The sequence below is a fragment of the Phasianus colchicus genome, chromosome 1 (genome assembly GCF_987193195.1).
Source record: "Phasianus colchicus chromosome 1, bPhaCol1.hap1.1, whole genome shotgun sequence".
In the NCBI taxonomy this organism is placed as follows: Eukaryota; Metazoa; Chordata; class Aves; order Galliformes; family Phasianidae; genus Phasianus; species Phasianus colchicus.
In genome coordinates, this window is record NC_143436.1 from 197,843,224 (window position 1) to 197,968,580 (window position 125,357).

At 48.2% G+C, this 125,357-nt stretch overlaps 3 protein-coding genes and 3 long non-coding RNA genes across 11 annotated transcripts in view; 3 read left to right on the forward strand and 3 right to left on the reverse strand.

The window, feature by feature from the left end:
• DCHS1 (dachsous cadherin-related 1) overlaps positions 1–25,782 on the reverse strand; it is a 51,269-nt gene extending 25,487 nt beyond the window's left edge. Inside the window, exons 1-6 of one of the 2 annotated variants that reach the window (XM_031609637.2) lie at positions 25,484–25,782; positions 19,464–21,272; positions 2,211–2,399; positions 1,659–1,890; positions 414–650; positions 1–67 (exon numbers count right to left, since the gene is read on the reverse strand). The exon at positions 1–67 is cut by the window's left edge and continues 953 nt beyond it. In XM_031609637.2, coding sequence (XP_031465497.2) covers positions 1–67; positions 414–650; positions 1,659–1,890; positions 2,211–2,399; positions 19,464–21,215 — 2,477 coding nt within the window. In that variant the 5' untranslated portion in view covers positions 21,216–21,272; positions 25,484–25,782. Of the gene's footprint in view, positions 68–413; positions 651–1,658; positions 1,891–2,210; positions 2,400–13,259; positions 16,556–19,463; positions 21,273–25,483 lie in introns of those variants that run through there. The other variant, XM_090134340.1, reaches the window with a different exon arrangement.
• Positions 4,688–12,414, forward strand: LOC149920384 (uncharacterized). Its single transcript, XR_016463545.1, has 3 exons — positions 4,688–4,766; positions 8,538–8,664; positions 11,459–12,414. It is a non-coding gene; the product is annotated as an uncharacterized LOC149920384 (long non-coding RNA).
• Positions 25,783–50,753: 24,971 nt separating the features above from the next.
• LCMT2 (leucine carboxyl methyltransferase 2) lies at positions 50,754–71,644 on the forward strand. Of its 4 annotated transcripts, none has more exons than XM_090134346.1 (14): positions 50,761–52,088; positions 52,536–52,660; positions 54,578–54,659; positions 54,962–55,142; positions 58,467–58,626; positions 59,593–59,782; positions 60,190–60,297; positions 62,101–62,191; positions 62,598–62,855; positions 63,035–63,265; positions 65,558–65,655; positions 69,130–69,317; positions 69,408–69,543; positions 71,373–71,644. In XM_090134346.1, exons 1-14 carry the CDS (start codon positions 51,639–51,641, stop codon positions 71,538–71,540), a joined length of 2,466 nt encoding a protein of 821 aa, XP_089990472.1. In that variant the 5' UTR covers positions 50,761–51,638; the 3' UTR covers positions 71,541–71,644. The 4 variants fall into 4 exon arrangements, 3 of the variants coding, with proteins under 3 accessions (XP_089990472.1, XP_031465507.2, XP_089990473.1); XM_031609647.2 differs by lacking the exon at positions 50,761–52,088 and adding an exon at positions 52,278–52,350; XR_016463546.1 differs by lacking the exons at positions 65,558–65,655; positions 71,373–71,644 and having other exon boundaries at positions 50,754–52,088.
• Positions 71,645–76,207: 4,563 nt separating this feature from the next.
• Positions 76,208–85,867, reverse strand: LOC116239528 (rho GTPase-activating protein 32-like). Of its 2 annotated transcripts, XM_090134348.1 has the most exons (15): positions 85,785–85,867; positions 85,470–85,556; positions 84,729–84,806; positions 83,645–83,767; positions 83,025–83,102; positions 82,182–82,263; positions 81,357–81,500; positions 80,980–81,082; positions 80,590–80,722; positions 79,987–80,069; positions 79,519–79,626; positions 79,007–79,152; positions 78,321–78,519; positions 77,374–77,519; positions 76,208–77,185 (listed from the first exon to the last, which is right to left on the reverse strand). In XM_090134348.1, the coding sequence occupies exons 3-15, from the start codon at positions 84,780–84,782 to the stop codon at positions 76,761–76,763; spliced, it is 1,824 nt and encodes a 607-aa protein (XP_089990474.1). In that variant the 5' UTR covers positions 84,783–84,806; positions 85,470–85,556; positions 85,785–85,867; the 3' UTR covers positions 76,208–76,760. The 2 variants fall into 2 exon arrangements, with proteins under 2 accessions (XP_089990474.1, XP_089990475.1); XM_090134349.1 differs by lacking the exon at positions 85,785–85,867 and having other exon boundaries at positions 85,470–85,656.
• A 1,230-nt stretch (positions 85,868–87,097) lies between these two features.
• On the reverse strand, positions 87,098–88,128 carry LOC149920385 (uncharacterized). The gene is made up of 3 exons (XR_016458743.1): positions 88,020–88,128; positions 87,299–87,424; positions 87,098–87,186 (listed from the first exon to the last, which is right to left on the reverse strand). It is a non-coding gene; the product is annotated as an uncharacterized LOC149920385 (long non-coding RNA).
• A 5,447-nt stretch (positions 88,129–93,575) lies between these two features.
• LOC149920386 (uncharacterized) lies at positions 93,576–100,467 on the forward strand. Its single transcript, XR_016458748.1, has 4 exons — positions 93,576–94,177; positions 95,894–96,035; positions 97,261–97,476; positions 99,933–100,467. It is a non-coding gene; the product is annotated as an uncharacterized LOC149920386 (long non-coding RNA).
• Positions 100,468–125,357: the final 24,890 nt, after the last annotated feature.

Consider the following 125,357-nt stretch of genomic DNA (forward strand, 5'->3'; position numbering starts at 1 on the left):
GAGTCAATGGAAAAGTAGCCATGAGGATCCCCCGAGGAGATGGAATAAAAGATGTCATCGCTATGACCTGCAGGCAAGGCAATGAAAACAGGAATTATTTGCGAACCTGGCTTTCAGCCCACTATAGGGAGTAGAAGAGCTGGAAGTGCTGTCTGGGGCAGGCTCTGCTCTGGATGTGTACAGCAGCACTGTGCACATGTGTGTGATGCATGGGCACACGTGTGTGTACATGAGCATGTGTGGGAGCACGCACTGCAGCTGACTGGCATGGAGCGCATGTTCACATGTGTGTGCATGTGTGTGTGCATGGAGCTCCTGGGATGATGCTGCTCTCTGAGGAGATGTACTATCGGTGCTCTGAGACAATGCAGGGACAGTGAAAACAGCTGCATAGGAAAGGGCCAAACCCGTACCAGGAGGATTTTGGGCACGGACAGCCCCCACGCTGGTGCCCTGCAGCGTGTCCTCCGGCACTGTGAAGAAGTACTGAGCTTGCTCAAAGACAGGGGGTGAGACCGTGCCCTCCACAATGCTGATGTTCACTCGGGCATTCGGCTGTGCCTGCAGGCCCCCTCCATCTTCTGCAGAGATCACCAGCTGCACAAGGGTGTTGGCTTTACCACTCAGGGACCACGAGAGAGAGATGACACCTAGGAAAGAGAGCAGTTCAGAGTTCACTGTGCCCACAGCCCTGCCCATCATCCAGCACCAAAGGAACAAAAAGACCAAAATGGGCAGCAAACAATGTGTGTCAAAGGGCAACTGGACGTGGAAGAATCGGAGTAAAGAAGACAAATCTTCCTGGGGAAGGCTCCCCAAATGCTCCCTTCTTGATCTCAAGCTCAGCCCAAAGCTAAGCAGCTATGAGGCTGCAGTAAGCAAGTCAGAGAGAAAGTCTTGTGGAAGGGGAAGGATGGAGTAGGATTCCAGAGGCGTGGCACAGGGTGAGGGCCAGGATCTTGCAAGGACAGGTTGGTTCTGTGCTGCGAGCTGGCTCCTGGAAGAAATACAGAGCTGAATGACCTTCCCAGACAGGCCCTACAAAGGAGGTTGCCCTGTGCAATGGTAGCCAATAGGCCTGTTTCATCCCAGACACATTCTGGCAATCTGGGGACTAATGTGGGGAGACCTGATGCCTGTAGTGAGCACAGAACACCATCCAGTCCTTCTGAGAGCCCCTGGCATCACACAACCATGTACTCATTTCCCCAGACAGAAACTGTTCTGGCTTTGGTGGCCAAAGAAGTCGAGCACTGAGAAGTCAACGAGAAAGCTTAGACTAGGAGAACGATAGGAGGGAGGGAGAGTAACTGAGCAGGGAGAGGAGGGAATTAGGTAGGGGCAAAAAACTAAGCAGGATACAGCTTGATGGGGCAAAGCAAGCACTGCAGGAGGAAAGGTGTAGTGAGTCAGAGATGACATTGAAGAAGAGGGAAGAAGAGAGCAAAGAGAAGAAATAAGCAGTCAGAAATTGAGAGTGGGCAGCCAGAGGATTAAGCAGTTGGAACAAGGACAAAATAGGAGAGCAATAGACATTCTGGTAGCATCTTGCACAGCTGAAATAGCCAAGCAGTTACTGTCAGGCTAGTCTTCACATCTTCCTGCATCACACTGCTCTGCTTTGTGCTGCGTTTGGCTGGCTGTGAGTTCACTCTCACCTGTGTCCTTGTTGAGGGAGAAGAGGGGAGGGGAGTTCCCCAGGACAATGCGATAGGTCACTTTGCCATGCATCCCCTCATCCTTGTCATGGGCAGTAACACGCAGCACAGCTGTACCCGGCATGCTTTGTGTGCTGATGCTGGCAGCATAGTCCAGTGGGTAGAACACCGGCCGATTGTCATTTATGTCCTCCAGGAAAACCTTCACATACACCATGGAGTTCAAGCCACCCTGTGTAGGGACAATAGAACCACAGAATGGCTTGGATTAGAAGGGATCTCAAGGATCAACAGGTTCCAATCCCCCTGCTGCAGGCAGGGTTGCCAACTGCTAGATCAAGTATTAGACCAGGTTGCCCAAGGCTCCATCCAACCTGGCCTTTAACATCTCCAGGGATGGGTTATCCACAACCTCTTGGGGTAACCTGTTCCAGCACCTCACTGCCCTCTCGGTGATTAGAGATGGGGCAAAGAACAGGGCAAGAACAGCTATATCCTCTGTATGGTGCTGAGACAGCAGCATTGTATACCCATGAACTCTGCAGCACTCACCCCATCGACAGCAGTGATGGTGAAATCATAGGCAGACGTGCCCTCGTCGCGGTCCAGAGGCTGCACAGTGCACAGATGCCCCGTGTGCTTGTCGATGCTGAACTGCGTTGGGACCACACTGCCGATGCCAGAACCAAGAGAGTAGGAAAGGGACCCAAACAAGCCACTGTCGGCATCGGTGGCTGTAACCTGGATGGGGGAAGGCACTACGTGAGCGAGGTAACACTGCTGAGACCAAAAGCCTGAGCAGAGGGACGCAGCCCACCACCACCACCACCTCCACACCCGCACTGCTGTCTTCCATTCCACAGCCCACAACCACTGCGCAGCTCTCAAAGCTGGCCACAGTGAAGCACACTGACCATTATGCCCAGCCCTGCCATTCTTATTCTAGACAAGGTGACTTTCACTGCAGCACTCCCTGGAGGGCCCATGGGTGCCTGGAGCAATGTCAGGCAGCAGCGGGGCACACCGGGGTCAGCCTATGCTGGCATGTCCCCAGAAGACACAGGGCTGGGAAGCACAGGCTGTCAGACTCATAAGAGCTGCACCATGCTTGCTGTTTGCAGTGCTGCCACAGGTGTCTGCACACCAGAGGTGGTTTGTTCCAGGTGTAACCTCTGTTCTTGCACTACTGGGGCAACATCCACGACCCAGATCCACTGACTTCCCTTAGGGGGTGCAGGAAAGCACACAGATGCCAAAGATCTAGCAGCCAAGCATCCCCACTGCACCCAGCCTGAGCAGCCAGCCGGAGACAACCCATGCTTTTGCAGCTGCTGGACGTGGCCCTCTGCTCGTTCTCTTCTGCAAGCTTGTCTTGAACTGGGAAGAAAACCTCCTTCCCCGTGCCCCAGGTTCCATCTTGTCTTCAGAGCTCTGTGCCCAGCAGCCCTGGGCTCCAAGGAGTACAACGGGCTGGCACTGCCCTCTGGCAACCAGGCCCACCCAAACCTGTGGCACAGGATTTACAGCAGCAGTTACAGTAACAGCAGGGGGATTAAAACAGCTCCTGCCTGCAAGGTCCCATTCTGTCTTGGGTTCCTTGCAGCTCAGGCTAGCAGAAAACAGCTTCTCCCTGACCGCAGCATCACTGTCCATGGCTCATCCACCAGCTGGGAGCTCTGAGTGGAGAACAAAGCTGGAGCACGAAGCCAGGAGGGAGGCAGCTGGGCCAGGCCCGGGTGAAGTGGAGTTCAGGCCTCGTCAGCCACAGCTCCTCCCAGCAGCAGCGCTGGGGCCTCGGCTCCCGTGAGCAAGAAGCGCAGGAACGTTGCACACGCGCCAAGGAAAGGGCCCAGCTGGGGGCTGCAAACAGTTCCTTCCTACGGGCAGGGCCCCCAACCTGAGCCACTACCACATCCTCGGAGATGGAGGAACAACCAGAGAGCACAGAGGCTGCTGGGCCAGGGACACAAAATGAAGCAGGCGGAGGAGACACCTCCCCTCCATCAGACCTCATGTTCCTGCCCCTGGGAGCAGAGGCAGCAGCTGGGGGAGCCCCTTGCCAGCTCTCCAGCCCAGCACCCACAGCCCCCCGGAAGGGAAGTCAGCACCTGCAGCACCCCCGCCTGTCCTGCCTGGAGGCCTGGGCTCCCCTGCAGGGGAGGGGGGGAAGCTGAGAGCGCAGTGAACACTGTGCTCCTCACAGAGGGAATGGATCTGCTCCTCAGCCCTATGGCACTGCTGGAAGATGGACGAGGGAACAGGATTCCTCCTTTCTCCTTTCTGCTCCAGCTGCAGAGCACTCAGAGCCTCAGGTGCCGTGACAGCAGCCTGTCCAGAACACACTCTGGGGAACTCTGACCCCACTGCCTCCCTCTCTGTTTTTCTTTCTTCTCCCATTTCCAGCTCCCTCCAATGCAGCACCAGTAGCACTGGTTAGAGATACTTGGAGGTGTTCAAAGCCAGGCTTGATGGGTTTCTGGGCAGTCTGATCTAATGATTGGTAACCCTGTCAAAAGTAGGGGGTTGGAACTAGATGATCTTTGAGGTCCCTTCCAACCCAACCCATTCTGTGATGATTCTACCATGAAGCTCTGGCACAGGGAGTTCAGAGCAGGGCCTGGCTGTCTGCGGAGGGTTGCGGGGCAGACTGGGCTGAAGCCACTGAGTGCATATGGTCACTATGTACAGCAGCGGCTGAGTATCTGGTTCAGAGGGCCACAGGTGAAGTGCAGCATGAATCTGGATGGGATGACTATTAACCTGTGTCATTCAGATCAGAATCCATCTAGAGACCCAAACATCAAACTAAGGCTGTCAGGGATCAAGAGGAGGGTGTTAAGTCAGGGATCTAAAGATAAGGACAGTTAGCAGCAGCCGCGGTTGCTCATCTGAGAGTATAAATCTGACCTCTCCCATTGCTGAAACATTTATTTGAATTACCTGTACTCTGGCTCCATGCTGAATATCACTATGGGGGAACTGCCCCGTTTCACTGCATTCCAGCTGTGTGTCATAATAGGGTTTAACTGGGAGCATTCAAAGCCACTGCAGATGGAAATACAGCTGAAATGGTTAAGCTGCTATGATGGCTGGGATGGGCACTGTGAGGTAAATTAGTAAGATCTTTTCTTCAAAATGAACTGCTTATCACTCCCAAAATACTCTAAAATGCATGTCAGCTGCTTTAAAATACTGTACAGTGAGAAGCTCTACAGCACAGTACATTGTTTCCTGTAGGCTTCTTTGGCCAAGGATGCTGGTATTTCCAGAACAGCCCAACTTTCCCCATCTTCTGACATTCTCTGTCCTAAGACAGTTCAGGACAGAGGAAGTTATCTGAGCTCCAGCTTTCTGCCACAGGGGCTGAATGGGGTTTTGGGAACAGGGGAGAAGCAGATGAGCTCTCACTATTACACAGCATAATACTATCTGCCTGGATGCTCTCTGGTACCTGGAGCTATCTCCCTGCAGGAATGCCTCAAAGCAGTCTGGCATCAGAGGCCGGCATCTACTTGGGTGTAGAGCCAAGGCATACTCAGAGACATTCCCCATTCATGTGTGCTTGGCAGTTGGCCTCACCACCCTGTTGCATTGCCTCCGGAAGCAGTGGCTGCCTGGGAACAGAGCTCTAGCACAAGCCCTGTCTGCATGCAGTGTCTCCCAGCACTGCACACCATGATAGCCACGGCCAGGTCCAGTCTGTAACAGGCTATTATACTTCTCCTATGTCCTGCAGCATACCTCAGCTCTATCTACCTCTTGTGACTGCATGAATTCTCTGACTGGTACCTTTCTGTTGTTACCCCACAGCATCTCTCTCTCACCTCCCTGTATTGTCGGCTTCCTCCACCATTTCTTATCCAGACATCAATAGTGCTCCAAAGTTCTTTGGGGAATGTGCAGAGTTTGCACCCGACTGGGTGCTGGAGAGCACAGCATGGACTTGGGGCACTCCTCACCTCTCCTCATGTCTGCCACCTCTGTTGCAGGACAGCCCACAAGAAGAGCAATACAGCTCTTCTTACCAGGGAATCTGATAAATGTTTCTAAACATCTGAAGGGAGGTGGGAAGTAAATGGATGAGGCCAGGCTCTTCTCGGTGGTATGTAGCAATAGGACAAAGAGCAATGGCCTAAAACTTGTACAAAGGAAGTTCCGTACTAACAAGCAGAAGTAGTATTTTTACAGTAAGGGTGATAGAGCACTGGCAGAGGTTGCCCAGAGAGGTTGTGGAGTCTCCTTCTATGAAGAAATTCAGGACCCGTCTGGATGCCTACTTGTGTGACCTCTTGTAGGTACTGTTTAGCAGGTGATTGGACTCGATGATCTTGAGGTCTCTTTCAGCCCCTATGACCCTGTGACCCCAACCTACTGAAGTGTGCAGACAGCACCCTGGTTCAGAGCCAGCCAGAGCTCATTGCTTTCCAGCAGTATAACAAAAATGCACTTTGCTCTGGAATTCCTTGATTCTAGGTACTGTGATGCTGAACTGTGTAAGTAAAGAATCACATTCAGTGAAAAATCCAGCACAGGACTTAAAGCACAAGGACATTGATGACGACCCAGTAAATCCCTGGAGTTGAAGCTGAGACAGTGTGCCAAGGAGGCAGCAGCTCCTGAGGGACATCTCCAGATCACAGATCCCAGCTTTCTCTCACAGACAACTTCAGCTTCCCAGGCCAACAAGGGGTAACACGCAGCTGGATCTGCTGTTGGCTGACAAGGAAGAGTTGACTGAGGATGTGATGATAATCTAGTGACCATAAAATAGTAGTGTTCAGGATGCTAAAGGGAGCAAGGAAGGAGAGTACCAGGATTCAGACAAAGCAAGACCTCACCTTTTACAGGGATCTGGTAGGTGTAAGGGATCCCAACTACAAAGGCTAGAAGAACTCAAGAAAGGAGGTAAGCCTCCAGGACAGCATCCTCCAAGCACAAATGCAGCCCATCCCAGTACTTGAGAAAAACACTGCCTTGGTTAAGCGGAGACCTTGGGACAAAGCTGCAAAAAGGCAACGTATGGGAGGCAAGCTACAAAGAAAGAATTTATAAACATTGCCCAGGAATGTAGTGGTAGTGTCAGGAAAGTCAAAGTTCAAGTGGAGTTGAGAATTGCAAAGAAAATTGAGTATGATAAGAGCTTCTAGCACTACGTTGGTAGTAAGAGGCTGAACAACAACCTACTGCTGAATAGGGTGGGTGGTTTAGTCACAGCAGACACAAATAAGACTGATGCTCAATGCTTCCTTTACCTCAACCTTCACCTAAAAAATCTCCCAGGCTCTCCATACTTAATGAAACAGTTTGGAAAACTACTAGAAAGAAACTAGAAACAAGTCAGTATTTTTTCAGTGAACTCAACCAGTAAGAACCCATGGAACCCACCCAACAGGCTGCATCCAAGGGTGATCACAGATATGGACTTTCAGAACTGCTCTTTCAAATTTGGCAGAGATGAGGGGAGAAAGCACATCAGCTTCAAAAAAAGACCAAAAGGATGAGTGAGGGAGCTGCCTTGTTGACAATATCACTTTGGTCTGTGGAAAAATCATAGAGCAAATCCTCCTGGAGTATATGTTCGTCCACATATGAGACAGAGAAGGCAATAGCTAGCACAAATGCCTGAGTAGACTGCTTGCTGTGATCCAGGGCCCAGATCTGCAGGAAAGGGAGAGCAGGGGGATGACAGTGGCCTTGCCTTGAACGAGAATTTGGGCACTCTGTTCCACAGTCCTCACACCCAAGGCACGATGTTACGGACAGCTGGGCAAACAGCAAATACCCATGTGGGTGGGTGGACTCAGGATGGTGGCTCAGAGCTGTGCCCTGCCTGGAGCTGAGTGGCAGCGCAGCACCACGGGGCTCTGCCCTGGGCCCTCTTCTGCCAAACATCTGCTCTGTGTGCATGGGGCACTGCCGGGAGCAAGGGATGGGATCGGCCCCTGCTCTGCTCACATCTGGACACCGCTACTGGTTTGGGGAAATGCAGGCGCAGAAAAGACTTGGCACACCGCCCCAGGTTCAAGGAGGGCCCTGGGGATGGAGTTCAGGATCCGAACATCAGGAAGCACTTCTGCACAGTGAGGTGGCAGAGAACGTCCACGGGCTGCCCACGGGCTGTGGAGTTTCCCTCCATGGAGGGAAAGCTGCCAGGACACGGAGCTGGGCGCTGCTCTGGGTGCCCCTGCTGGAGCAGTGTTGGGCCAGAAGCCCTGAGAGATCCCTCCCAGCCTCCACCAGCTGGGACTCTGGGAACGGTTGCCCTGCAAGGAGGGAGCTGCAGAGGGACCGGGGCTTGCTCAGCCTTTGGGAGGGCTTTGACCCAGCAGCAACCCACCAGCTCCCATGGGGAGGTTATGCACAGCCAGAGCCGGGCTCCGCACTGTGCTTCACAGCAGAACCAGAATCCACAGGCAGAGCTGGGGGTGCAGGGTTCAGGCTCCATCCAAGGAAAGGCTTTCCCCACATCCAGGCTGCCCACAGGCAGTGCACTCTCCATCTGTGCAGGTGTGTTCAGTACAAATTTGGGTAACTGCTGGATGTGCAGCCTGGTCTGACCCCACAGCTGACCCCACTGTGAGCAGGCAGTTGGACCAGAGACCATTCCCCAAGCGCCCAGTTACCCTGTGATTCTGATACAGCTGTTGCATCCTTTTCCCAGAGCCACTAGCAAAGGCAGCTTACTAGACTGTATGGAACTTTGCTCTGCTGTATCATAGTTGCTGTTTGGCTCCTCGGCACTCAGTATTGCCCTGGATTTGCTGCAGCCACTCCAGTCAGTTTCAGCTGTAGATTATCTCCCTCATCTTCTCTTAGTCATACACAGACCAGTTCACAGCTCTTCCTCTGAACCTGTATACTCCTTCCCTGTGCCTGCAGGTGTGGGAAAATACAAGACATTTGGGAGGGCTCCAACAACACAGTCCATAAATCCCTATCAAACTTATGGGCAAGGGGCTACAGGACTAGCTGGGTTCTCCTCAAATACCTGCATCCCTACAAGAAGGTAAGAGCCTTGTGACCAGAAGACATATACTACCCCACTACACCCAACATGTATGCCCCACTATGGGAGTCTGCAGTTGCCTTCACTTCCATAATCCACAGCATGAGTCAAAGCATGCTGAGATCCTATGGGGAACAGCAACAGACACAGACACCCAGCAGGTTTTCCCAACAGAATCTACATCAACCAGACACATAAAAATGTCCAGTGCCAACAGCAATGATTTAGCACAGCCTCCATTCATCAATGTCACACAGCAGAACCTGCATATTCCTGTATTCATTGCCCATTCCCTTAATCTCACTTGCAGGCTACCTCTCTTTTGCCATGCTGCCTTGGTCTCACTTGACACCCTGAATTCAGCCTGGGACCATCTCTAACACCTCTTGAAGTTCTTTTATGTAGAATTCTGCCCTCAGCTGTTTTCTGGGTCAATTTTTCATATCATTGTTTCCCTTTCTGGATTCTGCAAGGGTAAAGCCCTCTTTGCCTGGCATGTGCTGAGAGCTCCAAGGTGATGTACAGCCAAATAGAATAAATACTCCCTGGATGAGGGAGAAGGAAGCAAGAAGCCCTTTCCCAAGGGCCACGAGAGATCCAGTGTATTTGGCTTAGAACAGGTTTACACTGATCTAAAGAGGCAGCACTGGCTTCCTAGTCTATATATGCCACCAGACCCTGCAGGATCAGTCACTGCCAGAGCCAAGCTGCACGGGCCATAGCCACCCCCTTTGCATACAAACAACATGGATGCTCTTTAAAGGAAGGTGAGACAGGACTCACAGTAACACAGGCAGTGCCCTCACTGACAGGGGCAGTGCCACACAGTCCAAATATAATGGGCAGAGCCAGGTGCTGCTAACAGGGCCCATTGATAGCCCTGGGCAAAATGAACAATGAACCAGGTCCAGGGTCCTTTGACAGAGCAAGGTAAGGACAAATGTGGATAAAGCCAGAAAGAGAACTGGGGTTAAAGCTAAAATACATACCCAAGAGGATCTATCCCAGTAGATGAGCTGCCTAAAACATGGGTTTAGGGTCTATTTAAGAGGCAGGATTAGGAACAGGACTGGAGATAAATATACTAACATAACTTCAGTCAGGCCTCCATTCCAGACCTGATCCTAAATGGAGCCTCTGGAACCACAGGCAGATGGTGTGGGCTGGGGGTCCCAGGTGAGGCTAATCAGGGCAATTAAAGCCAATTAGTGCTCTCAAGGCCCCATCATTCTCCACCATCTGCCTCTTCTAGTTTGTCTCTTGGTTTGTGCTAGGCAATGTCAGTCCCACGTTGTTCTGTATCATGTACTACTTAGCCAAGATTGTGCAGCCAAGTCATAGAAGAGGTCAGAAGGATTCTATTCCCTTCATTAATTGATTATTCAGCCCTGGTTCACACTTGAATTCTGAGGCTGGTGACTCTAAGGTTGTTTGGAAATACATTTCATGCCTGTTTTGGTTTTGTTTTGGTTGGTTTGGTAGCTTCTTGTTTTGTTTTGTTTTTTCCCTTTCTGCTTCCTTCTTACATCAGACAAGGGGAATAATAGAATACAAGGCCACTCTCAACAACATGCTGTACAGCAGCACAGACAGTAAGGAAAAAGCTGATGGAAGGGAATTAAGACTGCTTCCTGAACAACGGAAGCAAGAGGTGGAAGGAACAGGGGAACTGAAAGAGGATGTGCCTCTTTGATATGGTGGACCAGCCTGAACCAGGAGTGAGCATCACAGTGCCACTGAAGGAAGCAGCCTAGAGATCCAGCTGGAGGCTGGGGCCTCACACCAACAGCATCCTTATGGGAAAAGCGTGCAGCCATGCTCCAGAGTACGATAGGCAGAGGGGACAAAGACGCTCAAATGTTGATAGTGGATGAGAGGGCAGTAAGCCCTTACAGACAACCCTAGCAAAATGCTTTGTGTATCTGACAGCTCCTCCATGTCTACTGTGTAAATGTGTGTGACAATTGTAAAAAGGATGAGCATGTTCTTATATCTGTATGCATGCTGAACTATGAATATTTATTTAAGTGATTGGCCAGATACTGTGTAATTAGACCTAGGAATATCACAACAGTCTTGTGAATACTGGTATATAAAAGGCAAGTCAGTAGGACAAATGTGCTAATTGAAAAGCACCAAAAACAGTAAAATGTTAAAATAAAATAGTTATAGTTTGGCACAACTACCATCTTTGTGCCATGAAGGAAACCGAGGAAGAGAAAGGATGAAAGGCAGAGGGAGAAATATTAGGATGGTAAAAGTAAAGAGAACTGCATTGTTTGGTGGTAGCATATATATGCACCTCTCCTATGAGGAACGGTTGAGGGAACTGGGATTTTTTGGCTTGGAGAAGAGAAGGTTGCGGGGAAACCTCATTGTGGCCTTCCAGTACTTGAAGGGAGCGGATAAACAGGAGGGGGAACGGCTGTTTGTGAGGGTGGATGGTGATAGGACAAGGGGGAATGGTTTTAAACTGAGACAGGGGAGGTTTAGGTATTAGATATTAGGAGGAGGTTTTTCACCCAGAGGGTGGTGAGGCACTGGAACAGGTTGCCCAAGGAGGCTGTGGATGCCCCATCCCTGCAGGCATTCAAGGCCAGGCTGGATGTGGCTCTGGGCAGCCTGGTCTGCTGGTTGGCAACCCTGCACATAGCAGGGGGTTGGAACTGGATGAGCATTGTGCTCCTTTGCAACCCAGGCCATTCTATGAACATCATCATTACATTAAAATGTCAAGTAAATAAAAGGAACTGGGAGAAAGAGACAAATATAAAATATACTATTTCTTTCCTAGAGTGAATGCAATTGAAATGGCATGAGCTCCTGGAGACCCAAGAACGTGTTTAGGAACTCCGGGGAGGAACCTGATGCTGTGCTTTCAAGATTTTTCTTTGATACAGGCTGCTATCACTGAGGGGCTCACGAAGTACAACCGGGGCATTTTCCAATAAAATCACTAACTGACCACCGTAAATACATGAAAAGCTTGCTGTTTGCATTCAGCTTCCAAATGGATTGGAATTTGACCAGGGATCTCAAAAACAATATGAAGGACTGCTGTTGAGTGATTCAGGGACCTGATAACACAGGAGTAGTGAAAAAGTGCAAGGTAATGGATCCCTGCTTTGCCTCAGACTTCACCTACAAGTGAATATTGCCTTCCTGGACTTCAGGAAGGCATTTGGCACTGTTCCCATAAGATCTTCACAGACAAGCTGCTGAAGTATGAACTGGATGAGCAGGCAGTGAGGAGGGCTGAGAAAAGGCTTAATGGTAGAAAACAGAGGGTAGTGATCAGCAATGCAAAATCTAATTGGAGGCCAGAAATGAGCACTGCAGGGGTCGTCCAGAGTCCAGTCCTGTGTCACACCTCCATTAGTGATTTGGATGATGGGCAGTGTACCCTCAGCAAGTCTGCAGGTGACAACAAAGCTGAGAGGACTGGCAGATACGCCATTGTCATGCTGGCTTCCAGAGGGACTGTGACAGGCTGGAGAAACAGGCTGACAGAAATCTCCTGGAGTTGAACAAGAAGGACGAAGTCCTGCCCCTGGGGAGGAGCAGCCCCAGGCATCAGGATGTGCTGGGACCACTCATCTGGAAAGCAGATGTGCAGAAAAGGACCTGGGAGTCCTGGTGGACACGATGAACATGAACCAGCAATGTGCTCTTGCTGCTAAGATGGGTCTTGCTGCCCCAAGCTATGTTAGGCACAGCACTGCCAGTAGGTGAAGGAAGGTGATAAGGTGATCCTCCACCTCTGTTCAGCTCTGGTGGGGCCTCACCTACAGCACGGCGTTCAGTGCTGGGTCGTCCAGCACAAGAGAGACATGGATGTCCTGGAAAGACTGCAGCAAAGGTTCGATAGATGCTGAAGGGACTGAAGTATCTCTGCTGTAAAGAAAAGCTAAGAGAGTAGGACCTGTCTAGTCTAGAGAAAAGAAGATACATGGAGAACATCATGAATGCCTATGAATATCTGAAGTGGCAGTGCAGAGATGTTAGAGCCAGGCTCTTTTCTATGGTGCCCACTCGTAAGAGGCAATGGGCACAAACTGAGACACAGGAAGCACTTCTTTGTGCTTCACTGTGCAGGTGACTTGAGTACTAGCACAGGTTGCTCTTAGGCACTGTAGAGTTGTGGTCCTGGGCAGCCCCAACACAGGTTGCCTTTCTGTGAGTCTGTGATCTGCATCCAACTGCCCTCCTGAATCTCCCAGTCTTCCAGCCAGCTTCAGTCCTTAGCAGAGAGCTGCTCTGCTCCACCAACCCTGCACGCAGCCAGAAGCATCTGCTGCCTGACCCTTCTTTCCTGCAGTTTGCTGGGAGATTTTGCTTGTGTACCGTGCAGCCACTTGACAGGCACAACTGGGCAGAAGAGGAACCTCATGGAACTGCTGTGGCTGAAGTAGCAGAAATGAATGGCAAAAAGCAGTAAGATGCTGCACAGTTAGGAAGAAAGTGCAGCACAAATATCGGGGAACTATGATTGCTTTGAGGGAAGGAGTGCACTGAGCAGTGTGCCTCTCCCCACTACACAGAGAACTGGGAGGACAAAGATGGGCACTAAAGAATTTAGGCCTTATTTCACCTACCTCCTCCTAGTCCTCTGGCAAGATAGGATGGAAGGGAGTGGAGTCAACGGACCACAAAGCTCTTCTGATTCCCTCAGAGGAGAAGGATAGAGAGTCACATACTGGAGACTTCAGCTGTACAACTTTGAGCAAAGGCTTCTCCCTTCATCGGATCCATCTACAGGGCAATACCAGAGCCTCTTGCTCTCCCAGCCTTATTGCTCACCCATGCCCCCCTTCACAGTCCGCAGTGCGTGAAAGAGATGGAGTCCTTCTCAGCAGCCATTCTCTGGCTATCCTCCCCATCTCCAGTAAGCACTGTCAGCAAGCAGGGAGCTCATCTGGAGCCCTGCCCTGGCTGGATCTCTGCTACGCACATGTTACGCTGCGGCTTTGGCAAACATCTGGCTCTGGGCTCCCGCCCCTCAGAGTGACGGCTCTTGGTGGGAGAGAAGGGGAGGCTGGCGCCAGTGTGGTCAACGATCCCACGCACAGCTCCCATTGCTTGAGTGTGTGCCAGGCATCCTGCCCTCCCCAGCCCTGGCACAGATGCTGACCAGCTAAAAGCAGCCAGGGAGCGGCCACGGCTGCTATTTCAGGAGCTGTCTCTGGCTCCAGGGTTGTGTCTCAGCCTCCAGCATGCTTGGGCCTCAGAGGAATGAACGGGGTCAGGGTTCGGCCCCAGTGATTGTCCAGCACGTGTGGCAGAGGCGAGGGTCAGACCTTGAGGCTGTAGGATGCACCACATCCGGGGGGACTCCTCTGCACAGCTGCAGGCACTGTGTGTCTGCACCACTGCATCCCACAGCTACAGGGCGCAGCAAGGCTCTGGCTGGCAGCCCCACAACCATAGTCCAGGCACAGGAAGATGCAGGGCTGCTGCAGCCGTGCAAGAGTAAGTATGGAGAATAGGGGAAAAGCTGCACCGAGGTGTGGAAAAGCCCTCGGTTTTGAGAAGGAGGGGAAGCAGTGCAATCACAGACACTAGCAGGGAGGTAGAATCCCAGTGGAGAGTAAGGCTGGACAAGATCTGCAGGAACCTGAAGGTGAGTGCAAACTTCCTGGGAGTCTTGGTGCTGCAGAGAGCAGGGGAAAATAAGGAGCAAAACAAGGATAAGCAAGGCTCACACACAAGCGTCCAGGTGTCCTCTTTGTTGGAGCAGCAGAGAGATAAAATGGGAGCTGCAGCAGAGAACTAAAGGGCACTGGGAACCTCAACAGAGCAGAAGAGTTTGGGTGCTGAGCAGGGGAGAAAATAGGACTGCAAAAAAAGTCTCAAGGGGATTCAAGCAGGGCAGCAGCAGTGTAGGGTAGGATGTCAGAGGGTCTGGATGCAACCTGCTGGGGGACACTGATGCCAAGGACTTTAAAGTGGGTTGCTGGGCTGGAATTTGACTGCACAGAGCTCAGGCAGCAAGAGCTGGCAGATTGTGCCTACACAGCAGGACAGGACACAGTCAGGCAAAGATGTATGAGCTTGGAGATTGGAGCTTGGTGTATCAGAGGGAGAACAGCTGAAAGGGATGGGGAACAGAAGATGCTGGGGTGCCCCAGGGCCATGCCCATGAGGGAGAGCACTGCCAGTGAGAACTGTCCTGGGGGTAAAACAGCAAGGGTCCCTTGGGGGCAGACATCAGCAGCTGGCAGCAATCAAGGGGTGTGGAGAGAAGAGGAGGGAGCAGAGACTAAGGGAAGGGGAGGGGGAGCATACTGTGGGGCTCTGTGAGGGGAGAAGCAGGGCTGGGCACTTTGGGGGGTAGTGTGCACAGGTGAGAGGCTGCGGGTGGCGTGGAGGAGGGAGGGTGTGAGCAAGGACTGTAGGAGAAAGGGGAGTTCTAGGGGACCTGGGGCCAAAGCATAGATGAAGGAAGAGGGGCAGCTGTGAGGGGGCTGGGGATCAGAGCAGAGGAAGGAGGGATCTGTGGAGGGGGTTGGGGGAGGAGCAGAGCATGGGGGGAGAGGAGCACGAGGGGCTGGGGCCTCTCGGCTGCAGTGGAAAAGCTGCTGCAGCTCCAGGGGAAATGCTACTTGAATTAATCATGGCGCTGGCTGCTGTGCCAAGCCCAGGAGGAGGCTGCTGGCAGCACAAGGAAATAACTTTCACAGGAATTTGGAACAAATGCAGCTCTTCTGGCGGTAACAACAGCACTCACCTCCCCCAAAACCTCCCTGTGTACCAGCATCTCCCCCATGTACCCTGTCCCTCTGCACCCCAGATTCATCCACACGATGGTCCCTTTCTCAGAAGCATGATGCACTCCCTCCCCTCACGCTGATCCCTAGTTAGCTCACAGACATCTCCTGATTTTGTCTCAGAAAGCTTGTCTTCCTATTTCAGAAGAGGAGAAGGCCTGTTCTGTGTCGTGCAAAAACCTGAAAATAGGTAAATGCTAAAGCTCTTGTCCCAAGAAACCGAATGCACACAGCAGCATCCTCCCGCTCTCCTTGGCAGCAGAATCAGTGACCATTAGTCCTCCTGCTGTTCTGGTCCCCATCTGTGGCTGCTCTCTGTGTTCTCTCACAAATATTCCTCTTCAGTGCCATAATCGATGCATCAGGATTATCCCTCAAGACTCTGTATTACTGTAGCCTGCTTTAGCCTAGAGCACTTCATGCAGGTTGTGCTATGTAGTGCACAGCCCCAGAGGCTGTGCAAGTGCTATACATGCAGCACAGCCCACCCCACAGAATCAAAAAATTGTACTCGGGCTTCAAAGCTCATCAGACTTGTCCTCAAAATTGTAAGAAAAGGATACACACTATATATGCAGTTGGTCATTGCTGATGTTCTTCTTCCCTAACAATTGTGTGTATGGGTGCAAGTGAAATATGTAAACCCTGGTTCCAAAATCATTAATTCTGGATCTATATAGGAGTCAATAATCTACCATCTCATCTCATTCACATTTCAGTCAAATCAACCACTGCTCACAACATGAGGTTTACACAACTCTCTCTGCTTTATGCAGGCTGCCAGAGGACAGATAATACTTGGTTCAGCTTAAAAAGTTAGAAAGGCCCAGAAAGAAAGTATCTGACCATGCATGCAGCTTGGTACAATGTCAATGCAACAGAATGTTTAAAACAAATATAAGCCAGCAGAGTGAATTTATAACAGAACAAAGTTCCACATCATGTAAACACAGCACTTGAATGCGATCTGATGAGCCTTAAAGTATCCATGCCAACCTCATGAAGTTCAACAAGACCAAATGCAAGGTCACCTGGGTCAGGGCAATCTCAAGCACAGATGCAGAATGGATGGAGAATGGCTTGAGAGCAGCCCTGAGGAGAAGAGTTTGGGGATGTCAGTTGATGAAAGATTCAACATGAGTTGGCAATGTGTGCTTGCAGCCCAGAAGGCCAGCGGTATCCTGGGTTGCATTGAGAGAAGTGTGGCCAGCAGGGTGAGGGAAGTGATTCTGTGTCCAGTTCTGGAGCCCCCAACACAAGAAGGACATGGAGCTGTTGGAGCAGGTCCAGAGGAGGGCCATGAAGATGATCAGAGGGCTGGAGCACCTCCGCTGTGGGGACAGACTGAGAGAGCTGGGGATCTTCAGCCTGGAAAAGAGAAGGCTGCGAGGAGACCTTATGGTGAGTGGCCTTCCAGTACCTGAAGGGTTCTACAGGAAAGCTGGGGAGGGACTTTTTATAAGGGCATGTAGTGACAGGATGAGGGGAAATGGTTTTAAACTGGAAGAGGGCAGATTTAGTCTAGATATTAGGAAGAAATTCTTTCCTGTGAGGGTGGTGAGACACTGGAACAGGTTGCCCCTGGAAGCACTCAAGGCCAGGCTGGATGGGGCTATGAGCAACCTGGGTTAGAGGGAGGTGTCCTTGCCCAGAGCAGGGGGTTGGAACTGGATGATCTTAAGGGTCCCTTCCAACCCAAACCATCCTATGATTCTATGATCTGTATTACCAGCTCATGTCTACACAATGAAACAGAGACAACTGATTAGTGACTGCCCCCTGCTCTATTGTTTGATGGTCTTGTGTTCACTGGTTACTTAGGCTCCTTCTGTGCCTGTGTTTTTCTCTCATCTCAGATTTGAACTGTGGTTTGCTATTTCCTTTGCTTAGGCACATGCAAGGTCAGTTACTGTAGGACTTGACCCATGATAAACATAAGTAATAAATAAATATGTTGAGATTTCTTTCCTGTGAGATGCTGGAACAGCTGCCCAGAGAGGTTGTGGATGCCCCATCCCTGGAGATGTTCAAGGCCAGATTGGATGGGGCCCTGGGCAGTCTGGTCTAGCATTAAACAGGGAAGTTGGTGGCCCTGCATGCGGCAGGGGGGTTGGAGATTCATGATCCTTGAGGTCCCTTTCAACCCTGGCCATTCTGTGTGATTCTGTGTGATTCTTTTTCTTTCTCAGATGCTCAGGCCACCAATCTGCTCTGCTCAGCCCTGTTTGTACATCAAACATGAAGAACACCCTGGCAGAGAGAATGGGATGTTGTTGGGATGCAGGAGACTTGCAGCTGGTACCCTGGTCAGTTATGTGGACTCTCTATCTCCCTATCATTCTGTCCTGCCCACAGAGAGCAGATGTCAATGTCCAAAAGTAGAACTGGTCCTCCATGGTTTCTCACTTAGAAACTTGATGGTCTGATGGAGAACAAAACCCTTCCCGTTCTGGGTCAGCCTTAGCAGCTGCCTTTGTCCTGCAGGACATGTCAGCAAGGGCTGCCTGTGGCCTGGGCTCTAATTAGCATTATGCAGGTCTGGACCCTAAGGCAAGACAAGCCCTGATGCCTGGAAGTCACAGAGAGATGAAGTCAAGCAGGGCAAACAGAGGGTCTGTGGGGCTGCACAGCTGATGTGTGACCTACGGAATGTTCCAGGCAGGGGTGGCTGGACTGGGCAGCTCAGACATGGCTCCTTGCCCCAGCTCTGCCAGCTCCTCAGCCTGGCCTGTGCCTGCTGTGGCCTGGTGCTGAGTCGGCAGCCTGGCCGGCCTCCTTTCCCATCCTCTCACATTTCCCGGCTCAGAGGAAGCAGCAGCAGATGTGTGTGCTGTTTGCTTTGTGCTGAGGCCACGAGGGAGTTACCTGTGCTCAGCCCAGATGCACTGTTTCCAAATGAAACATGAGGGCCAAGCCAAGACCATCGAAACCTGTCCAACCCCTCAGACCCTGCCGGCTGCTGGACGGGTGCCTCCCCTGTGCAGTGCTGTGCAGACCAGGATGGCTTCACTGCCGTACCGAGTTTCAGCACGGCCCAGCCCTGTGGCCCTACCAGTATCTTCACGGCATCCCCACAGTCTCACATCTTCCCAGCTCCTCCAGGATCCCACCTCCCTCCTGCCTGTCCTTGCACTTGCAGCCAGAAGCCCAGCCTTCACTGCCAGCTATATTTCCAGAATGCCTTCCTGCCTTACAGCAAGCAGCACTGAGCAGGATGGCACTGAGAATGAGAGGGGCCTCCGCTGGATCCACCGCAGCTGAGTTGTCCCTGCAAGCACCTGAGGCCTCCATATCCCCCAGGGCAACACCGCTCCTGCCCTGTCCCAGAGCCCATGGCCATCCTCGGCCTCCTCCTGACCTCTGTCCCAGCATGGCTCTGGCCCCACCTGTCCCACAGGGACAGACCTTGTGCTGCCCTGACAGACCCTGCAGGGTCATGCTGATGAAATAGCCGGCACAGCTGAGCCCCCATGAGAGCTAACAGTGGGGCAGCAACTCCCTCCAGGACTCACATGTGCTCACTACACAGAGACTGATGTAGCACGTGCCTCTCAGCTCAAATCCCAAAGATGCTGCTTCTGAAGTAATATAACAGTAGCATTCATGCATAATTAATGCTACTGTCCATCACCAGAGGGAGAGAGAAGTTACCAACCCTGCCACAAGCAGCTTCTGAGGCCTGACCTCGCTCCTCAGCACTGTTGCTGGTACTCTGGGCTGACAAGGACAGCTCCACACTTGTGCAAGCAATGCCTGTCAGAGTAGGCCACAGTGTGAGCTGAGCTCAAATTTGAGCTTTGCACAAAGGGATTACTTGAGATCTGCCTCTGGCATCAAAGATATCCCCCAGCATGCAGAAGATGTGTAACAGTGCTCTGCCACGCTTCCTGCTCACAGTGAGGGAACAGTTCTCTGCCTGTCGAAGCCATGAAATCTGCACCAAACATCCTTCAGCAGCATGTCTCTCATCTCCAACCTCTCACAGCCCTGGCTGTACCCTCCTCAAGCTTAGCTCCTGACAGCTGTACCTACCTGTAGGAAGCAGGTACCAACAGGGGTGTTCTCCTTCAGGGACACGTTGTAGAAATTACTCCTGAACACCGGCTCGTTGTCATTGACGTCCTGCAGGGCCACAAGCACCACAGCTGAAGAAGAGAGGGCAGGGGTCCCCCTGTCTGTGGCCAGCACTGTCAGCTGAGGCTGAGGATCCTTCTCGTAATCCAGTGGGGCAGCAGTGGTGATGATACCTGTGGCAGGGTCAATGGCAAACCAGCTAGAATGGGTGTCTTGGCTATGCATGATGCTGTACTGCACCTCCCCGTTGGGACCCTGGTCTTTGTCTCGAGCGGTCACTTGCAGGACAAAGCTACCTGGGTACACAACCTCAGGGATGCTCTGTTTGTACTCCTGCTGGTCAAAGAGTGGAGGATTGTCATTGATATCTATCACCTGCAGCACAAAGGTTGATTCTGCTCGGAGTGGAGGTGTTCCCGAATCAGTAGCTGTCACTCGCAAATCATAGGAGTCTCTTTCCTCCCGATCCAGAAGCTGGTCCACACAGATAAGATAGATGATGTTGTCCTTTGTAGTGAGGGCAAACTTGCCATCTCCCCCCTCCAGAGTGACATTGACGTTGGAGTACTCTCCATAATCTGGGTCAGAAACAGAGATGCGTGCCACATACTGACCAGGCTGGGCTCCCTCAGAGATCTGAGGGGAGCCATCTTCGCTCAGAAAGATGATGGTCATTGTGGGCTGGTTGTCATTGTAGTCGCGCACGTGAATAGTGACAAAGGCTGTGGTGACCTCAGGGTGGACAGCCCTGTCCCGTGCCTGTACCACCAGCTCGTGCACCTTCCTGACTTCATAGTCCAGACCCTTGTTAAGTTTGATGACTCCAGTTCGGGAGTCAATGGTGAAGTACTGATCAGGATCACTCTGTCGCCGGTTGATCTCATAAATCACATCACCATTGTCTCCTTCATCCGCGTCAGATGCAAAGACCTGCAGGATGCTACTGCCAGGTTTCAAATTCTCCGATATGAGAGTATGATAGCGGCTCTGGTTGAAGGTGGGAGCATTGTCATTGATGTCCTGGACAGACACATCCAACGTCATTTGGCTGCTCCTGGGAGGAGAGCCCCCATCGTAGGCTTCCAGCACCAGGGAGTACGACGAACGGTTCTCCCGATCCAAGACATTGTTGACCACCAGGTCTAAAAACAGGACCCCATTGGGTCCTCGCCGTGTTTCCAGACGGAAGGCCTGCCCCACATTGTCACCCTTAATCACATAGCCTTGGGTATTGAGCAGGCCACTGTCAGCATCAAAGGCTGGATCCAAGGGAAATCTGCTGCCAACAGGTGTGTGCTCTGGGATCTGGAAAGTGCTGTGTTGCTTGGGAAAGGCTGGAGCGTGGTCATTGATGTCATTAACTTGGATATTCACTTCTACTGTGATGCCCTCGGGGGTAACAGCTATGAAGCTGTAATGGTCCCGGGTCTCTCGGTCAAGGACACGGGCTGTTTTGATGATGCCCCTGTTCTCATCTATCCACAAGTCAGTGGCAACTCCACTGCCCTCCTGTGCTGATATGAAGTACATGTAGGCACTGGTGCCAGGAGGCAGGCCAGCACTGATGTCCCCAATGATAGTGCCAGCTGGCTGCTCCTCATCTATTTGTAGATCCAGGGTACCCAGGACAGCAGAGCCCTTCTCTGCTCTCAGGCCCCCAAGAATTAGCAGCTCCAACAGAAGCATGGCCGACCCTTTCATCTGCTCCATTGCTAGTAACTTGCAGAGCAGAAGGTTGCTTGATCTTCTTTGCAGCACTTTTTAATCCTGCAAGGAATGCAGACCAGAGGAAGCTGGTTAAGAAAGAGAGCAGCAAATGAAGGACAGAATAAGAACGTGGGGAGGGAAAGCCTGCCAGGTACCTTCTGCTTGATTGCTCTGTATCACTTATCCCTCATGAGTCAAAAATTTGTTAGAGCAAAGGGTGTGAAGGAAAGGGAATGAAGCCCCAGGCCAGCACCTAACGTCACCAAGCAAAGCAAACCTGGCCATGTGCTGGTATTACCAGCTGGTACTCTGTCACATCGGTTTTTTCCTACACAGCCAAGTATTCTTCCCAACTAGCAACCTTCCTGGCAACACCGGAGCCAGCTGGTTCCTGTGCCTTTAACAGCTGAATGCTTCCTGCAAAGCTGAGAAACAGTGTCTGCAAGACCACAGAGATTTTTGGACAAGCAGCAGCCTAGCACCTCTATCCTGAAAAATATGGTCTTAAAACTGGGAGCAATCCCAACAAGTGACCCTGTCGAACCCCCCTTCCCCAGTAGCTTGCTTTTCATGACTACAGGGATTTAGGTTCAAAAAAAATGCGAAGTGCAAATCGGGTGTCCCTGGTGGGGTGCAGCAGAACTGGAATGGGCTTACATCCAGAGAACAATAAATCAGAATGGCTCTATTGCAAAGGACATACCCACAGCCGGGAATGCCCAGGATAAAACCCTGTCCTCCTAGGGCAGACAAGGCCCATTGTTTAACCAGGAAAGGAGATCTGTGGATGCCCCAAGCTGGTACCATGGAGGGTGGTGGTGTACAGTAGGAACGCAGCAACTCCCTCTGAACTGCCAGCTGCCCTGGCTCCTTCCCCGTCCCACACTCTCCACTGCTCACTCTCCTCCTTTGTCTCCTTCTCGCTGCTCCTTGTTCGTTCTGGCTCCTTCACTCCATTTCCCCCTGCTGTAGCTTCATTTCACTGCAGCAGTGGGGGAGGGACAAGAAGGGAGGAGCAGCTCCCTGCAGCAACAGCACTGCTGGACATGCTGGACATACGTGCGGTACCCAAAGCCTGTGAGCCCCTCAGGGCTCTGCCCACCCTCCCTACAAGCAGCCAGAGCAACTCAGCAGTCAAAGTGTTCATGTACAACACCAGCCCCAGTGCCGCTCTGAGCCGACGGTAAACGAGGCTTAGTGGTCTGCAGGGATGGCGGCAGCATGAGCTCACACTTGGACTCTCTTGAAAGCATTTGCTGCTGGTCCCATAACCACACTCAGGAGCAGCTCATGGCAGACGTAGGACGGCAGAACCTCCCTGTCTTGGGGGGACAGAGGAGGCTCGTGCTGCCTAGTTTGGGGACTACAAATGGCAACCTTTGGTCTGCAGAACTCTACAGCAGTGCCAACCCTTTCTGAGAGATTTGGTACCATTATTTGTTGGCCCTCTTTCCCACCTCAGGACAATTGTTAGATTGATTTTTCTTGCAGAAATTGTGGGTTGGTGACAGAAATAAAAGTCTAAAAAAGTGTTCCCTATGTATAAAAGAATGTTTACCTCAGTGGGCTACAGGAACTAGAAACCAGTGCATACCCCCGGTGCCTGATGCCTGTGGCAAGTAGTGCCACGTACTGCTCTTGCACCTAGCAAACACGAATCTTCATCATCTCTCAGGAACAGAAGTCCAAAGAATTTACACATTCCTGAGGACTGCTAGCTGGTGAGCTGCACCAATTCAATAGTCCTAGCCAAGTCCATTGCTCTTCCTCTTGGAAGTTAATGAAACTTCCTCAGAATAATTACATACATCTAGAATTGGGAGAACGGGGTCCAAATTTGCTTCTGTGATGCAACTGCATCATCCTAACTGTAACCCAGCTGCTCGGGTCATGGGGAGGTACAGGGCAGAGTTCAAAGCCCTGGCAGGTGGGTAAATTAAAACTTAAGTAAAAGGAGAGTAGAAAAACTAGTAGAGTAACAAAAAGAGGGACGCAATGAGGGGATCTCAGTGGCTGAGGATGGGATAAAGCTGAAATGTCTTGAGTAGTGCATGGCACAGGTTAGGGCACAGATATGGGGAAATGAGCCTGCCCTGGTTTGATTATTGATGTCACTCTTGGAAAGCAGAAGGGAGAGCAGCAAGGCTTTGTGGACTGTTGCTGTGGGAATGGGGAAACTGGGAACATGAATGGGGAGTGTGAAGAGCAGCTGAGAGCACTGGGGCAACTGAGTAATACAAAGTCAGATTTCTGGGGTGATAAAATGTGTGTAAACTTCTCCCTTTCCCTCCTTCCTGGATGCATACTCAGAGCTTTGCTACCTCCTGGGAAAGAGATGTGACTGCCTGCTTGCCAGACTGCACAGGTCCAGTATGGGCAGAAGGCCGTCCGTGGTACCGGCAGCCCTTATTCCTATGAGACTTGCAGGGTTGGGACAGCAAGGAAGACAGCAGTAACCTCAGTTGATGCAGAGTCACCAAATCCGAACAGCTGCTTCCAATTAGCAGATAGCTCAGCGCGAGGGGCTGGCTTGACTGGTCCAAGCCCAGCCTGTGTAATGTGAGCCGGACTGCCCTGCTCCCCTCCCGTCCCTCCCACTACCGGGCACTGAGTTTCCTAGTAACAAATGGCAGCAAGAGCCTCTGAAGGAACGGTGAGTATCACAGTCTGTCCGGAGAGGAGGTTGGGGTCCAGAGCCACAGTAAGAGGGCTGACAGGAAGGGTGCTGCAATGCACAGATGCATTTCCAGGCCTGGGGCTGATATGCCAAGGCATTAGGAGAGCCGAAACCACACTTAGGAGATGAGCCATGTTTAGAAAAAATGCATAAGGAACTACAGAAGGACCAATGCATGAATCCCTGCCTGCAAGCCTGCCAGTGGCACTGCTTCTCATGTCAGTCACGCAGAAGGGAAAGCAGGCCCACCCCAGCACTGGCAGAGAAGCTGGAAAGATGGCACCCACTCTGCATGCCACAAACAGATTTCAGAGTGCTTGCTGTGCAAAAGCTCCATCAAAGCTGCACATGCTGCTGATGCCATACCCAAAACTTCATGAGGGGCCATGACTCATCCAATGATGTTTTTAAGACTCCAGATCAGGAAGGATGTAGAATCCCATTTCATCTTTGCTGGGCACCACTCACTGTGCTGGAATATGCTCTTCTGTTCTACATTCATGCAGGTGTCTCTCAAGACTTCCAGATTTTCCCAAAGCCAAGCACAGTCCAGCCTTGCCTGCAGTGCAGCCCTAGTCTAAAAACTTTCAGCCTCTGCTGTCCATTATGACCTACAGCCATCTCCATGCCTCCCAGCCCTATCACCTTACACCTGCATCTGCAACACCAGCATCTCTTTTGCTCACTCCCACAGTTGCCGCACAGCCTAATCTCCTTCTAACATTAAAACAAGCAGTGACCAGCAGTGGTAGCCATTCTCTAAGGATGCAGTCAAGCTCCACTTCATCCCTGTGGATTCAATTTCTGTGCCACACGAGGGCTTCCTTCAGGCTATCCTGTCTCTGAAAACACTATCCCTACAAAGGAAGCTCTAATAAAAGCTCCTCACGCAAAAGCCAGTTCCCACAGTCCCGGCCCACAAGCATCTCAGCACTGGCTGTGCTCTGCCACACTGCGTGCCCACTGCAGAGCTGTCCTGGAGTCCCGAGGCTCTCTGGCCATCGGGCTGCTCGGCCCCTGGCGCTCCCCGGTTGTCCTTAGGGCTCTCCATCTCTCGGGGCTCCAGGCCGTCTCCCCCGGCGGCTGTTGGGGCTCCCTGCCTTTCGGGGCTGCCCAGACACGAGGCGTCCACTCCTCCTGGCGCTCCCGGTGCCCGCGCACACCGCCGTTCCGGGGTTCTCCCGCTTCTCCCCGCACGCCGCAGTCTCCGTTCCAGCACACCGCCCGCCCCAGCCCCCGCTCCGCTCGGGCCCGCAGCCCCCACCCGGCGCCTCCGCGGCTCCTCCGCCGTGACCGCCGAACGCCCGCCCAGCGCCGGCTCAGCCTGCGGCTCTCCGTCCCGGCGCCGCTCCTGTTCCCGCACCGTCCCGCTCCCAGCGGGCGAGGCTGATCGGCCGATCCAGCCGCAGATCCGCGGTGCTGCGCCGCCGCGGGCGCACCCCCCCAGCCCCCCCCCCATTGTCTGCGCGGCGGAGGCAGAACAAAGCGCCCGGTCCAGTCCGGCCCGGCCCGGCGTGCGCTGATGCGGATGTGCGGCACAGCGGTTGAAGGCGGGGAGGCGGCGGGAGCGGATCGGTCTGGCGCTGGCACTTACAGCTCGCGTCCCGCGCTGGCAGAGCTCGCATCCCGCACGATCCGGTCCAGGCGAGACGTCCCGCAGCCGCGCCGGTACCCCGGCACCCCAATACCCCGGCGCTCTGGTGTCGACACCACTCCGGTACCGCCGGCCGCTCCGGTACCTTCAGTGTGTTCCGGTGCCCTCCGGCGCCGTGCCCGCACCCCGTCCTCCCGGAGTTCGGCCTCCCGGTGCCGCGGCCGCCCCGGTGCCGTAGCCGCCCCGCGCAGAGCTCGGCTGCAGGCGGCGGGTCGGCGCTGGCTCGGCGCGGAGGCTCCTGCTGAAACCCGACCCAGCACCGCCCTCAGCCCCTCTCTCCCCCCGCCGCCCCCATCCCCGCCCCGCCACCGGAGCGCGCCGGCGAAGCGCGGCCCCGGACTGGGGTCCGCGGAGGTGGGTCGACGTGGTGGGACGCGGGATACGGGACACGGGTCACGAAGGGGCCGGGAAGCAGCGGCGAGGAGGGGGCCTGCGCGGAGCGGGGGGGAAACGCTGCAGCTGGGAGGGATAAAGGGGAATGGGTAGGAAGCAATGGGAGCCAGAAGCCTGGGGAAGTGAGAAGAGGTGGGAAAGAGCGAGGGGCGAGGACGGGGGTGGGAAGGGACGGGGCAAAGAGAGGGATGGACAAAAAGAGGTAGAAGGAGACGGAGGGTGGTACTGGGGGGATGTGGGGACGCGATCACAGCGGCACAGCCCGTTTTCTAGTCTACCAGATTTCCTTCCGTAAAAGCAAGCAGTGTGGGGGGTTGGAGCTTCATGATCATTGAGGTCTCTTGCAACCCAAGACATTCTATGATTCTATGATGCTATGCTTCTGTAACCTGAAAACCTCGTGTTGAGGCTTCTAATGCCTGGGAAGTACAACAATCATCTGTAGTGCCTGCCATTCAGGCACTCCATACTGGAGCCCCATCAGCCTATACTAAGAATAAATACTGAACAAGAGTGGGTGACGGTCCATGCTGCTCCCTTGGCTTAAAGTGGCCACCTAGTCTAGTTTTCTCTGCTCCAGACTGGCCAGGTCACAGCAGTGTTGGTGTATTGACCAGCAGTGTTCCCTGGGGGTCAGTGCTGAGTCCACTCTTGTTCAATATCTTCAACTTCAACCTTGATGATGACATAGGTGTCCATCCTCAACAAATGCATCGATGAGACAAAGCTGGGAGAAGTGGCTGGCACACCAAAAGGCTGTGCTGCCATTCAGACTGGAGTGCTGGGCAGTAACAAACCTCATCGGTGTAACAAAAGCAAGTGTTGAGTCTTGCACCTGGGAAGGAATAACCGCAGGTATCAGTAGAGGTTGGGACACGACCTGCTGGAGAGGAGCTCTGCAGACAAGGACCTGGGGGTCCTGGTGGACGACAGGTTGGCCATGAGCCAGCAGTGTGCCCTGCTGGCCAGGAAGGCCAATGGGATCCTGGGGTGCATTAAAAGGAGCATGGCCAGCAGAGCGAGGGAGGTGATCCTCCCCTCTGCTCAGCTCTTGTGAGGCCCTCAGCTCCGCAGATCTGATTCAGTTCATACACTGCTTCTTCCAATATAAAAGAAGCATGAAGTGTGGCAAACCGAAGCCAAGATTGAAAGAAAGGTGATGCTTCACATGAGGGCCCATGGACCTGGGGAACTCTTTGCCATAGGATGCTATGGATGCTCAAAATTTGCATTGGCTCAAGGGCTGTCTGGATTAGTTCACAGAAGAGAAATTCTTTGAGGGCTCCTGAACAGAAGAAGCTGCCTCCAGGTCATGAACTCTGTGAGTTACAACAAATTGGGTCAGAGTGCAGTGAAGTGAAATGTAGCACACGTTTCTCCTATTCTTCCACACCTTCCTGTGCAACTCTTTGTAGCTACCCTTGGAGATTGCTCTGGGGCTAAAAGGAGTCTTGGGCTGACTCCCAGTGGGGCAGCCATTACAGTCCTTCAGCTGTTTCAAGTGTAACAGTGAGATTTCAGCCTTAGTTTAGCTACTGTGTGTTTACTTCTCTTTATTTTTATCTACCGTTGGAGTTTTGTTGTTGTTGTTTGTTTGTTTGTTTGTTTGTTTCCTAAATTAATCACATACATAGGGCTGATGGTCCTTTTAGTAGCTTGTTGATGTTAGTGCAAAGCTGCAATATGAAAAATGGTTTTGGAGATATCCTTGGTGACTGGAAATAAGCTAACATTACACTCTCTTTTAAGAAAGGCAAGGAAGAACTCAGAACCATCAGTGTTTCAGTGTCAAATCATGGACCACATCATCTTGCAATCCATTTCTGAACACGTGGAGAACAAAGAAGCAAGCAGGAACAGTAAATTTATATAGCACAACTTGTGCTAGACCAGCCTGATTGCCTTCTATGACAGAATTACCGGCCGAATGGATGGAGAGCAATGGATGAAAAGTACCTCCATGTTGTCTCCCACAGGATTTGCATTTATAACCAGAGAAGAAGTATGTGCTGAATGAATGGAGCATTAGGGGGACTGAAAAGTGGTACTTCTGGGCTCACAGAGTAGCAGTAGATATTTCAATGTAGGGTAGTGGCTGGCAGTCACTGGAGTATGCCAAGCTTTGATTTGGGAGCCAGTATTTTTCAGTGTTTTTATTCACGATGGATGACCACACAAAGTACAAAGCTGCAGATGGCACTAGGAAGGACATCTAATATGTTGCACAGCATAACTTTGATTCAGAAACTGAATCAGCAGAATCCACAGTAAATTCAATAAAAGTAGATTTCTGTACCTGAGGCAGAACGATGCCATAGTTGGTACAGACTGTGAATCAACTGGATGAGCTGCAGGTCCTGTTGAAAAGAACACAAAGGCAGGAGTAGGCAATGAATGAAGAATCTGTATGCTATCATTGCAAACATGGCAAACCAAATACTTCACCAACTTCAGCAAAAAGGTGAGCAGCACATCAAAAGAATAATTATGCTCCTCAGCTTGGGATGTGATGAAGCTGAACCTGGTCTCCTTGGTACATTTTTGTCTCCATCCATTCATGAGGGATATTGAAAAACTGTAGGACACAGAGACATGGCACACATGATATATAAGGACAGGCTAAAGAAATAGTGCTTGCTTTGCCTGGAAATCAAAGAGCTATAGAACCATAGAACCATTGAATCACGGAACCATGGAACCACAGAGTCATAGAATCATGGAATCATAGTTTGGTTTGAAAGGGAACTCTGGACACCATCAACTCCAACCCCTCTGCTAAAAGAAGATTTCCTGTAGTAGGTTGAGCAGGAAAGCATCCAGGTGGGTCCTAAATATCTCCAGAGAAGAAGACTCTACAACCTCTCTGGGTGGCTTGTTCCAGTGATGTCATCCTCACAGTAAAGAATCATAGAATCATAGAATGATAGAATGGGCTGGGTTGAAAAGGACCATAAAGACCATTCAGTTCCAACCCCCTGCTATGTGCAGGGTTGCCAACCAGCAGACCAGGCTGCCCAGAGCCACAACCAGCCTGGCCTTGAATGCCTCCAGGGATGGGGCATAAAGAAGTTCTTTTGCATGTTTGTATGGAACTTTCTGTGTTCAAGTTTTCTCTTATTGCCTTTTGCCTGGGTCCATCCATTTGCCCCCTGCACATTTAGATACATTAGACACTTCCAATAAACATTGGTAAGATCACCTCTCAGCCTTCTCCACGCTGAAGAGTCCCAAATCTCCGATCCTTTCGTTATACAGGAGATGCTACAGGTGCTATTAATCTTTTGGCTTTCTACTGGACTCTCTCTAGATGATCCCTGTCTTTTTGGAATGGACAGCTCAGAACTGGACACAGTATTCCAGGTGTGTCCTCACCAGGGCAGAGTAGAGGCGAACGATCATCTCCCTTCATCTACTGTCCATGGTCCTTTTAATGCACCCCAAGATACCATTGGCTTCTTGGCCAGCAGGGCACACTGCTGGCTCGTGGCCAGCCTGTTGTTCACCAGGATACCCTGGTCCTTCTCTTCAGTGTTCCTCTCCAGCAGGTCATCCCCTTAACCTGTACTGATGCTGTGGTTGTTCCTCCCCAGGCACAAGAATCTACACTTCCTCTTGTTAAACCTCATCAGGTTCCTCTCTGCTCTGTTCTTCAGTCTGTCCAGGTCTTGTTGAACGGCAGCACAGCCTTCGGAGCTGTCAGCCACTCCTCTCAGCTTTGTACCATCAGCAAACATGCTGAGGGTGGACTCCATCCCTTCATCCAGGTCAGTGATGAAGATGTTGAACAAGACCAGACCCACCACCGACCCATAGGGACCACTGCCAGTTTCAGGACTGCCGCCAGACTCTGCACTGCTAATCACAGCGCTCTGAGCTCTGCCTGTCAGCCACTTCTCAATCCATGAGTAGGGTAAGGCTTTCTAACTGCACAGTACTGCTATCTGAAGAGCGGATAAAAACGATGAAGCCAAATGCTTCTATAGTGGCAGACAATAGAATAAGAACAATTTCCACAATTACAGCTTGACACATTCAGAGTGGACTTGGAAAAAATTCTCCATCAGGAGAGCAGTGCAACACTAGAAAAAGCTACTCACATGGGCTGAGTTCCTACCTTGCAAGGCTTCCATGCAGATCTGACCTTGTATTTTTGATAGTCCTGATTCAAATGAGAGGTTGGGCTGTGCACAGATGGATATCCCTTTTAACCATGATGGGATAAGTCTACTATGAACTTACTAATTTAATTCCATTGCTATTATGCCTATCCATAATGACACCTTTTTCTTTTATGATGTTTTGGTCACCGTTTTTATTCACAAGGCCTCTTTACTTTGTTTCACTCTTGAACCTTATCAGTGTAACCTTTTTTTCTTTTTCTTTTTTCTGTCTGAGATCTTTACTGAAAAAAGATTGAATAGATGAGTTCCAAAACTGCATCTTGAAAAGACTGCATTCCCTTAAGCCTACAACTTCTGATTTACTAATAATCCCTGTTTTTTTTTTTTTTAGATAGTTGTCTAATGTGCTATTCTGACAAATTTGCTGCATTTTATCACATGCCATTTATTGTCCCGTTTTCAAGATCTGTGTTGAAACCCATGTATAATTCTACAAGTGCAACCCAGGGCCTGGTGCATTATGCTGCACTGAGTTGGTAGTTACTCAAGCATAGCTGGAAGGCAGCACAGAAGATGTGCTCTGCATGCACTGTGTTTCCCTAGGTCTACAGGCACGTACTCCAATGAAATGGAATATCACGCTCCCTCTCATGTTTGTTCTGTCACCACAGTGACCTTGATTCTGGAGTGCCACACATCCATACCCCAGAACTGACTTTGCATATCCCCACTCTCATCACCAGCAGGTGGGAAGTGGTCTGGCACTATAGCACCTTGTTGCTAGATGGCATTTTGCTTCTGACCTGGATAGGAGCAATGTGGCAGATAACCCAGAACTGACTAAATTGCTCAGAGGTTTCCACTCTTGCATGTTGAAGGCTGGCTCAGAAATCCCAAACAGGAAATCTTTCTAGGATGTCCTTAGGCTCTGATTCCCGGATGTTCACAGCAAGCAAAGGCTTCCTACATTCAGAATGGAGGTTAAAAATAAAAGAACTCAGCACCTGCTCAAAGCATACACGGCCTGGAGGTGCAGTGGATGGAGTTCAGGACAGTCCTCTAAGACAGATGTAAGCATTTTTGGCTGAGATCACAAGAGCAGACTTTGAACTCTTCAGGGAACTGCCTGACAGGGTGACATGGAAGAAAGCCCTGGAGGGAAGAGGGGCCCAAGAAGCTGGTTGGTATTCAAGGACCATCTCCTCCAAGCCTAGAAGCAGTGCATCTCGAGCAAAAGAAAGGCAAGCAAGAATTCCAGGAGGTCTCCATGGATCAGAAAGGAGCTCTTAGACCGAATTAAGCTCAAAAAGAAGATCTATAAGGAGTGAAAGCAGGAACAGGTTACCTGGGAGGACTACAAAGAAGTTGTCCAAGCAGCCAGGGTCAGGTTAGGAAAGCTAAAGTACAGAAATCATTAAATCTAGCCAGGGATATAAAGGGGAACAAAAAGAAATTCTACGAGTATATCAGAAATAAAAAGGTCAGGGAAGATGTGGGCCCACTCCAGAAGGAATCTGGAAATCTGGTCACAAGTGATATAGAGAAAGATGAGGTGCTCAATGGCTTCTTTGCCTCAGTCTTCACCAGCAAGGACTCTAGCCATACCACCCAAGTTGCAGAAAACAATGGTAAGAAGTTGGAGAAGGTAGATCTGCCTGCTGTAAGTGAAGATCTGGTTCTAAAGAACCTGAAGGTGCACAAATCCGTGGGACCCAATGAGATCCATCCATGAGGGAACTGGCAGATGAAGTTGCTGAGCACTGTCCATCATATTTAGAAGGTCTTGGCAGTCTGGTAAGATTCCCACTGATTGGAAAAGGGGAAACATAACCCCCATTTTCAAGAAGGGAAAAAAAGAAGATCCAGGGAACTACAGGCCAGTCAGTCTTACCTCTGGGTCTGGCAAGATCATGGAGCAGATCCTCCTGAAGGCCTTACTGAGGCATGTGGAAAATGAAGGCAAGGTGACTGGTGGTAACCAACATGGCTTCACCGTGGGCAAGTCAAGCCTGACAAACTTGGTGGCCTTTTATAACGGGGTTACAGCATCAGTGGGTTAAAGGAAGAGCACCTGACATTATCTACCTCGACTTGTATAAAGCATTTGACACAGTCCTGTGTGTCATCCTGGTTGCCAAATTGGAGAAAAATGGATTTGATGGATGTAGCACTCTCTGTGTAAGGAATTGGCTGGGTGGTCGCACTCGGAGAGTTGCAATCAATGACTCAACATCCAAGTGAAGACAGGTGATGAGTGGTGTTCCTCAGGGATTGGTAGTGGGGCTGCTGCAATTTAACATCTTTGTAGGTGACTTGGACAGTGGGATTGAGTGCACCCTCAGCAACTTTGCAGATGACACCAAGCTGAGTGGTACAGTTGACATGCTAGAGGGAAGGCATGCCATCCAGAGGGACATGAACTGGCTTGAGTGGTGGGTCCATGCCAACCTTACAAAGTCCAACAAGCACAAGGTCCTGCACCTGGGTTGGGGCAATCTCAAGCACAGATATAGATTGGGCAGAGAATGGCTTAAGAGCAGCTCTGAAGAGAAGGATTTGGGAGTGTCAATTGATGAGAGATTCAACATGAGCCAGCAATGTGTGCTTGCAGCCCAGAGAGCCAACCATATCCTGGGTTGCATCAAGAGAAGTGTGATCAGCAGGGCAAGGGAGGTGATTCTGACCCTCTATTCTGCTCTTGTGAGACCCCACCTGGAGTACAGTATCCAGTTCTGGAGCCCCCAACACAAGAAGGACATGGAGCTGTTGGAGCAGGTCCAGAGGAGGGCCACGAAGATGATCAGAGGGCTGGAGCACTTCTGCTATGGGGACAGGCTGAAAAAGCTGGGGATCTTCAGCCTGGAAAAGAGAAGGCTGCGAGGAGACCTTGTAGTGAGTGGCCTCCCAATACCTGAAGGGTTCTACAGGAAAGCTGGGGAGGGACTTTTTATAAGGGCATGTAGTGACAGGATGAGGGGAAATGGTTTTAAACTGGAAGAGGGCAGATTTAGACTGATATCAGATATCAGTCCTGGTATCTATTTAGATATCAGGAAGAAATTCTTTCCTGTGAGGGTGGTGATGCACTGGAACAGGTTGCCCAGTGAGGCTGTGGATGCCCCCTGCCTGGAAGCACTCAAGGCCAGGCTGGATGGGGCTGTGAGCAACCTGGGTTAGAGGGAGGTGTCCCTGCTTAGAGCAGGGGGTTGGAACTGGATGATCTTAAGGGTCCCTTCCTACCCAAACCATAATGTAATTCTGTGATTTGAAAAGCCTTTGAAAGAAAGCCATGAAGTAGAGAGAGAGTTGCAAGGTTATCTCAGATGGCAAATGGAGCTGTTACCTCAGCTTCACAGCTCTATATTCACAGCTTGGTCAAAAAGAAATGCTGCTAGTGAACTGCTGCTGGATGTAACTGGATGTAAGCTGGATGTAAAGCTGACTTTGAAACTTACTGACTTTGAAACAACCAAGAGTTGTTAATCTCTTGGTTATCTAAATGGACACAAAACTCCTGTCACATACGGTTCTTGCATACATATTTCTGTGCCATGGGTTTTGTTCATGAGCACCAGGGAGCCCTGAATGTAAGGTCTCCTTGTTGGGTCTCATGTGATGGATGGTTGCAGTGTAGAGCAGGGAAAGTTCATGTCTTCCATTAATTTGTTACTTTAAATGTTAACAATCATAGAATTTTTTTGAAGATTGGCAGTCCTAGAAGCAGGTGATTATAACATCATACTCAGATGATGCTTGAGGCAGTGATACGTTGCCATCTCCTTGCCTTTGGTCCTATTGCTGGGATGTCATATCCTGGGTACAACTCCCACAGCCTGTTCTTTTCAGGGCTCTATTCAGCACAGTTCTAAATGCCTAAGAACTTGTGAAACCTGTGTCCTTTAGTGGGATTCTCTAGCACAGTAAAACCTTTGAAATAACTGGACTTGAAAAGTTTTCCTTTGCTACCTCCTCATCTTAATCTTACATTATACCACACATCTTGCAGGCTGAGTGCCTCTGCTCATTGTTTCACTGGTCCCAGCACAGGACTTGTCTATAACTTTGCCAGTTTCATGCATTCTCATCATTCAGATTTCATGTAATTTGACTTAGGATTTCTCAAACAGATCATTTGGTATTAAAGTTATAGCAGCATCCAAAGGTTAAGTCTTCAAGTGCAGAAATAGAACAATTCATTTCCAGAAGACAAAATAATCAAAATTGGAAGAAAGAGGCTGCAGGTGATGTAGTGGTGATATTCTTTGCAGCTAATTTGTAAACAGTACAGTGTAGGCAGATTTGAGACAGAAAAAAACCCCAAACATCCAGGCCTGTCAACTGCCTTATTTCTGTAACTCAGAGAGGGTTCAACTGAATCCAGAAGCAACTGTCATGCTTAGCAGGTTTGCATCAACTGGTTCTTCTAGCTCTCCCATAACAAAGACATCATGAACTTGCTAGCCAATCTATTCAGTGTTAAATTTTATTCACTGAAATCAAAACCTATTATTTCTTGTACTATGTATCATGAACACTGGAAGCAGATTTTTCTCTTTGCAATTTTCTTCTACAAACCAAAGCCGTTATCATATTGGTTCCCTCTTTAAAAGAAACTGCCCCAGAGTATTTAATCTTTCCATAATGCATTTTCTCAACCTCTAATAATCTCCTCTAGATTTTCTCAGAGGAGTCAACATTCTCTGAAGTGCCCTCACTAAGACTGGACACAGTACTGCAGGTGAGATCCTGATCAGAGAAAGTGGAGCCAGAAATGTTACTTGATGCATCTTGCAAATCATGTTACTATTTATACCATCTTGTGTGTTTGTTTTCACAACAGTGTGCCCTTGGTTGATTCATATTCAGATTAGACCCAACATTTTTCTGGAGTACTATTGTTTAGATAATTTTAATAATTATATTTTTAAATATTTATAGCCAGTAATAATAGTAATCCCTATTCCTATGCAAAATAATAATAGCAATAATTCAAACTATAAAATATCTAATAGTTTTATTACAATTTATAGGATATGCCTATCATGGATAAATAAGCAGAGAAGTAGGATGAGTTGTTTCTCATTAAAGTTTCTCATTAATCAGATCCCCTCTCAGTCTTGGGTTCACGAAGGGTAGGTCCTGCTTGACCAACCTGATCTCCTTCTATGACCTAGTGACCCGTCTGGTGGATGAGGGAAAGGCTGTTGATGTAGTCTACCTAGACTTCAGTAGAGCCTTTGACACTGTCTCCCACAGCATTCTCCTACAGAAGCTGGCAGTCCGTGGCTTGGACAGGTACGCTCTAGGCTGGGGAAGGAGCTGGCTGGAGAGCCGGGCCCAGGGAGTGGTGGTCAATGGAGCTAAATCCAGCTGGCGACCTGTCATGAGTGGAGTTCCCCAGGGGTCGGTGCTGGGGCCTGTCCTGTTTAATGTCTTTATTGATGACCTGGATGAGGGCATTGAGTGCACCCTCAGTAAGTTTGCAAATGACACCAAGCTTGCTGGAAGTGTCGATCTGCCTGAGGGTAGCGAGGCCCTACAGAGGGATCTGGACAGGCTGGAGAGCTGGGCTGAAGTCAGTGGAATGAGATTCAACAAGACCAAATGCCAGGTCCTGCACTTTGGCTACAACAACCCCAGGCCACACTACAGTCTTGGGGCAGAGTGGCTGGAAGACTGTGTAGAGGAAATGTACCGGGGGTGTTGATTGATGCTGGGCTGAACATGAGCCAGCAGTGTGGCCAGGTGGCCAAGAAGGCCAATGGCATCCTGGCTTGTATCAGAAGTAGTGTGACCAGCAGGAACAGGCAAGTGATTGTCCCCCCGTACTCAGCTCTGGTGAGGCCGCACCTTGAGTACTGTGTCCAGTTTTGGGCCCCTCGCTGTAAGAAAGACATTGAGGCCCTGGAGCGGGTTCAAAGAAGGGCAACAAAGCTGGTGAGGGGTCTGGAGCACAAGTCTTACGAGGAGCAGCTGAGGGAGCTGGGATTGTTCAGTCTGGAGGAGGCTCAGGGGAGACCTTACTGCTCTCTATAACTACCTGAAGGGAGGATGTAGTGAGCTGGGGGTCCGCCTCTTCTCTCGTGTGACTAGTGATAGGACTAGAGAGAATGGCTTCAAGCTGTGCCAGGGACAGTTCAGGCTGGATGTTAGTAAATACTACTTCTCTGAAAGGGTGGTCGGGCGCTGGAATGGGCTGCCCAGAGAGGTGGTGGAGTCACTGACCCTGGAGGTGTTCAAGGAATGTTTGGATGTTGTGTTGAGGGACATGGTTTAGTGAGAACCTTTGGTGATGGGTGAATGGTTGGACTGGATGATCCTGTGGGTCTTTTCCAACCTTAGTGATTCTATGATTCTATGATTCTTCTTTCCTCAAGGCTGAACAGACCCATGTCACCCAGTCTTTCTTCACAGGGAGATGCTCCAGGCCCTTTATCATCCTCATGGCTCTCTGTTGGACTCTCTCCAGGAGATCCCTGTCATTTTTGTACCGGGGAGGGAGCCCAGAACTGGATGCAGGTGTGTCCTGACCAGGGCAGGGCAGAGGGGGAGGATCACCTCCCTTGCTCTGCTGGCCATGCTCCTTTTAATGCACCCCAGGATCCCATTGGCCTTCCTGGCCAGCAGGGCACACTGCTGGCTCACGGCAACCTGTCGTCCACCAGGACCCCAGGTCCTTGTCTGCAGAGCTCCTCTCCAGCAGGTCGTGTCCCAACCTCTACTGATACCTGCGGTTATTCCTTCCCAGGTGCAAGACTCAACACTTGCTTTTGTTACATCAATGAGGTTTGTTACTGCCCAGCTCTCCAGCCTGTCCAGGTCTAGCTGAATGGCAGCACAGCCTTTTGGTGTGCCAGCCACTTCTCCCAGCTTTGCCTCATTGATGCACTTGCTGAGGATGGACACCTATGTCATCATCAAGGTTGAAGTTGAAGATATTGAACAAGAGTGGACCCAGCACTGACCCCCAGGGAGCACTGCCACTCACAGCTCTCCAGCCGCACTCTGCACAGCCGATCACCCCCCTTTGAGCTCGGCCAGTCAGCCAGTTCTCAGCCTACCTCAGTGTCCACTTATCTATCCCACACTCTGATTCATAGTGAGGATGTCATGGGAGACAGTATGAGAAGTCTTGCTGAAAACATATATCAGTTCTTTAGGTTATGGGGACAACTGGATAGATTGCTTCAGAAATTATTACTAATGCAGAGGCACACATGCAAGGATACTTCAAGGTGAACCACTTTTTGGTTACATCTTGATCATTTGGACTAGGAAGTCAAATGCAACTCAGTATAATGCTGCCAAAACACTCTGGTACACCACTGACTGAAAAAAGTGCCAGTGAGACAGAGAGGCTTTGGTTACTTGAACAACAACAACAAAAAATCAGTCAACTGGTTAATATTTTCAATGACTGTTAATTTATTTGATAAATGTATATGTAGATATAACAGATCTCTTTAAGGTGTTGGCCCTAGATCTTTATGACACAGACATAAAAGCAGGATTAAACACTATGCTCATGTTCCATATTACATCAAATGATTAACTGCAGATGAGAAATACTCCTCCAGCAGTTTTTCTAATGAGGTCTTACACAGATCTCCCTGTAGTTCAATGCTGCTCAGTATTTTGACTAACAATCCGCAAGGAAGTATGAGCTACCTAAACAGAAGCACATGGAGCAATAGGAAAGTTATATCACTGGAGTTCAGTATTTGTAAATACTGTAGAAAACTTAGAGTGACCAGAGAAGAGTCACAAGAATGAGTCAAGATCCAAAGAACAATTTCCAACATGGATAGGTTTAGAAAGATAAGAAAATGGAGTGAGTTCTAAGGATCTGTAAGAGTACGTACTGCTTGCCCTATTTACATACTGCTAAAGTGAAGGGTGAATTCTGTCAAACCATGGAATGATTTTTAAGATGAGAAAAGGGAATGAGAAAATGATGAGAAAGAAACCATCTAGCACATTTCAGTCTGTGAGCCAAGACAGAACTGAAATCAACATTTCCAGAGAGGGAAGTTGACTGAGCTGAGCCCTGTGCTACTGACTGCTCTACTTCCTGTCCTGGCTTCTTCTATTCTCCTGGAATCTCTTCATCCACGTTTTTGCAGCAGGGTGACCTCATTTGGCAGCAGCCTCTGAGAGCTTACATTGACTAAACCAAAGTGCCTCGTTCTCATAGGTGCCTCTTAGAAAGTTGCTCAGTAAGACCTGAACTTCCTCCCCGGTAGCAAACAAGTCTCCTTCTGTTCCACTGAAAATCAGCTGGGAGGAAGTGAGATGGGGAGGTGGTTTCCGAAATCCTGTGGATTGTGATTACAGACATAGTCTCAAACTCCAAGAGGTGGGGGTGGGGAGCACAGGGAAATCCAAATTATTTGACTGTGAGCTGAACATGTGCCTTTGATAACACTGTTCACAGGCATATACAAGCCTGGCAGCAAAGGGCTTGCTGCTGCTTTGAAAAAGGAAGAGAACAGTTTGAGGGATATCCCTTTCCAAATAATAAGGCTTTTGCTTTGGAGGAGCTGGTGCTTTCTATATATAGTGAGGTAATTATTTCAGAATGGAAAATGTTTGTTCAGGAAGGAAAGGCTCTGAGATCAGCAGAGTCAAGTCTCACCCACAGGCGGTTGACTTCACTGGACTCTTCTGCTAGCAGCAGAGAACTGGGAGGAGGACTCTGAAGGGACAAATTGACTGCCCAGGACTCACCCATCTATATTGGAGTTCTCCTTGATCATGGCCTTGGGTCCTGAAGTGACTCAGAGGGGCACTTTCTGAAGTAAGATCTGATTATTCTTTTAGGAAAAAGAAAATGAAGATGGTCAAAACCCTTTTTTTTTTTTTGATAACTGAATTTTATCATTCCACAACCAATACATAGTGGATATGCACTAAATACACCTTCCACAAACAGACACAGGAAGCTGTGTTTCCTAATCTAGACAGGATGACATACAAACACACACACATTTCTACACACACACACACACACACACCCATTCATGGATGCACACTCATGTACTCAAAAACTGGTGTGATACTGCTCCATCTAGTGGAAATTTATGTAAGATACAGTCTTAGTTTCATTAAAACTGTTACTATTTTTGTGTTGCAGCATTATTTATGAGTCTTAGATGCAGAGCAAGAAAACTCTGTGCATCACTTATTATGCTTAATTTTTTCAAAATGGGGAAAAAATCATAAGCTTCATTATCTTGGGTTGCATCAAGAGAAGTGTGATCAGCAGGGCAAGGGAGGTGATTCTGACCCTCTATTCTGCTCTTGTGAGACCCCACCTGGAGTACAGTATCCAGTTCTGGAGCCCCCAACACAAGAAGGACATGGAGCTGTTGGAGCAGGTCCAGAGGAGGGCCACGAAGATGATCAGAGGGCTGGAGCACTTCTGCTATGGGGACAGGCTGAAAAAGCTGGGGATCTTCAGCCTGGAAAAGAGAAGGCTGCGAGGAGACCTTGTAGTGAGTGGCCTCCCAATACCTGAAGGGTTCTACAGGAAAGCTGGGGAGGGACTTTTTATAAGGGCATGTAGTGACAGGATGAGGGGAAATGGTTTTAAACTGGAAGAGGGCAGATTTAGACTGGATATCAGGAAGCAATTCTTTCCTGTGAGGGTGGTGATGCACTGGAACAGGTTGCCCAGTGAGGCTGTGGAGCCCCCTGCCTGGAAGCACTCAAGGCCAGGCTGGATGGGGCTGTGAGCAACCTGGGTTAGAGGGAGGTGTCCCTGCCTAGAGCAGGGGGTTGGAACTGGATGATCTTAAGGGTCCCTTGAAACCCAAACCATTCTATCATTCTATCGTTCTATCTTAAGCTGCCAAGATGAATGTAACGTGACAAAGATGTCGAGCTTAATGTTGGATGCAATAAAAGGAACATGGCCAACAGGTTGAAGGAGGCGATCCTCCCACTCTGCTCTACCCTGGAGAGGCCACATGTAGAGTACTGTGTCCAGCTCTGAGTTCTCAGTTCAAAAAAGACAGGGATCATCTAGAGAGAGTCCAGTCCTATCTGGACGCATACTTGCATGACCTATTGTAGGGAACCTGCTTAGGAGGAGGGTTGGACTCAAAGGTTTCTTGAGGCCCCTTCCAACCCTTGCAATTCTGTGAGGTCCAGGCAGCATTTGAATGGAGTCTTTGAGAGACACTACAAATTGTCAGATCATTCCACAGAGGGAGGTTGCCACTGCAGATTTCCAAGCTCTGTACTGGGACTTTTGTTTTTAGCATATCTATGCTCGGGCTGCATAACAGGATAAGCTGTCGGGCAGAATTTGTGGCTGATCCTAAGTGTTCAGAGAAGCATGGCTGACAGACTGCTGAGAGAGAACAGAATGGCCTTGGGAGACTGAGCTACTCCAGGATAAGAGTGGCAGATAAAATCCAGCAGAGAGAAATCTAAAGTGGAGCCTAAGGGAAAACAATCCCTGATTCACATGTCAAATTATGGTATCTGAGATGATTATGATAGAGAATGAGAGCTTCAGCTTCATAGAGTCTTGTGAAAATGTCAGCTTAGAGCTCAGCAGTCAAAAGAGCGTATGAAGTATTAGGAATAATTAGGGTTATTTGTTTCATATTCTTCAATCCTTCAGCAACTCTTGTGACAAAATTAACACAACAGGATATAGATTTCCAGTAATTTCTTCCATCTTGATGCATCCTATGGTAGCTCTAGCTCTGTTTGCTTCAGTACTGAGTTTTAGCTTGTCTACTACCACTATAAAGCACTTCAGCCTTATTTTTCTGGGCAGACATACAATCATGAAAACGCTTTGCATTTCATTGTTTATTACTTCCCTGTTTGTATTTCTACCAGTATTAGTGTCAACTGCAAACTGTATCAGAGGTGACTTTTTATTTATGTTCAAGGCACCAGAAATATTGAAGGAACACTTCAAGCTTCAAATATTCCTTCTGACAACTTTTCCCTCTGAGACATCTTACTATATGAACATATGTTTAAACAGATGCAGTACTTTTAAACAAAAATGGCATGGAGTATAATAGAACATGTTATAATTTCAACTGGTTTGTTGTTTTGTGCAGAGGAACTGACAGACTTCAAGTACAGGCCTACTCTGATTGCAGCTGGCTGCTTTTGGGCCCTCACCGTAAGAAGTTTAGGGTCTCAGCCCCCAGCACAAGAAGGACATAGAGCTGTTGGAGCAGGTCCAGAGAAGCCCATGAAGATGCTCAGAGGGCTGGAGCACCTCTCCTATGGAAACAGGCTGAGAGAAGTGTGCTTGTTCAGCCTGGAGAAGGCTCAGGGGAGAGTTCACTGCAGCCTTCCAGTGCTTCCCACACTAAAAGGAGCTTATAATGAGGATGGAGACTGTCTGATAGTGACAGAATCATAAAGTCATAAAATCATTAAAGTTGGAAAAGACCTCTAAGATCATCTAGGTACTACATCCACCCTTCCTTCAACACCTCCAGGGACAGTGACTCCACCACCTCCCTGCTCAGCCTGTTTCAATGCCTAGCCACTCTTTTTCTGAGAAGAACTTCTTCCTAATACCCAACCTGAATCTCCTCTGGAGCAAGAAGGTGGTGAAATGCTGGAACAGGCTGCCCAGAGAGGTTTTGGATACCTCATCCCTGGAGATGTTCAAGGCTACGTTGGATGGGGCCCTGGGCAACTCAATCCAGTACCTGACTGACAACCCTGAGAGATGAGTTGGAACTAGATGATCTGTAAGGTCCCTTCCAAATTGAGTCATTTTGTGATTCTATGACATGAAGTAAATGTCCACTACTTAACCTTGCTTCAGTCATCATTTGTCATCATATTCCATTGTATTCTGGATCTCAATGTAGTTGAGCGGTCTGGTCCCAGAAATGCATTTCATTTAAAAACAAATGCCCTGTTCTTGGATCAAGGATTTCTGTGTTACAGTTCTACTTAACTAGGCTGTGGATAGCCAATTAAAAAAAAAAAAAAAAGGAAAAACATAAGCAGTGGAAGCAGGGATGGGTTGCCTGCGAAGAATATAGGGATGCTGTCCAGATATGCAGGGATAGGATCAGAAAAGTCAAGGCGCAGAGGGAATTAAATTTGATGAGGGATGTGAAAAACAACAAGAAGGGTTTCTTTAGATATATTTGGCAGAGCAGACAGGCAAAGGAGAGTGCACCCCTCCTGTTAAATGAAAAGGCAGAGCTGGTCTCCTCAGACATGGACAAGGCTGAGTACTTAATGAGTTCTTTGCCTCTACAAGGACATTCAGGCTCCCTATATCTCTCATGTCCCTGAACTTTTAAGCAGGGGTGGGATGAGCAAAATCCCTGCCAGTGTAAGAGCAGAGCTGAATATGTACAAGTATGAATATGGAGCTGAACAATATGAACCCTAGTGTTCTAAGGAACTGCCTGATGTACTTGCCAAGCCTCACTCTGTCATATTTGAAAAATCATGGTTGTCAGGCAAAGTCCCTGCTGAATGGAAAAAGGAAAGCATCGCTCCCATTTTTAAGAAAGGGAGAAAAAGGAAGACCCAGGGAACTACAGGCTGGTGAGCCTCACCTCTGTGCCTGGAAAGATCATGGAGCAGAAGCTATGTTAAGACACATGCAAGGTAAGGAGGTGATCTGAGAGCAAGCATAGCTTCACCAATGGCAGATTGTGCCTGATGAATCCGGTGGCCTTCTATGATGAAGTGATGCCACCAGCAGACAAAGGAAAGGCAACTGGAATTGTGCAAGGCTTTTGACATGGTCCCACACCACATCCTTAATCCTAAACTGGAGGGAGATGGATTTGAAGGCTGGATTATTAGGTGGATAAATAATTGGTCATAGCCAGGGGGTTGCTGTCAATGGATCTATGTCCAGGAGGAAGCCAGTCACAAGTGGTGACCCTCAGTGCTCTTCAGTATCTTTATCAATGACACAGACAGTGGGATTGTACCTTCAGCAAGTTTGCTGATGACACCAAGCTGAGTGGTAGGACTTGGGGGTCCTGATGAACAAAAAGCTGGACATGAGCCTGGAGGGACAACACTATCCTGGGCTGCATCAACAGCGGCAAGCAGGGGTAAGGAGGTGATTGTCCCTCTCTACTCTGCCCTTGTGAGGTATTGCATTTAGGAATGGGGCTTTCTTCTTTTCATCTTCTTTCCTCCTTCCCTCCCTCCCTTTCTTTTTCCCTCTCTCCCTCCCTTTCTCCCTTCCTTCTCTTTCCCAAAGTGTGCGTTAGTAAGTCAAGGAAAAGATAATTCAGAGAAGTTCTACGTCATGTGTTTTAAAAAATACGAAACTAAGTCTCTTTGTGGTTTTATGATTTATGAATGCTAGTAACTATCCCAGTGTAATCTGAATCCTACTGTTCTGAAGATAAAACTCACTGTTACACACTAAATTAGACTGTAGATCGTATAAATGCAAGAATCACGTGAAACACTAACAAATATGGATAATGAAATGGAAAACTGGCACAGGAGGAATGAAAGAACATGGATAGCACATAAACAAAAACGCTCCTCCAAAGCATTTGAAAAAATGCTGATCAGATAATTTTCATACCAGGTAGTGCTTGACTACCAGGCTAGACTGAAGGAAAACTTGCAATGCAAGGCATAAAAATTAAGATGAGCATTTTCCACATGCTTGCAACATGCCTGCTACCTGGAGGAGCCAACGAGAAGAAGCATTTTGCTGGACCTTATTCTTACTAAGAAGGAAGGGCTGGCTGGGGATATGAAGGTTGGGGGCAACATGAGATGCAGCAATCATGAGATGATGGAGTTCAGGATCTTGTGTGGAAGAAGAAAAGCAGTAAGTAGGACTGCCAACTCTGATCTCTTCAAGGATGTACGTGGAGATATCCCATGGGCTAGAGCGTTGGAAAGCAAGGAGGCTTGAGGTAGCTCGTCAGCACTCAAACACAACTTCTTCAAGCTCAAAATCGGTGCAGAGCAAAGAAAAAGAATTGGGGAAAGTTGGCAGAAGGCCTACATGGATGAGCAAGGACTTCATGGATAAACTCAAAGGTGAGAAGAAAGTCTATGAAATGTGGAAAAAGGGCCAATCTGGTTAGGAGTTATACATGAATGTTGTTAGAGCCTATAGGGATGCAATGAGGAAGGCCAAGGCACACTTGGAATTAAATTTGGCAAAGGAAGTCAAGGATAACAAGCAAGCAAGGTGTTTTTAAGTATGTCAGCAGTAAAAGGAAGACTAAGGAAAATGTGAGTCCATTATTGAATGAGGTAGACGCCCTGGCAACAAGGGATGCTGGCAAGGTGAAGATACAGAATGCCTTCTTTGCTTCTAAGTTTACTAATCAGACTGTCCCCTCAGGAATCTCAGACCCTGGAGATAATAGAGTCTGGGGAATGGAAGCCTTCCCCTTAGTTGAGAAGGATATGATTAGAGAGTGTCTAGACAAAATCAACTCACACAAATCCATGGGCCCTGATGGGATGCACCCACGTGTACTGAAAGAGCTAGCAGAAACGACTGCTGAGCCACTCTCTTTTGTCTTTCAGAGGTCCTGGAGAACAGGAGAGATGCCTGAAGACTGAAGGATAGTCAATGTCACACCAGTCTTCAAAGAAGGCAAGAAGGAGGATCTGGAAAACCACAGGCTAGTCAGCCTCACTTCTATCCTTGGAAAGCTTGTTATGGATGCTATCTCCAAGCAATTGGAAGAGAAGGGTACATGAAGGGAGAACAGTGGATGTTGCGCATCTTGACTTCAGCAAGGCATCTGACACCATCTCCCACAACATCCTTGTTATGATACTTAGAAATTGTGGAATATATGAGTGGACGATGAGGTACATTGAGACTTATCCCATCATGGTTAAAAGGGATATCCATCTGTGCACAGCCCAACCTCTCATTTGAATCAGGACTATCAAAAATACAAGGTCAGATCTGCATGGAAGCCTTGCAAGGTAGGAACTCAGCCCATGTGAGTAGCTTTTTCTAGTGTTGCACTGCTCTCCTGATGGAGAATTTTTTCCAAGTCCACTCTGAATGTGTCGAGCTGTAATTGTGGAAATTGTTCTTATTCTATTGTCTGCCACTATAGAAGCATTTGGCTTCATCGTTTTTATCCGCTCTTCAGATAGCAGTACTGTGCAGTTAGAAAGCCTTACCCTACTCATGGATTGAGAAGTGGCTGACAGGCAGAGCTCAGAGCGCTGTGATTAGCAGTGCAGAGTCTGGCGGCAGTCCTGAAACTGGCAGTGGTCCCTATGGGTTGGTGGTGGGTCTGGTCTTGTTCAACATCTTCATCACTGACCTGGATGAAGGGATGGAGTCCACCCTCAGCATGTTTGCTGATGGTACAAAGCTGAGAGGAGTGGCTGACAGCTCCGAAGGCTGTGCTGCCGTTCAACAAGACCTGGACAGACTGAAGAACAGAGCAGAGAGGAACCTGATGAGGTTTAACAAGAGGAAGTGTAGATTCTTGTGCCTGGGGAGGAACAACCACAGCATCAGTACAGGTTAAGGGGATGACCTGCTGGAGAGGAACACTGAAGAGAAGGACCAGGGTATCCTGGTGAACAACAGGCTGGCCACGAGCCAGCAGTGTGCCCTGCTGGCCAAGAAGCCAATGGTATCTTGGGGTGCATTAAAAGGACCATGGACAGTAGATGAAGGGAGATGATCGTTCGCCTCTACTCTGCCCTGGTGAGGACACACCTGGAATACTGTGTCCAGTTCTGAGCTGTCCATTCCAAAAAGACAGGGATCATCTAGAGAGAGTCCAGTAGAAAGCCAAAAGATTAATAGCACCTGTAGCATCTCCTGTATAACGAAAGGATCGGAGATTTGGGACTCTTCAGTGTGGAAAAGAGAAGACTGGGAGGGGATCTCATAGCTGTTCATAAGTATAAGAATGAGAACATTCCTTCATCCTTCCTCTGGACTGGGACTACACTGTTCACCAACTCCTGCAATTATACTGCAGCCTGGCTTCACTGAAATGAGAGATAATTAAAACCTTCCCTGGTTCTGCTTTCTCCACTCAGAATAGAAAGTGCCTCTCTCTCCATTACAAAAACCATTCCCAGCCCAGAACAAAGGCCAGAAGTTTCTGGTAAGTAGAGATCTCACCACAAGAAAGCAGGGCCCAGCATAATTTATATTGCTTCCTCCTTGCTATCTATGTGTGGGGCCCAGTGTGATGACATCCTGGCTCAGATGCTATAAACAAGGCCATATTAATGGGTCATAAACTCCTTGGAGGCTGGCTGGATGTCTGCATTAGGTTATGAGTTCCTGAAAGCAGAGATAACAGCAAGGTGAATCTGAGAATGGAAAGTTGAAGAAACGAGGGTTAAGACACTGGAGAAATACTTCCCCTTTACTAGTCCTGTTTATCTGAGCCTCTTACAAAGAAGTTGGTGAATGTGATTCTGGTTTTAGCATCACGTGGATGAGGAGATCTGGGGAAAGCAGCACAATGTCAGATTGCAAATATGCCATTATAATGCTGCTGCTCCCTGAAACATCAGGCAACGTAAGAAATAGCTACCTGCAAGAGGAGCACAGAAGGCATAATGCATCAAGGACTATGAGAAATTTTGCTTAGAATCCAAGTCCAGATTGGAATTCATTTTCTGATAGCCCTTTTGTAGATTCATTCGGGATAACTTTACAACCATATTAAAACTAAAGAGTTTGCCTTTATTCTGATTATAGGGGACACCTCAAACCAGAACTCCTTACTACTTACAGTCATAGAATCACAAGGTTGGAAAGGACCTGCAAGATCATTCAATCCAACCGTCCTCCCATCACCATTGCTGCCACAAGCACTAAACCGTATCTCGTAGCTCCTCATCCAGATGCCCCTTGAACACTGTCAGGGATGGCGACTCCACCACATCCCTGGGCAGCCATTCCAGTCAGAACGGGTTTGAGTGCTCATCCCAGTGCACTGCCATTATGCCAGCAATCATTATACTAATGAAATACACGTATGTACCACCAATCCTTTTTTGTTTACAATACTGCTGTTTTTATATCCTCTTCAAAATAGATTTTAGTCTAACTATATAATAAAACTGAGAACTCATGATTTATTGGTCATCTAATGTAATCACTAAATCCTTTAATTTCTGCTTTCCAGGACACAGCCACCAGCCAGTAACCACAAACTGCTCTGTGGGACTCTCATGGAAACAACAGCCCTACTGGATGACAATTATCCATTGTTACATACAGCAAGAGATTTTAAACCAAAAGTTTATGAATTACTGCCCAGTGTTTATCCAGCCCTTCATGCACTACTGCCAAATGCTTTATAGAAATCCCTTATCTATCTCTGAGGTGCCAAAATTCCTTTTTTTCACCTTGAAGATATAAAATTTGATCTTTTCACCACTCTACTGATGGAGAATTGAGACATATTGAGACAGTTGAGGAGGAAACAATATAACAGTCAGATTTTGAAGGTCTTTAAGTCACTGAAGAAACTATGAAACAGACCATGTTTAATTATTGCATTTGGAGAGAAGAACAGGGCAGAGTCCTTCTATCTAGTGCACAGAGGGAGCTTGGAGATGCTTAGGGCTGTAGGTTAAAGTGGCTAGAGGAACAGCATCCCCATGCATCAGGACCTTAAAGAGAGGCAGAAACTTCCCTAATCGTAAGTTACAGAATCCAATATTGGTCATTTGTCTTTGAAAAACCCAACACCAGACAATGAACGAGTTTGAGTTGTTTAGAGAGAGAAAGCAAACTGAGAAGATGTGATAAAGTCTTTGAATAATACCAACATAAGTGGAATGCAGCATAAAATGATGTAATTGGTGTATCAGAGTATCATGGGTGTTTATTCATAAAATGACAAGTGAATCACTGAATGTAAGTACAACATTTATGTTCAGTAAGGTATTACTTAAAATGAAAAAAAGCACCAGCTTTTTTTTTTCCTTAGTACAGGAACTCTGTACTAATGGTGGGTAAGGAGATGAGGAGTGCTTCCCACCAAGGAGATGAAAGCCAGAGTGGGGGTCAGTATCACTTGATTTGAAGTAGAAAAGCACCTTCGTGCAAGAAGACTTCATTAAAGGCATTTTTCAGACAGCTTAAGTATTTTTAAAGAAAGACATGACCATATCTCTACCTAAGATCAAGCTTTTGTCCTTCAACACAAAATTGACAATATATCTTCATGAAGTTGTAATCTATTAGAAAGGAGATTTTAAAAGACACAGTACTGCAAGGAATAAAACAGGTAAGCAAATCTCATAAAATCGTATTTCCACTGGTATTATAGACTTATTATTATCTTGCTCAGAAATGTACAGTGCTTGTATAGTTAATGACAGTCATAATTCCCTCTCACAGTGTGCAACAACCCTTCCCATTTTGCCTAGGGCTGATACTGGATGAAGTGTCCAAGACTTTCACAAAACATGCCGCTTTAATTTTATCACCATCAGTTGTAGGTAATTCCCCATGATCCTTTGGTCCAAGATCTCTGCAAAACAAAAACAAAAGACAACAAAACCCCATCTCGATATTGATTGCCCTCACATCTCCTCAGCCTGTTCTTTGCACCCTCCTTGATTCATAAACCTAAATCCATTACAATGCTGCTGCAAATATTCTTTCTCCAGTTTAGTATGTTAGCTATATCCTCACCTCATCTCTACTGTACAGTTTCTGTAAGGCAACAAAGCACACCACATCTTTTACCGTTTAAAATCCCTTACAATGGTTTCCTGTGCTTTTTAATTTTTGTTACAAACTACAGGGTAATTACCTATTTCTTCTCTTCTATCATCAGTGGAATCACATCTTTTGGTATCTTCTAAACTTCTTTTTGTCATTCTTTTTTGAAAAAGAGGAGAAAAGATTCCACTGAGCATTGAAGAGACATTGGAACAGGTTGCCCAGAGAGGTTGCCTCCTTCTTGAAGGCATTCAAGGCCAGGGTGGATCACAGAATCGTAGAATGGCTTGGTTTGGAAGGGACCTCAAGGATCATGAAGCTCCAACCCCTTGCCACAGGCAGGGCCACCAACCTCCTCATTTCATACCAGCCCAGGCTGCCCAGGGCCCCATCCAACCTGGCCTTGAACACCTCCAGGGATGGGGCTTTGAGCAACCTGGTCTTGTGAAAGGTATCCCTGCCTCGAGCAGGGGAGTTGGAACTAAGTGACCTTAAAGTTCTCTTTCAACCCAAACCATCCAATGATTCCTTGACAGTGGATTATTTTGGTTTGCAATATATTGGATTAATTTTTTTTCAGGTTCTTAAAAATGACTAGTTGGTTCCTGTGATTGTAACTTGTTTTGTTAATCACTGCCTTTGGTGACATAGCTGTCTTTTGTAAAATATTTAGGATGTACACTCAGGAGTTGCATGTGTGTAGAGGACTTAGAGGTCATGTTGCTTATCTCCACATTTTGCCACATTGGCCTTAGCTTAACAAGGTTTTGCCTTGTAACAGAGGCCTCTGTGGTAATACTAATGTATTTGAATAATAACAGGGTCGAGATCTGAGATTTATACCATCTGTTCTCCCGGATTTTGCCACATTATCCTAGATTAGCAGATGAGTCCAGCTCTCCTCTCTTGCAGTATTTGAGAGCAACAAAACAAATAGGTAATGAAATAAAAAGGTATCAATATAATTAATGTACAGCCCTACTGCTCTGCACAATGCACATATGTCACCTTTATACCATTCCTAGACCTTTTTCCCAGGTGGAAGCTGATAGAGAAACTGTGATGCAGTTGATAACCTTCAGCACACATCCAAGTGATCAGAACAGTAAGAAAGATAAAGGAAAATGCTTCACTGTTCACCCCATGTCAAAGCCCCAACATCTCTGGCCCACCTTGAATTGCAGGCAGACTCTGACACTGCATACAGTGCACCCTCCTGTGGGAGGACAGCACCACTCACTGAACCTTTTGGGGATTCTGGTGTCCCAAACCTCCCATGCTGAGCAGCCCGGCTTCTCGCTCTGGAGCACTCCCTGTTTCTCATCGGGGTTCTCTGCCGTCATCTCTGAGGTCAGGAAGCAAAGGCCACGCCTTGCCTGTTCCTAAACAAAAGACTATAGATAGCTGTATAGCTGTGGCAGCAAATGCTTCTCATTATATACTCCTCTCTCCTCAGACTGCCTGCCCAGTTGGGGGTGGGAGCAGCATGGGGCCCTGAGATGCCTGTGCTGCTCTGCTGTGTGTTTTCTGTTATGTGGGGTGAGGAGTGCATTCCTCACAGGCTTTGAATGTCTGCAAAGCCCCAGAGGAATCCTCAGAAGAGTGGGAGGAGAGAACGGGCACAGAAGTTACCCATGCACATCAGGATAAGGCATCCCTCTCCTGCATTGGCCTGCAAAGGTGTCCAAACCTGATGGAAGTGCAAGTGCTATGGCAGCACACCCTCTCAGTGTGCATTTAAAAGCCTTACACTTCCCACCAACAGAGCTCGTTTAGCTAGGCTTAGTCTGGCAAAACAGATCAAGCGGTGATAAATCTGTCTGCTTGTGTGCTTAGAGTCAGTGCAGGATAGGTAAAGGAATCATTTCAGATTAAGACTGATTGTGAACCAAGAACAGACAGATATAAACTGGCTATTATTACATGCAACAAGAATTCTGGAGACTGCTAGCTATTACAGCAATCAGGCTCTAAAACATCTTTTCAAAGTAAGAAAGACATAGGAGCAAAAATTCCAGAGCCTGATAAAATTGAGTGATTACAGGATTTCATACCTGTGGCAGCTTGCATTTGGACATGGAGGCCCAAGAATTACTGTGCACCACATTCTTTTCCTGCATCACAGAACTCCAATATAGAGCCTCTCCTCATGGAGTATGCATGCAATGCCTTGTACCAAGGGCAGGAAACTAACCTGCCAGTCCCACTCCCTCTCAGCTTTATGTGTCTGATGCCTAGTTCATGTTTCAGTGTCTCTGACAGAGCTTGCACAGAAGATTGTTATGGATATAGAAACATGGGACTGAAAAAAACTTCCTGGGACAGCTGGATGCAGCGTCAAGTGGCCATTCCCCAATTTGTTGCCAAGCATTTTTTTTCATCATCGTTCTCAGGATGCTTGCAGAATTGGGAACATTGCAGGACCTGAAGTATCAGCAGGATGGGATAGCACTGCCTGTGAGCCTTAACTGCAATGAAATCCAAACATCATCTCCAAACTGCAGAGATGGGATGATCAACAAAATAATGAACAGTTCGCATAAAAGAGCCCTGGAGGGAAGTCTTGATATCCCTGGAGAAAGTGATACCCCTGGAGAAAGTGCATACGTCCAGAATATAAACAGAACCACTGAACTGAATCCTGCACTATAACCACATATATGAGCTACTTCAAATCTGCTGGGAATAGCCTAAAAGGCAACTCTACTAAAGTGCACCTCTGAAAAAAAGAAATCTGTATGGTTACTGATGAAATGCTACAAGTAGTAGCAATAGTAGGTTGAGGGGTTAGCTGCATAGGTCCCAGTTAGAAATACGGATGCTGACCATTCTCTGCAGAAGTGACATTTTGTGATTGCAACTGATCAATGCACAACATAATACTGTGTGGACCACAAGATACGTAGAGACAATGAACACAGATGCAAGCATAGTCCTGGTGACACCTTGCTACGGTCAGGCCAGCACGGCCCTTCTACAACTCCCAGTGCAAACCCTAAGGAGAAATAGCAGGAACATCCACCTCCTCTGCAACAGGCCGTGCCCTGCCCGTTTCTCGATCACACTGCAGGTTGTGAGCACTCACAAAACGACGGGCAGCTCCCGTATCAGTTCTGCTCAAGAGCGCACGGAGCTCCGCGCCCTCGGGCAGCTCAGCAGCTCGGTGGGGAACTCAGCCCCGCAAGGCGCTCAGCGCCGCGCTGCCACACCCCAGCACCCCCCGGGGAGCTCCGCACGTCCGCAGCGCCGCACGCATCCTCCGGGCAGCTCCGCGCTCCTCCCGCGTCCGTCCGCTTACCGCGAAGAGGCTGCCCGTTGCCACGGCCGCGCGCCTCCGGCCCTCCCTCGCTGCCGGGCGCAGGTACGGGAGCGCGCTCCCGGGTCCGCCGAGCGCCGCGGCAGCAGCGAGGGGAGGCGGGACGGCCGCGCCCGCAGACGGGGACGCCGCGGAGCCGGGCGGGCGCCGCACGCGGATCGCCCGGAGGCGGCGCTGCGGGGCGGGGCGGGGCAGGCCGCCAGGGGGCGCTACGTCAGCAGCGCCTGCGTCACTGCGCGAGAGCGACGCGTCTCTGCGCGCGACCAGCATGGAGCGCGAGCGGCCGGGCAGGCGGCGGAGCGCGGGCGTGAGTGAGCGCCGACTGCGGAGCGGGGCGGTTCTGCTCGGGAGGGGTCCGGCCGGGCTCTCGGGGCGGCAGGGAGAGGACGCGCCGCGAAGGAGGGTCGGCCGCGCCGGCGGGAGCTGTGCCGTAAGACAGTCGGGCCGCGGCGGGGCAGCGCCCGGTTCGTCACGCGGTTTGTCGTCCCGCAGGTGCGGGGCACGGGCGGCAGCAGCGCCGTCAGCAAATGCTCGGCGGCGGAGCGGGGCTACGTGCGGGACCGCTTCGTGCGGCTCCTCGCGGGCCGGCCGCGGAGGAGAACTGCGCTCATCCACCGGTAGGAACGCACGGTGCGGCTCGGGGCGAGGCGGCGGGCGGAAGGGCGAGCAGCGCCTGCCGGTTCGCGCTGCGCGTGTGAGCGCGGCTCTGCGGGGCGTTCAAGCGCGGGCGCTTACAGTGCGTACCCACGGTGAGCCTTGGCTAATGTGCGGCTGCTCGTACTGACGGCGACTACGGATTGCCAAAGGAGTTTCGTTTGGTAAAACAAATAAATGTCAGGAGCTTGCAGGCCTGCGAGGACAAACGCTGCTAATCACATCTGAAAGTGCATCATCCTGTGTTGAGCTGTCTGTTCGCGTGGTGTTAGCATGCCAAACTAAATTCATGCTAGCAGCTGCATGTTGCTGTTGTTAACGCTGTCTTCCCAAATCTTTGGGTTTCTTTTGAAACGTTTCTGTGAGGTCTGGGGATGGGGATAATGAACGCCTGCTGGAGGAGCTGACGGAGAGGAATGGCTGATGGGAACACCATGAAACTGAGTAAAAGGGAGCACCGAGGAAAAGGAGGCAGCAGCCCCAGCCAGGCCGGGTGGATGCTGAATGTTTTCCAGGAATTCAGTTTTCTTGGTTTTCATCACACAGAAAAAAGAAAACTAACACAGAAAATGAAACTCCTTTCAATTTTCATTTTTGCTCCCTGTTAATGTTCTTGCATGTGCAGCATTCATTTTGTTGTACCCAATAACTGCTGGTTGAGCACATCACCTTGTGCATAAAGGAGTTAATTTCATATTGTCACACCCTCTGATTTGGGGCAGGAAGTGAGATCACAGAATCATAGAATGGCCCGGGTTGAAAGGACCCCAAGAATCATGAAGCTCCAACCCCCCCACCGCAGGCAGAGCCACCAATCTCCACATTTCATAGCAGCCCAGGTTGCCCAGGGCCCCATCCAACCTGACCTTGAACACCTCCAGGGATGGACGGGGCATCCACAGCCTCTCTGGGCAGCTGTTCCAGCACCTTACCACTCTCTCTGTCAAGAACTTCACCCTGACATCCAACCTCAATCCTCCCTCCCTTAACTTCAAACCATTTCCCCTTGTCCTGCTGTTGTCTACCTTTTCCAAGAGCTGACTCCCCTCCTGTTTGTAGGCTCCCTTTAGGTCCTGGAAGGTTCCAATGAGGTCAGCCCACAGCCTTCTCTTCTCCAGGCTGAACAAGCCCAGCTCCCTCAGCCTGTCTTTGTAGTGGAGGTGCTGCAGCCCTCTGATCATCTTTGTGGCCCCCCTCTGGACCCTCTCCAACAGCTCCCTGTCTTTCTTGTATTGTGGACCCCAGAGCTGGACACAGTACTGCAGATGGGGAGTAGAGGGGGACAATCACCTCCCTGTCCCTGCTGGCCACCCCTCTGCTGATGGAGCCCAGGATCCCATTGGCTTTCTGAGCTGCAAGAGCACACTGCTGGCTTATGTTCAGTTTTTCATCCATCAGGACCCCCAAATCCTTCTCTGCAGGGCTGCTCTCAAGGACCGCTCTTTTCAGTCTGTATGGATGCCTGGGATTCCTCTGGCCCAAGTGTCAAACCTTGCACTTTGCTGTGTTGAACCTCATTAGGTGCACCCAGGCCGAGATGTTGGCCAACTGCATTGCAGGAAGCATTCTGACTGTCTGGACTCATCTTTTTTCATCCACGGAATATTTATGTTTGTAGACTCGTGCAGTTAGGATATTTACATGTTTTTTCAGTTATCTGTTGTCTTGGTGGTTAGACACTAAATACAGGGTCTAGATATGACAAAATCATCAGATATCTGCAAGTGCAGACATATAAATATGATTATTGGGTGGAAGCTGAGAGAGAAAAGGTTTGTGGTTTTTTTTGTTTTTTGTTTTTTTTTTTTTGGAATAGACAGTGTAATTCTTAGAGAAATAGGCTTAGTGGACAGCAGTTCCAATTGAATTTCATTCTACAGAGGTTATTATGTCCGTGCCTGTGCTGTAGATCACTGTGTTCAAGATTTCCTGCTGAAGACCAGCGGTCATCCTAGGAGACAGGTACGTTTCCTTTGTCTGGCTGTGCTGACAGCTTTTGCTGTACTTGTATATGAAATGTTTTTTTAGCACCTGTTGTGGTCTTCTCCCAGAATAGGGCAGAGGATCTAATTGGCAGTACTGGTTCTGCATTTGTTACTGACAGAAATATCTATCTAATATTTGCACAAGTTTTTCAACCTCTTCTGGGAGAATACCTGATTTTGTTACTCTGCAGATTGTGTACCTGAACTTGAACGTTCTTCACAGGAAGATGCTCAGGATGCTGCTAGAGTATAACTTGTTTTCTGTCAATTTCTCTGCAGATCCTGTCTCTAGGTGCTGGCTTTGACTCCTTGTACTTCCGTTTGAAAGACATGGATCTTCTACATCACACTGTGATATATGAGGTGGATTTCCCAAGTGTGGCATGCCAAAAAGCTACTCTGATCAAGAGGACTGAAGAGTTATCAGCACTGGTAGAAGATACTGGAGCAGAAGGGTTAGGTATGGTATTTGTGGAAAATGTTCTGGATACTGCATGTGTGGAAGAAGAAAAATAAAGCTTCAGCCTTAAAAAACTGAGGTGTATTAGAATAACTAGGAAGTACATATATGTAGTAAGTACATGTATGTAGTACATGTTTTCTGAAAAAAATTGGAACCATTTGTAAGCATTGGGAGACAACAAGATGCGTAACTGCTAGGAAGTTTTTGACGAGCGGATTATATCAAACAAAGCTCAGTTTCTTTTTGTGGCAACTTTTAAAGTATTGTGTCGAGCTTTGGATTTACCAGCGCAAAGACAATGGCAAACTGTAGCACATACTTTGATGGGTCAGGAGAATGAGAAAGGGCTGAAGCACGTAATGTAGGTGGTAAAGCTGAGAGAACTGGTTTTCCTCAACCTCAAGAGAAGGATGAGTGGTGGGGGATAGTTTTACTGCAGTTTTTAACTACCCAGTGGAAAATTATAATGAAGATGGAGCCAGACTCTTTTGGGAGACAGTAGAACTTGACTGCACAAAGCCTTGAGTAGACTGTTACAGATAACCTTTCAAGTCACCTTTCCACCTAAATGATTCTGTGATTTATGGTCTTTGTGGGTAGGGGAAAAGCTATTATTCCTAAGCATCCTGACTGTAATTGCAGTATTAGTCATTGTGTTATTTGACTTCTTTTAAATCTCCAGGAAGAGGAAAAAATGAATCTTGTGAAAATGCTGTAGAATATAAGCACAGCTGAAGGGCTAGTTTTACAACTAAGTACTAAGTGGCAGTTCATTTGCAAAATGGAGGGATGTAAGGTATGGGGTTCTTGCATCTGATCTCCTTCAAGGTTTACGTTAATGCTCTAGTTGATAGGCTGCGGAAGGTGGAAATGTCAGAATGCAGTAGAAGATGCGGAAGGTGGAAATGTCAGAATGCAGTAGAAGATGCGGAAGGTGGAAATGTCAGAATGCAGTAGAAGATGCGGAAGGTGGAAATGTCAGAATGCAGTAGAAGATGCGGAAGGTGGAAATGTCAGAATGCAGTAGAAGATGCGGAAGGTGGAAATGTCAGAATGCAGTAGAAGATGCGGAAGGTGGAAATGTCAGAATGCAGTAGAAGATGCGGAAGGTGGAAATGTCAGAATGCAGTAGAAGATGCGGAAGGTGGAAATGTCAGAATGCAGTAGAAGATGCGGAAGGTGGAAATGTCAGAATGCAGTAGAAGATGCGGAAGGTGGAAATGTCAGAATGCAGTAGAAGATGCGGAAGGTGGAAATGTCAGAATGCAGTAGAAGATAGAGATAGTTGCAATGTGATAGATGGAATTAGGGTTTTGACAAAGTACAGGAAATGTGTAAATACAGGAAATCTGTGAAGCGTGGGATGAAATACAATAGGCACATGTTCAAGCCACTATGTTTTGACTGTGATCACAGAATTATAGGGTCTGGAAGGGACCTCTGGAACTCATCGAGTCCAACCCCCCTGCAAAACGGGCTCCCTACAGCAGGCTGCACAAGTGGGCATCCAGGCAAATCTGGAATATCTCCAGAGAAGAAGCCACAGCCTCCCTGGGCAGCCTGTTCCAGAGCTCCATCATCCTCACTGTGGAGAAGTTCCTTCTCATATTGGTGCGGAACTTCCTATGCTCCAGTTTATGGCCATTTCCCCTTCTCCTGTCCCCACAGACTGCTGAGAAGAGATTGGCTGTGTCCTTTGGACTCCCACACCTCAGATATTTATAAACATTAATCTGATCCCCTTTTAGTCTTCTTTCCTCAAGGCTGAACAGACCCACGTCACCTCCCTTGCTCTGCTGGCCATGCTCCTTTTAATGCACCCCAGGATCCCATTGGCCTTCCTGGCCAGCAGGGCACACTGCTGGCTCACGGCCAACCTGTCGTCCACCAGGACCCCCAGGTCCTTGTCTGTAGAGCTCCTCTCCAGCAGGTCGTGTCCCAACCTCTATTGATACCTGCGGTTATTCCTTCCCAGGTGCAAGACTCAACACTTGCTTTTGTTACACCGATGAGGTTTGTTACTGCCCAGCTCTCCAGCCTGTCCAGGTCTTGCTGAATGGCAGCACAGCCTTTTGGTGTGCCAGCCACTTCTCCCAGCTTTGTCTCATCAGTGTACTTACTGAGGGCGGACACCTATCCTCTCATCAAAGTTGCTGAAGATTCAGCAAGACCGGACCCAGCACCGACCCCTGGGGAATGCTGCCAGTCAGATTGTTAGTTTAAATACAGGCAGAGAACAGCTACAGAGTTAGACAGAACCCAAGTTGTGGCCTCCCACAAACAATTGCATGTGACTTAGTGACTAGCTCTTCCATAAGCGGGTTTGGTTTCCTCTTGAATCTGTCCACATTTTATATATATTTACAGCATCCTGTGGAAAAGGATTCTGTCCATATCAATAACCTTCCAAGTACTTGAATTAAAAGGTGGGTGTCAAGGGAAATGGGAATATGCTGTTCTCTGTGTCCAGAAAAAGTGATGAGATGGGCAATTGAGATGTGAGAAGGAAATAACAGGAAACACTGGGATGGGCTACTGTTGGAGGCCATTTAGTTTTTTGGTGATGGATGCCTTTGAGAAGTGTGTACATTAATAAATCTCAGGACAGGTATAGTTGGGATTTCACTGGCATGGAAGCAACAGAGCAGCTAACATATACATCTACTATACTACCTAGTTATTTTCAGTCTGATTTTGGCAGAAAAGAATGAAGTAACTTATGATTGATGATAGTCATAAGAAGCATGCCTTTATAATGCTTGCAGATCATAAGCTGGGACCTATTTCTGAGAACAGTGCTCTGTAAGACTAGTCCTAATGTCCGCAGGGAGTTCTCATGATTCAGAATCTAAAGCCATTTTACAGAAATGAAATCTTTTTTTTTGAGATTAAAAAACACAAAATACACAAACCCACAAACTCACATTTTGTAGATGTGAGAGAAGCTGTTTTGCCAAAGCAGTGGTATTTTCTTAGCTTGAATCAAAATGTCTGTGAAGGAGAACGGTGATATAAAAATGTTGTTAAAGTAAAGGTGATAAAGTTTTGTTCGTATAGTAAATATAACTGTTGGAAATTAGTAGTTGAAGTTTGTACTAGTAATAGTGGAATTTCAATTCTGAGTTTATTGGGTCTTTTACTGATGCTTCTGGATGCTACCCTATTATGGTTCATTTAGTTACGGGATTTTCTTGTTTATTTCACAGAAAAGTTGAGTAAGGCATGGTCTTGTGTGTGATTGCTGGTAGTACTGATTTTCCTTGTTTAGGTCTCAGTATTGCATAGCCACTGTAGTGAGTTAGCATTGTTTTTGTCCCACAGGAGTCACCACTGCCTTTTCTGGAAAGGATTATAGATTATTAGGAGTGGATTTATCAGAGCTGCCAAAGCTGAGTGTAGCTCTAGATGAAGCAGGACTGGACACTGAAGTCCCCACCCTTTTCATAGCAGAGGTGGTGCTCACCTACATGGAAAACAGCAGGTCAGTTGAGCTATGCTTTGTTAGCTAGGTTGTAAAATGAGAAGCAGAGACTTCACTGTAAGTCATGGGAGACTTGCTGTCTTAAAACTAAAGCCTCATGAGTTCTGTGGAAGTTCCAAACAGCTCCTTACATTGTAAGTATGATGGAGCAGTTGATTCCCACATCAAAACAGCAGGCAGTGTGCACAGTTGGAACACAGGAGCTTCTGTCTGAACATCTGCAAACGCTTCTTTACTGTGTGAGTGATGGGCACTGTCACAGCTTGCCTAGACAGGCTGTGGAATCTCCCTCCTTGGAGATCTTCAAAAGCTGTTTACAAGGGTGGATAGTGATAGGGCAAGGGGGAATGGTTTTAAAGTGAGACAGGGAGGTTTAGGTTGGATATGAGGAAGAAGTTTTTCACCCAGAGGGTGGTGAGGCACTGGAACAGGTTGCCCAAGGAGGTTGTGGATGCCCCATCCCTGCAGGCGTTCAAGGCCAGGCTGGATGTGGCTCTGGGCAGCCTGGTCTGCTGGTTGGCGACCCTGCACATAGCAGGGGGTTGGACCTGGATGAGCATTATGCTCCTTTGCAACCCAGGGCATTCTGTGATCCTGTTTGGCCATGGTCCTGGGTAGGCAGCTCTGGGTGGTTCTGCTGGTTGGACCAGAGGTTGGACCAGATGATACCCAGAGGTTTCTCCAATCTCATGTATTCTGTGAACCTAAAAGAGAGGTTAAAAAGATAAAAAGAAGAAAAACCCTAAGAACTGTGAGGTTTTTTTGTTTGTTTGTTTTTTAAATTTTGGGGTCTTCTCATCCCAGACTTCCTCTATGAATGGATGAGACTTTCATAGACCCCAGTACAGGTTTCTCTTTTGTATGTTATCTGTCAGGATGCCTTAATAGCGTGCTTTATGTTGCATCTGTCCTATAAGAGGTGGTCCCACAGGTATTTGATTATTCTTATGTATATCTGCCCGACAGGTCAGATGCCTTGATTCAGTGGGCAGCAGAGCATTTCTCTCATGCATGCTTTCTGCTCTATGAGCAGATGCACCCAGAGGACCCCTTCGGACGTGTCATGCAACAGCATTTTAGTCAGCTGAACTCTGCACTTCGTTCTTTGTCTCAATACCCTGATCGTGAAGCACAGCAGAAGCGTTTTTTTGAAAAAGTAAGTACCTGCAGCCCTAAGAGCCATGGGAAACCTGAAACACGTGGAAAAGGGTGTAACCTTAGGTAATTTTAGAAGTCATTACCTGGGCCAACTAGGTTGAAGCAAAAATGGCCAATGCTGCCTGCTCTGGTAATGTGGCTAGTCATTTGAAGGTCCCTTGCCAACAAGCAGCCTGTTTGCTGGTATGGGATTAAGGCAACATATGGGTTCCTTTTAGATTTTTAATGTTAGATATTCTTTAGAAACTTTTAGGCAAGACATCTCATCAGAATTTGAGCTGCTGCTACTTTCCAGCTGGATAGTTTTAAAGACTCATGCAGATGCTTCATTTAGGGTCTTTGTTTTCTTGTGGGAAGTGAGTCTTTTCTTCCAGAAGTAATAATTTTGAAGGATTTCTATTTTAGGGCTGGACTGAGTGCAGCGTCATGGATATGAATGAGTTTTTCACCCGTTGTATTCCAGAAGATGAGCAACACAGAGTGCAGGCTCTGGAGCCTTTTGATGAATATGAGGTAATCCTTTTCAACATTGAAAGAAGACTCTTCTGTGTTAGAAAAGATTTGTGTTCCTTCCTCAGTGAGAGATATCTTAGGGAGGCAATCTCAACATTGCAAAGTAGCTGCTGTTATAAAGGATATTGCTGACGCTGAAAATTTGCAAGTGCTCCAGTTGCAGTTCTTTCAATGCAAAAATCCATCGAGGATTACTTGAATACATAGAATGTATGCCTGGTGTGAGGTTCCTGACCTGCAAACATCTGGGACTATTTCTGGAGGGAGCATATGCTGCTCTTGCATTTCCCTGGGCTGTTAGTGTTTTGTCAGTGTTGAATATGGTTTACTAGCTATATTCAACAGGTATTTTGTTATGTTTTTTTATGTGGCCATTCCTATAATAATGACTGAGTTTATCTACGACTGTATTCTGTGCCATTTTTTATGTTAACTGCTGGCAAATTTGCAAGTGTCAGAAATGTAAGGGAGAAAATAAAACAAGGACAATGAGTAACTTTGAGGTAAGTATTGTGTAAGATAATTACTGGATGTTTCTCATTCTACCTTGTGGTTCTTTGTTTATAATTCTAGAAATGTAATAGCCTGCAGTATGAGAACAGTTTAATGGGTTGTGTTTACTTTGCCGCCAGGCATCGTGAACAAAATTGTTAACTGAAATTCTGACAGATTTGCACAGTGGTGTAGCAGTGTTTTCAGCAAATATTGTAGAGGAAGGAAATTTCTCTTAAAGTGAGAAAGCAGACTTTATATCATTTCGTTACTGAGGACAGTGACAAATCCATGTTGGGATATCTGCGTAGGAATAACGTAATTGATAGCAGAGAGCTCAGTAATTGGCCTTTCAGGTAAAGATAGGGTAAGATCTGGGTCGTACTAGAAACAAGCTTAATGGAATTAGATTAGAAACACAAAATACGTACTTACTGCTGAGGGTGACTAATTTCTAGAATAATTTTCCTAGGACAAATAGTGAACTCTTAAATTTCCAGTATTTACATTCATTTTTTTTATACCATTTTTTGGAAGTTTTGTCTTCACCTAAGATGAAATTTGGGCTCATGATGTTGATGCTGTTATTTCTTTGCGCTTTAAATTTCTTGTTTATGCCACCTTGTCATACAGTCAGGTGAATATATTCAGTCCCCTGGTACTGAACACACTCAATTCCTCAATGTTCACAAAAGCCAGGGTGAACTCTAGTATATTGCTACTGACTTCTTGTGCTGTTTGCCTCTGCTTGTGCTGTTTGCCTACGAGTGATTCCACATTGAGACTGTAAATCATATTTAGGTATTGTCAAATAGCAGAGGCCAGGCTGTATCTTTGAACATTTATGATTTCTTTAGGGTCAGTCATATTTTGTAACATTTGGGGAATCTTAATCCCTCTGGTATACAGCCTTCAGTCCTTTTTATGATCACACCTTGGAAGCATAAAGGGAAGCTAGTTCCAAAGAAGAGCATTCATCATGTAACTTACAATACAGCTATGGAACTCGTTGCTATAGAATGTGTGTGTGAGTTTAAAGAGCAGCTGGATAGTTCATGATGAGAAAACCACCCAGAGTTATTTGATGAAACAGGGAATCCCTGGGCTGTATACTTTTGAGGGTTAGAAGAGACTGTACAAACTTGTTCTTTCTCAGATTCAGTTTTAGGCTTCTGATTTTGGCCATTGCTGGAAATACTGTTAAGTAAGTTTCATTTATGACTTTTTGCTCTGGCCATTCATTACTACCCTTTGGTCTGAGATCTTGAGAGCGCACGCTTGTTTTTGTTTGTTTCTTTTGGCTTGATACAGGAATGGCATCTGAAGTGTTCTCATTACTTTGTCTTGACTGCATCAAAGGGGATGGAACCCTCCTGGACTCCATTATTATCCAACGTGACAGGTACGTACTGGCTAGTTTTTGTAGTACTCTTTTATCTCTCACAGGCTCCTCTGATAGATTTTAGGAGACGGTAAAACCCTGGAATGAACACATGAGATGGTAATATCCAGTTGGCTTTTTCCATTCTCATTCACTAAGGACTGCTCATTGCCAGGTGAAACCAGCCCGACAAATTCCTGCTTTTGTCTGCTTGCTTTCTTTAGGGAGCAGCAAGCAGAAGCGCAAAGTTGGTGTAGGATAGTTGAATGTGATGCAGATTGATTTCTATGGCATGTCAGATTGTCAGTTGGCTGCATCAACTCACTTTGCAATTTTTTGTTTTATTTTATTTTTAAAGCTAAAAAGTATAAGTGTTGGTTCTTGTTTGTTTGAAATTGACGTTGTTTTGTTCTTCGTTGGCTTGCAGTTCCTCCTCATCATGGCCCTATCAGGTTGGCTGGGAGTGTCAGTGCATTGGCATGTGCAGCTCAGTCTGAAGTTCTTGGCTTGAGACGTTACGGTCACCACTCCGCTCTTATAAAACCCAATGTGATTCTGACCACTGGAGGCTTTGGGGAGGAGAATGGACATCACTGTCGTATGAGGAGTTTTCATGTTCTTATGAAGTATGCAGGCTCCTGGCAAACCAGATGTGTGAAAAAGGAAAATCCTGATAAAAGATGGGGTAAGTGTTTCAAGTGAGACACTGATGGCAGGGGTAAGGGAGATGTTTGTGCTAGCAGTGAAATGTGTATCAGTAAGTGATGTCACAGTGCAATTATGCTGGCAGGCAGAGAGATGTGAAGGTTCTGAAAGTCACAGGAGAAACAACAGTGTGACCTGTGGTATCTTCTGTCTCTCCAGGTGAGCGACTGTACCATACTGTGTCATGTCTCTCAGACAGCCTAGCCCTGGTGGTAGGAGGACGAACATCCCCATCAAATGCAGCTTTGGGAATGTTGTGGCTGAGGTTCCCCAAAATCTGTGATGACTCAGGTCCAGGTGATGTTATTGTGGAGCCTGTAAGTCTGCAGCCTGCTGCTGAACCAGCTGCTTCACGTTGGAGGCACAGTACAACTGAAGTAATATTCAAAGGTAAAAAGGTTGGAAAGAGTGGAGATGCATTCTGAAATTTCTGTATGGGTTGGTCCTGTGGCCAGGTCTTCCTGTGCTCTTGCCCTTGGAGAACACAGAAGAGCATGCACACTTCTCTTCCTGCCATTATGCTGTTCCCACTGTTGGCGTACTCTGTATGCTGTGCTGTTTCTCCTTCCTTTAGGAAAATGGCTGGTAGATAGAGAGGCTCCTGTGTAAGAAGTGATATAACTAGACTGGGATTCTTCTAACTGGAGGAGAGTTGAAGGGACAGACTGTGAGCAAAGAAACTATTTAAACAGGGTGGTATGAAGGACAGACAAAGAGGAAGACCGAAGCACCAGCTGGAATTGTTAAGCACATTTCAGTAAAACTAAAAATTTTCCTTATTAAGTATTGCAATTATTCTCTGAAGCTGCTTGTTGCAGTATGCTATATATTGAAAGTTAACCTGAACTTAAGAAGCAGAGTGGGTAAATTCACAAAAGAAAAATCTGTTCAGGGCTTTTAAATTAAAATGACTTAAATACCTGCTTTTAGCTCCTGTTGAAAATGGGATGTAGGATGCGGTGATCTGATCTGTTGCTCTACTTGCTGTTACTATCACCTAATGAGTGCTCTCTAAAAGAGCAAAGAAATTAAACAGCACCCTTTTTGAAACTCTTACTTCTTGAAGTATGATAATTTCTTATTTCATAGGCCATGTTATCTCCAGTGGTAAGCAGAATTGGAACCTGGGGATGTAATCTGTTCTGGAAGAGTAATTCTTTGAGTTCATTTATGACTGATGTGTTTCATGCTTCATCTCACCAGAAAGAAGATTTAGAACTTCCTCTCCAAAGGATAATGTTTTAGTTTTAGAGCATTATGGACCAGGATACCTAGTTCTTTTTCCAGAAGTGCCTCAGAAAAAATGCTGTACTTCTAGTAGTAGTTAGTAACTATTCCTGAGTTGTGAGGTCTAGAATCAAGATTGGCAGTGACACACTGCAGGCTTATCTAGTAAAAGATTTTCACTGTAAGGGGCAAAAACTTAAAGTTAATAGCAAGTAGTTGGTGAGATTGACAGTGAAATTCAGGAGGTGGAAGCTGTCCTTAAGCTGTTTAATTCTTCACTAGGAGCTATTGCAGGGGAACGCCACAGGAATTACATAGTGATCATTAGTCTGTAGCATACTTTGAGTTTGTGAAACAGTGTTCATTTGAGACCATAATGCAATTTAGAGTTCAGCTTTCCAAACTAAGTTTTCTATAAAAAAGTAAATGCTAAATGGAGGGATAATGGAGCATTATTCATTATAAATAATGAAGTATTTTTAAAATCTTTGTTAGAGTGCACTGCATCATTTTTGCCATGATTGTGCTTTGTAGAAAAATTATGTTACTTGCACAGTCCATTATGAGGATATGGCTCACATCCTTGACATCTACCCAGAGTATTCTTTTAGCTTTTATACCTCCTTTTTGAGATCTCTTTAGGTTAACTCCTACTCATTTAAATTATCCTTTATTTCTCCTTTTGTGTGGATAAATATACCTTCTAGTTTTATGAAGCTTAGCCTCTGTTATTGTTTTGGTTAAATCTGTGTCGTTATGTTGATATGATTTGTGTTCTTAAGAGTTGTCTAGTTTTGTTATGGAATCACTGGAATCGCTTTATTATGTATCACTGGAACAGGCTGCCCAGGGAGGTTGCGGAGTCTCCTTCTCTGGAGATATTCAAGACCCACCTGGACACCTACTTGTGTGACCTGCTTTAGGGAACCTACTTTGGCGGGGGGGTTGGACTCGATGATCCCTGGAGATCCCTTCCAACCCCTACGATTGTGTGATTCTGTGATTATTTCAATTGCCCAAATTTTCATTTCTTAATGCCATTAAGTATATTCTAAAAAAAATGTTTTTTTCCCTTTTGGCTTTGTGACTTTGGTTTTTGAATAACGTTCAGGCTTTGAACAGTCTGTTGGTGCATGATAAATAAGTGGATGATGGAAGTCTTCTGAATGATCACAGGCCTAAGGAATACATCATCTAAGTGAAAATACTTTCAGTCTTCTAACCCATGTGCCTTGTGTCTGGTCTTTCTGTTTGTTTTTGTCTTACAAGACTAATGTTCGTATCTGTGAAACAGTTTATTGCATTGATTGCTGAAATATGAAATGTTCATCAAATTGCAGGACACTTTCTTATAAAACTGTATGAGCAGATATCTTGGATTAGCTTTCCTTATGTGCAGGTAGACACTTTTGCTTTTGCAACATATCAAATTCTAATCTTTCCACCTGGTTTTAGGAGAGAAGTACCTGTTTATGTATGGAGGCCGCTCTGTTGTGGAGCCGGTGCTTGGGGATTGGTATTTCCTGCACATCCCAGAAATTTCCTGTGCTACGGTAAGAACTGAGGGAGACTGGGGATAGAAATTGCTGCTGTATTGGAAGCTCAGCTAAACCACAGCAGTACATTTAAGCAGATGGCGCCGGCAGTACTGTTGTACTCCACACTGTTTGGTGTAGAGGTAACTTCTAAACGCTTTCCTATTGACTGGATCGCAGTCTTCAGAGAACAGCTGTAAGGGAGGGTATCTGGAGGTCATCTAGTCCAACCCCCCTAAAGCCATCGGAACAGATTGCTCAGCTCATTGAGTGCTTGGGTTATGATGACATCCAAGGATGGAGACTCGGCAACCTCTTTGGGCAACCTGTTCCAATGGCTGACCACCCTCATAATAGAACGTGAGGGTTTTTTAATGTGTAAGTGGTTTTCCTAATGATTTTATTTCAGTTTGTGGCCATTTTCTCATGTTCTGTCTTGGATACATCTGAGAACGTTCTTTCTTCATGCTCCTTCATCTCTCCCATTGGACACTTATGCATATTGATAAGATTTCCCTGTGAATATTCTCTGTGTGAGGTTCCTGTCCCGTAATTCTATTTGTGGTACTTTACTGGACTCACTGCATCAATTCCCTGGTTTCCTTGTACTGAAGAATGCAGAACTAGCCACAGTGCTCCATGTGTTGGACTTGATGATCTTCAAAGTTTTTTTCCAACCTGACTGATGCCTGAAATTGTTTCTCCTCATGCTCAGGACTTCTTAAGTCCCATTGTTCAGCTTCAATTCTTCCCATTTTTCCAGCCTGTTGTGTTCTCTGGCAGCATAACCAGCTGATACGTTAGATGTGCCTTTTTATCATTTATCATACCCTGATTGTTCTGGGTATCTCTGAAGTGCCTGGAGGTAATATGCCTAGAAGTTATTGTTGTTAGCAATGAAATACCAAAAAAAAAGCAGAGAAAGTTGATTGTCTTTAGTCATACTATCTTTCAAACAGAAATAGATTATGAACTCCAGACTACATGGAGGAACTTCTGTTAATAGCTGTTAAAAGTAGTGACCACCTCCAGCAGCTTTGGGACCTGAGAATTCCTCCTTCCATGGAAGGAGCCCTGTCCTGTGTGCCTCAGGACCACCCAGGATGTGTATGTCCCAGGACAACATACATGGCAGTTTCTTTTCCCATTTGCAGATTCAACCAGTAATGGAGGTGAGCATACATCCCAGAGACATGCACATGAACACGAGCACATGTAGAATACACTGGTATGGCCATCTGCACTGACTGCTGCCAATAAGATAATGCTTTCAGCAGCACACATTCAACATTACAAGGACTCACATAAAATGTAGATAGCCCACTTCTTTTCCTCTTCTTTGTCTGATAAGAATTCAGGTTCACTGATCAATGCATATATGCCCTCACCCTGTAGACTGACAGGCACATGCAGATTTGTAGTTCCCTCATGTCTCAGGATATTCCCTATATATATAGCTGGTACCTCTGACCAGATCCTGAGCCCTCCTGCCTGCTCTGAGTCTGCTGCTTGCCAGCTAGTCTGGCTTGAAATTTGCTAGCAAACAGAAATGCACACACTTACTTCACAGGCACCTTGCACTCATGGATCCTGTGAGTACCACTGTGTAATAATAATACCTATGTGTGTCTAAGGCCCTGTACCAAGTACTGGAGGCTGGTTGGACCAGCTGACTGGACTAGCTCCAAGTTTTTTAGCAAATGAGGGATGCACATCCCACACATATGAGGTTCAAGGAAGGAATAATAAACACAGTGGTCTCCTTTCCAGGAACTAGCATCTGGGCACAAGAGCCCAGATGACCCATAGTTCTACTCCAGCAGCTGATGCTGAGACTCTGACTTGTTTCAGTTGCCTAAGTTGCCCAAGTAGTTGCACGTAGGACCTGCACAGTTCCTGTTACCAATGGTCTCATCCCAGTGACTGGAGCTTTACTTGTTCCAGTTGTTGGGTGATGCTCTCACTACAGGACCAGACTGCCACTGGTCTCTGCAGTAGAGCAGTAATAGCTGGCACTCTGGATACAGAGCCTTTGAGAGCCATGAAATTGCTCTCACTGGCACCAGAGAACCTGGAGTCCTTCACCGTATTAGTGACTCTGCTGGCCTCATGTTTCCTAATGCATGTCTCTGTAGTTGCAGACGCATAGTCCCAGTATCTCTCCTACTAACGTGTACTGAGTATTTTGGCAAAGATAGTTAAGAAAGTATTTAATCAAAGGTAAGATATACTGTGGTGACTAGGCCTTGGGCTCAGTGAGGCAATTGTACTAAACAGTGACTGTTTATATGTGATTAGCCCCCTTGTAGTCTTCTTTCTGTCTATTCTTCATCTTTGTTCCTCAACAATCCCCTTTGCCTTAAAAAAGTCCTTAATAAGTTTTGTGTAGTCCTATGGGCCCCCTCACTCCGAGTATCCTGAATCCCAATGTTCCGGATTCCTTTTACCTTACAATTTGCAAGGTCCAGGCTGGCCCTCTCTGAAGCCATGCTTGGAATTTCATAATGGTCCGTGGATATTAGTACTGGAGACTTTTGGCTTATTGTATTAAACTAGTACGTTTCATCTAGATCTTCAAAGATTAGCTGAGTTTAAAAATAGTGAGTAGCACAGGGTGAGAGGTTGATAATAATAAGAAATCACAAGCTAAACGTGTAAGAAACGTGATGCTGTGGAAGACCTAAACTGTGTGTTCAGATTTACAGGGAAGATTGAAGAACTTAGAGCTACTGAGTTGGTAGAAGATTCAAGATAGTAATACTTTTCAAATATGTAAAATAGAGCAACAGAGGGCAAATTATTCTCTGAATTTATTTTGGATAGTCTATAGAAAAGACAGCTTTAACTAGATACTGAGAAAAGCTTTTAATTGTGAAGATAGTAGAGTGCTGCAAGAAATGCTTCTGAAAGTCTGCACTGACAAACTACTGGATGACTCTTGCCAGACGCTAATAAATATCATTATGTTTGCCTTAGGAGGGACAAAATGGTCCCTGAAATTTTTCCCACAGTTCCTAGATATTCTTTTAGCAGTGCTTTTTCTGAGGGTTTTCTTTCTGCCCATTTGTCCTGCAGCTCAGTTTCTTCTCTTGCTTCATGCTCTGAGTCACTGATGACAGTTTTGTGACTCAGTTGTTGTAAACTTGTGGTTCTCAGGTGAGAGGAGCATGCAAGAAGGACAGTGTTACCTCTAATAATAATGTGCAGAACTAAAACCCTGTAAAGACTGAGTAACTTATATTCTTAGAGCCAGAGAAGTATTGAAAATACTGTAGATGGAAACACTTCTGTGTAGCCATTCTTAGAGGAATCAGCCCTGCGTGCAGGTGGAAGGCTTTTTTATTGCTCCTTATCGTGCCTATTTGGTCTGTTCTCCTCCCCGACTATTCCTATCCTCTGCCAGGAAGGGAAGGGAAGAGATTTGATATCATAACCACAGGAAATGCAATATGAATAGAGGCACACTTCAGGCTTGGACTTCTGTTGTCACAGATTCCTGTCGAGGGTCCGGTACCAGAAGGTCGCCACTCTCACAGTGCCTGCAGTTGGAAAGGAGGAGTGCTGATTGCTGGAGGTTTGGGAGCAGCTGAGCAGCCCTTAAATTCAGTTTTCCTTCTAAGGGAGACTGAACATGGCTTTCGGTGGCAGATTGTAGAGACACAGCCTCCTCTCATCCCAAGGTAAGCAGAAGGCATTTAGTAGTGAATTCTAGGCCTGCCTCTAGCTGTCTCTCCTTACTAATGGAATACAATGGAATGTTAAACTCACAGGTATTCACATACTGCGCATGTGCATGATGGAAAACTTGTGCTTGTTGGTGGAGTGTGGTTTCACTCGCTGCGTGTGCCAGGCATCACTATCATTGACTTAATGACTGGTCTGTGCTTGGACTACACAATTAATGCGGTAAGTACTGGAATTTTTCTTTCAGGACAGGCAGTATTGTGTGAAAGAAAGTGGTAGCTTCAAGGTCATTCCCAGAAATGGAATAGAGAATGCAAAGGAGTCAAATTTATGAGTGGAATAAACATTTCCCTGTTTGCATGATGTAACAAATTTCCTGACATAGCGAGGATAGGATTCACATATGAAACTGGAATTTGTGATTACTATATATAACTATATATATATTACTATATGTAAAAATATATTTTATAATATATAAGCAGTATGTGTACGCCTGGCTGCCTTTTCTTCATTTTCCTGAAAATATAAAGCATAAAGCATGTTTGTATGTAGTGTAGTGTTTTCTTATTCTCTACAGCAGAAGTTAGAAGGGAATTAGTATCCTTTAGATAAAAGAGGCTACTCATGTTTGATAGCAGCGAATACAATATGAAGTTTTATCTAAAATAATATAACTTCTAAATGTTACTGAGTGAGTAGATGCAGATTGATTGGGAGCTGCCTTTTGTTTATGATGTCTTTCCTTGAACTAAGCCTGCCAGTACTGTGCTAAAGTGTTGTACTAGTAGGTACGTAGTACCCAGTGTGGATTGGTCTCAAGTTTTGAAAGACTGGAAATGTCAGTGACTTTCTGTGTAGTTAGTATTACTGCTAGTGTTATTGCTTTGGTGTCCACCAGGACTCCCAAGTCCTTTTCTGCACTGCTGCTTTCCAGATGGATGGTCCCAGCAGGTCCTGGTGCCTGGGTCTGCTCAGGACTTCGCATTTCTCCTTAACTCTGGGAGGTTTCTGTTAGCCCATTTCTCCAGCCTGTCACAGTCCCTCTGGATGCCAGCATGGCAGTGATGTATCTGCCACTGCTCCCAGCTTTGTGTCAGCTGCAGACTTGCTGTCCATCGTGAAGATAAGTAATGGAGATGTCAGAGGGGACGGTCCCAGCTGTGACGCCTCCAAATGGGCTTTATGCTATGGATTACCAGTCTCTGGGCTTGGCCATGTGGCCATTTTCCAGCCCACCTCGATATCTGCTCAACTAGCCCATGCATCAACAGTTTGTGTATGTAGATCTTGTGGGGACAGTGTTGAAGGCCTTACTGAAGTCTAGGTAAACAATATCTACTGGTCTCCTCTTAATCTACCATGTAGAAAGCCATCAGGTTGGTCAAGCATGAATTCCCCTTGGTGAATCCGTGCTGACTACTCCTGGTGGTTTTCTTGTCCAGTAATTCTAAGGGCCTGATGAGTTCAAAGACATTTTCTCATTCTCAGTCACTGAACTGAAAGTTGTTCAGTGAATGGAGTATCCTTGAGGAGCACATCATGGTCTCCTTGCTGTTATGTTTTTCTCTTTTTGTCCACCGTTGTGGGTGCTGTAGTTGATTGACCAGCTGGTTCCCAATAGGTGTATTGTGGCTGTTCTTAATTTTCCAATGAGAGTAGCTATATGAAATACTTCTACAGCACTGTATGAGATGATATTTGTTGAAGTCCTGTATGTTCAAGGATAACTTTCTAAGTCAGATCTAGTTTGGTGGAAGCAGTAATTGAAACTGCATTTACCAAATGCCTAACTGATGAAGTGAATCCTCTTCCCTTTGCTTCCTAGTGGGGGAAAAAAAAAGTCTCACACTAAGATTTTGATTTTTGAGTCATTTGGACAAGCCACAAGTTCTGTGTCTTGAGCACTTTGTCCAGACATCCTTTTCCTCAGTGTCCAGTTCATTGTCTTGACCTTTGTGTACCTCTCCATAATGTGACTGGCTGGTGTCCTCCAGACTATGCAAGCTTCTTTTTCATCCTAAGGATTTGAAATTCCTCTTCTTTTTCAGGAACATTTGGAGTGGCCTTTAATGCTGCATAATCATAGCAGTGTTTTCCTGCCAGATGAGAAGGAGTTGTTGCTTATTGGTGGTGGTGGGAACTGCTTCTCCTTTGGGACACACTTGAATCCAAATCCTATCTCATTGAACCTCAGCAGCATTCTGACCAGCCACTAACAGGGACCGTACAGGACTGAACTGTAATGCTCCACCATGATGTGACATCTGTTTACCTGCAAGTCCAAGCAAAATGTTACTTACAATGTTTTTTGTATCCTGAATGCATCTGTAAAGGTGGGATAAGAAGAAGGGATTAAGAAGTGAAGTTCTGTCAAGGGGTAGCATATCTCATCTGTCTTTTTTTTTTTTTTTTAAGTCCTTTTTTGTGTTGTTTTAAACAATATTTTTCCAGAACTAGCTCTATAGCCCTTAGAGGTGAAGTAAGGAACAGTGTTGTGTTCAAAAGTGATGTAAGTTTACACAGTGCTGACTTGTAGGTAAAGAGAAGTCACTGAGTCAAGAAGCCATTGGAAATATGCAACTAAGCATAACTAAATGTGAAACAGAATGTGTCGTTAGTCATACTTGAATGTTTCTAAAGGTCTTTGTAAGGGTATATGGAAGGAGAGTGTCTACTCCTTTAAGGATATCTGGTCAAAGACTAATTTACAGTGTAACAAGGGGAAAATGGGAAAAGGAAGAAGACATAAGCAGGAACAGAGATGCAGACCTGACCAGCAAATGATAAGGAAGGCCATAATGTGAAGCTGCCTGGTCAGTCACAGTTACTGATGGGCAGGTGTAAGTGTGTGAGAATGTTTATTCCAGCAAGGTTATCTGACTAGGAACTTTATCGAGTGGGAAACTAAAGGAAAAAGGGGAAGGCAGAAACCAGAATAAACGATGACATAGACCTGACAAAAACAAACATGAAGACAATGTCAAGAAACAAATCTCTGATAATCTGGGACAGTGTGGGACTCAGTAGAGCCTGAAAACCCATGGTGAGATGCACAAAGAAAAGAGGAACCAGGGATGAACAGAGTGAAGATGCTGGAAAATCAAGGTTATAAAAGTTGTGTGTAAAATAGAGTTGGTCAGGGCTTGTCTGGCATCTGCATTTGTTGACCACAGTCTGTCTTCTTATAATTTCTTATTAAATCAAAACTCACTCTGTATATTCACACACTGCCCTGTGCGTATGTATTGCTGCAAGGGCTGGTGAGACCTGTGTATGTGAGCAAAAATTTGGTGCCAGCTCTGGAGTCAGAGGATATTTTACTTGCAGCCACATAGGTGATGATCTCCAGGGGATCCTTCCAATTTTAGCCATTCTATGTAAGGGCCTGAGATCTGCCTAGGAGTATTGGACAGGGACACTGTGCTGCTTCTTAAGGGATCCAAGCAGGGGTGCTGTCTGGACAGAGAGGCTGTATCAGTGCTTGAATGTGTGCTTTTGCAGCTTCAGTACTGTGTGTGTGCCTGCACTGGTGACCTTCTGTCTCTACAAGCCAAAGGAGAGGAAAAGGACTTGACTGTGTTTGTGCATGATTCCTGTGTATAGTTTCTGGTGAAGGCAGCATCTTGTCTGTGGCAGTCTGTGTGACTGTGTCAGCATCCTGTGTGTGTGTCTCTGGGGTACGTGCTTAGTTTCATTTATGGTTGAATCTGCAAATGGGAGAGTGGCAGTAGTGTCCTCCAGCCTGAGCAAAGATCCTGAGTCCCTAGACATTGGGCTACTACCCAGTGGCTGGTCAGGAGTGTCTCAGGCCATAGCAGCTGCAGGAGGCAGTCACACCCTTCACCTCTCTTAGCAGTCTTGGTACGACAAGCTATATTTTTTCTTGCCAGCAGCTCAGCTCCAGTCTGTAGCTCTTGCTTGTTACCTGGGAGGATAATAGTATGCCAGTGAAATGGGGCAGAACTCATGGCTTTGCTCTCTCCCTTCAACAAAAACAAAGGACACACAGGAAAGCCTCTGGGGCAGGCCCAGACTGTCCCTCCTCTTTCCAGCTGAGAAGCAATCCCCCTGCAGCTGCACAGAGCCCTTCTTCCTCTCCAGAGAAGGCCAAGATAAGCTGCAGCAGTACTCGCTGGCTTACTGACACCAACTTGGCCAAGGACAGGAGCAGTGACAGGGATAAAGCTGATGTTCCAGCAGAAGGGAGTTCTATGCAGCTGGTGCCTGGGGCACAGCCCCTGCTTCTCCCCACTACCAACAGCACAGGAGAGCCCCAGATCCACCTTATGGAGCTGCATGGAGGCTGCAGCCCTCTACATGCTAATGAACTTCCTGGATGGCAAAGGCCAAGGGCTGTGATGCACACCAATGAGGCATTTGTGCTGACCGGGCTGCCAGTGGAAGGGAAGTGCTGAGGCTATGGGTGTGGGGCAATGGCCCTCCCCTGTATACAGGGGGTCCTTGTGGTCCATCGGACTCTATTTCTTCCTCAGAGGTGGAGATGCTGCCTCTCACCCTCCTTACATCGTGCCCATGCTCTGCAGCCAGAGGAGCAGCAGGCCAGAAGACAGAAAGCACAAAGACACAGCCCTGCTCACAGGGCCATCACCTAGCCCAAACCAGCTGGATCCACAGTCCTGGTGACTGGTGAAGGGTTTCTTTACCCAAGCTGCTTTTCCTTTTTTCTCTCCTCTTCTCTTCTGTATGACTCTTGCCTTGTGGCTCCACAGTAGGCCTTTCTTCCTTCTCCACCAGCAAAGGAAAGAAGAATGAGACCCAAGAAGTGCCAGCTCCTGAAGGACAGAGTGGGACACAGCCTGCAGGGACATCCCCACTATTCCAGCTGCCCCTACCAAGGGCAGTTTTTCTATTCTCTTGTCCTCCTTAGCTTTATTCCTGATGTGCCCACAGTGTCACTTTCCCTTCCTTGTTCTTGGACCCTCTGCTGCAGGAAAACTTACATAGAAAGGTGTGATGATGGTCCTTCAGCCTTCTCGTGGAGACTGTGAGTCTTTGAGTTTCTGCTGAAGTTCAATTTCATAGCTGTAAATAAAGGAACCATTCATCTGTTTTTTCTGTCCCTCTGCTCTGCTTGCTGTTTTTGTTTGTTTGTTTTATTACTGTATCTGCATGCGTGTGTGAGGTTGCAGGATCAAAGTTTAAAAGATCACCACGTAAAAAGGGACAGAAGACCAAAATTCTCAGGCTGAAGGTAGGTGTTGTCAAAAGAGGATACAGATTGGCACAGGGAGTACTTTAGGATGGCCCTCGGAAGCATCTGGGATTAATTTGGAAACTTCTTGGGCATCCTGAAGAATGGTAGGATACTGTGAGCTGGAGTACACTGTGGGGTTGACAAGTTACAACACAAAAGGGTAAAAAGAAAAAGGGGGGGAATTGTGAGAGGTAGATTCATAGAATCATAGAAATATTTATGTCATTGTTATCCACACCACTCAGCTTGGTGTCTTTAGCAAACTTGTTGAGGGTGCACTCGAATCCATCATTGATGTCATTGATAAAGGTGTTGTTAAAGAGCACTGGTCCCAAGACGGACTCCTGGGGGATGCCACTCATTACTGGCCTCCACCTGGACATAGAGCCATTGATGACCATCCTCTGTCTGCGGCCAGTTTCTTACCCATCGAGTGGTCCACCCATCAAATCCACATCCCTCCAATTTGGAGATAAGGATGGGGTGGGGGACTACATCAAAGGCCTTGCTCAAGTCCAGGTAAATGACATTGGTCTTCTTTCCCTTGTCCACTGATGCTGTCACTGCATCATAGAAGGCCACCAGATCGGTTAGTCATGAACTTCCCCTGGTGAAGCTGTGCTGGCTGACTTGGATCACATGCTCATTCCTCATGTGATCTAGCATGTCTTCGAGATGGATCTGTTCTTCACCATCTTCTTAATAGTTATACATCTGAATCAAGTAACTGGTGGTGCTGTCATGAAGAAAGCTCCCTTTGTCTTCTGCACAAATGCAGAAGCCCAAGGCTGAGTCACCACCACGTATTGCAGCATTGGGAAGACAGCTGCAACTGCAACCTTGGTCAGAGTTAAAACAGGCACCGTACATTGTGTGACCTCTGAAGTTATTGCCATGATAGAAATAGATGCTGAAATCTTTCACTTAACTGTAGGTGGTTACCTCCAAATTCTTTTGCTTTGGGAAACATATAGCAACAAGAAGGAAATGCAGAAAGAGTGGAAGCAGAGACATGCAGCCTGGTCAATTTGGTGGCCTTATACAATGGAGTGACAGCATCAGTGGTAAAACAGCAACTGACATTACCTGCCAGACTTTTGCAACACCTTCAGTGTTGTGTGAGTTTCCTATTAGCACTGAACATGAACAAATCTACCACGGTACAACACGGTGAGCCCTCTCTCACCTCAGCAGAGGTCAACCTGCAACCCCATCCTTCCGCCTATCCATGTGCACACAGTTAGGATGGGAGTGAAGGGGAGCAGCGTAAAGCTGTTTGAATTCCCTGCTGTCTGCTGTGGGGTTGTGCTGGTGACAGTGCGTTTGGTTTGCATTTTCTTCAGAGGGTGGGAAGAAGCTTTGGGTTAGAGGCACATCCTGTGCCAGTGTCACAGGTTATCCTTAGATATAAGTCCATGACATGGGGGCATAGGCCCCAGGAAGAAGAGAGGGGAAAACAAGGTACGAATGGTATGCTGCAACCTGGCCAGCCCTGATGCTGCAACCTGGCCAGCCCTGGACCGTGCGCTCTGGGAGTGGGGGAAGGGCAGAGAGCTAGCAGATAGTTTTAACAAAAAGAAAACACAACGGCAACAATCTGAGGAGAAAGGGTAATTTACTGAATCTAACTAAATCAAACAAAACAAGAGAGACAAGAGTATCAAAAAAAAAAAAAAAAAAAAAAAGTCAAACTACGATAGTGTGAGGGAAAGCACATGCTTTCTCCACAGCGAGCTGAGACGGCTGAGCCGGGCCAGACAGGGAGAGGCAGCCACTCCGGGTCCTGTCCACAGCTCCAGCCCACTGCCTCTGCCCGCCAACTCCTCCAGGGATGCTGCCCCCTCCCCTCCCATCAGGATACTCAAAGAGCCCACAACAGTAAACGGAACCAGAACATTAACTTGTTAACTCCCACTGGTCCACATGATGTTCTAATGTGGAAAAATCACGAAACCACAACAGCCAGAGCACCCTGATGGATCCCAAAGCCAGACAAAACAGGAACAAACCCAAAGCTCTGCTTCATGCACCCCATAGCCATAGCATTGCAAGCTGAAATGCCTTGCTGTTTGTTGCATTCATTCCAATCCCTGTGAATGAAGACTCCACAGGCAGTCAAGACGTTGAGTGAGTACAAGTGTGCTTTTTTTATTATGTCAAAGACAGGAGGGCGTGAGAGGTCCATGTAAAGATGGGACTCATACTCCCTTGGAGGGAAAGGTCATGGAGAGAGTGGCTCAGACCTCGTGCTGCTGCCTGGTGCCTGGGACTGGAGGCCTGATTCTAAGTCCCCCTCCAAGAGGCTCTGCTTCTCCTCGCTGATGCTGACCTGCTCCTGCATGGAGGTGCTGCTGTCGGGGCACTCGGACTGTGCTTGGGCTGGGCTGCTCTGCAGAGGCACTGGGTCACAGTCCAGGCTGGTGACTGTTGTGTCTGGCAGGCTGAGGTCAGCATCTTCAGCAGAGCCGGGAGAAATGAGGGCTTGAACTTGGATGAGCTCCTTGTGTCTGTCACTGCAGTTATGCTGAAGGCTGTCAACTGAACCACAGCAATTCGTGCTTCCTAAAAGCTCTCCACTGATGGAAGCACACAGCCTATCATCGCTACTTGCTCTGGCTCTTCTGGGTTGACAAGGGCTCGATTCACCTAAGAAGGATACACAGGGGTTGGTGTCAAACTTTCACAAGCTGAATTTAGAAAATGGTTCTTGATCAGGGGTGAACTGAAGGTGTTAGGTGTGGGCTGGAATGCTAGAAGGAGATACAAGCCCACTGACAGCATGAATTCTATGTTGCTGAAAAGCAGAATTTTGGAAGCTGGATTTGCACCCTTACCTGCCAGCACTACAACTTCTGTTTCTGAGGGCTCCCTGGCATTGCGCTGCTGTTGGCATTTGGCCACAGAAGATGGTTTTCCCAGGCTGAAGCAGGAACACCAACTTCCAGCTGGTGATTCCTTCATCTTGCTGGGTGGACTTTGTCTGGAGAGAGAAAACAGGGAATGGTGTGAGTTGTGCATGGTGTAGGGTGATGCAAGAGCTGCACTGAGCTCTTGCCAACAGTTGCTTGTTCCTAGCACTGCCTGGTTTCTGCTGAAGCACAACTTAGAGACTCGCTGTTTCAAACAATTGAGGATGGTTCCATTCCCATAGCTCAACTGTGAAGTCTTGCTGGCTAAATTCCCCTAACCTATGTCAAGCAAGATGCAGAGCATGTGAGCAAATGCACATGCTGTACAGGACAGCATCTAAGGGATGGTTTTTATTGAGCTGGCAGGTGTAACTACTTGCTGAGGAATCGTGCAGCCATAAAGGAACTTCAAAAGCATCTCTGACTCTGACATTAACACCTCATCAGCCTATCTCACTGCCATGTTTAGTTTCTAGTTTCTAGTGCCAGCAAGTCTGATCAACAGCTCTGCTTCGAGGAGAACAGGAATTGTTTCAGCCCCGTAACCCTGAAATCTGGAAAACCTCAGTGTTTCCAGGTACAGCCAGCACAGGCCAAGATAGAGACGTCAGCGTGGCTTTATGCATCTCGTGATTGCCTGCCCAGCAAGGAAGCAATGGCAGCCTTGTGTGGCTAAACTGAGCCCATCGGGCAACTGAATGTTAGTTCAGTCTCACAGTCCAAAGGGAGTGGAGATTCACTGCAACGCTACAGGCACCATTAGTTTGAGTTTCAACGAATTTTGGCACTAGAAATAATGGGAAAAAAAACCAAAAAACTACACAAAAACTCACTCAATGATGATAGGTGCTGGAAAAGGAAGTCCTCTTTACCTTTCAGATGGAAAGTTGATGACAGTGTGGAATTTCCCTGGTAAAGTTGCAAAGCCTTCTTCCACTTCTATGTCCCTGCTCTCTGTCACAACAGGAGAGCTGCTGTGGCCTTGCCTCTGTGCCCATGCCTCCTCCAGGGTGAGCAGTTCTGTGGCAGAAGACACCCCCACAGACTTGGGCCCTGAGAGAGAACTGTGCTCTGTAAGGGAAAACCACAGGTAAGAGCAAGGATCAGAAAGCAGCAGCACAGCCATTGCAGTTCTGGGGGAGGTGCTGTATTTTATTCAGACTTGCTTATGCAAGCCACTGGAAGAAGAGGAGCTCAAAATGACCATGTGGTCAGAGGTATGCTTATGACAAAGTCATAATTAAGAGCAGCTCACCGTATCAAAACATGCAAACAAAAACCCTAGATACTGAGGGCAGGGAACTGAGAAAGCTTCACTGCCACACTTTCATCAAGCTTCACCTGTGTGCAAAGCATTATAATGACAGTGACTGTTTTCTCCTTGTGAAATTTGGGCTTGGACATTCTCAGCATCCAGCAACAGGATGCCATATTCTAATCTAAGCCCAGAAGACTGCTGTCCCCTCGATAGTAAAAGCATATTTCAAAGATCTTGGGGAAGGCCTGCATTTGATCAAGGTGTCTGATCAAGATAAAGCTAATGGAGAAAGACACTCACCTGCTCCATCTACAATGTCAGATCTGGATTTGGAACAGAAGAGGACATCTGCGTGGTTGATGATGAATTCCACCACAGCCGACTGCATCTGCAGCTCCATGCAGGCGGCTCTTCCGCTGGCGCAGGCAGACTCTTTCTGCTGTGATCTGTAGAAAAGGCAAGTTTTAGAAGTCATTTCTCCAAGATCGTTTCCCCAAGTCTGAATTGCTGTAGCCCAAAGCTGTCAAAGTGGGCTCTGGAGACTTCCACAGTGGGCAATCGGTGATGCCACTGAAGAAATTCTCCTGGCTGATCAAGGACACACCAGTCCCATCTAAACAAGAGAGCAGAAATGGTCATCTAGAAATTGTGCCTATGGGTTTGGAGAACAGTCCAGTCTCCTCCTCTGCTGTCAAACACTTACTACAGATTTTACAGGAGAAGAGCACATTTGATGGAGAAAAAGGGAGGATTGCTTTATTTTACTGGAGAACAGATCTAAGCGTTCTGTTGAAATGGAAAAATAAGTTTACCTTAAGAGGTTTGGAGCCCACACAATGGCTAAGTTCTTAGCATGCATGTTTGTGATAGAGCAGTTCCCAGCCAGACAAGCCAAGTGTCTCGTCAAGTACTCCAGTGTCCTGGAAAACAAGAGAGGCAAATGTTCAGCACCAACAAGCATGCCGTGCTGCAATTCACAAAGCAAACCTCTATACACACTAGTTGTTATTGCTACTGTCACTGAAGATGAAGTAGATCCAACTTGACTAAGTGCCACACTGCAGCACCAAGCCCCAGCTCAGCACAGCTGCAGCCATCAGCTGCACCAAGTGTGCAGCCCCCGTGCCCAGGAACTGACCCCATAAATTAACCCCATGTAGCTTAAACTGCTTCAGCATGCACAGGCATCATGTTGCTAGCATGAGACAAAGCCTGGAATTGCACCATTGCCCTCTGAAATGCAGCAGGGCTGAGCTCAGCAGACTGAGGGCAGCACTGACCTGTAGTGAGGAGCGGGCAGCTGCTGGATGACGTCCTGCATTCTGACCAGCCGCTCCTCATCTGTAGTGGCATCAATAGCATCCTGGAATAGTGCAGAAAGGGATTGAGTCACAAATCAGGCTAGATACCTGCCACAGGGTCAGGAGCTATGGGGACAGTGCACTGTTGGACAGCACTGAGGCACATTTGATGCCTTCCAAGAGGTATCTGGGGAACATAGCAGCATGCAGCTGGTGCCACCAAGGCCAAGGAGTCCAAGCACTGGGCTGGTTTACAGCCTGGTTGAGCAGCTCAGCTCCTCACAGTGGCCATTCATCTCCAAGTACACTTTGCTACTGATCCCATTCCTGTTCTGTAAATGGTTGGGGAATAGAAAAAAAAAAAAAACACACAGGAATTCTCGCAAGCATTATGAATACGGAAACAACCACCTTCTGGCACCACCAAAAGTGGCATCAGTATGACACAGGATGTGGCAAAGACATGCAAAAGTAAACCTCATGGGACTAACAGAAAAAGGGCCTCAGAGCTGGGGCACTGCTGCAGCCATCTCCCAAGAGGCCCAGGGAAGAGGTAAGGGAAAGATGTTGCCTTGTGCTTACCGAGAACTTGTCATACAGCTGGTCAGTGAGCAGAGGGTTTGGGAGCTCCCTGAAGTACATCTTGCAGAGGGAGCTCGCGCTGTGAATGTCGCGGACGGTTAGCTCAGGAATGTGCTCAGACTCAAATTCATGGCTGGAGAGAAGGACACAAAAATGGTTGAGAAAGAGGAAAGCAAGTAAAAAGCCACACCAAATGCAATCAAGAATGGGAAGGGCTTCCTGATTTACAGGAGAAAACACTCGGTCACCAGTGCCATATGAGCCATGCTGGATGGGATGTTTCCAAAAGGAGAACTTCTCTTTTTGCTAAGGCATTTCCCACAGGCCTCTGAATGCCCGCAACAAGGCACACGCCCCTACTGACAGCTGTGTCAGTCGCAGCACTCTTACCGGAGTCTCTGGATGTTGGACGCAACGCCGGACAGCCGGTATATCCCCTGCACCACGCCGTGCTGCTCAATGAATTCGGCGCAGCTCTGGAGGACCTGGGGGACTAAAGAACACGTGCCAGCGGTTAGTTGGGCTTCTTATTCAAGCCCTGGTTCAGGCTGTGCTCTTGTCACGTCCCATCCACGAAGCCCAGCCAGGCATCGTTTAAGGAAATACAAATGTGCTTGTCTCTTAGGAGCATTAGCCTCACTTTATCTTTCAGCCATCAACTCCCATTACCCATTTCTCCACTGGCATCAGCCTGCCCCTTGCTAGATATCATCTCCCTTTCATCTTTAGATTCCCTGCAGAGGAAGATCTCAGGAACGGTCCCTTACCATCACGACCAGAGTGGAGAAGATGCTCTCCCAGGTCACAGCCAAACACCCTTTCCTTCTCCACCTCCCGCTCTTTTGGCTTCTTTGGGCGGGCCTTCACAAAGGAACGAAGGAAGGTGATCAGCTTGCCGCGTTTCTTTGGCACTGCACAACAAAATGAAGAAAACAGTTCATTTCAGTTTTGGCTCAGTTGGACAAGGCTGAGCACAACACAATTCTACAGAGCACGTCAAAATGGGAAGAACATTACCAACAAGTACATACAAAAAAGGATTTTTCCCAGCTCTGGAGGAGTCCAAGGCCAGATTGGATGGGGCCCTGGGCATCCTGGTCTAGTCCCGCATTAAATGTGGATGCTGGCAGCCCACCCTGAGGCAGGGGGTTGGAGCTTGATGATCCTTGAGCTCCTTTCCATCCCAAGCCATTCTATGAGGATTCTAGCATTTCCCCAAGTCCAGTTATAAATCTCTGCACATTCCAATGGAGCTTAATGCACTCCTCTTGCTTAGCTTGCTCAACTTGGGGATTAAGGATCCTCTTGAAAAGCCACGTTCTGATCAAGTGTATCACTAGCACAACCAGACCTCTATCTGTCCACCAGGCACACTGGCTGTTCTCAGCCTCGTACTGACTTGCTGGAGAACTGCCTTTGCCCTCCCTCAATCTCACTGCCTACAAAACAGCAGCCATACATCCCGTGGTATGCATGAAGGATCATCAACACAGAGGATAACATGGGATGGATAAAGGAGGTATTAAACATGGAAGACACCCCAAAAAAGACTCCACTTTGCTTCCCTGCACCATCAAATGTAACATCCGTACCTGGCTTTGGCACTGAATTGATGAGAGACTCTGGAATTTTTCCATCAATGAGCTCCACACACTCGCTAGGGAAAAATCCAACCTGTAATGAGAACAAAAAGAGAGGTGCAATACTGAATGCAGCATTTCTCAGGCCTGAACTGGTAAACCTCGGAACGTGCTTGCCGGACACTCCGTAAAGCTATTCAACAGAAAATGGCCTGCATAAAAGTAATAATTACTCAACATTTGCAGCCAAAAGATCCAGAAAACTGCATACGGAGCAGGGAGAGGACAAGTATGCTATGCGCTCCTAAATCCCAGCGTACCTGGACAGAAAGACTTCATATAGAAGTTACATATTATGAAAATGCAGCTTTATCTGAGTTGCACAGCCTATGAAATTTCTGCTTGCTGACTGAGATGCGGCTGCAGTCCCCAGCTCTGAGCTACCCAGCATTCTGCAGCCAGCAGCAGCAACAAGAATGCCGAAGGTCTGTTACCCTACCTCGGCTGACAGGCAGTAACTTCGTAACAGACACTAACTTCATGTTCCACCTGTGTGCAAACACAGATGCTCTGAGACACTGAAACCAGTGTCTTAACTGCTGTATTTCTGAAGGTGCAGTTCAGTGGCCATGACCTGATGCATGTTGTGAAGGCTCTTGCTTCTAAGTTAATTGAGGAGGCAGTTTCCTCCTCTTTCAGCACTGGCCCAAGCCCACAGGAAAAGGAAAAGTCCTCTGACACCAATACAGGGAAACCGTTTACGTGCATAAGCCATCCTGTGCAGGCAGAGCAGCTCTGAGCTGAGATTCCTGCCTTTACTGAAGTTGCGCTCTCAAGTCTGATGCTTGTGCCTACCTCAAAGCCATGCTTGCCTCTCCACCAAGGGGTCAGCTCCTTTGGTGGCATAGCAATAATGCACACGATGTCTCCCACCTGCAAGAGATTGCAACGTCAATCCCAGCTTCAGCACGGCTGGGAGGAAAGCACAGCTCAAATGACTGCATTCTTCTGCACTGCCAAATCTCGTTAAGCTTGAGAGAAATTGCACCAGTGCAGCTCTTAAGGCATTTGCCTTTGTACAACTGAACTTGGAGGTAGAAGAGTCACTATGTTATACAGCAGCAGGCTCTCTGACAAAGGGGATGGAAGAGCTCCAGTTATATGCAGACATAAGTTAGCAGGACAGATACTGAACAGATCTACACACTCCATACACTGGTCTGCTGTTGCTCAGAGACCAGGCTACAATACTGAGCAGCATCTGTTTGATCAGAAGATTCAAATGCCAACTAAAGCCGTATTTTAGAGATGGCTGAACTCCTCCCTGCATCCAACCCAGTGCAAGTCTAATCTGGAACTGCATCTTCTGGGCTTCACTTCACAAAACATTCTGAAAGTGTCTGAGAATATTCCTGATGTATTCACACCTTATGCTCTTCTGCACATGACAACAAGGAATACCTTTAACTGCTTACCTCAAAGGAGAGTTCATCCGGTGCCTGGGCAACATATCTCTTAATAACATAAGCAGCAGCAATAGCTGGAATATTAAGAGATGACTCCTCATGGAGCAGCAGGGGCTTCCCCTTGTTCTCAGTCTGAAACAGAGAGCACAGGCCACGGTGAGGAGCTGAGGACAAACGAGGAGGATTTCAGGCTGAGGAGCACATCTGCAGAGAAAGCTGCAGGAAATGCACTCGATCCTTATCATGGGCACATAAGAAGGAACGGCAAGTCTAATAACAGTTGTTTCTCTTCCTGGTGTGCAGCAGGCACTCGCCAGACAATGCCAAGATGCATCTCTCTCTACCCAGACTAATCAGCAATGGCACTGACCCAGACAGGTGGCCTTGCCCGTTTCGGCCCATCCTTTCCTGCACTCTTTTTCCAGGAAGGTCAATTGTTTAAGATGCTAGGAGACCGTTAAGAGGGAAACCAAAGCTTGTTCACAAAGTGCAAACAGTGCGATTGCAAGCAGAAAGCAAGCTCTCTTGAGCAGTTCAACAGCAACAGTGAGGCCAAACAGGAGCAGACAATGTTTGTTGTTTCTGCAGCTATTTCAAGGGAAAAATAGGAAGAGGACACCACAACCGAGACGGCTCCGATAGTTTTATAAACTTGCCACACTTGCACTATTGTCTTGCCAAAGGGGAGCGTAAGAGTCTGCTCACTTCCTGTAACCTATTGCCTGGGGACCTCAGCCGTGGACTAGACACAGGAGCTGGTCCACTGACCCAATCCTTGGCTCACTACAAGTGCCACCTTCCTTTAACTTGGTGAAGATGAGAACAACACTTTGTCTTTGGGTGACAAAATCCAGGCAGGATGGGGAAAATGCTCCTGCATCTTTTTTATGCCGGATCTGATTCTGTCGGTACTATGATTTCATAGCCATCTAGATGCCCGTAGCAAGGAAAGAAAGCTTTTAAGGCAGCTTTTCAGTGACACCAATAGAGCAGCAAGGATTCGCTCTCTCTTGAAAAGCAGGAGAGCACATTTGCAGCTCACTCTGCTGGTTCAAGTCAGGGAACAAAGGCCAATCACAGTTTCATACTGTACCTCCTTCCATGCCACGTCACGCCCACAGCTGATCTCGCTGCATGTGTTGCCCATCACAGCAGGCACAACAAGCTGGAACTGAAAAGAAACACGCTTGTATTTCCTCTGTTCACACACCACAGTACTGAGAGACTGCTGGAGAACTTGGCTACCCTCTGGCATAAGCAGGTGTTCTAGGAGCAACTACTTTGTTCAGTCAATTCAAATGTGACAGCCTATTACGCAGCATTTTACCAAGTGGCTATCCCTCTGCTAGCAGATGGGGACTCTGGCGCAAAGCAGCAGATGCATTTGCCCAGGGCACTCTGACAGCACAGTAGCAGGGCAGTGAGAGGAATCATTGCTGGAGGTGGATCTGCTCCCCAGCCCTCATCTCCCAGCAACCTCACCACCGGCACCTACCACAGCCTTGCACATGGGTTTCATCTGCTTGCATCTCTGCAGTGCTCCCCACAGCTGTCGAGCACACTCACACAGCCGAAGCACGCATGCTTGGGTCCTTGGGTCATGTTGTGCAGCTCTGCACAAACTGGGGCTAGGACTCTTTGCCTAAGGGATTGGTTTCCTTAAGATTAGCTGGTCACAGCACACAGACAGCATCCTTCTGAGGGCTGAGCTGGAGGGGAAGTGGAAAAAACCCACACAGGACCAGTGTCCCATCAAAGCTGGATGAGGCTGTGTTACTAAACACGGTGCAACACGGGCTGCTAAACCATGTGGAGGACAAAACATGGCACATACCTGGCAAGAGATCAGAACAAGGTAGACAAGTTCCTTGAACCTGCAGCTGTTTCTTGTCACTTTGCTCTGTTCTTCCGTGAGTGAAAGCTGCACCAAGTGAGCAGGCAGAGGAGAGAGAAGGAACAGGTCAGTGAACTTGCACAATTTAGCAAAGATGACAAAGGAAAAACCATGGGACAAATGCCACCTTTATAGATCACTTGGAAATCTATGTACTGGGTGAAAATGATGTCTGATGGACAAGATGAGCTCCGCCAGCCAGCAGTTCTCAACATCTCACTGCCCACCCATCTATCTCACACTGTCTCAGCTTACCTACAAGATGCTGCACAAGACGGTGTGAAAATGAAGGTACTCAGTCAGTGCACAAGTGCAACAAGCAACCTACTCAGTCAGAGCTCAAGCGCTCCAATGAAGGGATGCAGCACGCACTGCTCCTCCCCTCATTCTAGCCACTTATGACATCACTAAGGGCCACCAAGCTGCTGCACCATGACGGACAAGGTGGGGGGGGCAAGACCATATCACAAGACCAGAAGATTCCAACTCCCCACCCCAACATTCTAGAATCAGTGTGGGTGGAATTCCATCTCAGTCAAATCCCGGAGGAGCTGGCATGGGGTTGTCATGACCAAAGTGCAGCATCCAACGCTTGCTCTTGTTTAGCCTTGTACAACTGGCCTCAGGCCATTCCTCTGGAGGGCCTTCCTATCCTCAGACAGATGGACACGTCTTCCCAACAGCATACCTTGCAGTGCAGGGCCTATGTAAAATCCACACTAGAGTCCTACATGTCTATGTCTATATACACATTCATAACTACTATCTTTTTCTCTACCTTAGTCTTGAGCTACACAATTCAGCTGTTTCACTTCCATAAAACAACCCCATTGACGTATCACTGCTGACACAATGTCCTTGCAAACACAGCAACTCCTAGCACTGATAGTGGCAGGTACAGCAAGCACAGGGCAGTGGGTTGCTTTGGATGCAGTTAGAGCACAGATCTGAGGTCTTAGTGGAAAGCGCCTTGCAAAGCACATCACGCCCTGCACCAAGCAGAGCGCTGTGCATCTTCCATCTCTCCAAGCTTTGGGGCTTTGAAGCAGCACAGTGTTTCTTGGGAGTTTGTCCCCCAGAACTCCAGAGCACATTGAGCTGTTCCCTGGCAATTCACAGCTTGCAGAGGGTCAAACACAACAAAGAAAGAAGGAAAGAAAGAGGCAAAGGCCATGGCTGTGTACAGAAGCGCACCGGAAGAGTTCAGCAGGAGAAAGAAACCTGCTGCCATAAGTCATCTAAACAAAGGGTTTACATCTCAAAGTTACAGAATTTTGAACACAGAAGCACTGCCACGCAAACAGCACAGTATTTGGAAAGCAGCACGTCCCAATCAGCCTCCTTGCCCTGCACTAACCACTCAGCCAAACACAGAAATAAAACACACAAACTCTGTCTCTTTGCTTGTGGCAGCCACGAAGCTCATGTTTTAGTGACACACAGAAGTGCATCTCCAGCTATTGTGTGTCTCGCTAAGGGCAAGCTCAGCTGTGAGCTGTCACTCAGCCTGACACCACAAACAGAAAACAAGCGTACATAAACGGATGCCCTTATCCACACGAGCCAATCCGGATGCGAGGAATAAAAGGCTCATTGGGCCATGGGCAAAGCAGGGAGCACATAGGCAGGAAACAGGAAGGAGTTAACTCCAGCTCTCCTACACAAAAGACAGGGAGAGCTGAATCAGCACCACAGGAAGAGTTATGACACAGCTTAAGAGCTTACAGACACCTGAGGTTGATAAAGGATGGTGCCAGGGTAACTCTCACCATTCTTTTGCAGGGGTCTTATGCATGTTTCAGATGTCGATTCCACTGCCTGTGTCATTTGTAGGAAGTCCAGATGACAAACACTCATTTTTTCTGGGTAACGCTTCTATGGTTTGATGGTTATGACTGGAAAAAAAAAAAAAAAGATGCAACCCTTTAAAATTTACCACTCTGCTGTTCTTGTCAGCATAATATCTCAGACCAGCATTACACATCCCTGCACCTGACTGAAAATTCATCCAAGTCTATGTTCCACATAGCTTCATCTCAGTGCCAAAAAGAAACACGTGCAGAGATGTTTAGAAGATTCTTTGTGCAGATAAAAGTGCAGGGTGTGTATGTATTCTCCTCAGTAATGAATATTACTTTATAATCCAAAGATAACTTTTCAAGAAGTAGAATGAAAGGTTGATGAAAAGGAAATACACAAAAAAAACTATTGTCATTTAAAAAATCCTTTGCTAAACCTCTCCCCATCGTGGGCATTATTAACAGCAGTTCAGAGAACATCTTGCACCACAAAATGCACCACAGTCTTTTTTTTTTTAGCAAGCCCCTCATTTCTCTAATTAGTGTCAGATTCCCTCAAGTTAAAATACGTGAATCAGAACAGTCGTTTAGTCCTGCTGAGGTAGGAACCTATGGCTGGGATGTCCCCCCATCCCGTTCCACGCTATTTCCAGCATTGGTGGGGAAAGGAAGAGTAACTGACATCACCTACCCAGGCTTCTGCAAGGCCTTTGATATGGTCAAAGGGAGAAGCATAGATCAGAAGCGTGGGGGAGAGCTCCCGTGCCACAAAGCTCAGGGCTGGAGAAATCAAGGTTGCCTCCAAGATGCTGCCTTAAAACAACATGAGATACTGCTGTATAATCAATGGATATACAGATGCTATAATTAAGAAATATACAGGAAATTTAGGCTGAACAGGTTATCACACTAAAGAAGAATGGATGAGAAAGCTTACCAGCGAGTCCTGGGCCCTCTGAGAAGACTCCAAGAGGAGCGATCTCCAAAAGAGATCCTTCCTCACTGGTAGTCAGCTCTTAAATGGGGTCTAAGAGAAGCGGAGACAGGCTCCACCCCTTCCGGTAGCACAGGTGAATTACCTTCACCTGTGCTCCCAGGGCTGAGTCATTGCTCGCCTCAGGTGGTCAATCAGAGGTTCAGGCCACGATTCAGCAGTTCCCATATGACTGCACATGAGACATGAAAGACAAGGTTAAATACACAACATCAGCGCTTCCTGTAGAGCATATCACACAGCTGTAGGCACACCACAGAAGACTCGCACTCCACCTGAGAGTTAACTATTCAGGAAGGAGAACCTTACCGTGTGAACACAGTGACAAGCTCTTTTCTTCTTGGCCTTTGTTCACAGTTTGGGATTTCCCCCAAGAGCGCTGCTGTCTTCAGCTCTTGGCCACTTCCACTGCTGGACACTGTGCCCACAAGTCATTCTGCTTTGGGCAATGCCTTCTAGGTTATCTCCAAACCACTGTCACAGACCACAAAATAACATAGCTGGCTTGTATGAAAGGGCTCAAAGACTGCACTCAGTATCCTTTCTGCTGGTAGTACTCTCAGGACAAAAACCACCTCCACTCTCACAGCAGCAGCAATGAGCCAGAAGGCTAAAAAAGCCTCCAATCCCCATGGACATGACCGTCTGCAAAGACAACAGCTTTTTAGCAGGGCAATGCTCACCCAGCAAAGCACTCACCCAGCAGATGCCATTTTCTCACAGTCAGAACAGTCACAAGTGTGTGCAGCCCTTAGCACTGCATAGCCATTCTTCAAGGCTAACATATATCCAAGCCATTCCTTGTGTTAATACTTGGATCCCCAATTAGGGGTAGAGCTCACGACGTCAACACAATGTGCAACTGGAAGACATGTCTCAAAGCTGAGAAGAGTCAACTCTCTGACCTTGGGCACAACTCACCAACCAAGAGGTAGGCCTTACCAATTTGGCTGATCTGAGCACACTCAACAGGGCCACACATCAGACCACAAGTGTCCATTTCAATTGCAGCTCCATGTAGAGAAGAACACCAATTACCAGGCATGAACAAATTCATTCACAAGCTGCATAATGACCTTGTTCTTCATAAAAATCCACATAGATTCCTAGTCAAAAAATGTATCAGAGCAGTCAAACCCTGGATCGCAACAAATGAAAGTCAGCTCCAGTACAGCATTCATGGGCACAGACAAAAAGAAACCAATCAGCTCCACATTTGAAGGCCTTAGGTAGGCAGACACCCACAGCAAAAGCTCCACATCCAGTCTGCCAGCCCTTAAATGAGGACTGGGAAGGGATGGATCCTGGCTCCACCTCTTCATCATTTGGCAGCATCATGTGCACCTGAACTTCAAGTTGTGACGTAGTAGCCCCACCATCACCCCGCAGCATCACCCCCCAGCATCACCCCCCAGCATCACCCCAACGGTGTCACCCCATTGTCACCCCCCAGTAGCATCCTCCACTGTCATCACCCAGCATCACTCCTGCTGTCATTCCACAATGTCCACCCATCTCTCCATCCCTCCCTGCCCCCTATCCCCTGCTGTACACTCCCCCCATCCCCCCATGTCCACACCTGCTGGCTCTGGCCCCCAGCCCAGTTTCATCCCCAATCCCAACCCTAATCCCGTCCCATCCTCAATCCCAATCCCCTCCCCAATCCTAATCCCAATACCATCCCAATACCATCCCATCCACATTCCCATTCCATCCCCAACCCCTTCCCTAATCCCAATCCCATTCCTATCCCATCCCAACCCCAGTCCTATCACAATTCCAGTTCCAATCCCCAATCCCATCCCAATCCATCCCTAATCCCACCCAATCCACTTTCATCCCATCCCCAATCCCAATCCCAATCCCAATTTCATGTCCAATTCCCATCTCCAATCCCAATACCCTCCCAAATCCCACATTCCCACATCCCCTCCTGCCACACACATCCCTATATCCCGCTCCTGCCCCACACAGGGCCCCAAATGGCCCCAAATGGCTCCAGATGCCCCAAATAATGGCCCCAAATACCCCAAATAATGGTCCTAAATGTCCCCAAATGCCTCAAAAGTCCCCAAATAATGTCCCCAAATGCCCTAAATCTGCCCAAATAAAGGCCCCAAATGGCCCCAAATGTCCTCAAACAGCCCCATATAATGGCTTCAAATGATCCCAAAGGACCCCAAATTGCCCCAAAGGGCCCTAAATAATGTCCCACACAGGTGCCAGAAACTGTCAAGGATGGTGACAAAGGTGACAGAGGCTCTGTCTGTATGTATTGTGGAAGTTGTTCCCCACCTGTGGGGTGGAGATGGGGGTCAGGGACACAGTGGTCCCCGCATGGCCCCAAGGTGCAGTGTGAGCTGTACTCCAATGATGCAGCACATGATGCCGCAATCCTCAACTGTGCATACAGTGCTGCTGTCGGTAGCATTGCAGTCAGTGACGATGATGAGGATGCAGCATGTGCCAGGATGGGAATCATTCTCTGACCTGAAGATGTGCTCCCTGCCCTGCAGGTGGGGGTAGGCAGGGGGCAATGGGAACAGGAAGGGGGTCCTGGGCACATCGGAGGCGTAGCTGTGGGTGTGGGGACACTGGGGACACAAAGGGGACCGTGGGGACACTGGGGACACAAAGGGGACCATGGGGACATTGGGAGTGGGTGTGGAGATAGAGTGGGCAGGGGGGCACTGGGGATGGGGAGGAAGGCATGGGGACATTAGGGGCACAGAGGTGGGTGTGGGGACATGGGGGTGAGCGTGGTAATGGGGAGATTGGCATGAGAGCACTGGGGATGGGGAGGTGGGTGTGGGGACACTGAAGTCACAGAAAGGACCATGGGGATGTGGGGGCTGGGTGGATGAACACTGGGGAGGTGCAGGCACTGGGAGGAGGGCATGAGGTCATGGGGTGGGTTTGGGGACATTGGGGAGGCAACTGTGGGGGCACTGGGAATGGGGGGGAGGTCATGGGGACACTGGGAGCACAGAGGTGACAGAGGTGGGCATGGGGACATGGGGGTGGGAGTGGAGATGGAACATTGGGACATTGGGGTGGGTGGGGGGACATTGAAAGTACCCACAACGTGACATGGGGTGATGCACAGTGACCATGGGATGATGTGTTCTTTTTTTGTTGTTTCATGGCTGTATGCGAACTGTGAGGTCACAACCTAAAACAGTGATTGAGCACTTGGTGAGGGGTGTAGCCCTGCAAGCACTGGTGGGAGCAGTTCACCTGTGGGACGGGGCTGAGACTGACTCCACCCCTCCCTGACCACATTTAAGGGCTGGAAGGGATGGTGGCAGCATCAGGGCTGTGGGTTCCCCCTTGCTTGTGGGTTTTTTTTTTTTTTTTTTGGTGTTTTTGTTGTGTTTTTTTGTTTTTTTTTTTGTTTTTTTGTTTTTTTTTTGAGGAGGGGGAGATCCTGACTGCATTAAAGGGCAGCATCTCTACCTGGAGACTGCTTTCTTTAGAGCATGGGTGAGTATTGGTCTTGGAATGGGGTGAGTTATTACTTTTTTTTTATCTCAGGTCTGCAATGCCCTCTTTTTTTGGGGGGTATCCTGTCCACATTGAAGGGCTGGCAGCTGTAAGGGTAACATCTCTATTTGGAGACCTCTTCCTTGGGAGTGTGGGATGAGCTCTAGTCCTTGGAATGGGGTGAGTGATCCTTTATTCTGAGGCTGTGAGCTCTCCTTTTTGGGGAGGTTCCTGGCCATATTTAAGGGCTGGTAGCCATAAGGGCAGTATTTGTCCTCGGAGTCTGACTCCTGTGGGGTGAGCTCTGGTCCTTGGAAAGGGGATAATTGATTCCTTCTTTATTTCACAGCTGTGAGATCCCCTTTTTTGGGGGGGGGGGTTGTGACCACATTTAAGGTCCAGCAGCCATAAGGGTAGCATCTGTATGTGCTGATTGCTTTCTTTATTGTGTGAGATGAGTGTCTTTGAAATGGGGTGAGTAGTCCCTTCTTTATTTCAGGGCTGTGAGCTGTCTTTTTTGGGGGGGAGGGAACCTGACCACGTTTAACCACGATGGCTGGTAGCCATCTCTACCTGCAGAGTGCCTTCCAGGGAGTGTGGGTGAGTACTGGTCCTCAGGAAGGGGTGAGTGATTTCTTCTTTATTTCAGGGTTGTGAGCTCTGCTGTTTTTTGCGTATCCTGAATTGGATTAGAGCAGCTGTATCTGTTATGTGTGTCCTTAAAATGCCCTTCAGTTTCTCCCTAAGGGAGATAAAGGTGTTATTTCCCTTCTTCTGAGCTGGTGGTGGGAAGACTGATATACATTTCGTTCTTTCATTGCTCCCTCATCTCTAGAATGCTTCAATCAGCCCCAAGATAATGCTGGTTGGTTGACTGAATGCTACAGCTCTGGGAATGCTCAGAGCTAATGCCCTTTTCTATAAACATGTTCTGAATTCTCCAGATCCTGTCTGCAAATCTTTTTAGGCTGTTCTGGTTGAGCCTCTGTTCCCTCTTTCATGATTCTTACCTCATAGTCTCCAACCTGGGGCTCCAAACATGGTTTGTCTGCTTCAACCTCATCCCAGCCTTTAATAACTGTAATTAACAGTGCTATATATTAATTCCACCCTTGCAGAGTTGCTTAAGGGTGCTCTGTGCATCATTATGTATCTATATATGTTCTGTGTCTCTTCTGATCTCATTTTACAGCTTGATGGAATTTAAGGATTACTAGGGCTTCTCCAATCAGTGGTATAAGCACTGTGAAATCTGTGGAGCAGGTAATGAAACATCATGAGCTCCTTGTACGTGCATTGCTTGTATGCAGGCAGGTTTGTTATGACTGTGGGAAGCTCGCTTAGGTATTGAATGGGGTTGCAAGGGGCTCACCTCATTCCATGGGGTCTGTGCTCCCAGCCCAGTAAGCTACTTGCCTGGTGAAGGAGTGAGGTGCATTGACCAGGACCTGAAGAACACTCCCAGACTGCAGTGGCCATTTGCTTCATCCTCACTCAGCATAATACGGTCTGCACTGCTTGAGCATACTGAACCACAGGTATTCTGTTCCTGTTTTGCCTGGTTCTCTCCTGTATCTCCCTTACAAATTTGTCAGTAATAATGGATTCCAGAGCATATAGAAGCTGACCACCCCAGCATCCTGCAGTTCTTTGCAGATCTGTCTTTGTGTTAATAAAAAAGGACTGTCTTCCAGACCGTTGTAGTAAGAAGCACCCCTGATGTCTCCATCCCAATTGTCAGGGGATGCATTCGTTTCCTAATCTGTATGATAACCAAACTCCCACCCCCATCACATTCAATAGCTCTGCAGCTGTGAGACCCAAACATGTGATGATGTGAGGCACCTGGTCTGCTGAATACTGGGACTGGCACAGAGAGGCTCTGTGAGCAATTTGGATCATTCCAACTGGACTGCTTGATACCACTTGTGATGATATAGTCCAACTCCCCCACAATGAACAGGGACATCCACAGCTAGATCAGGCTGCCCAGAGCCTGATCCAACCTCATCTTGAAAGGGACAGTGCATCCACCATATCTCTGGGCAACCTGTTCTATTGCTTTACCACTCTTTGTAAAAGATATTTGCCTTATATCTAACAACAACTTTCCCTTGTTCTTTCCTTTAGCTCCCCTTTAGATATTGAAAGGCTGTTACCAGGTGTATGGGAACTGCTGAGTCATGGCCTGAACCTCTGATTGATCACCTGAGGTGAGCAATGAGTCAGCCACGGGAGCACAGATGAAGGCAATTCACCTGTGCTGCTGGAAGGGGTGGAGCCTGGCTCCACCTCTCCTAGACCCATTTAAGAGCTGACTACCAGTGGGGAAGGATCTCTGCTGGAGTTCTCTGAGCGAGCCCAGGGTATGGGTAAGCGTCCTATTCTCTTTTTGTTATTATAACCTGCTTTGCCTAACTGTCTTGTTATAATTATGAAATAAACATCTTAATATTCATGGATTATATACCAGGTCACCTCAGAACCTTCACTTCTTCAGGCTGAACAGCTCCAGCTCTCCCTCCTTGTAGGAGAGGTGCTCCATCCCTTGGTTTGTATCTCTGGATGTACTCCCACAGCTCCTTGTCTCTCCTGCGCTGAGGATGCCACAGACACAGCGCTCCAGGTGAGACCACACCAGCACAGAGCAGAGGGCCCGGGGTCACCTCCCTTCATCTGCTGACAACAAATCTTTGGATGCAGCCCAGCATACAGTTGGCGTTCTGGGTTGGGAGGGCACACTGCTGGCTCATGTCCAGCTCCCTCCTGTCAGTACTCACAGGTCTTACAGGTTGGGATTATGCTCAGTGCTTTCATCCCCCAGCATGTTTTGGTGGTGGGGGTTCCTTTTTCCCAGCTGCTGACCTTTCTAGAACCTCATGAGGTTCACCTGTGTCCACTACTCAGGCTGTTGAGGTCCATCTGGATGGTGTCCCGTCCCTCTGTGTGTCACTGTACCCCACAGCTCTGTGTCATTAGGGTGCACTTGACCCCACTGTTGATGTCACTGATGAAGGGGCAATCCCGGATACTTATACAAACTGGATGAAGAACCCCTTGAGATCAGCCCTGAGGAGAAGGACTTGGGGGTCCTGGTGAATGAGAGGCTGGACATGAGCCAGCAGTGTGTGCTTGCAGCATGGAAGGCCAGCTGTGTTCTGGACTGCACTAAAAAAGGGGTGGCCAGCAGGGAGAGGGAGGTGACTGTCCCTCTCTACTCGACTCTTGTGAGGTCCCATCTGGAGTACTGCATTCAGGTCTGGGACCTCCAGTGCAGGAAGGATTTTGGTCCAAAGGAGGCCACTAAGATGATCAGGAGGCTGAAGCACCTCTCCTATGAGCCTATGAGGAAAGGTTGAGGGAACTGGGCTTGTTTAGCTTGGAGAAGAGAAGGCTCTGAGGAGATAATAATATAATAACATTTGAAGGGAGTATATAAACAGGAGGAGGAATGGTTGTTTATGAGGGTGGATGGTGATAGGACGAGGGGGAATAGTTTTAAACCGAGTCAGGGAAAGTTTAGATTAGATATTCTGAGGAAGCTTTTTCACTCAGAGGGTGGTGATGCACTGGAACATGTGCTTTAGAGTCACTTCCAGGAGGATCTGCTTCATGATCGTTCCCAGCACAGAGGTGAGACTGAAATGTTGGTAGTTCCTTGGGTCATCCTTTCTATCCATAATGACAGGGGTGCCGTTGCATTTCTTCTGCTCACCAGGGACTGGTGACCGCATCAGTGAATTCCCTCAGAACGCTGGGGTGCACCTCATTGGGACCCAAAGACTCCTGGATGTTTGAGTCCTCAGGTGGTCAAGAACTTGATCTTCCATCATAGTGTGGGACAGGGAGGGGGGGGTTGGGGGGGGGGGGGGGATTGGCTTCCTTAATCCCCACCTACCAATCCAAAAGTGAGGGCTGTGTATAATGAGCAGTTATCAGGGAAGATGGAAGCAAAAATGTTGTAGGCTACCTGAGCCTTCTCCTTGTTTGTTGTTCCCAGCTACGGCACTGACGGTAGGAGCAATGTGCACTGGGTGGAGCCCTATATATGTGGGGTAGTGCCTTCATTATTGTGTTGTGTCCAACAGGTGGCAGCAGAGAGCTGCAGTGCTTCCGAGTGCTGTAACAACTGCACAGAGAGATGTGTGGCTCTTCATATGAACAGCAAGGAACAGAAAGCTGCATTTCCTGGAATCCCACTTTGCTGACCGGTAATTGTCTGCCCAACAGGTAAGTGCAATGCACACCCACCAGTGTTTAATCCATTTCATAGCATGGCACCACATAGCACTTCCAGAGTTCTTTATCGCACTTCATGGTGCCCAGGAGGCTGCCTATCCTTTTCTTCCCATGTTCTTTTCGTCTCTGGCCTTTCACTGTGGTGTTCTCCTTCCCTTTGCCCTCAGTGTTTCCTACTACGTTCTCTTGTCCTCCTGTTTTTGTGTTTCATGCCATGTTCTCTTGGCCGTTGCCCTTGTCTTTCTTTGTTGTGTTCACTTCAGCATTCAGTTTTGTCATTCCATGCTATGTTCTCTTGGCCATTCTTTCCACATTTTCTTGGCCCTTGCCTAGGCATTCCCTTGTCCTCCTGTTCTTGTTACATGCCACGTTCTCTTGGTCATCACCCTTGGCTTTTTTTCTTGCCATGTTCATTCAGGTCATCATTCAGTTTTGGCATTCCCTGCAGCATTTTCTTGCACTCCTGTTTTGGCGTTTCCCGCCATGTTCTCTTGGCCCTTGTCTGGGCATTCTTTGCAGTGTTCTCCTTAGCCTCCTGTTTTGGTGTTCCCAGCCACCTTCTCTTGCCTTCTGCATCAGCCTTCTTCCCCACCTTCCCTTCAGCCTCCTGTTTTGGCGCTTTCGGCGATGTTCTCTTAGCCCTTGCCTGGGCATTCCATGCCATATTCACTTGGCCTTTTGTTTTGGCATTACTTGCCATGTTCTCTTGGCCTTTGCCCTTGGCCTTTCCTGCTGTGGTCTCTTTATCCATATGTTTTGGCCTTCCCTACCTCGCTCTCCTTGCACTTGCCCTCACCTTGGCTTTCCATTGGTTCTCTTTGCTTTTGCCCTCACCTTAGCCTTGGCTGTTGGCTTTGCCTCTACCTTGGCTATCCGTGGGAGTTCTGTTTCCCTTTGCTTGCCCTGGGTGTTCTGTTTGCCTTTGGCTCTCTGGGATTTGCTGGGAGACAGCATTAACGTTAATCTTGACCTGAACCTGAAGCTTAATGGGAGTTTCAATGATAATTACATTAACTCACAGTGTATCTATCAACTTAACCCTTAATCCAATATTTAAAATGCCTCTTACCCTAAATACAGCAACAAAAATAGCGTCCCATGTTTTCTATGAAAGTAACCTTAATCCTAATTGTAACGCAAAAAACAATTGTTAAACTAACTATAACTTCAAACTTTAAAATATCCCTAATGCCCCTTTGTGTCATTGTTGGAGCAGTGTGCACAGGCTGAAGACCCTGAGTATGTGGGGCAGTGCCTTCATTACTGTATTGTGTTCAACAGGTGGCAATGGAGAGCTGCAGTGGTCCTGAGCGCCATAACAACTGCACGGAAAGATGTGTGGCTCTTCATGGGAACAACAAGAAATGGAAATCTGCATTTTATGGAATGCCCTGGAACCCCACTTTGCTGACTGGTAATTTCTGCCCAACAGGTAAGGGCAATATACATTCATTACTTAGTGAGATGCAAGGTAATGTTCCCAGAGCTCATTTCTGCACTTAATGGTGCCCTGAAGGCTGCCTGTCCTATTCTTCCCACGTTCTCCTCGCCTCTGGCCTTCTACTGCAGTGTTCTCCTTCCCTTTGCCCTCGGCTTTCCCTGCTGTATTCTCTTGCCCTACTGTTTTTGCATTCCAAGCAGCGTTCTCTTGCTTTTTATCCTCAGCCTTCTTTGCAGCGTTCACTTTGGCTGTTGTCTGTGGCCTTCTTGGCTGCATTCTCCTTGCCCTTGCTTTCCTTGGGCATTCCCTTTGCAGTTCTCCTTGCTTTTGCCCTTCCCTTGCCTTGGATGCTTGCTTCGCTTTGCCTTTGCTGTGGCTGTTCTGCTTGCCTTTGCCTTTGGCTCTCTGGGATTGGCTGCGGGAAGCATTAATGTTAATCTTGACCTGAACCTGTGGCTTAATGGGAGCTCTAGTGATAATTACACTGACCCATAGTGTGTCTGTAAACCTAACCATTAACCTGATATTAAAAATGTCCCTTATTCTAAATGCTGCAATAAAAATAATGCCCTGTGTTTTCTGTCAAAGTAACCTTAATCCTAATTATAGCACAGAAAACAACTGTTGAACTAACAATAACTTAAACTTATAGCATTAATTATATCCCTAATGCTCCTTTGCACCATTGTTAGAGCAGTGTGCACAGGGTGCAGACCCTGCATATGCAGGACAGTGGTTTCATTACTGTATTGTGTTCAAGAGGTGGCAATGGAGAGCTGCAGCAGTTCTGCCATTGTAACAGCTGCACAGAGAGATGTGCGGCTCTTCACGGGAACAGCAAGGATCCGACATCTGCATTTTCTGGAATGTCCTGGAACCCTGCTTTTTTGACTGGTAATTTCTGCCCAACAGGTAAGGGCAATACACACCTACCAATGTTTACCTGTTTCTTAGTGGGATGCAAGGTAGTGTTTCCAGAGCTCATTTCTGCACTTAATGGTGCCCAAAGGCTGCCCGTCCTATTCTTCCCGCATTCTCCTTGCCTCCAGCTTTTCACTGTGGTGTTCTCCTTCCTTTTGCCCTTGGCTTTCCCTGCTGTATTCTCTTGCCCTCCTTTTCTGGTGTTCTGTGTGGCGTTCTCTTGACCACTGCCCTTGGCCTTCTTTGCTGCATTCTCTTTGGCCTCCTGTTCTGGCATTTCCTACAGTGTTCTTCTGCCTTCAGTTTTGGCATTCCATGCAGCGTTCTCTTCAGCCTTTAGTTTTGGCTGTCCATGCCACATACTCTTGGCCTTTGCCTTTGGCCTTCTTTGCCACGTTGTCTTTGGCCTCTGGTTTTGGCGTTCCCTTCCATGTTCTCATTGGCTATTGCCCTCAGCCTTCTTTGCCATGGTTCCCTGTGGCCACCTGATCTGGCATTCCCTGCAACATTCTCTCTGGCCTTTGCTTTTTGGTGTTCCTGTTTGCATTCTCTTTGGCCGTTGCCCTCGGCCTTCTTTGCTGTATTCTCTTTGACCTCTTGTCTTAGCATTCCCTACAGTGTTCTCTTTGGCCACTGCCATTGGCTTTCTTTGCTGCATTCCTGTCGGCTCCCTGTTCTGGCGTTCCCTGCAGCGTCCTCTTCGGCCTCCTGTTCTGGCATTCCCTACAGTGTTCTCTTTGGCCACTGCCATTGGCTTTCTTTGCCGCATTCCTGTCGGCTCCCTGTTCTGGCGTTCCCTGCAGCGTCCTCTTTGGCCTTTTTGTTTTGGCCTTCTGTGCTGTGTTCTCTTTAGCCATTGCCCTCAGCCTTCTGCATTGGCCTTCGCTGCAGCACTCTCATGGACCTTTCCCTCCATTTTGGCCTTTTCTGCAGCATTCTCTTCTGCTTTGCCCTCCATTCTGACATTTACTGCAGCATTCTCTTCAAGCTTGGCCTCTGACAAGGCCTTCTCTTTGGCGTTCTCGATGTCTTGCCTTCCCTGTGCCTTTGATGTTGCCTTCCCTTGGGTGTCATCTATGCCTTTGCCCTCCATTTTAGTGTTCTTTTGGGTGTTCTCCTTGCCTTTTGCTCTTGCCTTTGCCTTGGACTTCCCTGATAGTCACTCTGAGCATAATCCTAATAAACCCAAGTCTAATACATTCACCCCAACCCTAATGAGCTCTGAACCCCAAATTTAGTGCTAATTCTAACCATGACTGTATAGATAACTGTACTAACTGTCCAAATGAACCCTGAACATACCCTCTAATGGTGCACTAAATCCATATCTGACTTCCAGTGTAATACTAAAAATAATCCTACATCTTCCCTGTTAAATGCTCCTAATCTTACTCTTAAGCCATTTGTTGGGGTGGTCTTTTGCTTGCACTTTTTGTGGAAATGGGCTTATGGTGAGTGCTGTTTGTGTCTTGGCATTCTTAGAGTTACCATTATTTCTTTCTAAAGTGTGTCTCTCTGTATTACAGGTGAAGAAGTCTTCAACTCTTCCTGGATCAAGTCACTCCCCCATGGAATGCCATCAGCTTTCCAGGCCTCCCACACTGACCGCCAGCTCAGTTGAGCCTGTTATCCATATCCCCCAGTCCGTTCCCTTTTCTTAATGTTCTCATCATTCTGCCAAAAGCCCCTACCACTATCCAAGGCTGTCGTGAGCAATGTGTGGGACATGGTACTCCGTCTCACTGTAGTTCATCCCATCAGCCTCAGTCTGGCAATCCAAGATGCCTACATCCTTCCTTAGTGCTTTTCTACTCCCAGCTTTATAGTCAGTTTATCTCAACCAAATTGGCTTTAGCTGTGCAGTCAATTTATCTCAATTAAATTGGCTGTATCTTTGCCTTGCTTATGGGGTTGGGTTAGCTTTGCTTTGTTTCTACCTCAGGGCTAACCCAACCCCATAACCAATGGCTAAGGGTTGTTGGAGTGCCATTTGTGTTCCTTTCCAGCCACTCTGAGTCTTGCGCCTCTTTGCAGCCATTCTAAAAGTTGCACTGATTTCAGCATGTGCAATCAAATTATCTCGACCAAATTGGCTTCAGCTTTGCAGTCATTCTGCATCTACCAAATTGGCTGTAGCTCTGCAGTCATTTTTTCATCAACCAAATTGGCTGTAGCTTTGCCTTGCTTACGGGGTTGGGTTAGCTTTGCTTTGTTTGTTTCTACCGCAGGGCTAACCCAACCCCGTAACCAATGCTCAAGGGCCGCTGGAGGCTGTGTTCCTTCCCGGCCACTTTGAGACTCGCGCCCCTTTGTGGCCGTGATGAGAGTTGCGCTGATTTCAGCATGTGCAATCAATCTCAACCAAATTGGCTGTAGCTCTGCAGTCATTTTTTCATCAACCAAATTGGCTGTAGCTTTGCCTTGCTTACGGGGTTGGGTTAGCTTTGCTTTGTTTGTTTCTACCGCAGGGCTAACCCAACCCCGTAACCAATGCCCAAGGGCCGCTGGAGGCTGTGTTCCTTCCCGGCCACTTTGAGACTCGCGCCCCTTTGTGGCCGTGATGAGAGTTGCGCTGATTTCAGCATGTGCAATCAATCTCAACCAAATTGGCTGTAGCTCTGCAGTCATTTTTTCATCAACCAAATTGGCTGTAGCTTTGCCTTGCTTACGGGGTTGGGTTAGCTTTGCTTTGTTTGTTTCTACCGCAGGGCTAACCCAACCCCGTAACCAATGCCCAAGGGCCGCTGGAGGCTGTGTTCCTTCCCGGCCACTTTGAGACTCGCGCCCCTTTGTGGCCGTGATGAGAGTTGCGCTGATTTCAGCACGTGCAATCAATCTCAACCAAATTGGCTGTAGCTTTGCCTTGCTTACGGGGTTGGGTTAGCTTTGCTTTGTTTGTTTCTACCGCAGGGCTAACCCAACCCCGTAACCAATGCTCAAGGGCCGCTGGAGGCTGTGTTCCTTCCCGGCCACTTTGAGACTCGCGCCCCTTTGTGGCCGTGATGAGAGTTGCGCTGATTTCAGCACGTGCAATCAATCTCAACCAATTTGGCTGTAGCTCTGCAGTCATTTTTTCATCAACCAAATTGGCTGTAGCTTTGCCTTGCTTACGGGGTTGGGTTAGCTTTGCTTTGTTTGTTTCTACCGCAGGGCTAACCCAACCCCGTAACCAATGCCCAAGGGCTGCTGGAGGCAATTTGTTTTTCTTCCTGGCCAGTCTGAGAATTGCATTTCCTCTTGGATGGACTGAGATCTGCACTGCTTTTGAAGTGGGTTGCAGTATATGATGTTTGTATAAATGTATTGTCATTAATGGGGTATGGAGGCTTTGTGGCCTTTCTCTGATTAGTCTGACATATGTCTAAACCATGTGTTAAACTGTGCTGAATGTGTGTGTGCTGTGCGTGTAAATTGCATTGAGCCACGTATGGAATATATGGATACTGCGCCTGTAAACTAAGTCTGGGAATTGTGTTGAAGATGGGTATTTGTGTTCTGCTTCTCAATTTGAAGTTGCTGGTGTGGTGTGTTTAAGTATGTGTATGCTTGTATGAGACATGGCTTGTGGAAATGAATATTTGTTTAACTGTGTGGTGTCCCTAGCTTTATCACAATCAGGAATTTGACCACACGTGAAGGTAGGTGTGAAAAGAAGGTATGGAGGGGTGGGGTTGGGGTTGGGGTTAGGTGGGGGTGGGTTGGGGTTGGGGTAAGGGTAAGGGTTGGGGTAAGGGTTAGGGTTAGGGTTAGGGTTAGGGTTAGGGTTAGGGTTAGGGTAGGGTTAGGGTTAGGGTTAGGGTTAGGGTTAGGGTTAGGGTTAGGGTTAGGGTTAGGGTTAGGGTTAGGGTTAGGGTTAGGGTTAGGGTTAGGGTTAGGGTTAGGGTTAGGGTTAGGGTTAGGGTTAGGGTTAGGGTTAGGGTTAGGGTTAGGGTTAGGGTTAGGGTTAGGGTTAGGGTTAGGGTTAGGGTTAGGGTTAGGGTTAGGGTTAGGGTTAGGGTTAGGGTTAGGGTTAGGGTTAGGGTTAGGGTTAGGGTTAGGGTTAGGGTTAGGGTTAGGGTTAGGGTTAGGGTTAGGGTTAGGGTTAGGGTTAGGGTTAGGGTTAGGGTTAGGGTTAGGGTTAGGGTTAGGGTTAGGGTTAGGGTTAGGGTTAGGGTTAGGGTTAGGGTTAGGGTTAGGGTTAGGGTTAGGGTTAGGGTTAGGGTTAGGGTTAGGGTTAGGGTTAGGGTTAGGGTTAGGGTTAGGGTTAGGGTTAGGGTTAGGGTTAGGGTTAGGGTTAGGGTTAGGGTTAGGGTTAGGGTTAGGGTTAGGGTTAGGGTTAGGGTTAGGGTTAGGGTAGGGTTAGGGTTAGGGTTAGGGTTAGGGTTAGGGTTAGGGTTAGGGTTAGGGTTAGGGTTAGGGTTAGGGTAGGGTTAGGGTTAGGGTTAGGGTTAGGGTTAGGGTTAGGGTTAGGGTTAGGGTTAGGGTTAGGGTTAGGGTTAGGGTTAGGGTTAGGGTTAGGGTTAGGGTTAGGGTTAGGGTTAGGGTTAGGGTTAGGGTTAGGGTTAGGGTTAGGGTTAGGGTTAGGGTTAGGGTTAGGGTTAGGGTTAGGGTTAGGGTTAGGGTTAGGGTAGGGTTAGGGTTAGGGTTAGGGTTAGGGTTAGGGTTAGGGTTAGGGTTAGGGTTAGGGTTAGGGTTAGGGTTAGGGTTAGGGTTAGGGTTAGGGTTAGGGTTAGGGTTAGGGTTAGGGTTAGGGTTAGGGTTAGGGTTAGGGTTAGGGTAGGGTTAGGGTTAGGGTTAGGGTTAGGGTTAGGGTAGGGTTAGGGTTAGGGTTAGGGTTAGGGTTAGGGTTAGGGTTAGGGTTAGGGTTAGGGTTAGGGTTAGGGTTAGGGTTAGGGTTAGGGTTAGGGTTAGGGTTAGGGTTAGGGTTAGGGTTAGGGTTAGGGTTAGGGTTAGGGTTAGGGTTAGGGTTAGGGTTAGGGTTAGGGTTAGGGTTAGGGTTAGGGTTAGGGTTAGGGTTAGGGTTAGGGTTAGGGTTAGGGTTAGGGTTAGGGTTAGGGTTAGGGTTAGGGTTAGGGTTAGGGTAGGGTTAGGGTAGGGTTAGGGTTAGGGTTAGGGTTAGGGTTAGGGTTAGGGTTAGGGTTAGGGTTAGGGTTAGGGTTAGGGTTAGGGTTAGGGTTAGGGTTAGGGTTAGGGTTAGGGTTAGGGTTAGGGTTAGGGTTAGGGTTAGGGTTAGGGTTAGGGTTAGGGTTAGGGTTAGGGTTAGGGTTAGGGTTAGGGTTAGGGTTAGGGTTAGGGTTAGGGTTAGGGTTAGGGTTAGGGTTAGGGTTAGGGTTAGGGTAAGGGTTAGGGTTAGGGTTAGGGTTAGGGTTAGGGTTAGGGTTAGGGTTAGGGTTAGGGTTAGGGTTAGGGTTAGGGTTAGGGTTAGGGTTAGGGTTAGGGTTAGGGTTAGGGTTAGGGTTAGGGTTAGGGTTAGGGTTAGGGTTAGGGTTAGGGTTAGGGTTAGGGTTAGGGTTAGGGTTAGGGTTAGGGTTAGGGTTAGGGTTAGGGTTAGGGTTAGGGTTAGGGTTAGGGTTAGGGTTAGGGTTAGGGTTAGGGTTAGGGTTAGGGTTAGGGTTAGGGTTAGGGTTAGGGTTAGGGTTAGGGTTAGGGTTAGGGTTAGGGTTAGGGTTAGGGTTAGGGTTAGGGTTAGGGTTAGGGTTAGGGTTAGGGTTAGGGTTAGGGTTAGGGTTAGGGTTAGGGTTAGGGTTAGGGTTAGGGTTAGGGTTAGGGTTAGGGTTAGGGTTAGGGTTAGGGTTAGGGTTAGGGTTAGGGTTAGGGTTAGGGTTAGGGTTAGGGTTAGGGTTAGGGTTAGGGTTAGGGTTAGGGTTAGGGTTAGGGTTAGGGTTAGGGTTAGGGTTAGGGTTAGGGTTAGGGTTAGGGTTAGGGTTAGGGTTAGGGTTAGGGTTAGGGTTAGGGTTAGGGTTAGGGTTAGGGTTAGGGTTAGGGTTAGGGTTAGGGTTAGGGTTAGGGTTAGGGTTAGGGTTAGGGTTAGGGTTAGGGTTAGGGTTAGGGTTAGGGTTAGGGTTAGGGTTAGGGTTAGGGTTAGGGTTAGGGTTAGGGTTAGGGTTAGGTTAGGGTTAGGGTTAGGGTTAGGGTTAGGGTTAGGGTTAGGGTTAGGGTTAGGGTTAGGGTTAGGGTTAGGGTTAGGGTTAGGGTTAGGGTTAGGGTTAGGGTTAGGGTTAGGGTTAGGGTTAGGGTTAGGGTTAGGGTTAGGGTTAGGGTTAGGGTTAGGGTTAGGGTTAGGGTTAGGGTTAGGGTTAGGGTTAGGGTTAGGGTTAGGGTTAGGGTTAGGGTTAGGGTTAGGGTTAGGGTTAGGGTTAGGGTTAGGGTTAGGGTTAGGGTTAGGGTTAGGGTTAGGGTTAGGGTTAGGGTTAGGGTTAGGGTTAGGGTTAGGGTTAGGGTTAGGGTTAGGGTTAGGGTTAGGGTTAGGGTTAGGGTTAGGGTTAGGGTTAGGGTTAGGGTTAGGGTTAGGGTTAGGGTTAGGGTTAGGGTTAGGGTTAGGGTTAGGGTTAGGGTTAGGGTTAGGGTTAGGGTTAGGGTTAGGGTTAGGGTTAGGGTTAGGGTTAGGGTTAGGGTTAGGGTTAGGGTTAGGGTTAGGGTTAGGGTTAGGGTTAGGGTTAGGGTTAGGGTTAGGGTTAGGGTTAGGGTTAGGGTTAGGGTTAGGGTTAGGGTTAGGGTTAGGGTTAGGGTTAGGGTTAGGGTTAGGGTTAGGGTTAGGGTTAGGGTTAGGGTTAGGGTTAGGGTTAGGGTTAGGGTTAGGGTTAGGGTTAGGGTTAGGGTTAGGGTTAGGGTTAGGGTTAGGGTTAGGGTTAGGGTTAGGGTTAGGGTTAGGGTTAGGGTTAGGGTTAGGGTTAGGGTTAGGGTTAGGGTTAGGGTTAGGGTTAGGGTTAGGGTTAGGGTTAGGGTTAGGGTTAGGGTTAGGGTTAGGGTTAGGGTTAGGGTTAGGGTTAGGGTTAGGGTTAGGGTTAGGGTTAGGGTTAGGGTTAGGGTTAGGGTTAGGGTTAGGGTTAGGGTTAGGGTTAGGGTTAGGGTTAGGGTTAGGGTTAGGGTTAGGGTTAGGGTTAGGGTTAGGGTTAGGGTTAGGGTTAGGGTTAGGGTTAGGGTTAGGGTTAGGGTTAGGGTTAGGGTTAGGGTTAGGGTTAGGGTTAGGGTTAGGGTTAGGGTTAGGGTTAGGGTTAGGGTTAGGGTTAGGGTTAGGGTTAGGGTTAGGGTTAGGGTTAGGGTTAGGGTTAGGGTTAGGGTTAGGGTTAGGGTTAGGGTTAGGGTTAGGGTTAGGGTTAGGGTTAGGGTTAGGGTTAGGGTTAGGGTTAGGGTTAGGGTTAGGGTTAGGGTTAGGGTTAGGGTTAGGGTTAGGGTTAGGGTTAGGGTTAGGGTTAGGGTTAGGGTTAGGGTTAGGGTTAGGGTTAGGGTTAGGGTTAGGGTTAGGGTTAGGGTTAGGGTTAGGGTTAGGGTTAGGGTTAGGGTTAGGGTTAGGGTTAGGGTTAGGGTTAGGGTTAGGGTTAGGGTTAGGGTTAGGGTTAGGGTTAGGGTTAGGGTTAGGGTTAGGGTTAGGGTTAGGGTTAGGGTTAGGGTTAGGGTTAGGGTTAGGGTTAGGGTTAGGGTTAGGGTTAGGGTTAGGGTTAGGGTTAGGGTTAGGGTTAGGGTTAGGGTTAGGGTTAGGGTTAGGGTTAGGGTTAGGGTTAGGGTTAGGGTTAGGGTTAGGGTTAGGGTTAGGGTTAGGGTTAGGGTTAGGGTTAGGGTTAGGGTTAGGGTTAGGGTTAGGGTTAGGGTTAGGGTTAGGGTTAGGGTTAGGGTTAGGGTTAGGGTTAGGGTTAGGGTTAGGGTTAGGGTTAGGGTTAGGGTTAGGGTTAGGGTTAGGGTTAGGGTTAGGGTTAGGGTTAGGGTTAGGGTTAGGGTTAGGGTTAGGGTTAGGGTTAGGGTTAGGGTTAGGGTTAGGGTTAGGGTTAGGGTTAGGGTTAGGGTTAGGGTTAGGGTTAGGGTTAGGGTTAGGGTTAGGGTTAGGGTTAGGGTTAGGGTTAGGGTTAGGGTTAGGGTTAGGGTTAGGGTTAGGGTTAGGGTTAGGGTTAGGGTTAGGGTTAGGGTTAGGGTTAGGGTTAGGGTTAGGGTTAGGGTTAGGGTTAGGGTTAGGGTTAGGGTTAGGGTTAGGGTTAGGGTTAGGGTTAGGGTTAGGGTTAGGGTTAGGGTTAGGGTTAGGGTTAGGGTTAGGGTTAGGGTTAGGGTTAGGGTTAGGGTTAGGGTTAGGGTTAGGGTTAGGGTTAGGGTTAGGGTTAGGGTTAGGGTTAGGGTTAGGGTTAGGGTTAGGGTTAGGGTTAGGGTTAGGGTTAGGGTTAGGGTTAGGGTTAGGGTTAGGGTTAGGGTTAGGGTTAGGGTTAGGGTTAGGGTTAGGGTTAGGGTTAGGGTTAGGGTTAGGGTTAGGGTTAGGGTTAGGGTTAGGGTTAGGGTTAGGGTTAGGGTTAGGGTTAGGGTTAGGGTTAGGGTTAGGGTTAGGGTTAGGGTTAGGGTTAGGGTTAGGGTTAGGGTTAGGGTTAGGGTTAGGGTTAGGGTTAGGGTTAGGGTTAGGGTTAGGGTTAGGGTTAGGGTTAGGGTTAGGGTTAGGGTTAGGGTTAGGGTTAGGGTTAGGGTTAGGGTTAGGGTTAGGGTTAGGGTTAGGGTTAGGGTTAGGGTTAGGGTTAGGGTTAGGGTTAGGGTTAGGGTTAGGGTTAGGGTTAGGGTTAGGGTTAGGGTTAGGGTTAGGGTTAGGGTTAGGGTTAGGGTTAGGGTTAGGGTTAGGGTTAGGGTTAGGGTTAGGGTTAGGGTTAGGGTTAGGGTTAGGGTTAGGGTTAGGGTTAGGGTTAGGGTTAGGGTTAGGGTTAGGGTTAGGGTTAGGGTTAGGGTTAGGGTTAGGGTTAGGGTTAGGGTTAGGGTTAGGGTTAGGGTTAGGGTTAGGGTTAGGGTTAGGGTTAGGGTTAGGGTTAGGGTTAGGGTTAGGGTTAGGGTTAGGGTTAGGGTTAGGGTTAGGGTTAGGGTTAGGGTTAGGGTTAGGGTTAGGGTTAGGGTTAGGGTTAGGGTTAGGGTTAGGGTTAGGGTTAGGGTTAGGGTTAGGGTTAGGGTTAGGGTTAGGGTTAGGGTTAGGGTTAGGGTTAGGGTTAGGGTTAGGGTTAGGGTTAGGGTTAGGGTTAGGGTTAGGGTTAGGGTTAGGGTTAGGGTTAGGGTTAGGGTTAGGGTTAGGGTTAGGGTTAGGGTTAGGGTTAGGGTTAGGGTTAGGGTTAGGGTTAGGGTTAGGGTTAGGGTTAGGGTTAGGGTTAGGGTTAGGGTTAGGGTTAGGGTTAGGGTTAGGGTTAGGGTTAGGGTTAGGGTTAGGGTTAGGGTTAGGGTTAGGGTTAGGGTTAGGGTTAGGGTTAGGGTTAGGGTTAGGGTTAGGGTTAGGGTTAGGGTTAGGGTTAGGGTTAGGGTTAGGGTTAGGGTTAGGGTTAGGGTTAGGGTTAGGGTTAGGGTTAGGGTTAGGGTTAGGGTTAGGGTTAGGGTTAGGGTTAGGGTTAGGGTTAGGGTTAGGGTTAGGGTTAGGGTTAGGGTTAGGGTTAGGGTTAGGGTTAGGGTTAGGGTTAGGGTTAGGGTTAGGGTTAGGGTTAGGGTTAGGGTTAGGGTTAGGGTTAGGGTTAGGGTTAGGGTTAGGGTTAGGGTTAGGGTTAGGGTTAGGGTTAGGGTTAGGGTTAGGGTTAGGGTTAGGGTTAGGGTTAGGGTTAGGGTTAGGGTTAGGGTTAGGGTTAGGGTTAGGGTTAGGGTTAGGGTTAGGGTTAGGGTTAGGGTTAGGGTTAGGGTTAGGGTTAGGGTTAGGGTTAGGGTTAGGGTTAGGGTTAGGGTTAGGGTTAGGGTTAGGGTTAGGGTTAGGGTTAGGGTTAGGGTTAGGGTTAGGGTTAGGGTTAGGGTTAGGGTTAGGGTTAGGGTTAGGGTTAGGGTTAGGGTTAGGGTTAGGGTTAGGGTTAGGGTTAGGGTTAGGGTTAGGGTTAGGGTTAGGGTTAGGGTTAGGGTTAGGGTTAGGGTTAGGGTTAGGGTTAGGGTTAGGGTTAGGGTTAGGGTTAGGGTTAGGGTTAGGGTTAGGGTTAGGGTTAGGGTTAGGGTTAGGGTTAGGGTTAGGGTTAGGGTTAGGGTTAGGGTTAGGGTTAGGGTTAGGGTTAGGGTTAGGGTTAGGGTTAGGGTTAGGGTTAGGGTTAGGGTTAGGGTTAGGGTTAGGGTTAGGGTTAGGGTTAGGGTTAGGGTTAGGGTTAGGGTTAGGGTTAGGGTTAGGGTTAGGGTTAGGGTTAGGGTTAGGGTTAGGGTTAGGGTTAGGGTTAGGGTTAGGGTTAGGGTTAGGGTTAGGGTTAGGGTTAGGGTTAGGGTTAGGGTTAGGGTTAGGGTTAGGGTTAGGGTTAGGGTTAGGGTTAGGGTTAGGGTTAGGGTTAGGGTTAGGGTTAGGGTTAGGGTTAGGGTTAGGGTTAGGGTTAGGGTTAGGGTTAGGGTTAGGGTTAGGGTTAGGGTTAGGGTTAGGGTTAGGGTTAGGGTTAGGGTTAGGGTTAGGGTTAGGGTTAGGGTTAGGGTTAGGGTTAGGGTTAGGGTTAGGGTTAGGGTTAGGGTTAGGGTTAGGGTTAGGGTTAGGGTTAGGGTTAGGGTTAGGGTTAGGGTTAGGGTTAGGGTTAGGGTTAGGGTTAGGGTTAGGGTTAGGGTTAGGGTTAGGGTTAGGGTTAGGGTTAGGGTTAGGGTTAGGGTTAGGGTTAGGGTTAGGGTTAGGGTTAGGGTTAGGGTTAGGGTTAGGGTTAGGGTTAGGGTTAGGGTTAGGGTTAGGGTTAGGGTTAGGGTTAGGGTTAGGGTTAGGGTTAGGGTTAGGGTTAGGGTTAGGGTTAGGGTTAGGGTTAGGGTTAGGGTTAGGGTTAGGGTTAGGGTTAGGGTTAGGGTTAGGGTTAGGGTTAGGGTTAGGGTTAGGGTTAGGGTTAGGGTTAGGGTTAGGGTTAGGGTTAGGGTTAGGGTTAGGGTTAGGGTTAGGGTTAGGGTTAGGGTTAGGGTTAGGGTTAGGGTTAGGGTTAGGGTTAGGGTTAGGGTTAGGGTTAGGGTTAGGGTTAGGGTTAGGGTTAGGGTTAGGGTTAGGGTTAGGGTTAGGGTTAGGGTTAGGGTTAGGGTTAGGGTTAGGGTTAGGGTTAGGGTTAGGGTTAGGGTTAGGGTTAGGGTTAGGGTTAGGGTTAGGGTTAGGGTTAGGGTTAGGGTTAGGGTTAGGGTTAGGGTTAGGGTTAGGGTTAGGGTTAGGGTTAGGGTTAGGGTTAGGGTTAGGGTTAGGGTTAGGGTTAGGGTTAGGGTTAGGGTTAGGGTTAGGGTTAGGGTTAGGGTTAGGGTTAGGGTTAGGGTTAGGGTTAGGGTTAGGGTTAGGGTTAGGGTTAGGGTTAGGGTTAGGGTTAGGGTTAGGGTTAGGGTTAGGGTTAGGGTTAGGGTTAGGGTTAGGGTTAGGGTTAGGGTTAGGGTTAGGGTTAGGGTTAGGGTTAGGGTTAGGGTTAGGGTTAGGGTTAGGGTTAGGGTTAGGGTTAGGGTTAGGGTTAGGGTTAGGGTTAGGGTTAGGGTTAGGGTTAGGGTTAGGGTTAGGGTTAGGGTTAGGGTTAGGGTTAGGGTTAGGGTTAGGGTTAGGGTTAGGGTTAGGGTTAGGGTTAGGGTTAGGGTTAGGGTTAGGGTTAGGGTTAGGGTTAGGGTTAGGGTTAGGGTTAGGGTTAGGGTTAGGGTTAGGGTTAGGGTTAGGGTTAGGGTTAGGGTTAGGGTTAGGGTTAGGGTTAGGGTTAGGGTTAGGGTTAGGGTTAGGGTTAGGGTTAGGGTTAGGGTTAGGGTTAGGGTTAGGGTTAGGGTTAGGGTTAGGGTTAGGGTTAGGGTTAGGGTTAGGGTTAGGGTTAGGGTTAGGGTTAGGGTTAGGGTTAGGGTTAGGGTTAGGGTTAGGGTTAGGGTTAGGGTTAGGGTTAGGGTTAGGGTTAGGGTTAGGGTTAGGGTTAGGGTTAGGGTTAGGGTTAGGGTTAGGGTTAGGGTTAGGGTTAGGGTTAGGGTTAGGGTTAGGGTTAGGGTTAGGGTTAGGGTTAGGGTTAGGGTTAGGGTTAGGGTTAGGGTTAGGGTTAGGGTTAGGGTTAGGGTTAGGGTTAGGGTTAGGGTTAGGGTTAGGGTTAGGGTTAGGGTTAGGGTTAGGGTTAGGGTTAGGGTTAGGGTTAGGGTTAGGGTTAGGGTTAGGGTTAGGGTTAGGGTTAGGGTTAGGGTTAGGGTTAGGGTTAGGGTTAGGGTTAGGGTTAGGGTTAGGGTTAGGGTTAGGGTTAGGGTTAGGGTTAGGGTTAGGGTTAGGGTTAGGGTTAGGGTTAGGGTTAGGGTTAGGGTTAGGGTTAGGGTTAGGGTTAGGGTTAGGGTTAGGGTTAGGGTTAGGGTTAGGGTTAGGGTTAGGGTTAGGGTTAGGGTTAGGGTTAGGGTTAGGGTTAGGGTTAGGGTTAGGGTTAGGGTTAGGGTTAGGGTTAGGGTTAGGGTTAGGGTTAGGGTTAGGGTTAGGGTTAGGGTTAGGGTTAGGGTTAGGGTTAGGGTTAGGGTTAGGGTTAGGGTTAGGGTTAGGGTTAGGGTTAGGGTTAGGGTTAGGGTTAGGGTTAGGGTTAGGGTTAGGGTTAGGGTTAGGGTTAGGGTTAGGGTTAGGGTTAGGGTTAGGGTTAGGGTTAGGGTTAGGGTTAGGGTTAGGGTTAGGGTTAGGGTTAGGGTTAGGGTTAGGGTTAGGGTTAGGGTTAGGGTTAGGGTTAGGGTTAGGGTTAGGGTTAGGGTTAGGGTTAGGGTTAGGGTTAGGGTTAGGGTTAGGGTTAGGGTTAGGGTTAGGGTTAGGGTTAGGGTTAGGGTTAGGGTTAGGGTTAGGGTTAGGGTTAGGGTTAGGGTTAGGGTTAGGGTTAGGGTTAGGGTTAGGGTTAGGGTTAGGGTTAGGGTTAGGGTTAGGGTTAGGGTTAGGGTTAGGGTTAGGGTTAGGGTTAGGGTTAGGGTTAGGGTTAGGGTTAGGGTTAGGGTTAGGGTTAGGGTTAGGGTTAGGGTTAGGGTTAGGGTTAGGGTTAGGGTTAGGGTTAGGGTTAGGGTTAGGGTTAGGGTTAGGGTTAGGGTTAGGGTTAGGGTTAGGGTTAGGGTTAGGGTTAGGGTTAGGGTTAGGGTTAGGGTTAGGGTTAGGGTTAGGGTTAGGGTTAGGGTTAGGGTTAGGGTTAGGGTTAGGGTTAGGGTTAGGGTTAGGGTTAGGGTTAGGGTTAGGGTTAGGGTTAGGGTTAGGGTTAGGGTTAGGGTTAGGGTTAGGGTTAGGGTTAGGGTTAGGGTTAGGGTTAGGGTTAGGGTTAGGGTTAGGGTTAGGGTTAGGGTTAGGGTTAGGGTTAGGGTTAGGGTTAGGGTTAGGGTTAGGGTTAGGGTTAGGGTTAGGGTTAGGGTTAGGGTTAGGGTTAGGGTTAGGGTTAGGGTTAGGGTTAGGGTTAGGGTTAGGGTTAGGGTTAGGGTTAGGGTTAGGGTTAGGGTTAGGGTTAGGGTTAGGGTTAGGGTTAGGGTTAGGGTTAGGGTTAGGGTTAGGGTTAGGGTTAGGGTTAGGGTTAGGGTTAGGGTTAGGGTTAGGGTTAGGGTTAGGGTTAGGGTTAGGGTTAGGGTTAGGGTTAGGGTTAGGGTTAGGGTTAGGGTTAGGGTTAGGGTTAGGGTTAGGGTTAGGGTTAGGGTTAGGGTTAGGGTTAGGGTTAGGGTTAGGGTTAGGGTTAGGGTTAGGGTTAGGGTTAGGGTTAGGGTTAGGGTTAGGGTTAGGGTTAGGGTTAGGGTTAGGGTTAGGGTTAGGGTTAGGGTTAGGGTTAGGGTTAGGGTTAGGGTTAGGGTTAGGGTTAGGGTTAGGGTTAGGGTTAGGGTTAGGGTTAGGGTTAGGGTTAGGGTTAGGGTTAGGGTTAGGGTTAGGGAGGGAGGGAGGGAGGGAGGGAGGGAGGGAGGGAGGGAGGGAGGGAGGGAGGGAGGGAGGGAGGGAGGGAGGGAGGGAGGGAGGGAGGGAGGGAGGGTTAGGGTTAGGGTTAGGGTTAGGGTTAGGGTTAGGGTTAGGGTTAGGGTTAGGGTTAGGGTTAGGGTTAGGGTTAGGGTTAGGGTTAGGGTTAGGGTTAGGGTTAGGGTTAGGGTTAGGGTTAGGGTTAGGGTTAGGGTTAGGGTTAGGGTTAGGGTTAGGGTTAGGGTTAGGGTTAGGGTTAGGGTTAGGGTTAGGGTTAGGGTTAGGGTTAGGGTTAGGGTTAGGGTTAGGGTTAGGGTTAGGGTTAGGGTTAGGGTTAGGGTTAGGGTTAGGGTTAGGGTTAGGGTTAGGGTTAGGGTTAGGGTTAGGGTTAGGGTTAGGGTTAGGGTTAGGGTTAGGGTTAGGGTTAGGGTTAGGGTTAGGGTTAGGGTTAGGGTTAGGGTTAGGGTTAGGGTTAGGGTTAGGGTTAGGGTTAGGGTTAGGGTTAGGGTTAGGGTTAGGGTTAGGGTTAGGGTTAGGGTTAGGGTTAGGGTTAGGGTTAGGGTTAGGGTTAGGGTTAGGGTTAGGGTTAGGGTTAGGGTTAGGGTTAGGGTTAGGGTTAGGGTTAGGGTTAGGGTTAGGGTTAGGGTTAGGGTTAGGGTTAGGGTTAGGGTTAGGGTTAGGGTTAGGGTTAGGGTTAGGGTTAGGGTTAGGGTTAGGGTTAGGGTTAGGGTTAGGGTTAGGGTTAGGGTTAGGGTTAGGGTTAGGGTTAGGGTTAGGGTTAGGGTTAGGGTTAGGGTTAGGGTTAGGGTTAGGGTTAGGGTTAGGGTTAGGGTTAGGGTTAGGGTTAGGGTTAGGGTTAGGGTTAGGGTTAGGGTTAGGGTTAGGGTTAGGGTTAGGGTTAGGGTTAGGGTTAGGGTTAGGGTTAGGGTTAGGGTTAGGGTTAGGGTTAGGGTTAGGGTTAGGGTTAGGGTTAGGGTTAGGGTTAGGGTTAGGGTTAGGGTTAGGGTTAGGGTTAGGGTTAGGGTTAGGGTTAGGGTTAGGGTTAGGGTTAGGGTTAGGGTTAGGGTTAGGGTTAGGGTTAGGGTTAGGGTTAGGGTTAGGGTTAGGGTTAGGGTTAGGGTTAGGGTTAGGGTTAGGGTTAGGGTTAGGGTTAGGGTTAGGGTTAGGGTTAGGGTTAGGGTTAGGGTTAGGGTTAGGGTTAGGGTTAGGGTTAGGGTTAGGGTTAGGGTTAGGGTTAGGGTTAGGGTTAGGGTTAGGGTTAGGGTTAGGGTTAGGGTTAGGGTTAGGGTTAGGGTTAGGGTTAGGGTTAGGGTTAGGGTTAGGGTTAGGGTTAGGGTTAGGGTTAGGGTTAGGGTTAGGGTTAGGGTTAGGGTTAGGGTTAGGGTTAGGGTTAGGGTTAGGGTTAGGGTTAGGGTTAGGGTTAGGGTTAGGGTTAGGGTTAGGGTTAGGGTTAGGGTTAGGGTTAGGGTTAGGGTTAGGGTTAGGGTTAGGGTTAGGGTTAGGGTTAGGGTTAGGGTTAGGGTTAGGGTTAGGGTTAGGGTTAGGGTTAGGGTTAGGGTTAGGGTTAGGGTTAGGGTTAGGGTTAGGGTTAGGGTTAGGGTTAGGGTTAGGGTTAGGGTTAGGGTTAGGGTTAGGGTTAGGGTTAGGGTTAGGGTTAGGGTTAGGGTTAGGGTTAGGGTTAGGGTTAGGGTTAGGGTTAGGGTTAGGGTTAGGGTTAGGGTTAGGGTTAGGGTTAGGGTTAGGGTTAGGGTTAGGGTTAGGGTTAGGGTTAGGGTTAGGGTTAGGGTTAGGGTTAGGGTTAGGGTTAGGGTTAGGGTTAGGGTTAGGGTTAGGGTTAGGGTTAGGGTTAGGGTTAGGGTTAGGGTTAGGGTTAGGGTTAGGGTTAGGGTTAGGGTTAGGGTTAGGGTTAGGGTTAGGGTTAGGGTTAGGGTTAGGGTTAGGGTTAGGGTTAGGGTTAGGGTTAGGGTTAGGGTTAGGGTTAGGGTTAGGGTTAGGGTTAGGGTTAGGGTTAGGGTTAGGGTTAGGGTTAGGGTTAGGGTTAGGGTTAGGGTTAGGGTTAGGGTTAGGGTTAGGGTTAGGGTTAGGGTTAGGGTTAGGGTTAGGGTTAGGGTTAGGGTTAGGGTTAGGGTTAGGGTTAGGGTTAGGGTTAGGGTTAGGGTTAGGGTTAGGGTTAGGGTTAGGGTTAGGGTTAGGGTTAGGGTTAGGGTTAGGGTTAGGGTTAGGGTTAGGGTTAGGGTTAGGGTTAGGGTTAGGGTTAGGGTTAGGGTTAGGGTTAGGGTTAGGGTTAGGGTTAGGGTTAGGGTTAGGGTTAGGGTTAGGGTTAGGGTTAGGGTTAGGGTTAGGGTTAGGGTTAGGGTTAGGGTTAGGGTTAGGGTTAGGGTTAGGGTTAGGGTTAGGGTTAGGGTTAGGGTTAGGGTTAGGGTTAGGGTTAGGGTTAGGGTTAGGGTTAGGGTTAGGGTTAGGGTTAGGGTTAGGGTTAGGGTTAGGGTTAGGGTTAGGGTTAGGGTTAGGGTTAGGGTTAGGGTTAGGGTTAGGGTTAGGGTTAGGGTTAGGGTTAGGGTTAGGGTTAGGGTTAGGGTTAGGGTTAGGGTTAGGGTTAGGGTTAGGGTTAGGGTTAGGGTTAGGGTTAGGGTTAGGGTTAGGGTTAGGGTTAGGGTTAGGGTTAGGGTTAGGGTTAGGGTTAGGGTTAGGGTTAGGGTTAGGGTTAGGGTTAGGGTTAGGGTTAGGGTTAGGGTTAGGGTTAGGGTTAGGGTTAGGGTTAGGGTTAGGGTTAGGGTTAGGGTTAGGGTTAGGGTTAGGGTTAGGGTTAGGGTTAGGGTTAGGGTTAGGGTTAGGGTTAGGGTTAGGGTTAGGGTTAGGGTTAGGGTTAGGGTTAGGGTTAGGGTTAGGGTTAGGGTTAGGGTTAGGGTTAGGGTTAGGGTTAGGGTTAGGGTTAGGGTTAGGGTTAGGGTTAGGGTTAGGGTTAGGGTTAGGGTTAGGGTTAGGGTTAGGGTTAGGGTTAGGGTTAGGGTTAGGGTTAGGGTTAGGGTTAGGGTTAGGGTTAGGGTTAGGGTTAGGGTTAGGGTTAGGGTTAGGGTTAGGGTTAGGGTTAGGGTTAGGGTTAGGGTTAGGGTTAGGGTTAGGGTTAGGGTTAGGGTTAGGGTTAGGGTTAGGGTTAGGGTTAGGGTTAGGGTTAGGGTTAGGGTTAGGGTTAGGGTTAGGGTTAGGGTTAGGGTTAGGGTTAGGGTTAGGGTTAGGGTTAGGGTTAGGGTTAGGGTTAGGGTTAGGGTTAGGGTTAGGGTTAGGGTTAGGGTTAGGGTTAGGGTTAGGGTTAGGGTTAGGGTTAGGGTTAGGGTTAGGGTTAGGGTTAGGGTTAGGGTTAGGGTTAGGGTTAGGGTTAGGGTTAGGGTTAGGGTTAGGGTTAGGGTTAGGGTTAGGGTTAGGGTTAGGGTTAGGGTTAGGGTTAGGGTTAGGGTTAGGGTTAGGGTTAGGGTTAGGGTTAGGGTTAGGGTTAGGGTTAGGGTTAGGGTTAGGGTTAGGGTTAGGGTTAGGGTTAGGGTTAGGGTTAGGGTTAGGGTTAGGGTTAGGGTTAGGGTTAGGGTTAGGGTTAGGGTTAGGGTTAGGGTTAGGGTTAGGGTTAGGGTTAGGGTTAGGGTTAGGGTTAGGGTTAGGGTTAGGGTTAGGGTTAGGGTTAGGGTTAGGGTTAGGGTTAGGGTTAGGGTTAGGGTTAGGGTTAGGGTTAGGGTTAGGGTTAGGGTTAGGGTTAGGGTTAGGGTTAGGGTTAGGGTTAGGGTTAGGGTTAGGGTTAGGGTTAGGGTTAGGGTTAGGGTTAGGGTTAGGGTTAGGGTTAGGGTTAGGGTTAGGGTTAGGGTTAGGGTTAGGGTTAGGGTTAGGGTTAGGGTTAGGGTTAGGGTTAGGGTTAGGGTTAGGGTTAGGGTTAGGGTTAGGGTTAGGGTTAGGGTTAGGGTTAGGGTTAGGGTTAGGGTTAGGGTTAGGGTTAGGGTTAGGGTTAGGGTTAGGGTTAGGGTTAGGGTTAGGGTTAGGGTTAGGGTTAGGGTTAGGGTTAGGGTTAGGGTTAGGGTTAGGGTTAGGGTTAGGGTTAGGGTTAGGGTTAGGGTTAGGGTTAGGGTTAGGGTTAGGGTTAGGGTTAGGGTTAGGGTTAGGGTTAGGGTTAGGGTTAGGGTTAGGGTTAGGGTTAGGGTTAGGGTTAGGGTTAGGGTTAGGGTTAGGGTTAGGGTTAGGGTTAGGGTTAGGGTTAGGGTTAGGGTTAGGGTTAGGGTTAGGGTTAGGGTTAGGGTTAGGGTTAGGGTTAGGGTTAGGGTTAGGGTTAGGGTTAGGGTTAGGGTTAGGGTTAGGGTTAGGGTTAGGGTTAGGGTTAGGGTTAGGGTTAGGGTTAGGGTTAGGGTTAGGGTTAGGGTTAGGGTTAGGGTTAGGGTTAGGGTTAGGGTTAGGGTTAGGGTTAGGGTTAGGGTTAGGGTTAGGGTTAGGGTTAGGGTTAGGGTTAGGGTTAGGGTTAGGGTTAGGGTTAGGGTTAGGGTTAGGGTTAGGGTTAGGGTTAGGGTTAGGGTTAGGGTTAGGGTTAGGGTTAGGGTTAGGGTTAGGGTTAGGGTTAGGGTTAGGGTTAGGGTTAGGGTTAGGGTTAGGGTTAGGGTTAGGGTTAGGGTTAGGGTTAGGGTTAGGGTTAGGGTTAGGGTTAGGGTTAGGGTTAGGGTTTAGGGTTAGGGTTAGGGTTAGGGTTAGGGTTAGGGTTAGGGTTAGGGTTAGGGTTAGGGTTAGGGTTAGGGTTAGGGTTAGGGTTAGGGTTAGGGTTAGGGTTAGGGTTAGGGTTAGGGTTAGGGTTAGGGTTAGGGTTAGGGTTAGGGTTAGGGTTAGGGTTAGGGTTAGGGTTAGGGTTAGGGTTAGGGTTAGGGTTAGGGTTAGGGTTAGGGTTAGGGTTAGGGTTAGGGTTAGGGTTAGGGTTAGGGTTAGGGTTAGGGTTAGGGTTAGGGTTAGGGTTAGGGTTAGGGTTAGGGTTAGGGTTAGGGTTAGGGTTAGGGTTAGGGTTAGGGTTAGGGTTAGGGTTAGGGTTAGGGTTAGGGTTAGGGTTAGGGTTAGGGTTAGGGTTAGGGTTAGGGTTAGGGTTAGGGTTAGGGTTAGGGTTAGGGTTAGGGTTAGGGTTAGGGTTAGGGTTAGGGTTAGGGTTAGGGTTAGGGTTAGGGTTAGGGTTAGGGTTAGGGTTAGGGTTAGGGTTAGGGTTAGGGTTAGGGTTAGGGTTAGGGTTAGGGTTAGGGTTAGGGTTAGGGTTAGGGTTAGGGTTAGGGTTAGGGTTAGGGTTAGGGTTAGGGTTAGGGTTAGGGTTAGGGTTAGGGTTAGGGTTAGGGTTAGGGTTAGGGTTAGGGTTAGGGTTAGGGTTAGGGTTAGGGTTAGGGTTAGGGTTAGGGTTAGGGTTAGGGTTAGGGTTAGGGTTAGGGTTAGGGTTAGGGTTAGGGTTAGGGTTAGGGTTAGGGTTAGGGTTAGGGTTAGGGTTAGGGTTAGGGTTAGGGTTAGGGTTAGGGTTAGGGTTAGGGTTAGGGTTAGGGTTAGGGTTAGGGTTAGGGTTAGGGTTAGGGTTAGGGTTAGGGTTAGGGTTAGGGTTAGGGTTAGGGTTAGGGTTAGGGTTAGGGTTAGGGTTAGGGTTAGGGTTAGGGTTAGGGTTAGGGTTAGGGTTAGGGTTAGGGTTAGGGTTAGGGTTAGGGTTAGGGTTAGGGTTAGGGTTAGGGTTAGGGTTAGGGTTAGGGTTAGGGTTAGGGTTAGGGTTAGGGTTAGGGTTAGGGTTAGGGTTAGGGTTAGGGTTAGGGTTAGGGTTAGGGTTAGGGTTAGGGTTAGGGTTAGGGTTAGGGTTAGGGTTAGGGTTAGGGTTAGGGTTAGGGTTAGGGTTAGGGTTAGGGTTAGGGTTAGGGTTAGGGTTAGGGTTAGGGTTAGGGTTAGGGTTAGGGTTAGGGTTAGGGTTAGGGTTAGGGTTAGGGTTAGGGTTAGGGTTAGGGTTAGGGTTAGGGTTAGGGTTAGGGTTAGGGTTAGGGTTAGGGTTAGGGTTAGGGTTAGGGTTAGGGTTAGGGTTAGGGTTAGGGTTAGGGTTAGGGTTAGGGTTAGGGTTAGGGTTAGGGTTAGGGTTAGGGTTAGGGTTAGGGTTAGGGTTAGGGTTAGGGTTAGGGTTAGGGTTAGGGTTAGGGTTAGGGTTAGGGTTAGGGTTAGGGTTAGGGTTAGGGTTAGGGTTAGGGTTAGGGTTAGGGTTAGGGTTAGGGTTAGGGTTAGGGTTAGGGTTAGGGTTAGGGTTAGGGTTAGGGTTAGGGTTAGGGTTAGGGTTAGGGTTAGGGTTAGGGTTAGGGTTAGGGTTAGGGTTAGGGTTAGGGTTAGGGTTAGGGTTAGGGTTAGGGTTAGGGTTAGGGTTAGGGTTAGGGTTAGGGTTAGGGTTAGGGTTAGGGTTAGGGTTAGGGTTAGGGTTAGGGTTAGGGTTAGGGTTAGGGTTAGGGTTAGGGTTAGGGTTAGGGTTAGGGTTAGGGTTAGGGTTAGGGTTAGGGTTAGGGTTAGGGTTAGGGTTAGGGTTAGGGTTAGGGTTAGGGTTAGGGTTAGGGTTAGGGTTAGGGTTAGGGTTAGGGTTAGGGTTAGGGTTAGGGTTAGGGTTAGGGTTAGGGTTAGGGTTAGGGTTAGGGTTAGGGTTAGGGTTAGGGTTAGGGTTAGGGTTAGGGTTAGGGTTAGGGTTAGGGTTAGGGTTAGGGTTAGGGTTAGGGTTAGGGTTAGGGTTAGGGTTAGGGTTAGGGTTAGGGTTAGGGTTAGGGTTAGGGTTAGGGTTAGGGTTAGGGTTAGGGTTAGGGTTAGGGTTAGGGTTAGGGTTAGGGTTAGGGTTAGGGTTAGGGTTAGGGTTAGGGTTAGGGTTAGGGTTAGGGTTAGGGTTAGGGTTAGGGTTAGGGTTAGGGTTAGGGTTAGGGTTAGGGTTAGGGTTAGGGTTAGGGTTAGGGTTAGGGTTAGGGTTAGGGTTAGGGTTAGGGTTAGGGTTAGGGTTAGGGTTAGGGTTAGGGTTAGGGTTAGGGTTAGGGTTAGGGTTAGGGTTAGGGTTAGGGTTAGGGTTAGGGTTAGGGTTAGGGTTAGGGTTAGGGTTAGGGTTAGGGTTAGGGTTAGGGTTAGGGTTAGGGTTAGGGTTAGGGTTAGGGTTAGGGTTAGGGTTAGGGTTAGGGTTAGGGTTAGGGTTAGGGTTAGGGTTAGGGTTAGGGTTAGGGTTAGGGTTAGGGTTAGGGTTAGGGTTAGGGTTAGGGTTAGGGTTAGGGTTAGGGTTAGGGTTAGGGTTAGGGTTAGGGTTAGGGTTAGGGTTAGGGTTAGGGTTAGGGTTAGGGTTAGGGTTAGGGTTAGGGTTAGGGTTAGGGTTAGGGTTAGGGTTAGGGTTAGGGTTAGGGTTAGGGTTAGGGTTAGGGTTAGGGTTAGGGTTAGGGTTAGGGTTAGGGTTAGGGTTAGGGTTAGGGTTAGGGTTAGGGTTAGGGTTAGGGTTAGGGTTAGGGTTAGGGTTAGGGTTAGGGTTAGGGTTAGGGTTAGGGTTAGGGTTAGGGTTAGGGTTAGGGTTAGGGTTAGGGTTAGGGTTAGGGTTAGGGTTAGGGTTAGGGTTAGGGTTAGGGTTAGGGTTAGGGTTAGGGTTAGGGTTAGGGTTAGGGTTAGGGTTAGGGTTAGGGTTAGGGTTAGGGTTAGGGTTAGGGTTAGGGTTAGGGTTAGGGTTAGGGTTAGGGTTAGGGTTAGGGTTAGGGTTAGGGTTAGGGTTAGGGTTAGGGTTAGGGTTAGGGTTAGGGTTAGGGTTAGGGTTAGGGTTAGGGTTAGGGTTAGGGTTAGGGTTAGGGTTAGGGTTAGGGTTAGGGTTAGGGTTAGGGTTAGGGTTAGGGTTAGGGTTAGGGTTAGGGTTAGGGTTAGGGTTAGGGTTAGGGTTAGGGTTAGGGTTAGGGTTAGGGTTAGGGTTAGGGTTAGGGTTAGGGTTAGGGTTAGGGTTAGGGTTAGGGTTAGGGTTAGGGTTAGGGTTAGGGTTAGGGTTAGGGTTAGGGTTAGGGTTAGGGTTAGGGTTAGGGTTAGGGTTAGGGTTAGGGTTAGGGTTAGGGTTAGGGTTAGGGTTAGGGTTAGGGTTAGGGTTAGGGTTAGGGTTAGGGTTAGGGTTAGGGTTAGGGTTAGGGTTAGGGTTAGGGTTAGGGTTAGGGTTAGGGTTAGGGTTAGGGTTAGGGTTAGGGTTAGGGTTAGGGTTAGGGTTAGGGTTAGGGTTAGGGTTAGGGTTAGGGTTAGGGTTAGGGTTAGGGTTAGGGTTAGGGTTAGGGTTAGGGTTAGGGTTAGGGTTAGGGTTAGGGTTAGGGTTAGGGTTAGGGTTAGGGTTAGGGTTAGGGTTAGGGTTAGGGTTAGGGTTAGGGTTAGGGTTAGGGTTAGGGTTAGGGTTAGGGTTAGGGTTAGGGTTAGGGTTAGGGTTAGGGTTAGGGTTAGGGTTAGGGTTAGGGTTAGGGTTAGGGTTAGGGTTAGGGTTAGGGTTAGGGTTAGGGTTAGGGTTAGGGTTAGGGTTAGGGTTAGGGTTAGGGTTAGGGTTAGGGTTAGGGTTAGGGTTAGGGTTAGGGTTAGGGTTAGGGTTAGGGTTAGGGTTAGGGTTAGGGTTAGGGTTAGGGTTAGGGTTAGGGTTAGGGTTAGGGTTAGGGTTAGGGTTAGGGTTAGGGTTAGGGTTAGGGTTAGGGTTAGGGTTAGGGTTAGGGTTAGGGTTAGGGTTAGGGTTAGGGTTAGGGTTAGGGTTAGGGTTAGGGTTAGGGTTAGGGTTAGGGTTAGGGTTAGGGTTAGGGTTAGGGTTAGGGTTAGGGTTAGGGTTAGGGTTAGGGTTAGGGTTAGGGTTAGGGTTAGGGTTAGGGTTAGGGTTAGGGTTAGGGTTAGGGTTAGGGTTAGGGTTAGGGTTAGGGTTAGGGTTAGGGTTAGGGTTAGGGTTAGGGTTAGGGTTAGGGTTAGGGTTAGGGTTAGGGTTAGGGTTAGGGTTAGGGTTAGGGTTAGGGTTAGGGTTAGGGTTAGGGTTAGGGTTAGGGTTAGGGTTAGGGTTAGGGTTAGGGTTAGGGTTAGGGTTAGGGTTAGGGTTAGGGTTAGGGTTAGGGTTAGGGTTAGGGTTAGGGTTAGGGTTAGGGTTAGGGTTAGGGTTAGGGTTAGGGTTAGGGTTAGGGTTAGGGTTAGGGTTAGGGTTAGGGTTAGGGTTAGGGTTAGGGTTAGGGTTAGGGTTAGGGTTAGGGTTAGGGTTAGGGTTAGGGTTAGGGTTAGGGTTAGGGTTAGGGTTAGGGTTAGGGTTAGGGTTAGGGTTAGGGTTAGGGTTAGGGTTAGGGTTAGGGTTAGGGTTAGGGTTAGGGTTAGGGTTAGGGTTAGGGTTAGGGTTAGGGTTAGGGTTAGGGTTAGGGTTAGGGTTAGGGTTAGGGTTAGGGTTAGGGTTAGGGTTAGGGTTAGGGTTAGGGTTAGGGTTAGGGTTAGGGTTAGGGTTAGGGTTAGGGTTAGGGTTAGGGTTAGGGTTAGGGTTAGGGTTAGGGTTAGGGTTAGGGTTAGGGTTAGGGTTAGGGTTAGGGTTAGGGTTAGGGTTAGGGTTAGGGTTAGGGTTAGGGTTAGGGTTAGGGTTAGGGTTAGGGTTAGGGTTAGGGTTAGGGTTAGGGTTAGGGTTAGGGTTAGGGTTAGGGTTAGGGTTAGGGTTAGGGTTAGGGTTAGGGTTAGGGTTAGGGTTAGGGTTAGGGTTAGGGTTAGGGTTAGGGTTAGGGTTAGGGTTAGGGTTAGGGTTAGGGTTAGGGTTAGGGTTAGGGTTAGGGTTAGGGTTAGGGTTAGGGTTAGGGTTAGGGTTAGGGTTAGGGTTAGGGTTAGGGTTAGGGTTAGGGTTAGGGTTAGGGTTAGGGTTAGGGTTAGGGTTAGGGTTAGGGTTAGGGTTAGGGTTAGGGTTAGGGTTAGGGTTAGGGTTAGGGTTAGGGTTAGGGTTAGGGTTAGGGTTAGGGTTAGGGTTAGGGTTAGGGTTAGGGTTAGGGTTAGGGTTAGGGTTAGGGTTAGGGTTAGGGTTAGGGTTAGGGTTAGGGTTAGGGTTAGGGTTAGGGTTAGGGTTAGGGTTAGGGTTAGGGTTAGGGTTAGGGTTAGGGTTAGGGTTAGGGTTAGGGTTAGGGTTAGGGTTAGGGTTAGGGTTAGGGTTAGGGTTAGGGTTAGGGTTAGGGTTAGGGTTAGGGTTAGGGTTAGGGTTAGGGTTAGGGTTAGGGTTAGGGTTAGGGTTAGGGTTAGGGTTAGGGTTAGGGTTAGGGTTAGGGTTAGGGTTAGGGTTAGGGTTAGGGTTAGGGTTAGGGTTAGGGTTAGGGTTAGGGTTAGGGTTAGGGTTAGGGTTAGGGTTAGGGTTAGGGTTAGGGTTAGGGTTAGGGTTAGGGTTAGGGTTAGGGTTAGGGTTAGGGTTAGGGTTAGGGTTAGGGTTAGGGTTAGGGTTAGGGTTAGGGTTAGGGTTAGGGTTAGGGTTAGGGTTAGGGTTAGGGTTAGGGTTAGGGTTAGGGTTAGGGTTAGGGTTAGGGTTAGGGTTAGGGTTAGGGTTAGGGTTAGGGTTAGGGTTAGGGTTAGGGTTAGGGTTAGGGTTAGGGTTAGGGTTAGGGTTAGGGTTAGGGTTAGGGTTAGGGTTAGGGTTAGGGTTAGGGTTAGGGTTAGGGTTAGGGTTAGGGTTAGGGTTAGGGTTAGGGTTAGGGTTAGGGTTAGGGTTAGGGTTAGGGTTAGGGTTAGGGTTAGGGTTAGGGTTAGGGTTAGGGTTAGGGTTAGGGTTAGGGTTAGGGTTAGGGTTAGGGTTAGGGTTAGGGTTAGGGTTAGGGTTAGGGTTAGGGTTAGGGTTAGGGTTAGGGTTAGGGTTAGGGTTAGGGTTAGGGTTAGGGTTAGGGTTAGGGTTAGGGTTAGGGTTAGGGTTAGGGTTAGGGTTAGGGTTAGGGTTAGGGTTAGGGTTAGGGTTAGGGTTAGGGTTAGGGTTAGGGTTAGGGTTAGGGTTAGGGTTAGGGTTAGGGTTAGGGTTAGGGTTAGGGTTAGGGTTAGGGTTAGGGTTAGGGTTAGGGTTAGGGTTAGGGTTAGGGTTAGGGTTAGGGTTAGGGTTAGGGTTAGGGTTAGGGTTAGGGTTAGGGTTAGGGTTAGGGTTAGGGTTAGGGTTAGGGTTAGGGTTAGGGTTAGGGTTAGGGTTAGGGTTAGGGTTAGGGTTAGGGTTAGGGTTAGGGTTAGGGTTAGGGTTAGGGTTAGGGTTAGGGTTAGGGTTAGGGTTAGGGTTAGGGTTAGGGTTAGGGTTAGGGTTAGGGTTAGGGTTAGGGTTAGGGTTAGGGTTAGGGTTAGGGTTAGGGTTAGGGTTAGGGTTAGGGTTAGGGTTAGGGTTAGGGTTAGGGTTAGGGTTAGGGTTAGGGTTAGGGTTAGGGTTAGGGTTAGGGTTAGGGTTAGGGTTAGGGTTAGGGTTAGGGTTAGGGTTAGGGTTAGGGTTAGGGTTAGGGTTAGGGTTAGGGTTAGGGTTAGGGTTAGGGTTAGGGTTAGGGTTAGGGTTAGGGTTAGGGTTAGGGTTAGGGTTAGGGTTAGGGTTAGGGTTAGGGTTAGGGTTAGGGTTAGGGTTAGGGTTAGGGTTAGGGTTAGGGTTAGGGTTAGGGTTAGGGTTAGGGTTAGGGTTAGGGTTAGGGTTAGGGTTAGGGTTAGGGTTAGGGTTAGGGTTAGGGTTAGGGTTAGGGTTAGGGTTAGGGTTAGGGTTAGGGTTAGGGTTAGGGTTAGGGTTAGGGTTAGGGTTAGGGTTAGGGTTAGGGTTAGGGTTAGGGTTAGGGTTAGGGTTAGGGTTAGGGTTAGGGTTAGGGTTAGGGTTAGGGTTAGGGTTAGGGTTAGGGTTAGGGTTAGGGTTAGGGTTAGGGTTAGGGTTAGGGTTAGGGTTAGGGTTAGGGTTAGGGTTAGGGTTAGGGTTAGGGTTAGGGTTAGGGTTAGGGTTAGGGTTAGGGTTAGGGTTAGGGTTAGGGTTAGGGTTAGGGTTAGGGTTAGGGTTAGGGTTAGGGTTAGGGTTAGGGTTAGGGTTAGGGTTAGGGTTAGGGTTAGGGTTAGGGTTAGGGTTAGGGTTAGGGTTAGGGTTAGGGTTAGGGTTAGGGTTAGGGTTAGGGTTAGGGTTAGGGTTAGGGTTAGGGTTAGGGTTAGGGTTAGGGTTAGGGTTAGGGTTAGGGTTAGGGTTAGGGTTAGGGTTAGGGTTAGGGTTAGGGTTAGGGTTAGGGTTAGGGTTAGGGTTAGGGTTAGGGTTAGGGTTAGGGTTAGGGTTAGGGTTAGGGTTAGGGTTAGGGTTAGGGTTAGGGTTAGGGTTAGGGTTAGGGTTAGGGTTAGGGTTAGGGTTAGGGTTAGGGTTAGGGTTAGGGTTAGGGTTAGGGTTAGGGTTAGGGTTAGGGTTAGGGTTAGGGTTAGGGTTAGGGTTAGGGTTAGGGTTAGGGTTAGGGTTAGGGTTAGGGTTAGGGTTAGGGTTAGGGTTAGGGTTAGGGTTAGGGTTAGGGTTAGGGTTAGGGTTAGGGTTAGGGTTAGGGTTAGGGTTAGGGTTAGGGTTAGGGTTAGGGTTAGGGTTAGGGTTAGGGTTAGGGTTAGGGTTAGGGTTAGGGTTAGGGTTAGGGTTAGGGTTAGGGTTAGGGTTAGGGTTAGGGTTAGGGTTAGGGTTAGGGTTAGGGTTAGGGTTAGGGTTAGGGTTAGGGTTAGGGTTAGGGTTAGGGTTAGGGTTAGGGTTAGGGTTAGGGTTAGGGTTAGGGTTAGGGTTAGGGTTAGGGTTAGGGTTAGGGTTAGGGTTAGGGTTAGGGTTAGGGTTAGGGTTAGGGTTAGGGTTAGGGTTAGGGTTAGGGTTAGGGTTAGGGTTAGGGTTAGGGTTAGGGTTAGGGTTAGGGTTAGGGTTAGGGTTAGGGTTAGGGTTAGGGTTAGGGTTAGGGTTAGGGTTAGGGTTAGGGTTAGGGTTAGGGTTAGGGTTAGGGTTAGGGTTAGGGTTAGGGTTAGGGTTAGGGAGCAATACGCAACTGAAGTTAGTAGGTTAGTCTAACGGTAA

What these genes read in the sequence shown, in the direction of transcription:
- LCMT2 (XM_090134346.1), top strand. Translation starts at nt 51,639, where the DNA reads ATGAACACAGATGCAAGCATAGTCCTGGTGACACCTTGCTACGGTCAG. An exon ending in TCCCTCGCTGCCGGGCGCAG is followed by an intron (nt 52,089 to 52,535) that starts GTACGGGAGCGC and finishes GTCGTCCCGCAG; the next exon opens with GTGCGGGGCACGGGCGGCAG. An exon ending in TGGACTACACAATTAATGCG is followed by an intron (nt 69,544 to 71,372) that starts GTAAGTACTGGA and finishes CTTCTTTTTCAG; the next exon opens with GAACATTTGGAGTGGCCTTT.
- LOC116239528 (XM_090134348.1), bottom strand. Translation starts at nt 84,782, where the DNA reads ATGGGCAACACATGCAGCGAGATCAGCTGTGGGCGTGACGTGGCATGG. An exon ending in TCCAACATCCAGAGACTCCG is followed by an intron (nt 80,723 to 80,979) that starts GTAAGAGTGCTG and finishes CCTTCTCTCCAG; the next exon opens with CCATGAATTTGAGTCTGAGC. An exon ending in TGACATTGTAGATGGAGCAG is followed by an intron (nt 78,520 to 79,006) that starts GTGAGTGTCTTT and finishes TTTCCCTTACAG; the next exon opens with AGCACAGTTCTCTCTCAGGG.